General features: G+C 35.6%; 3 long non-coding RNA genes across 5 annotated transcripts; 1 reads left to right on the forward strand and 2 right to left on the reverse strand.

Annotated features, from left to right (window-relative positions):
- Positions 29,949-68,723, forward strand: LOC110401951. Of its 3 annotated transcripts, XR_002440709.1 has the most exons (6): positions 29,949-30,018; positions 34,005-34,127; positions 44,456-44,580; positions 54,357-54,432; positions 55,849-55,931; positions 65,675-68,723. It is a non-coding gene; the product is annotated as an uncharacterized LOC110401951 (long non-coding RNA). The 3 variants fall into 3 exon arrangements; XR_002440708.1 differs by having other exon boundaries at positions 55,849-68,723; XR_002440710.1 differs by lacking the exons at positions 55,849-55,931; positions 65,675-68,723 and adding an exon at positions 54,584-55,836.
- Positions 75,164-85,124, reverse strand: LOC110401569. The gene is made up of 6 exons (XR_002440433.1): positions 84,562-85,124; positions 82,833-82,869; positions 81,328-81,462; positions 80,850-80,992; positions 78,167-78,509; positions 75,164-76,974 (listed from the first exon to the last, which is right to left on the reverse strand). It is a non-coding gene; the product is annotated as an uncharacterized LOC110401569 (long non-coding RNA).
- LOC110401553 lies at positions 126,676-136,728 on the reverse strand. The gene is made up of 4 exons (XR_002440425.1): positions 136,454-136,728; positions 133,838-133,931; positions 133,527-133,655; positions 126,676-130,025 (listed from the first exon to the last, which is right to left on the reverse strand). It is a non-coding gene; the product is annotated as an uncharacterized LOC110401553 (long non-coding RNA).

Consider the following 144,179-nt stretch of genomic DNA (forward strand, 5'->3'; position numbering starts at 1 on the left):
GTTTATTGTCCTAGATGCATTTTCATTATACTCAAGCTGAGGATGTTTTCTACAAAAGAAATAAAAGATAGCTTCAGGTAAGAAAAATGAGTACATCTGGAGACCAGGAACTAGAAGAGTACACAAATCACTGAAGCTGATCTCAGAATAGTGTATACTAGACTGTAAAGCTGTTGTATAATGATAGCAATCATTTTCCAAAATAATTAAAAACATGTTAGGGTAAATAACTCATTTTATTTTAACAAAAGTAGGGAGGAAGAGAACAGACAGAATCATAGAATCATTTGAGTTGGAAGGGACATTATAAGTGACATAGTCCAATCCCCCTGCAATGAACAGGGACATCTACAGCTTGATCAAGTTGCTTAAAACCACTGTCCAATCTGACCTTGAATGTATCCAAGGATGGGGCATCCAGCACCCCTCCAGCCAACCGATCTCAGTGCCACCCTAATTGTAAAAAAACTTTTTTCCATATCCCATCCAATTCTCCCCTTTTTTTAGTTTGAAACCATTTCACTTTGTCATATCACAACAGTCCCTGCTGAATAGTCTCAAGAGTCTCCCTTTCTTCTTACGGCCTCCCTTTAGATACAGAAAGGCTGCTATCAGCTCCCCCCATAGCCTTCAATTCTCCAGGGTGAACAGCCCCAGTTCTCTCAACCTGTCTTCATATAGGAAGCATTCCATTCCTTGGATCATTTTTGAGGACCTCCTCTGGACACGCTCCAACAGGTCTACATTTCTGTATACTGAGGACTCCTCACCTGGATGCAGTACTCCAGGTGAGGTCTCACCAATGCAGAGCAAAGGGTCAGATTCACCTCCCTCCTCACCCTGCTGGCTGTGCTACTTTTGATGCAGAACAGGATACAACTGGCTTTTGGGGCTGTGAGGGCACATTGCTGGCTCATGTCCAGCTTACCACCCATCAGTAGGCCAGGGGCAGGGCTGTGCTCAATCCTTTTGTTTCCCAGCTTGTACTGATTGTGAGGGTTGCCATGACCCAGGCACAAAACCTTGCACTTGGATTTGCTGAACCTCATGAAGTCCTCCTGGACCCACTGCTTGAGCCTGTCTAGGTCTCTCTGGGTGGCATCCTATCCCTCAGGCATGTCAGCTGCACCACACAGCTGGGTGTCATTCACAAACTTGCTAAGGGTGTACTCAATCCCACTGTTCATGTTGTCGATGAAGATATTCCAAGAAGATGAAGATATAACCAAGAGCATTGGTTCCAGTATTGACCCCTGAGTGATACCACTCGTCACTAGTTTCCATTCAGATATTGAGCCAGTGACCTCTACTCTCTGTATACAATCTCACAACCCGTTCCTCATCCATTGAACAGTCTACTCATTAAATCCATATCTTTCCAATTTGGAGAGAAGAATGTTTTGGGGGACTATGTCAAAGGCCTCTCTGAAGGCCAGATAGATGAAATCAGTGGCCCTTCCCTTATCCACTGATGCAGATATACCACCATACACCACTAAATCGGCCAGGCAGCACTTACCCCTTGGTGAAGCCATGCTGGTTGTCTTGTATCACCTCTCTCTCTTCCATGTGCTTTAGCACAGATTCTAGGGGGATCAGTTCCAATATCCTCTTTGGCACAGAGGTGAGGTCAGTAGTTTCCTGGGTCATCCTTTCTACCCTTAAAAATGGGTGAAACATTGCCTTTTCCCCAGTCACCAGAGACTTTACCTGACTGCCATGACTTTTCAAATATTGTTGAGAGTGGCTAGGACACGATTGACATGAGTGAGAAGAAAGAATTAGGTAAACAGTCATTGGCATTTGACTTTTCTGCATGTTTTCCAAACTCATTTCTAAGCTCTTTAAGGCTGTGTTCTATTTAACTTTTCATAAATTCACAGGAGAATGACTGACATTCCAATCTGAATTTTTATTTCTAAAAACCTTGAAATACCTTAAGAACCTTGTAAATATCTTGAAATTTTGTAGGTTACCATGCTAGCTGCCCATTACAGAAATCAAGTTAGAGCAACCTGGAATCAGTGGGAATTTCACCGGTAGAGGGCAGGACCTATTTACTATTTCTAGTTTACCTGTATGTCTCTTGAGTTAAATTATTACCTCTCAATGGTACAAATAAGAGTCGAATTCCATTTCTGAAATACTAAGGGCAAAATAGCAAAGAGGCTGTGTATACATCTATCTATCTGAATTATTGGACATGATACATCCACACTGATGAAAAGTCAGAATAAAATGCATTCTCTCATTTTAATTTTAATTTTTATTCATATTTTAATTCAAACTAAGACTCTTTGAGGGTTTTTTTTTGTAATTATGAGTAAAAATGAATTCAGCCATTTCTGAAGTAGCATTTACATGGTTTTTTTTTGTTTGTTTTGTTTTAAAGCAGTTCAAAGTATATAATAAAAATTGAGGACTCCCCATATTATGTGACATAGTTGTTATTATACTCACTTTTAAAGTAGTTAAATAAAAGGAATACATATTTTAATCAAGGTCATTCAACAAATAGATGGTAAAGATGCAAACAGGAGCTGGGAGTTTCAGCAATGAGTCTTGCAAACTAAGACCTACTTGGTATTCTTTCCAAATTTTCAAGGTAATATATGAAGGATATAATGTACACATTGTTAAATAACACCTTGTAATCTTGTCTGTTTAGAGGTTAATATAAGGATTGATGGTTTGACAGCTGTTTTTTAAAGTTTCTTGGAGTCTTCCTTGTTTGGAAACCTAAAACAAAATCTTACACCAGCTTTACTAATTCAGTATCAATGTCATAGCTAAGAGAACTCAACTCAACAATGACAGTTATACTATAGTATGGGCAAGTATTGTGGAAACAGGTGTGTTAGAGAATGAAAGTGTAGAACTGCAAGAACCTCCATGGAGACAGAATGTTATGTAGAATAATACTGTTAAATATATATGCAAGATTTACTCATAGCGTATGCTGTTTACATATAATGCCTAATAAACATATTTCACTAAAATTTAATATGTCCCTGTGGTATAATTACATGAAACGGATGTGTATTTAATGTAGTAGGAAAGAAAGAAAGGAGAGAAAAAAAGAGTAAAAAAAAATTCAGACCTTAGCAGAAACTAACTCAGTTTTGTGCAAGATAGAATCTTCTTTTGCAAATTTCTTGAATGTTACCAGATAAATTTTGATTCTTTTAGTGCATCTGCTTTTAGACAGTGCAGTGCATTTTGATGGAATTTCTGACAGAGGCAAAAAAAATGAATGTGCTTTTACTCATAGAGCCTCTTCCAAACCATATCTGAAATAGTAATGAACATGTTGCTCCAATAATATTGACTCAATCAGATCATATGGTAAAACATTTCCAGACGTATTGATAAATTCATTGAATCTTCCCATTCTTCTGGTCACTGGACTATAGAAAAAGGGATCGCTAGCCATTTGACCTTCATTGTGTATTAAATAAACACCAGATGGTAAGGATTCATTCAGTAAATCTATTCTTCCTTCTTCATAGTCATGTTCACACTGTTGCTTCCCACTGAGTCTTTATCTTTATTTGTCATGGTGCCAAAGCTGCCTCTATAGCCCCTTTCATGCATCACAGCTTTCAAATCTTGTCCCATTAGTTTCATTTTGTTTCTATCATAAATAATCTACCACTTTCTCATATGCTCTTTCATTACCTAATAATGTTCAGTCTGTGTACAAAAGGGTAAAGTATTAAAAGGTTAGTGAGTACAGTTTGCCCATTAGTATATACTCTGTGTGACACTTTACTAAAAAGAAAAAATGTAAACTACAAATAATAATGATGAATGCAATGAAACATCTAAACTTTCAATAACTAGATATATTTTTTTTCAGTTTGAGTGACCCTCCCATTTTAAATATGTTACTGTCTAGAATTTGATGCCATGAAATTTTACCTAGTTAGTTAGATAACTGGAACTTAGCCATTTTGAATATCTGTCTCCTAGACATATTTTTGAAAGATGTGCAATTAAGAAGGATTTACAAAATTGTAATTAAGTGTAATTTGGATCCAGTTTATATTTCTAAATGACTCAAAGTTGAAAAATCAAGATTTTGGTTCAGAACCATTCTTAGTTCAAATAGATGAAAAAGCATAACAATGCAATTCAAAAAAGTACACAGAAGTGTAGTATGTACTCATGTGAAAAAGATGCCCATCAATTTTTTCTCCTTGATTATACTGAAGAGATAGAAAGAGAGCATCGTGTCATCACCTCTTAAATCTGTTACTGACTAAAATAATCCAAACATTAAATAGAAGATATATAGCATTAGAATTGTATTACTATTAAAACAGTATACAATCAAACATTGGTGGTTATTTCAACTGTGTTGGCATTACCTCTCCCTGCAATTTGAAATTTGTGCTGTGAGTCACAAAGTTCACCAAGCTTTTAGGGGTTGGTTTTTCTGGTGGTGGTTCAGTGGTATTTTTATTTGATTGTTTTTGTTTTCCACATTTAGGAATTGTAGTGCAGGTATATTGAATAGGAAAAAAAAATTCTCGGGAACAACTTCTGACTCAGTAGCTTTCTGATAGCAATCAACAAACAAACAATTGTTATCACTCCCTGAGCATGAAGAAACACCAGTGCTGCCAAAACCTCCTGATGCTCCCAGGATTTCAGAGTGTATTCTCTTAATCTGTGGGTAGAATATTTTTTTCCACATAAATAAAATCACAGCAAATATTCCCGTCCCATCCCATCCCGTCCCATCAATAATGCATCTTTTGGCATTAGGAAACAAACATTGAGTCCCACATGGAAACTTGCTCTCTACAGCTGAAGCAGAAAAAACAATACCTGATTGGAGTGAGAAAGGGAGATATCCTCTGTGAAGAGTTTTTATTTTCTTCCTTCCTATTCCTATCTTCCCTTTGGTACTGCAGGAGTCTGAGAATAGCAGATGAGAGATAAATGACCAGCATGTACAGGTCATACCTATCTTATTGCCCAGGTGACACTAGTGTACAATTGTCTGTTTTCACATGTTCAGTGAATGTGACAGCTCAACTTACCTGCAGCAAGCAGTGCTTAACACCCTGAGCATAGCTGGTAGAGCTAAGTAAGTTGGGAAGGACAATTAATTTTTCAATGCATTTCTTAATCATTACTTATTACTTTGCCACTACAGAAGCTTGGAATATTTTCTGGATTAACCCAAGAAAGCCACATTTTGAGGGTGAAAACATGTTGTGAATATTTTTGCTGTGAATACATACATTGTTGTTAATGACCTGAAAAAATATTTTAATAGGATAAATCAGTAATGTATACTATGTCCTTGTATATTGCACATTTTCAAGTATTACTTCCTAAGAACAGCTTTTAAAATCAATCTATATTACAAGGAACATAAATTTGACATTGAACTAAATGGAACAGAAGAAATTGAAAATCAGTGTTATTGCTGTTTTGCATTGTCTAACAGCTGTGTTTTCTTCAAAAACTTGACTAGAAAGAACCACAGGTTTCATTCTTACCCTAGTTCCAATACAGAGAAAACAATGCAGCAGTTCTGCTTATTTTATCTTTTATGATGATTACTATTTACAATCTGTTTAGTTCTAGGGGGAGTGATTTTAGTCATTCTACTTACATTTTATTTTCATTTTATTTTTAAGTTGCTAACAAAATGATATTATGCACTTAAAACATACCATTTGTCATATGGAGTATCCCCTCTGAGTAACATTTAAATTTAATTCCTGACACAAATGCAACTCAAAATTCATATTTCAGCTTACCTTCTTGCAGTTACAGTAAATGGAAATACTATCACTTGGTCAAGGCTATGTTGTGTCCTTAGGTAACAGAGCAAAAATACTTGGTGGAGGAGGAATGATGTCACTTAAACCTGCTATTCAGATCTAAGAGCTGAAAAAGGCAGTGTAACCCCCTCATGCATAAATATATCACCTTAAGTTTATATTTCGCTACTTTTAAAAAGTACCAAAGAATATGCCACAATATGTCTTGTTCTAGCAGCTGAAAAATTATGCTATGACTAAAATGACATCATTCTGCCTCCCACAGAATGTTTTGGCTCTGAAAGCACAAGGAGCAGATGAAATTAACATAAAATGTCACTCTCATAAAGAAAAGAAGAAAAAATATTACCATCTTCTACATTCCTTTCACAGGTTTGAGTAGGAGGTCAGCATAAAGCGTGTCACAATAACTTGGAGGATGATATGTAGCCTTTTGCTGAGGGTCAGTACAATGGACATAGTTGATGTTTTCAAAATAGGGTTTACTCAAAATTAAGGTATCTGTAGGATTTGTATTCCTCCTTTCCTCTCAGATTTGCTCCACAGAAATTTTTCACTTGTCTTTCTAGCAACACTAACCAATTTTAAACAGTTTGAAGTTCAGCATAGAATAGTCACTATCATTCTATAATGATATAGTTCACCTAGATCATATACTCCTGTGTTTGATTTTTTTTAAATTATTAAATTATTATTAATTATTCTGGTACAAAAAAGATAGGGATCTCCTGGAGAGAGTCCAGCGGAGGGCCACAAAGATGATAAAAGGCATGGAGCATCTCCCCTGTGAGGAAAGGCAGAACAACCTGTGTCTGCTCAGCCTTGAGAAAAGAAGACTCAGAGGGGATCTTATAAATGTTTATAAATATCTTAAGTGTGGGAGTCAAAGAGACATGGCCAACCTCCTTTCAGCAGTCTGTGGGGACAGGACAAGGGGAAACAGACATAAACTTGAGCATAGGAATTTCCACACCAATATGTGAAGGAACTTCTTTACAGTGAGGGTGACGGAGTGCTAGAACAGGATGCCCAGAGAGGTAGTGGAGTCTCCTTCTCTGGAGATATTCAAGACCCGCCTGGACACCTACCTGTGTAGCCTGCTGCAGGGAGCCTGCTTTGGCAGGGAGGTTGAACTCAATGATCTCTAGAGGTCTCTTCCAGTCCCTACAGTTCTGTGATTCTGTGATTTGTTCTGTTATACCTCAGAATCACGTACGAAAATTAAGTGCCTATTATTATAGTAAATTATTCTATGGCCAAGCAGTAAGTCATCTCTGACCTAAGGAGTTTAGACCCTAGATATTGAAAAGGACATGGTATGTTGGAAAGAAACATAGACAACAATCAGAGGGGTGGGAGGGCAAAGTAGGGAACTGAGCAAAGCTTACCAAAGAAAGATTGAAGCCTCAGCTTGCAATAATTAACCAGTGTGAAATGGAAATTTTTCTGTGGCTATCACAAAAGACTTGTGATTTGAGAGTCAATATTCCTTTTCTTTTTAATTTTAACAGAATTTTCCATGAATAAAGTTGATGCATTCAAATCTTGATGCTGCTTAACCCCTTATTAAGAGGTGGCCTAGATGTTGATAGATAATTTTATAAGCAGGAATACATAAAATGGAAATCAGAAAATCTGTTCTGATCATGCTAATCTAAAGTGCAAGCTACACATTTGAGAGAGATCAAGAAGGTAGGTCACAGTCTTGGATGTGGGCAGGGGTTCAGTCAACAGCTAAGATTGTGAGATCCTCACATAAAGAACGAGGTGCAGAGAGTGAAAAATTACTGATCAAGGGCAGAGTAATAGGGGAAATATACTGAAGGAGGGAGACTGGAATAGGAAGGGGTATCAAAGTTGTTGAAGAAAATATGAGAAATGAGAAGAGAATAAATAGTGAAGGAAAAAGGTGATAAGATTTTTGATGCATTTTAAAATAACCACATCATGGTAAAATGAAGCAGAGTTATACCCAGAAAAAACTGAACAGTGCAGATGGCAATAACCATGGAATTATTGACAGTATGTTTCTCATTATATTTTACTGGTCTAGATAAGACTGAAGAAACAATATTAGCCACCGAGTCCAAAATAGTGTTGACTTGATTGAGTTTTCACAGATGCTTTACATCTTGTTTATGGAAAAATAGTCACTACTAAGATAAGGAAATAAAATGAGACTTGTCTTACTTAATTTCCTTTATTGATAATGTTGATAATTACTGTAGGATGATTGCAGATACAGAAAATGTAATGCAAATAAAAGATGTTTCTTTAATAATCAGCTTTAACCTAAAAGTCAAAATTATTAGAAAATGTCATATTTCATTTCCTTGGTACAAACTTCCTCCCTAACTGATTTTATTCATTAGCGCTAAAGACAACCATTTCTAATGTAGCTTCTATTTTTTCTATTTCTTCTTTTTTCTCCTTTCTACTCCTCCCCTACACCTTTTAAAGGATAGCTGTGTTTGTTTAGGGAACCAAATCACTGAAACTGGGGCATCCCAATTAATAAAATATACACTTTCTTGACCACATGTGCCAAATATGCATTTGAAGAGAAGTTTTGTTGTTTAAGTACTTCTGCAATTGAAGCACAAAAACATTTAGGAAGAGTAGAATTACAAATCAAAGTTCAAGGGATTGGTCAGGAAGGTCACCCAAGTAGGCAAATTCAGTGGCATACGTGCAGTGTTTTGACCTTCCGATATGCTTGCTTAGCAGACAAATAATGTCTAATAGGAGAGGATAAATAAAAGATAGATAAAACATTTCACTGAGAAGAACAGCACAATTTATTCAGGTATGCGTAATGTATAGGGAGCTTCAGATACTTGCTGAGGGTTATGTACACGGTAAGAAAGCTGAAATCTTGAAAGAACATGTGGGAGGAAGCCAAGGACTGAGTCTCAAGAATTTGATGGAAATCATGGTTATGCCGAGGAACTATAAGATGAAGCCAGGAAAGAGAAGTGAGAATAGAGAGAAACTGGTCTTTGGAAAATGAAGTTGACCTAGGAACTTAACTGATTCCTAAAACTGTCCAGAGTGTTTGCTGATGAAATATTCAATATGAGCCAGCAATGCACACTTGCAGCCCAGAAGGCCAACTGTATCCCTGGGTTGCATCAAGAGAAGTGTGACCAGCAGGTTGAGAGAGGTGATTCTGCCCCTCCACTCTGCCCTTTGTGAGACCCCAACTGGAGTACTGCATCCACTTCTGGGGCCCCAACACAAAAAGGACACTGAGTTGTTGGAATGGGTCCAGAGGAGGGCCATGAAGGTGATAAATGGTCAGGAGCACCTCCCCTGTGAGGACAGGCTGAGAGAGCTGGGGCTTCTCAGCCTAGTGGAGAGAATGCTCCATGGGGATGTTATAGCAGCCTTCCAGTACCTGAAGATGGCCTACAAAAAAGTTAGGGAGGGACTTTTTAGAAGGCTGTGTAGCAACAGAACAAGGGGAAATGGTTTTAAACTGAAAGAGGGTAGATTTATACTAGATATTAGGAAGAAATTCTTTACTGTGAGGGTGGTGAGACACTGCAAAAGGTTGCCCAGTCAGGTTGTGGATGCCCCCTCCCTGTAAGCATTCAATGCCAGGCTGGATGGGGCTTTGAGCAACCTGGTCTTGTGGGAGGTGTCCTTGCCTAAAGCAGGGGGGTTGGAACTAGATGATCTTAAAGGTCCCTTCCAACCGAAAACCATTCTATGATTGCTTGTAATTCTTACCAAAAAAAAAAAAAATCCTACTGGATATTCACTTGTAAAATAAATGATAGGTGACATGTGACTTCAGATGAGAAAATACCGATTTTTCCTAGCTCTTGATTTATAGCAGTAATTAAAGAATCTATGCAAACTCAGGATACTGAGGAGCTGAACAAGTTTTAACACATCCTGAGCCTGGAGATCATAAGTCTGGGTTGCAATAGCTAATGGAGTAAACAGAGGTATGATGCTAACCCTGTATTTCTTGGTGACTGTGGCAACACTCTAGATTAGGTTTACCTTTTGAGATGAAATGTGCAGTTTGAATGTAATATAGTGATATCTGCCAAGACACTAATTATGATATTTGGCCTCTACTGAATATTTAATATGTTGTTACTACTGTAGACAATGTCTGTAATAGCAAAATTAAAACTCTTGTGATATCATTGCCTGAAGACAGGTAAGGAATATATTGTGTCCCTCAAAAGCTCCCTGTTTGAATTTTATTTGTTAGTGTCATATTAACAAGGGCCATGCAGAAACAATACAGATTGTGAGCTCATCCAAGGGCACATTCGTGCCACGTGATTTTTCAATAATAGCTATTTTAATATTCCCTAATTTACACTATATAAGAAATATTTCAAAGAGAACAATATGGGAAGGAAATGGGAAAATATAGACTGTCATAGGTAGTCTTTTAGAAGCAAGCAGTTTTAAAATTATTTGGCTTTCAACAAACGGGGAGCATGGAGTATTTCTCCACAGTCCAGTACAACTTCGAAAGTTTATCAGTCTTTACAACGTTGCTTTCTCTGACACAAATTCTAATGAATTTTCTAAAAACTGGAAGAAATTAGAGAGGAGAATATTTAGCTGCAGATGCATACAATTAACCTTAAAAAAAAAACAAACCTCGTAAATTTCCATTTCGTATCTGCTATTAGCCTACTTCAACATGATTCAGTTTCACCAATATGTGTACATTATAAGACACACACAGGTTGCCAGACCTTTCATTTAAAAATTTCCTTACTTTAAATTAGCAAATAGGGAAGGATTTTTTATTTATTTATTTTTTTACCTGTGAGAGATCACAATCTGATCGATTTGGTTTATATATTACTTGAAATCATATTAAGTATTTTAATCTTCTAGTGGAATTTTGAATTAGATATAAAATGGAAATTGTTTAAAATTTTGTAAGATGTGGGAAGATTAATTTTCCAGTTTTAGAATGAAACATGATAAGAAATGTTACTGTATGCCAGTGAAGTCAAATTATGCACTGCTTCTCAGCAAACCACAAGTTTAAGGAAAGTCTTCACAGTAATCCAGATCTTCTTCTAGAAGCATTGAGAACTGCATGAAGTAGTGTGTTAGAGAGCTCACAGAAAACTATACCAACAGAACAAAAATCCCTTTTACTGTCACTTTATGTCACTAACAATTTCTAAAACCATTACAGATGGGATGGACTGATTAGAACTGAGAGGGAGGATCTTTTTCCCAGCCAGAAATTTCCCCTGAGACTTCTCCTCCATGTGAAATTTCTAATGATTAATGGGAAGAAAACAGGACCTCCTGTACCACATTTGCCACATCCTTAATTTAGGAAAGGTTATTTGTATTTGATTGATTTGGCCTGTATTAGAGGTTTCAAAGTTAAATGTTAACTGGATGATTTTTAAAAAGAGCTTGCAAAATAAAAAACAACCTATGAAGTCTAATTGCTCAGTTTTTCTTGTTGTTCAATATTCACTTTTTAGTAACTTCAGTGTAATTTGTATAAATGGCGCTAAAAGACTAAAATGTTTATCTTCTACCCACCACACCTCCTTTCTATTCTGATGTTTTTATTTCTGTAAATGAAAGCTACAGCTGGAATATTGTTTTACTACAAATCTCACACCAGCACTGTCAGTTGTGATGTGACACCAGAGATTCTTATCTGTAGGCTGGGTTGGAATTATTAAACATTCTCACATTGTGCGAAGTGTTGAAGATGAACAGCAGTGCAGTGAGGTGCATCCAACACTTCTGTGCTTTCCACCTGATCCTTGAAATATGACTGCTTTAAAAGGCTAATATTTGCTTTATATAGAAGTGACAATATTCAAGCACTAACATGTACTGGAAATATTGCTGAATTTACACTATGTTCTTTTTTGAAGGGATTTCTTTTTTTTATTAGGAGGGGGGGAAAGAATGAGGATCATTCAAATAAAAAGGTATTATTTCTACCAAAAATATCTGCAGCAGTTTTATAAGAGGAGAATTTTCAGTTAACCTCAGTGATAATCTTTCTCGGAGCTGACATTTTATTGCCTTTAAAGATAAGGAACTTAAGAGCGAAGTGAAAACACATTTCTGAATGGAGTATCTTATTTTATCTGACCCATATCTATCTATTCAGTCTTGATTTTCATTATAATTATTAAAAACACTAACAGCAGCATAGCTTCAATATCAACATTAACTTGAATAATAAATCTGTACTGCTTTTATGGAAATGTCAACATAAGGTGTAGAAATGGAGTGACAGTAAACTAATATTTGTGCTTTAATATACTTAAAATCCATGAACTGAAGTTAGCTTATTAATTCAATTCTACTGAGTAACTCCATACCAAATTTCATGAATCAGATCTTAACAGGTTGAAAGGTCTACAATAAAGTAGTTGTCATGGACATACATGGAAGTCTGACAGAACAGCTAGATGCTACAAATGCTTGACAAAGCTGAAATGATTTATTTCATCATGTAGTATATTCAAGTTCAATAAAAGGCTATGGGGACAAGACAGAGTTCAGTCCAGGACTACTCTGACTTTCCTTCATATAGTACTGCTTAGAACTTGTTTTCTGAAAGAGAAAAACTGAGATGAGAAAGAATGGTTAGGAAGAATGGTTACTGAAAAATAAATAATGGAACAAACTTTCTCCAATATTCTCTACAATATTTGTTTTATTTATATTTTCCTATTTTGTGTTTATAAGGTTTGCAAGATATTGTAAAAAAAAAAAAACAAAAAACACAGAGCTACACCACAGTAATTTATCCTTTCTCTTCTTTATCTTCTGCTATGGCTACATCACCCATAATAGCTGAATAATAATGTATTACTTTCAAACCTGTATCAGCTAGAAATACAGAAAAAAATAAATAACACAAGGAGTTGGATATAGATGAGATTCTCCCCCTCTACTCTTGCTGGAGTTTAACCCAACAGCAGCTCAGCACCACACAGCCATTCGCACACTGCCTCCTCAATGGGATTAGGGAGAGAACTGGAAAAAAAAAGTAGAATGTGGGGAGTGAGATAAAAGCTATTTACTAAAACGAAGTGTAATGAAAACAATATATACTCATACATATCTGCAATGCATTTACTTACCACCTGCTGACATGTAGCTAACAATATAACTGTCTATGGACAACAAGCAAGCAAGCAAGCAGGCAGGCAAGCAAAAAAAAAAAAACAAAAAAAACCAGCAGCTAGCCCCAGTCTATGCCCACAGCATTATGACCTTCAGCATAGTGTCACACCATATGGAATAATTCAGGCCACCTGTCCTGGCTCTGCTCCACTCCCTGCTGCCATGCCATAAAGGCAGAGGCCCCTGATTGCTGGATGTGTTTCCATCACATAACAGCAGCCACTCTGCTATTAATACTGCTTCAGCTGAAGCTAGGACAGTTCTGCCGTTATAAAATCCTATCTGGAGTACTGTATTCAGTATTGAGGTGCCTGGCACAAATAGGATGTGGTTCTTTTGCAGCAGGTCTGGAGGAGAGCCACAAAAATGTCCCTTCCTGCTGATGTAGTTGGAGAGAATTGGGGTTGTTTAATCTGCAGAAGGGATTGCTCTAGGGTGATCTTGTTGCAGTCTTAATGGGGCTTATAGGAATGATGACAAAAGACTTTTGATCAGAGTCTGTAGTGATAGGATAAGAGGCAATTATTTTAAGCTGAAAGAGGGTAGACTTAGTTGGGATATGTGGATGACATTTTTTACAATAAAGGTGGTAAAATGCTGTAACAGGTTGCCCTGGGAAGCTGTAGCTGCCTAATTCTTGGATGTATTTAAAGCCATCCTAGATGAGACTTAAAGCAACTATATCTAATTAAAGATGTACCTGTCCATAGTGGGGGTAGATGATTTTTAGGGGAACCTTCCACCTGAATACATAATCCTGTGAATGTTTTATGAGAATGTTTCCCTTTCATGTGAAACACACTGCTATATGCTTAAGTATGACATTTCCAGGGTTGTTTAATGCCAAAAAAAAAAAGCCATGAACTGAAAGGCAAAACATTTTTCAAATTTATAACCAAGAATACACAAAAATGCAAGTGAAAAGTTCTGAGTTATACTGCAGTGTCATTTTGAGGAGACTATAGACCAGACATGAGAATGGAGAATCCAAAACACATCATACTTTAAAGTCTAAATTTCTTAAATCAGTCTTGTGAAAATGCTATTTTTAAGAAAATTACTGTTGTCATGGCACTGGGCAGTTCTTAATTTTGGAGTGTATAGTGTTTTAACCTGGCAGGCAGCTAAACACAAAGCAGCCTTCTGCTTGCTCCTCCTCTCCCAGCAGGATGAGGGAGAGAACTGGAAAAAAAGTAGAACTACTAGGTTGAGATAAAAACTATTTAATAAGACAGAAAAGGAATAGAGAAACAACAGTAATTATAATTAAATACATATTAGCAAAACAAGTGATGTACAAGACAAGCACTCACCACCTACTGACCGGTGCCCAGCCAGTCCCAGAGCCACTCACTGCCTCTGCCCAGTGAACTCCCCTCAGATTTATAGTTTTTTCACGTGAGGTCATGTGGTATGGAATATCCCTTTGGTCAGTTTAGGTCAGCCCTCCAAGTGTCCTCTCCTAGCTCCTTGTGCGCCCCCAGACCCCTAGTTGGCAGGACAGTATGAGAAGCTGAGAAACTGAAGTGTCCTTGGCTCCACAGAGCACTGCTCAGCACCAACTAAAACATCGATGTGTTACCAACATTGTTTTTCTCCTAAAGACAAAACATAGCAACATGCCAGACACCCTGAAGGAAAAATCAAGTCTGTTCCAGCTGAAACCAGAACAGAGTGCAAAGCATTTGTAGTTCAGTTTAAATCAGTGGGGAGAGCAGCAGAAAGAGTACCCTTGAAAACAGTTTTCTGGCAATAGAATTTGTAGTCAATATTTTTGATGATGTAAATTTCAGCTTAGTAAATGGAGATGCCTGTTCCTTGTAAAAGCTTATTCCCCTTTTACTGGCCTCATCATCCTCTGAGCTTTACCATTCTATATCACAAATCTCCTTCTGATTAATGTTCCTGGGTTGGTGGAAGGTTCAATTTGTACTTTGCACTAGTAACAATACTGCTGTTTGAATATGTTTTTGTCAGGTTGATAGTTTTGTTTTCATAAACAGTTGGTGCCATAATACTACAATTGGTCCTGGTGAACTAATTTGTCCATGTGAATTGGAGACACCTGAAGCAAAGTAAAGGAAAGCTGGAAAAGTGGATTGTCTCAATTAGGTCTATTCTAACCTCAGGAAAAGTAAGGTCTTAAAAATAATTTTTTAAATTATTATGTAGTCAAGTTCTGTCTTCTAATTTAACTTCAGAAATATACCTTTCAAAGGGATATATATGGTATGCACTCATTAACATATATAGAAGAGCTATCAAAGACAACAAAAGGAATATATATGGTAAGTTAGTCTTTTGATATTGTCACAAATCCATGCCTGTTGTTCTGTTACAAACATGTGAGAATGTTTCAAGAAAATGGCTGAAACTTATAAATTAAAGGTTCTTCAATATTGCATCTGGCTGTAACATCTAATTAACATTTTAAAGGCTACAGTTTAATTTAAATGAATGGCAGGCCTTTGACTGCATAAGACAGCTCATGAACATGATTACAACAAAGTAATTTCCTTTTGTCAGACAGAGACTTTCAGTAATAGTGTTCTCTTAGCTTAATAAAGTTAAGCACCACTTACCATCGGCACTTCATTTTGCTTCTTTCTATTATATGGAATGGTGGTTGTTCAGTTCTTATAGCAGCCATCTGCGTAGGTGTTCATTTGTACTCTCCTGCTGTGTGGGTACTCTGTCTAATTCTCAAGCTTCTAGCTTTATAACAGTTTCACAAAATGCTGTTTGAATTTTTATAAGCTAGTTTTCATTATCATTAGTTGAATGTTCCAAAGCTTTATACTGCCCAATATGGTTCTATTTTGACTCATGTTTGTATGCATTGATAATGTCTCTGTGTAATATTAGTGTTACAATATCCACTGGAAAAACTTGTATAAGGAAGCTGAATTTTTAACATTATAATTTAGTCTATAATCTTCCCTATCCCCCCAAATTAAATAAAATTATAGATATATTTCAAAATCATGATATAGTTTTCATTTAAAAGTTCAATTCCTTTTCAAAGCAGCTGTGAAATTTGTGCAGGTTAAAGATATCCTAATGAGTAATGTATAAGCTAATAAATTGGAACATTCTGATATGATTTGTTGCTATCCGAGACCCCTTGTAGCTGTTCCTGTAATTCTGCCTCAGACAAAAGGGAAGAATGTGATGGAATGGTATTCTGCCATTTTTTCCATATTACTTTTCCCTCCTCTCTCAAGTGAATTCAGCCATTATTACCCCTTAACTTCAACTCTGTTAGAGCATTCCACAATACAAGGTTCCTCTTGTGTTCCTCAAACATGTCTTGCATTCCCTTGGAGAGGCATACTTGGAAGAGCAATTAAGCATTGTTGTCTGTAGTAGAAAGTAAGACATCAACTGGTGTTCTGTACTTACATCAAGCACTCCTTTGGGCTTCAGAATGTTTTAGAAGTACTCATTAAGTTTACAACAGCTGAAGTATGTACTTCACATATGCATATTATAGTTATGGTATGGATGATCAAATAGAGTCCTGCAAAGAAAAAGTGAAAATCACTTTTTGTTATTTTTTTTTAAACCAAGTGGCAAAGATGGATTGGAGTTCTCAGGGTTTTTGATATTTTCACATAGACATGTGTGAGAATGAATCATATTTTGCCTTAACAGTTTACTGTTGAGAGAACGGATATTTCAAAAATGTATTACTACTCAATATAGCCTTTTAAAACATCTATCTGAAATAAATACAAACTCAAGAAAATTCAAAATAAATCAGTGGTTTCCTTGGTGAATATTGATTAGATGTAGCCATCTATCTAACTTACCTTTCCCACCCCATGTTAATTCAGTGATTAAAAAATAAATCACAACTAAACTGGAGTACAAAAGATACTCTTAAATTTTCAGGAAATGAATGTTTTATTTTGAAATTTTTACAATTTATTTTTTTTATTAGATATCTGCCAAGTTTTTATACCCTAAAGCTTTGAAAGTTTTACTTCTAATACAATGACAGAGGATTATGCAATAATAATGCAATTCTTAGAAGTAATGCCATTTGTTTCATATTCAGGCAAATTTGTCCCATTTTTCTGTGTGTGTGCAAGAAACTTTTGCCTTCAGTAGACTCACAATATCATCCCTACATCTGAGGATAGATTTGATAAGAGCCTATAACAAGCTCTTTTGCTACAAGGGAAGGATAGAGGAGACTGTGGAATCTGTTGGAGTTTTGGTGTAAGTCTAAGTCATGAATACTAAAACTTAGCTGAGAAACTATTTCACCTACATGTGCAGAGTATATATGGGAAAAAAAAAAAGAAAATGGAAGAAATACAGTTTTCTGGGTGAATTCGAGTGGAAACAATACTCCTGAATCTCTGTTATTGTTTCATGCTATGAGCATAGCATACATTTTCTTCAGTACAAATTCATATAGGACTTGGTACCATATATCAGTGATACTGAGAATGCTGCTTAATTTTTTACTCATTTTCAGAACATTAAAGTTGTTTGTTTTGGTTTTCCTTAAAATCCATCTTAGAAATTCCTGTCCAATTAGAACAAGAATTCTGTTGTTTTTCACTGACGCCAAAATTTCACTTTGTGTTCTTCATTTAAACATCTGAGCATTAAGTTTGCATCTGGTAATAAGCTCTATGCTGTTTATCCTGAGGTAAGAAGTTCTGTTTAGATTAGACCTTCATTGGTCTGTTTTTTATAAAGAACAAAGAGCTGTAAGTATTTCTGTAAATCAGCCTGAAAGTGAGCAGGTTTTTTTTGCTCTAGTTCTGGATTCAATTCATGCTCACTAATATAAAAAGCCCTGCATGAGCTTGAGTCTAATTAATTCAACGATCTGCAAACTTCATGAGTCTTATCATGGCAACAGCAACAGAAGATGCTTCTTAAATTTACATCCTCTAGAGTGCACTTAATAGGATCAGAGCAGTCACAGAGAAGAATACTCAGTTATGAAATTTGTTTCCACCAGTAATCGAATTGAGTATGATACTTTCCATTGCGGACACCTGCAGTCAGTAAAAGAATATTTTCTTATTGAGCATTAGATTTTTCCTGAAATGTGTACAAAATGATCATACAAATAAGAAGGTCTCAAGGAGGAAGAACCATGTGATGCTGGGTTTAGCACAAGACAATTTATGTAAATAGCTCCATGAAGAAAGATGGGCATTTTGAAAATAAATGTGGAAATATGTACTGCAGCAATCTGACTGCCTTGAGATAAAGTGAAAAGCTCAAGAGTCTTTGTGAGTCATTTTACAGCTCAACTGAATTTTTGTTTCAGTCCTTCTAATTAATTCTTAAGCTTTCGTTTGTAATAAAAAAAAAAACAAGTTACACTTTAATTTTTTTTTTAAGTGTTTGCTGAAAAGGACTAGGACTGCATCCAAATTTTTAAAGTACCAATGAAACAAATATACTTTTTTATCTTAGAATCTACTCACAAAAAGTGCAGATGGCGCCACCAATAAATGACTGTCACGGACCAAGATCTTTTCTATGCAAATGACTAATGCATCACTACAATTCTGTCAGAGCAGTAGAAAGAGGCTGCCAAAAAAAAATCATATCATAATCAGTGAGTGTTCCTGATTGTTCACTGTTTGTGGCACATATGGATCTTCTGAAATACAGAACACCTACCTAAAAGAAATACTCAAATCATTATGCATCATGAACTTTTGCATGTGTTTAGAATGTTTTAAGGAAACTATTTAGTCTACAATAAACAGACATATTTTCCCAGTGTCATTACAGCAATTGCTATGTTAAAAAAAGAAACAACAACAACAAAAAAACCAAACCAACAAAGCAACACCAAAACAAAAAAATAAACTGCACATTCTAATTCTCGCTTTAATTTACAAAGCAATAATCGGGACACAGTTTGAAACTGAGCTGTCTCAAGCATTTCTCATACGCTTCTTGAAATGCCTGTATAGTGTGAAAACTAGATATGTAATAAATATTTGAGGAACAGGAAGGGAGAAGGAGATAATTATTCTACTTTCTGTTGTATTGATTAGGGAACATAGCTAACTTCTAACAATCTAGTAGCGTCTAGTGTGAAAGATCACTAGACCCCAATGTCTACACAGAAATTAAAACCAAATCAGTTTGCATAAAAAACAAATGTTTAATAGAAATTTCTCAGTTATCAAAAACTGCATAGAGAGCAAACAAGCTCAAAGGGAAATAAATTCACAGAATATTTGAAAATTGTCTAAAATAAAAGAGAGAAAACCACTGGCAAATTTGGAAAAAAAGAAGTTTCAAAGCAAATACTGTATGAAATGGCTCTATTATTTTTGTACAATCATTTAAAACTAAAATTCATGCTCAGGTCAACCATGAGTCCATATAGCACTGAGAGAAGAGCTTGACACTTCCTTTGAAACTGGCACAGTTTCAGAATAGATGGCTTTGACTGCAGAATGAGCCCACAGGCTTGCTCTCAGCATTAATACTCTCGTGGAAATTATACCAACTTAGGAAAAGAGGTAGCTGATTGTTTGTTTTCCCAGGAACAACAAGGACATGGGATTTAAGAGAGTAGTAATTGCTACTGGGAGTGTTAGTGTGTCACAACAGATCAGATAACTTTACTGTACATTAGGCCTCTTCTGTAACAAAGACCATTCCCCATTAATTGCTGTAGCTTGAGTCATCTGAAGTTATTGCAGTCAGGCAGGCCTCTGACGTGGAAGAGATTTTAAAGATCCTTAAAATAATTTTGTCTGAAGTAACCTATTTTTTAGATTATAGCATATTCAAAAAGGCATCTTTCTTCAAAGATTTGAAGCTATGAAGAAGTTCTTTGCTCCAACTGTGTTACACTTTCAGTGTAGAATTCATGTCTTGTCTGAATATGTCTAGTTCTTCATTTTTCATTCACTGCATCATGTAGGATTTTGTTTTGTTAGAATAAGAAATCAAATATTTTTTTCATTTTACATATTCCTCCTAGCAAATGCCTTTAAAATCTACTTTTAGATAAATAAACCAAATTTAACACTTTACATACTGATAGAGAATGCTTCTGTATCTCAACCTGTCCTTCTGCTATGTGAACTCTTTCCTGCAATTTTTTTTTACAAACAAAACAACTGTAAGTAGTTGTTTTGTCATGTCTTCATTATTGCCATGTAATGAAATTGTCTTCCTATTTGTCTCACCTAACATTACTCAGTGTAAGATTAGGTATCTATTCCAATCTGGTCATGGTTCTCTCTGTAGTTAAATGAGAAGGAAAAGCAATTCTACAGTGTTAATCATTCTGTTTTAAGAAAGATGACTCACCCTCTTGAATATTTCTATCTCTCTCTAGACTATACCAGGATCCCAGACTGCTGGTTAAATTAGATTTTTACCTTTCAGGCAACTACAGTAGGTGAAAAGACTCCCAAATATATGGTGAGTGGTTTCTATTCTTTCACATGAGACCTCATTTGATTAAATGAATTAAATCCCATAGAGAAAACAGATGGGAAAAGCCTGCTTTGAAAATCTTTTTGAGACTTTGGCTGTAACTGCTCTACAGCTTTGGGACTTAAGCAGCTGTACATACTGCCACCAATTTGTATTTAGGAAGCTGGGGCACTTTACATGAGAAAACACACATGAAGGCAGACAGTTCTGTGAGCCTGTCTCTTCAAGAAGCTATGCAAAATAATCATCACAACATTGATTTAGCTTTTAATTTTTTAGTAGCTCAGAAAAACAGAGACAATATTTCCCCTGTGCCTTTTGCATTTGTTTGCTTACTTTATTCTTTTTCTTAGCTTATAATCTATTTTGAACAATGGCCACCTCTCTGCTCTGTTTCTATGACACCTGTAGGTTGCTGTCTGTAGGCATTAGATCACAAACAATTGCTGTCTATATTATTTAACTATTTAGACTTTGACATCTGTTTTTTGCAATATCTAGTGCAAGAGAACTCTAATCTCTTTTGGTACTTACATATTTGCTGTAATGCAAATAAAGATAGTATGATAGAGGTTTCTTTAAAGGCGAACTGAGGTCTGAGTACCTCCGTATCAATAGTGCTGGCATGTGACAGACCTACTCCCTCAAAATTTTTGTGGTGTTTCTCTCTACATAGAAATATGTGGGTGTATTTCTTTCCATTATGATTCTTGCTATGGTGCATGGATATCAGGTTCTTAAAGCATATTAACAATACAGCTAACTAATTTGTGTTTTAGACTTGAGTTCCACTCAACCACCTGCATTAGTCTTTTCTTTTGCCAAATTTAAGTGTTAGATCTGTATCTGTTAATTTATACCTATGAATCAAAATGCTTTATTGTTGAATGGATTTTGATCTTTGTGAAATAGAAAAGAGAAAAGCATATTTTGCTCTCTGAGTCTGGGCAACCAAGTTTAATTATCCAAGTTCTCAAGTAATCAAGGGTATGATCAAAGTAGATCTGCAAGTATGCATGGTTCTGAGACACATATACAAAAAAAAAAAAAAAGTAAAAACAAAACATTCCTAGCATAACCAGTGCTGAATGTTTTAATTTCTTAAAAATTAATCTGGAAAAATTCCCAGATCATACATCTGTCATGCTAATTTACAGAGGCTGTATTCTAATGAAGAAGCACTGAAAAGGATCATTCTTCCTCTCTCCTTCCTCTGTTCAGCATGATTATCTACAGCACCCCTCCAACACCCCCCCCCCCACACACACCAGAAGAAAACAACTACAAAAAAAGCCCAACAACAAACAACAACACAAAAGTGTTTCCTGGCTACCTGGCAAGTTTAAGCATGAACACCTGCATTTTAGTTAGAATTTGCTGTATGCTGGTAGGTGCCATTGTCAGTCCATCTGCCCAACATTTTTTTAATTCAATGCCTAAAGTCTCATGGGCTAGTATTTGTAGATGGGATCTGTGAAAGAGAAGGAATAAGAGACAATATATTTGTCTACCACCACACCTTTGGTTATTCCTTTAAAACTAACTGTTATAGTTTGGCTTATTCTTATCTTCTGTTAAAATGCAGTTATGGCATTGTAAATGAAAAGTCATCCTCAGTCATCTTGAAATCACTGGGGCTTTGTTCTGATCTCATTTACACAGGCTCTGTGTCAAGTATGAGTTATTCTTGATTGACTCTGGTTTCTGTGGCCAGAATAGGTCACATAGTTTAGATATATACAGATCCTCCTAGTTCACAGAAGCTTCTGGAAGGGTGTCTTTTTTTCTTTTTATCAGTATCCAATCTGGCTGCTTGACAGTTCAATATAAAAAGGCCTATTCATGGTCAGTTTGTGAATCCTTTGTTTATAAATGTAAATTTATCTTTAAGAAAACTGTTACTAGTAACTATGGTATTTCCTAAATTAGATGTAGTAAGTGTCACAGTGACAGAGAAAATGTTCTAACCCCTACTACAAAATGTTCTAATGCTCCATCTTAGCACCAAATTAACTTCACTGCATTGACTGGCACCTAAATTGGATTTTTGTGTCATTTTGTTGTCAGTCTAGTTCAACAGACACAGAAGTATTTAAAATGAGGATGTCTGAGAAATATAGAAGTTCAATTTAATCTTCCGATTTTAATCATTCATAATCCAGTTCTTAAGAAGGCTTAAATTGCTTAAAATAATTATTCTTTTTTTAATATTATTACAATTTCTTCTAATATTATGATAACACAAGTTGCAAAACTAGTGTGAGCTGAAGAGCTTTACTTCTAAAAGAGTGAGTTGTTTCAGACTTAGAGCTTAAACTTTGACTGACTGTAGGCTTTGTAGCATTGTCTGGGTAATGCTAGAACAGAAGGATATATATATTTTTAATTTAATTAAGTCCCTTAGAAAAGTAGATTCTCTCTTTTATTAAGCACTTTTGAACAAATCTGAAGACATATCCAGTTCTGATGTCTCTAGTTCAAGAGCTGCAGCCCTAAAAGGGACAAAATGCCCTTTGTAGCATGATTTGAGAAAATAAAATTATTTTCAAGTGTCTGTGCTTCCTATATAAGCAATATGTACATATCTATAAATACATATATAAACTCCACACACTGAGTGCTGCCAACAGTCACTATGAATGAAATGCAGTGAGAACAAGCGAAAAAAGCCTGATTGCTGTCTTATGGTTACCATTTTGTTACACCCTTTTTTTTTTTTTTAAATTCACAGATGTACTCCTTCCCTTTCATGATGAATTCCCTTAAGTGACACACACTGGGAGAATTTAGATATTTAATTCCAAAGCTGTGTTCCTGAAATTCCTGTTCGCATGCCATGTAGTAAAAGAACTTGGATTTCAGTGGTGCTTCAGCTCTGACCATTTTTTTCTTTTTACCTGCAGCTCTGTTTCGTAAACTGGAGCCTACTCCATACTTAACAAGATGAAAAACATTGGGATTTCTTATGTATCTGTTCTGAGAGTTTTAATTCAGTGAATTAGGGTACATATACTGAGCTGGTGTTCACACAAATCTCAACTGGTGCTTATGCTTTCACCAAATGTTTCTAGGGCTCACTACAGAAACAGAGTGCCTGAGATTACATTTTCACCATCTTTTAGGATCTATCCCTCTGAGAAACTGCCCTCTTAGTAAACATAATTAAATGAAATCTGACAACATTAAGAGAGTTTCAATTTGCACTAGATAGAGAGCCATTCTAGATGCCATTTCAACATTTGCAATGCTTTGCTTTTTATCTATTAAGAATTCCTACTTATATAACAATTCTGTATTGAAGTTTTAGAGATGCACTCTAAAAACAGCTCTAAAAACACTGGAAAAACCGTAGAACCAACAACTTGATGGCACTAAAAAACACTCTCCAAACAAAAACATTACTACTTTTATATTGCTTTGTAAATGTTATATTAGAATGCTGGCTTCAAAACATACACATAAAATTAACACAAGGGCCCATATTTTCATTATCAATAGAACTGATGTTTGTAATGTTCTGCTTTGTATGTAACTTTATTTGGCAACAGAGGCAATATTTATAGTAAAGTCTATCACCGCTTATTAATGTTATACGTTAGAGTTTTGATACTTCAAAAAATGATATGTTAAAACATGCTGAAACATTTTCAGATAAAACAAGAAAAAATCTAACAATGTATTAATTGTATTTTATTGTTTATATGATACAGCATCATAGAGCAGTTAATGAAGCAATGTAAATATATTGATTTCATCTAGCCTAATTGTTTTAAGCATTCAAAAATCCTTAATGAATCCTCAGGGGAACAATTTTTTGCATTCCTGATTAATAAATACCCTTCTTATTTGGAAACTTCTTTTTCTGTTAGCTTAAAAATCCTTAGAGATATGCAGTTACACGCATTCTAAAAATATTTTTTTTCCAGATATTATTTATTAGATTTCAAGAATTGAATCAACAATCTAATTTTCCTTGAAATAGGTACACCAAACAAAAGTAACTCTATGGTCTAATTAATGTACTGTAATCAGAAGATTTAAAACAGCTGAGCATATTTCCTCATAATCAGTTTTGGAAGTTAACTATATAATACTAACACACTAGCAGTCAATTTTCATAGAAAAACTACTAGGGTTCTATTCTGAGACGTCTTCTATGTAGAAGTATGTACTATGTACTTGAAATAATTCTATTATTTCAAAGAGTTATTCTTTCTATTTTTTCATTAGAAGATGATTGATAATCAATAAATTTTCTGGCATTGGATGCACAAAATATAGCTAACGGATATTTGAACTGGGCAACAACTGTGAAGTTATGACATGCAAAATAAGCAAGGTTTGTAAGTAGTGCAGATTGCAGGGAACTCTCAAGTCACTTTCACTCAGAAGTTTGATTTGTATTCTCTATGGAATCCACTGAGGCTTGACAAGGAATAACCAACCTTATAACTGAGCAGGATTTTATTTTTCATTTACAAGCTTCCTAAAGCTCCCTTTTGCCAAAAGGCCATTCAGGTTATTTGTGAAGATAAAAGTTTAGTTGTTGATGAAAAGGATGCAAGTTCTTGCAGCTGGCATAGAGGTGGAAAAAAATAACAAGAAACAGAAGAATGGTTAGCTGCTTTAGAAGATGTTCTTGGAAAGATATATTACAGCTGCAATGCTAATGTCTTCAATTTTAAAATGCTGTGATTTAGTCCTACTCAGGAGAACAACTACCTCTAATCACCATTGGAAAGTTTCATATCATTTCTTCACGTTTCAAGATCTAATCTGTCCATTTTTCTCTCCTGTTTGTAAAGTCAACATTATATATTCTACATTCAATATCAAAGTCTGGTTGCATCATGCATACTAATATAAAATAAAGATACTGTCCTGAAAATACATATTTAGAGGCTGTGAGGATATCTCCCTTATGGACCCCTATGAAGATGCAAAAATTCTTTCAGAAACAGAATCTTAGTAAACAATTTGCTGATGACGTGCAAGATAGAATTGAATTTTTTTTCTGGGTCTACATGTTCACTTCAGTGCTGACAACAGGGAAAAAAATAGTAGAAACGAATTATAAAATAAATAGAGCTGACTGAGAAAATGAGCAATGTTTAATATTCTTTTAATTCACCTTTTTGCTCCTATTTTAGTCTAAGTATTCTGCTAAAGTAGTCTTGTGTCAGTGTACCTGATAATCAGGCAAATGTTATTTTCATTTCGGAAATAATTGATGACTTTAAAATCTAATACAAGATAGTATAAAATCTCTCAATTCTTTCTAAAGATATTTCTAAGATTATGACGGAAATACTAATAGGTTTGAATTAATCATCTGAAATCGCTTTCAATCTTTTGTTGCTATTCTTGTAGTGATTACCTCAGGGAAAAACTGTCTTGCATTTACTGGTTGATAAACTTTACAGATTCTTTTAAGTTTGGATTGTAGCCACAATGTGATATTGTAGACAGATTAGACTTTTCTTATTGCTAGACAATAGATACACAATTTATTTCTGTAAATCATATGACAACTTAACATATATTTACTCAAGTTCTTAATTTTTATATTATTTTTCTTAGAAAAGTGATGAACTTAATCATTTTGACTCTGGATTTTGGTAACAATAATTTTGCTCAGAAGTTTGAAAACAAATGCAAAAATTAGATTAAAACTTACTGCTTCAGCAAAACCATTACCTCTGTTGGATAAGTAAAAAAACTATTCAGGAAAGCATAATCTGAATGTAAACGATCAGCCACCTAAGTAAAAACAGGTAGCAGTGCAGCAGCTGCCATTGTGAGCCTGCTATCAGGGGCAATTTCTTAATTCTTCTTTTGAAATCTTTTGAACTGGTCTATTAAACAAAATAAAAATTATCTAGCGTTTGTGAATTGAAATCTTTAAAGATTTCAGAATGAATAGATCTCAGCATTTCATAAATAATCTCTTTACCTTTTAAGTTTCTCATCATGAGCAAAGAAAACCAAACACAATCATTATCCTTTGCAGCCATTGAAGAAAGTGGCTAGTTACTTCAGGAAAATATAGATTCAGGTGCCTATTCAGTTTTTTCTCAATCCTCTTGCTTATTTAAAAAAAAAATGCCAGCAGATACTGTATACCTATTGCATAACATTCTTATTTAAATGATTTCCACATGGGAAAAGTGGATCTTGGAGAACGGATTCTGTGACTATGCAAATAAAAAAGAACAGAACATTAATATGAGAGTTGTTTGTGCCAGATCTGGTTCTACAAAGATGGCCCACAAGCTTACAAAGTCAGATTATCAATTGTTCTTATGTTATTTCAACGCTTATAGTCAAAGTACTTAGGTATGTATTAAGCTGCACCATTCTCCAGCGTGCTGAATGTTGCTTATATGTGTTTTAAAACATGATGATGTTTAGGAAAGCTGAGATACTTCGGCTCTCAAAAGGATTAAAATAAATCCTCTGTTCTGATCAAGAACTTAAGTGTAGACAGTATATGCCAGAATGGAATGTCACCTCTTTTCTATTTAGCTCTTTTTGTCTAGTTCTGAGAATGTGCATTTAGAGTTCAGCCACTTATGAAATCCATAACAATCCATACCAAGTCTTACAGGCTCTGGTGATTCTCCAGACACATCTTTGTGGGTATTGAAGGTGGAAACAAATGAGAAATATTAAGACTGTTGGATTTAAATGCAGTTTGTGACAGGGTACTTCACTTTGCAGGTGACTGGAGAATAATCTTCAACATTTGATTACAGTTGATTTTATTTTGACCCATCTAGAGAACATCTAAATACTCTTACTTTCATTCAAAGCTTAACAGTTGAATATCACTTATCATCTCTAAACAAGTTTTAAATGTGAAAAAAAATCAATATCAAACAAGACTAACTAATGCTTAGAAACTTAAATACCAAAAAGTGCCTCCAGTTAGCCTAACAGTATCTCCCTGAACATATTGAAGATGAAATCTGCTTCCTGTGAAGCACAATCTTAGGAGTTCTGTGTATGTTTTTCAACATTTTTTCTTTGTTTGATCACAGTTCTCCATGCCCTCTTCTGACTTCTATTGTTATTTACACAGGTGTATTTATGTGTGTTGTCATTTTTAGGATCTCTGCACAGAAATGGAAGCAGTGCTAATTAAATTCAAGAAACTTACTATCTTTTTGCAAAGTAGATCAGCTTAGATCAGTGATACATATTCAGATTTTGCTGTGTTTATCATACTAAAAGTCAAGTCAATTCCTATCCCTGTAGAAGCAGATTCAACTACCACATTTCTGAATGTTACAGTACCTAGCATTAGGTTACATGATATAGGAAAGTAATCACCAAAACTATCAACAAAATGAAGGGAGAGAGAAGGACCTCCAAGTCTGGTTCAGTTCACTGGAAATTGCGTTGCCATAGCTGCAAGACCATCGTTGCAACTTGAAGCCAGGCAAATTCTGACTCAAGATGAAACACCCATCTTAGACAACTAGAATATGCAGCTACTCAAACAACTTGATTGGAATGGAAGTGGTTTTTGTAGTGAAGCGGATTGTTTGGTGTATTTCTGTAAGCATGCCTGGATAATTTTCTGAGACACATTTTTAGTTCCAATACATTGACTGAGAGAAGTCCTTAGTTAATACCTATACTGAAGTTAAGAGGATCACAGTGATCCCTTTCTACCTTATATTTCCCTCTAAAAGAGTCATATTATTCTGACTTTATCAAGTTTCATGTCATCTAGAAATTTTATCAGAGTAATGTATTTTTACTTAAACATCTGGGACAGAATTGTTTTCTTCAGAGTGTTTGGTATGATGCTATGTTATATATATGCATATAACAAGTGATGCACAAGCAGTTGCTCATTATGTTCACTACTCCCCGACTGATGCCCAGCCAGGCCCCAAGCAGCAAAAGAGAGTGAGATGAACTTCCACCCCTTTCAATACTCCTTCCACTTGGTGTCATATGGTAAGGAATATTCCTTTGGCCTGTTTAAGTCAGCTGTCCAAATTCTGTTCCCTCCCAGCTTTTTGGGCCCTTTGCTGCGAATGGCCTTGGCTCTATACAACACTGCCTAGCAGTCAACTATAAACATTGGTATGTTATCAACATCATTTTTCTCCTTGAACCAAAACATAGCATCATACCAGACACTGAAAAAAACAATTCTGTCCCAGCTGAAACTAAGACAGTGATGAAAAGTGATTGGACTTGTTCCAGACCCCATGGAACTACACTGGAAATGCTCTATTTTTGGAATCTATCTGTTGGCCAGTTCATTAATACCTAACCTAGTCTGAAGTTTATACAATTATTGCTAATAAGCAAACTTGAAATCTCATCAAAAAATGAAATTACTTTTGTCTGAAAAGACACATTTTTGGTAGACTCATGCTGACTGTAATTATTACGTATTAATTCTTTGGCAACTGAATTTCCTATCAGCTTTTTCATAAGCTTTCTATATTTTCAAATGTTAGTGGTTTAATGTAGTTTGGGTTGCTTCACTTCTCTTTGTCACAGTGTTATAATATTCCTGTACTTCCTGAAGATCCATCCCATGAAAAGTAAGCTTTAGGAAGATTATATGAACCTGGAAACCATTTCTGTATGCTGGTAAAAAAAAAGTTTGAAGGTTTTTCCTTGTCAGAGTTTCTAGCATTGCAGACTAGAAATACTCCATTACAGCTTTATGAAAAATGAATATTAGCCAGCTTCTTTCCAATATATTAGAGATACTGATATAAATACTTTCCATGGTCTTACTGTATTGGTCAGTAATATTTCCTCATATGTAGGTACCATTACTATAATTTGTTTTGTTACTAATATTCTTTTAATCCTCATATTTCATGGAACCATGCCAGGTATAGAATTTTCTGTGATGTCTTCAGCTCCTTAGGTAACTTTTTTAATTGTCTGACTTCTAATTTACATTAATTGCATTATTTCTTCCATTTTACATTTGCCTTTTTATTGTAAATTCATGTCAGCATAGCCTATGCAAGTTTGTTAGGCCCTATTATTATTGGACTGAAGGTGATAGCTTCCCGGATCATATCATTACCAGTGATGAGACATGGTATCATCACTATATGATAGAGTCAAAATGGCAGTCCATGAGGTGGTAACAAGTGAATTCTTCATTAAAAAAAAAAAAGTTAAAGGTGCAACCTTCAGTGGATAAAATGATGTACACTGCCTTTTTGGATAGGAAAGGGGTAATCCTTCTGAATTTCCTTGTATGTGGACAAACCATCAAATCTGATGGCTACATTGTGATGCTGACTAAGCTGAAGGCCTGAATGTCTAGTCAGGCCATAGAAGAAAACAACTTTTCTGTTTCAACACAATAATGCCTATACCATTTTGAAGACTGTGGAGCAGAATCTTGGCTGGACTGGTAAATCTTTAGCAAGCATCTAATGTGCAGCCTGTCTTTTTAAACTCTGACAGAAATATTACGACTCCTGCAGTTGTGTCCATGCAGTTGTGTAAGTACAAGGAAGTGGTGAACACTGTTTGTTTGTTTTAATGTTTCTGTTGTCATAGAGGTAACAGGCCAAAGACAATTGAAAGGTAAAGCAGATGAAGGCATATTTATCGGTACAGTTTTACTGAGGTAAACTTTTCTGACTCCCTTGTTATCCTAATTATCTGTATTTCTTACAATCTTAGTAGGCTTTGCAGTGTTCTTCTCAGAGAAAAATTGTGGATCACTCCATGTTACTGACAGAAATTCACAAAATAAAGGAGACTACCACTGTACATTTAAAACTCTTTGATTTATTCATAGAAAAGGAGTACCTCATTTAATACTGAAAAGTCTTAACCATTATCCTTTCATGTAGGAAGTGCAGATATATAGGTGATTTACACTGAAAACAGAGACAATTTAATGTGTTTAAGTTTTGTAATTTCCTCCTGTCACCATAGGCAGGAGACTGCTTTTGTAAGGTATAATTCACCAGCTTTGGTTCGAGACTTCTAGCATTTGTATCAGATATGGTAGGGTGTATTGCATTTGCTAGTATAAAAGACTAGTAAGTATTTGTATGTTTCCCTATTTAATTTTATTAATTAAGCTCAGTATCTCTAACATGCCTTAGTATGTTGTGTATTAGGCGTGTTACGGAGTACTTGGTCTGTAATGCGGAAGGCCCTTCCCCATTCACTTGCTATTGGTTAGCCTACAGGAGAGGCTGTCCTTCTTTGTTTTTATAACAAGGTGTATAACTACCCCATATATGGCCTTTTGGAAGTAAGAGGTCCAAAGAGGGAGATTCAATATGATTGGCCAGAAGCCCGCCTGAGCTTCTGGAACAGTCTAGTAAAAAGATAAGAAACACTATATAGTTCTGTAGCTTTTACCAATAAACGCCATTTTGCTGCATATCATATTGATGCTACGTGCAGTGACTGGTCGGGACCAGGTTTAGGTTCTCTGCGTGCAAGGGTAATACGAAAAGGGTCGCCGGAGTTCGGTAACATTAGTATGCACATAATCCTATCCTGCTTAATTTATTTGTTAGATATTAAACATTAATATCTTTATTGATGATCTGGATGAGAGGATTGAGTGCACCTTCAGTAAGTTTGCAGATGACACCAAGCTGGGAGGAAGTGTAGATCTGCCTGCGGGTAGGAAGGCTCTACAGAGGGATCTGTGTAGGCTGGATTGATGTGCTGAGACCAATTGTATGAGCTTTTACTTGTATGACTGAGTGTCGCGTCCTGCATTTTTGTCACAACTCCATGCAGTACTACAGGTTTGGGGCAGAGTAGTTGGAAAGCTGCAAGGATGAAAATTGATTGGTGGCACAAACTCCAGCTGGAGGCAAGTATTCAGCAGTGTTCCTCAGGGGTCAGCGCTGGGTCCAGTCTTGTTCAACATCTCCATCAATTACCTTGATGAGGGGATAGTGTCCACCCTCAGCAAGTTTGATGATGATACAAAACTGGGAGGAATGGCTGACATGGCAGAAGGCTGTGCTGCCATTCAGTGAGACCTGGACAGGCTGGAGAGTTGGTCAGAGAGGAACCAGATGAGGTTTAACAGTGGCAAGTGTAGAGTCTTGCAGCTAGGGAGGAATAACCACATGCACCAGTACAGGCTGGGACATGACTTGCTGGAGCAGAGCTCTGCAGAGAGGGACCTGGGGGTCCTGGTGGATGACAGGTTGGCCACGAGCCAACAGTGTGCCCTGGTGGCCAAGAAGGCCAATGGCATCCTGTGGTGCATTAAAAAGAGCATGGCCAGCAGATCAAGGGAGGTGATCCTCCCCCTCTACTCTGCCCTGGTGAGGCCTCACCTGGAGTATTATGTCCAGCTCTGGACTCCCCAGTACAAAAAGACAGGGATCTCCTGGAGAGAGTCCAGCGGAGGGCTGCAAAGATGATAAAGGGCCTGGAGCACCTCTCTTATGAGGAAAGGCTGAGCGACCTGGGTCTGTTCAGCCTTGAATAAAGAAGACTCAGAGGGGATCTGATTAATGTTTATACATATCTAAGGTGCAGGAGGCAAAGGGATGAGGCCAGACTCTTTTCAGCAGTGTGTGGCGATAGGACAAGGGGAAATGACCACAAACTGAAGCATAGGAAGTTCTGCACAAATGTGCATAAGAACTTCTTCACAGTGAGGGTAACGGAGCACTGGAACAGGCTTCCCAGAGAGGTTGTGGAGTCTCCTTCTCTGGAGACGTTCAAGACCCACCTGGATGCCTACCTGTGCAGCCTGCTGTAGGGGGCCTGCCTTGGCAGGGGGGTTGGACTTGATGATCTCTAGAGGTCCCTTCCAGCCCCTACAGTTCTGTGATTCTGTGATTCTGTGAAAAGGACCTAGGGGTGCTAGCTGGCGTCTGGCTGAACATGAGCCAGCAGTGTGCCCAGGTGGCCAAGAAGGCCAACGGCATCCTGGCTTGTATCAGAAATAGTGTAGTCAGCAGGAGCAGGGAGGTGATTGTCTCTGTATACTCTGCACCAGTGAGGCTGCACGTTGAGTACTTTGTTCAGTTTTGGACTACAAGAAAGACTTTTAGGCCATGGAGCATGTCCAAAGAAGAGCAGTGAAGCTGGTGAAGGTTCTGGAGCACAAATCTTATGAAGGGCAGCTGAGGGAACTGGGATTTTTTAGTCTAGAAAAACAGAGGGTTGGGAAACACCTTATCACTCTCTATGACTACCTGAAAGGAAGTTGTAGTGAGGTGGTAATTGGCCTCTTCTCCCAGGTAATTAGAGACAGGACAAGAGGTAATGGCCTCAGGTTGTGCCAGGGGAAGTTCAAGTTGGATATTAGGAAAAATTTATTCTCAGAAAAAGTATTGGAACAGGCTGCCCAGGGAACTGGTGGAGTCACGGTGTGTTCAACAAACAGCAGAAGTGGCAAATAGGGACTGGTTTAGTGGGCATAGTGGTAATGGGTGGACAGTTAGACTAGACGATCTTAGAGGTCTTTTCCAACCTTAGTGATTGTATGATAATTAATTTGAAATAAAGGAGACCATCTGCAATAATTGAGGGCCAGATTTTTCACTACTTTAATTTTAAGTAATTCACTCAGTAAAGTGTACATAAAATGCAAAAAAAAAAAAGAATGACATCATTATGTATACACTTTATACTGATTTAATAGTTCTGCAAGAAGCAAGGCAGAAAACAATCAGATTTGTTCATTTTTACTAGAACTTTCATCTTTAAGAGATCTGAAACCAAGCTGGCTTTCCAACTAATCACAATTCTTGGCACAGTCAAGAATAAGTAGACTGTAACAGACAACAGATAAATTTTTACAAAGAAGATATTGCTTAAGATATGCAAGCAAATAAAGCAACCAGTAGCACCCAGTTCATGTTCTGTTTTAAAGAAAAAAGCACTATGTTTATTTAGGGATTCTTATCCTTCAGAATGAAATGAGCATCTTTAATGAAAAACATGATACAAACTGTTCAAATGTCTTGTTCATTGTTACAGATCACAGCAAGATTAAGTTCAGAGCTCATGTCCATATGAACTGTTAAAACAGTGGCAGTGGAACACGTTGCCCAGAGAAGTTGCGGATGCTCCCACACTTGCAGGCGTTCAAGGCCAGGCTGGATGGGGCTTTGAGCAACCTGTTCTATAGGAAGGTGTCCTGGCCTATCGCAGGGGGCTTGGAACTAGATGATCTTAAAGGTCCCTTCCAACACAAACCATTCTATGATTCTATGACTATTTATCAGCACGACATTCTATCTTATGAAAATGATTTATTTAAAAGCAGACAATCAGAAAGATTTCTATATGTATATCCATAGGTTTTTACTTACTGCAAGACAATATAAAGAAACAAATAATTATCTTGGAGTTTTTCTTCTGCATTTAAATACAAGCTGAATGAAAAGAGATGGAAAAGTAAAACTTGTTTTGGGTACGTGGTGGCAAGGCAATGAAACCTGTAGAAACTGGATATCCTTACTTACAAGTTTAGGATTTGGTGTTTGATTTGCAGAATGCTATGCAGGAAATTGTTCCATGTCTTCAATAATCAGAGAGGAAAAAATCTAATGTTATGGCAAATGGTAGTGGAAGTAACATGCCATTTCAGAGGTTAAAATTCTGTCTTCTTGGCAGGAAGAAGTAGCTTTTGCTGTAGATCTCATATTAATTCATGGAATTCTTTCTGGACAAGAGGAAACAAGAAATGTAATTCTTTCTTCAGTAGAGCAAAGAGACAGATTCACTATGATCTATTTGGTAAGCCCATTAATATTTGCCGAAATGTCCATTGTTAGAGTATTGCTTTATGTGTGAAAGAAAGAAAATAGCTGTCAGACCTACTTGCTACATTTTTGTAACCAAGTATAATTTAATAATATATTTATAATTAATACAGTATATTAGGTACACATTACTCATAATGTTTGAAGAGAAAAAAGTGCATTAGATTAGAGAGCATGTTAAATTATGTCTGCGTCAGAAAGCCTAAACTTCAGTAAATATATCTAACATATATCTTATAATCTCACAAATACCTGTTTTGTGCTGTTCTTTTTTTTTTTTTTTTAAAGATGGAGCAATCTAAACTGTAGAAACACCATATTCACCATATTGAACAATATTTTTAAAAGAATTAGTTGTCCACAACACTTGGGTATGAAAATAAGATAAAGAAAAGGTCATCCGATTACAACTTCAAATGCTAGTCCTAAAAAACTGATATGGAAAAGTAATATTTAACTTTACTACCAAAGTATTGTTTTACAATTTTTTGTTCTTCTCCATATTAGATCATTTGGCTTTCTGTTGTAATTTCTCTGAAGTCCCTAAAGTAAAATCCTTTATGTAGTGCTATATATGCCGTAAGACAATATTATTTTAGCAACTCAAATATGTTTGCACCATTTGGAGCACATCTATCATCAAAACTCAATTAAATAGTGCCTTTCCATCTTCAGCTAAAACAAACTGTTTACTTATATTTGTTCAGTGTTTACTTCAGAAGAGGTAGAAGACCCAAATACAACAGTGAAATAGGTGTCTTGGGATATAACATGGGTCAAAAAATTTAACCCAAGGAAGAAGCTCTGAAGTTTTGGTTGCAAGAGTACAGTTTTTCCCTTGCCAAGTAAATGGTGGCATTATAATGTTATTCATACCTCACGTGGTGTCCTAACAATTCCTCTATTCAGTCTGGAAGGGCTATATTCCCCTTGTTGCAAAGTATTAAATTTGTCCCTTGAGATGCATGTAGGCAGTTTTAAAGGATGAAACAGGATTAGATAAGGTTTCTTACCAAGAACAAGTTCTGAAACTGTGCTGGAAAACCTCTTGTGTTACAAGTGCTGAAAAACATTCTTTGTTGTAACACTGCATCACGAGTCAAAAATGTTTCTTTAGAATGTTTTATGAAAGGCAAATAAATACAAATAGGGAGAAAGTGACAATGCTTTAATTGTATTTGAAAAAAAAATTAAGAAATTTATTTGCCATTTATAATTCGAAATATATTCCAAATCATAATATAAGGAATTATTAGCATATGAATGTTAAAAATTAGGGCAGATTAAATGAACAATATATAGCTTTTACCTAATAAGCTGACAAGAATAGGCAGTCCCTATTCCTTATTCCACAGATTTCCACAATCTTCATAGACTTTGGCCCAATCCTACTTCAAATCCCTGTTCTTGGTTATCACTGCTGCAAGGAAGACTATACAATCTCCCTTTGGTATCCCACAGTGGTCTCCCCTCTAGTCCTCACAAAATCCTCAGAAGAGTGAGTGATATTACAGAGTCCCATTCAAGAGAGAGGTGCACTGAACTGCAGGCTTTAAAACCATCTTAAATTATGAATGTTGACTTTTAATCATCCTTCCCATTTTTCCTACTGTACAGTTCTTTTCTGTTCATGAAGTCTACCAAGTATATCCTGAACAGCAGCTCAATTTTCATTGAGAAAGGCTATGCAAAAAGTCTCAAGACTGTTCTTGGTGTCATTGCAGAGTTCATTTGAACAATGGACTGTAAACGAGAAAGCAATTTGTTTCCTCTGGAAAACTTAGGCGGGGGGGTGTTGTAATAGGCGGTTGTGGTGGAGTTTAACTACCCATCAGGGTGAAACCACCACACTCTTACATCCAGCCATGAACTGGAGTTCATCATTCCTGATTCTGAGTGTTTGGCATGACCAAATGAATTATTATAGCTTCATGTGTTTTATTGCTCAAAAATCATTAATATGTATAGGATCTCAGTGAGCGATTCTGATGTAGTGCCATGACTATTTAGTCTGTTCCTTTTCCCTTTTTAAATGATAATAAAAAAAAAAATACTCCAGCAGATTTAAAAAGAACATCACCTGCAATTAGAAGTTTTTCGGTACCTACACAAGAAAAGATGGCTCATTGCAACTGATGCTGTCTGCTGCTAAAATGTATTCTTCATAATATGTACCAAATAAAAGTTAAAACTATAAATATTAATGAAGATCGGAGAGGAAAAGAAAAGATGTTCTGTTGCTCAGTGTTCCATTCATTCAACAAAATCAGCATACTTTAAATCTAGTTGGATGACTTGCCCCTTTTTCGTTTAAGTTAGATATAGCAAAATGTGAGTCCTTCCCACACAAGGCTACTGGATCATAAAAATGTACATCATTAATGAAGTTAAGTGGCACTGGGTTTGTAATTTTCAAGACACAGATAGAAATGGTATGCTGTTATAATTCATGGACCATTATAATAGATATATTACCTTAATGTAATGCTCTGAAATGCCTATATCCTCAGTTTCTATAGCTGGAAGAAAGCTCTTAAAAAAAAAAGTCACCTAAGAATATTTCCAAGTATATAACTAAGGAACTTTTCTCTGCATACCAGCGAGATGACATAACATCATTAATAGAGAATGTCCAGTGTGCTCAAAAGCATTGCATGACCATGTGCTAAAGTAAAGGAATAAGATCTTATTAAATTGACATCATGTATTTTAGTGCTACAGTCTCCATACATTTCAACTACCCACTTCTGAGATATCCAAGTCAGAATATTTGAGAATATATGAGAGTGTTTTTCAGACAGTGCATTTCCTCAGAACATTTAGCCAAAAATCAATCAAAACTGAAATCAGGGCAGGAACTGTGGGATAAATGGCAACCCTAATGAACACTCAGGTCCAAACTGACTTGGTCTGCATCATTTGTAATATGATCAGCATTGGTAAGGTTTGGACTACAAGGTGATCCAGTCCCTTAGTCTGACTAATACCCTCTTTGTCCTTAGGGACTTTTAGTTTTAGCTACAGGAGTATTTTTTTGATCTCTAAGTTCTCCAAAATGAGGCAGGAAATGGTGTGTTACTACGAAAAGAATGCCCCAAATATACTCTTCCCATTGCAGATGCATATAGAACAAAACAAAGTTAGTTGATATTCACGCTATAAATGTCTGTGCTACTGTCGTAGAGTGCAGTATGTGAACAAAATAATAAAAGATGATCTGTCAACAAGCTGCTCCCTTAAGTTGGTAATTATTTTGAATGACATCGTATCACATCTAAAATAAATTTAAACAGTATCAGCAAAGTACAGATACAACAATATCACACAGCTAAGATTAACAGTGTTCTAGTCAATACTTTTTGTAATATTTAGTTATTGTTTGGAAGAAAACCATTACCACCCAACAGTTTTTGCATTAAATATAGACAAATAGTTTAAATTAAACATATGATATTTCATCATTTTACACAGGAAGTCATATTTATATATTTAGGCATTTAATTTCTTGAATTACAGGACACAATGGAAGTAAAGATATTCCTATATTTTCAAGTTCTCTCTTGATTGGTAAGGGACAGTGGAGGCCCATCTGTTTTGCAGCAAAGAAAGCCCCAAACCATCTGTGTAGAACCACATGCCAGCTAAAACACAGAGATATGCACAGTTTTTTGTTATGAAAAATTTTGCAGTATTTTTTTCCTGTATTAGTGTGAATAAATTAGCAACAACTAAATTAAAGAAATCTTCTGAGAACATATTAACTTTCTAGTGCATACTGGAAAATGTATCCATTTAAAAGTCATGAAACATTCATTGGCAGAATGTGTTCTTCTGACTTTCTTCTCTTTTGATTATTAAGACAGAGAAATCTTTATGTTTTTAATGTAAACATTTAACATTGTAATGAAAGTTAATGTACCTGAATTTTGTCATTTATCTGTGCTGTCTTTCTAGAAAAAAAATATAAATGAAATCCCCACATAATTACAGTCATGCTTATATATAAGCCTAATAATAGCATTTAAAAACTTGGGTCCATATGTTTCTCTTCTATGTTAAAATAGAAAAAAAAGGAGAAAAGAGGCAGAAGATGGTAAAATCACCCATAAACGACTGCAGCTTTGGCTAACCTGCAGGTTTGCATCACATTAGGTGGGTGAAAAATGAAAAACTGAATGTAGAGATTAGTCTCTCAAATATATTCACAGTGAATGTTGTGCAGAGTTCTGTCCCTCACTTGCCCTTACACAGACACAGAATTCTGTATCATGTGGAGGTAACACTGTGAGCTTTGTTGACAGTTCATTAATGTTCAATATTTTCTTGAGATTAGAGTAATATTAGCCAAGTGGGCTGCAGTAGTACTAAGGATGTGATGTAAAGAGAAGACTTTTTTTTTGAAGTTAACAAGGCCATTGTATTTTTTTGTTTGGATTCTCAGTGACAAGCCAAATGATATCAGAAGCTTCTAGCAAAGCTTCTAGATTTCATTAAAACATTAAAACTTTCTCACCTGAATAGTGGGCATTGCCATGAAAATGGCATAGTTGTTAATGTTTTTCATCTTTCTAGAAATCTTGTGTGATTTTTTTAAACCTGTTTTTACCATGGACTGGTGAATACCAGCTTTAGACAAAGAAACAGCCCATAATATTCAGAAATCTGAATTTGATTTGGAAGACTTACAACAGAACCTAAATCTTGTCTCTGTACATGTGCTTTGCATCAGCTCTAAGCAAGAAAGACAGCATTTCCAGTAAAATATAGTTCTAGTATTAATGGTTAGAAAGCTACTAGACTACAATCCTGATTCCTTCTGGCAAACTGTTTTTCTCCATTTATGGAGAAATGGATGTTGTCTGTATTTATTTTGTTTTAGAAAAATGATGTCTAAATCCTGGACCTGGAATGGCAAGTTTTATTGTAGCAATTATTACATAACTGGTTAAATATTCATCATAAAAGTTATGCTTAGTAATACTGCATTTCATGAAGAAGAGAAATTATTATTAATGTAGAAAACAAAAACAAGAATATCAGCCATTTTCTGAAAGAGAACACTGTGACATGGAACTTTTTCTGATGTATCCGTGGATAATGCGTCATAAATAAATATATAAAATAAAAATAAATCATAAAAATGTCCAGATGACCTGGATGCTATTGTAGAGAATTGCCTTGTCTATGAGAATCAGAAGGATCCATCTTCTTATGTTCCATATTGTACCTTTTTTTTCTAACTACAATTACATCACTTCAAAAACTGTGGCTTCAGTTGACTTTGCACCATGTGCAGCACTTAACAAATCCACAGATTTGTGTTTCATAGCTGTTATCTACTCTCAAGCTTTCTCAAAAAGGCAAGCTTTATGCACTGGTGGCCTAATAGTCTACTTGCAGATCATTAAACTTCTGCCTTGTAGCAGCACATTATTTCTATTATGATCACTGGCACGAGATGAGTTTGTCTTACATTGATGTACAGGCTTGTATTTCAATACTGCATGCACTCCTGCACATTTTAACTATACAGAACTAGGTGTTTTACTAAATTTGTCTATTCCATTAATTTAGAAATCTGAAGCCCTATTGTAATTTGTTATACTTCAAGGTAAACATTCATTCAGATTAGACTCAATGATCTTAGAAGGTCCCTTCCAGCTTAACTATTCTATTCTACTTATTCTACTAGTAAAAGTAACAAACTTACTTTACTTAGACATTCAAAACTAGACTCAGAAATTAATCTCAACAAAAAGAAAAAATATCCCCAAACCTCCAGTTCCGTATCACAGGTTAAAGACTCAAATAAGAACAAAATACTATGATTGTGATTTAATTACTTCGTTTGTAGCAGTTGTTTTACACTAAGCTGTGAAAACTCATCCCAGGTCATATCAGTATGGAGTACTGAACAGCTCCATTCACATATATATGCATATATGTCCTACTGCTACAAACACTATCAGATATTAAATGGATTTTCATGCTAGAAAGCAGGGTAGAACCTTTCAACATTATCTTAAGCTTCAAGTAATCATTTTGTGTAAGTGAAAAGTAAAGGAAATATAAACAGAAGTAGTAGTATCTTTCAACATATAGTTAGGGCAATGGTAGGTCACCTGGCTCCTACATCCAATAGCATGAATTTGCAGAGACGGGCAAATAGGCAGACACAAAGTGTGCAAGTTTTGTGACTCTTGTTACTGTACTCCACGCAAATTGTCAGTAGAGTAAAAGACTACCAAACGAACCTCAATTTTTGCAATTCTTCATAAAGATAAATGCCACCAACTTTAATATGATAAAAGAAACTGAATGGATTTTAAAAAAATTATTTATTTCAACCAGTAGATACAGCATTGTCTTCTTGTCTAATGCTTTTCATTATGCTATACAAGATAACTTTGTGATCCTATAATTATTTTTACATTCATTATTTTAGAATGTGTAGAATTTTGCCCTCTTGCTAAATAATGAATGACCTGTTTTGAACTGTACAAGAGTTTTGAAAGGAGAAACTATTCACACATGAAGGAGTTTGGAAAAGCTGTGATTTTCTGCTTGACTTAAAATCAGTTTATGATTCAGTTACAAGAAGGTTAATCAATCTGAACTGAAATGGAAAAGAGTATAGTTAGAAATACAAAAAGAGGTCATTATTGTTTCAGAATAATATATTTACATGCATACAAAGTGATGAGACATTTTCAGTTTATTCCTGTCATGAAACCTCTAATAATTTTTTCATAACATCTTTGGTCATACATAACTGAGAAACATTGCTTTCAAATGAAATAATATTTTGCAATATGGCAGCTCATAAGACAGTCTTACACAAAAGCATGAATTAAATAAGGGAGCAATGTAGCTCTTGATGATATTGCTTTAAAATCAAATTTACATAAATGATTTTAAAGCAATAGCAATTAATAAGCTTGATATATGAAACAATAAGCCAAAAAGAGACAAAATATTTCTATTTTAAAAAACAAACTTTTTTCAAATTTCAGGTTCCATTAATATTAGTTCTCCTGTTTGAAGAAAATATAATTATTTTTCAAGGAAGAATATGCAGTCATGCCTCAAAAAATTCTTCTTTTCAAAGTTGTTCTTTGTAAAACACAAAAGTTAAATAATAGATTTACCTGTATTAGTCAAGACTGTACCCACATACCCACAGTGTATTTGCTTGTTAAAGTCTTCTAGTCATTCTAGGCTTAGGGAAATAGTGTCCAAATGTACCATATTTAGCTTCTATCTCAAATTCTCCCGAGCTGTCAGTTTAGGTGTTAAAGAGACCATTTGTAAAGCTTGGCTGGGAATTGCCATTATTGACTGGAATGTGTGTTTATCATTACATTCAATGATGAAAGTGGAACATGTAGCATATGAATAAATGTCAGCAGATGTTTCTTTTAAATGGCCTGATTTCAACCTCCTGTTGTTTGTCTTGAATACAAATATTAAAAAAGAGAAAAAGGCAGAAATTTTTATGACATAAGTGCAAGGGTAGTTATATTAAAAAAAAACAACAAAAATAATGATGAAAATCACAGAAGAACGAGGAGAATTATTATTTTGAATCTCTCATGCTATTATCTGGTACATTATTAAAAATTTCAGTGTGGGCTATATCACTCCCTAGTCACTCCATAGGATCCATAGGATCTCCAGGCAGATTTATGGAGTCAATTCCCAGAGAAGAATTGCATGAAGTTCTGGTTTTTTTTTAAAGGCATTTAACTTTTGTAGCATTGTTAGAAACCTCCTCAGTAAAACTCAAAGCAGCACGGAGAAGGTGGTAACATGGAAGAGAGGTCTCTACATATATTAATTTATACGCTTGAAAAGGAATATTCGCTTTAAAACAGTCGTAATTCTTGGAACCCTTGAAAGATTCTCAGTAGTTACAAGTAGAACTCACCACTGAAAAATTAAAAATGGAATGTGTGTTCTTTAGTGAGTAGAAATGCAAATAAAGGATTTACATAGAGCTCCCACTTTATTTGAGAACAATAAAGTAAGATTAGTATGAAATAAAATATACAGTACAATATACAGTTGTCTCCTACAAGAGTCATATTCTGCTGCCCTACTTCACATGGTGTGTCCCACTGACTACCCTGAGAGTAAAATGATGCTCAGTGTGAGCAGTGAAGCCAGATTCTGGCAGGAATTAGTATGCAGCACTGTAAACTCAGCAGTATTCCAAATAAATCAATAAAGTGAACAGATACAAAATTAAATCAGCCTTGTGTTTATTGGCATGTGTTGCATTTTGTATCATCTAAATGACAATATGCTATTGAGGTGTTGAATATCTGAGTCTCTCTGCCTTTACAAAGAGATACGGGTGCTCAATGCCATTGTAAATCCAGTTTTTAATACCTTTACCATGATTATAATATGTAATTTGGATGCTATCAGAAATCTAACGATTAGAGAGAGGTTTTAGGAAAACAAAACTAATTTTGATGTGGGGCATTGTTTCAATACATTCCTATTAAAGTATTTAGTACCTTGAGGGATAAAATACTAAGTCACAAATTTCTACGAGACTATGTCTAATGACTGTAATGGATTTGCATTTTGTAGTTAAATAATGCTGAGGAATATCACCAATTCCTATACCGAACAATACCATGTATTTACTAAGTTTCTTGAAAAGTGTGAAATAAGACAGAAAGCATAGGGTATCCCCCCTTGCTCTGCATTGTTCTCTGCTGACTTTTTGTGTTGATTATGTCATCTCAACAAGTGGAAAAGTATATCCCATATCACATAGGCAAGATAATGACTTTTACAGATGTAACTGCACAGATAGTTAATGCTTAACATATCAGTAATATGTATCTTTAGCAATGCATAGTGTATGATTCTTAATGTCTTCACAGCTCAAGAACGTGTCCTTTACCAGTTTATCTGGTAACAGTAGTATTGGCTGGTTGCTTTTTGGATCTGGTAATAGTAATACTGGCCAGCTGCTTACTGGAACTAAGAGAAAATTATTTTACATTTATTCATTTTCCTTCTGATGATGACTTACCCAAATATCACTTCAAAGAAATAATTTCTTTGCCTGAAACAAAGGAGTGGGAACTACAAGGTTAGAGCATACTTTCTTCCACCTGCAGTCCCTTCCCAGTGTTCATGATGAGCTGAGAGTTGAGCAAGTATCTGTAGGCTAAGATAGAATAATAGAAAAATATGGTAAAGGAATACATGAGTAAATATAAAATATAATAGCACATTTTAAGTGAAAATATAAATACATTTTATAATATTCAGGACTTACTGAATAAAAGTATTGCCTAAGCTCAAGTAATGAGTAAGAAAGTGGAGCAAGGATTGCAATTTGATTATCCTTGGTCTTCATTCTGGAATTTGATAATGATCTCATTAATATTGTCTCACAAATTGTATCCCAAGAATATCATGATAGTTGTTTTTTCATTTTAGCATTTTCTCTGTAGATGTTTTCAGAATGTTTTCAGACATCTCTGTTCTCAGGCCTGGATTTATCAAAACACTAAGCTTATACTTAGCATTGTTTCCAAAGCATAAGTAGCATATTTCTATGTATGTATAAATGTTTTCTAGAATAGGTTTGATTATAAGCATGTGAAATGATTTGATGAATTTGAAACAAAAACTAAAAACCCAGTGTAAATTGACAAAATAAGCTGTTTCTTTTGGAATATTCTCAGAGTATCTGAACATGATTGAAAGTCATGATATAAAAATAAATGAATTAGGATATGCTCTCTATGTATAGAGATATTTAATACTATATGTAGCATTAAATGTAGTTTTCTTTCCTGTTTCACCCTTCAGAAACCAATAGGTAGTGTTCACATACAACAATCAGAAAATAAGGAAGAAGTATAAGAGAGAGGCTCCATTTTTCTTATCTGTTTACATGTTGGCACATTCTCTCTTCAATTATGCCTCACCCTTCAGATAAGCTTGAAACTTCAGCCTTTCAGCACTATGCACACTTCACACATTCCTTCACTTCAGCAGTCAACTCTTGCTTCCTTGAACCAAACCAAAACACATACACAAAAGTCCTTCCATGTTCTCAGTTCTAAAGAAACAATAACTCTAGGTCAAGGTTACTTCAGAGTGACTTAAATTTCTCTTCATTTTTCTTTTCTCATAGATTATTTCCCTCCCTCTTTGGCCAGAGAGGTTTTGAAAATATTTGTGTGCATTTTTCACAATTCCCCTGTAATATTTTAGATTGCTACATACAATTCTGAAGAAATAATTTTGTTGTTTTATTTTTTCTTTTCATAGAATACTGGAAGTGATAAGGAGTGTCTTGTGGAGTTGTGGAATCTGTGAGAGCAGTTGTCTGATCTGAGAATACACCAAATAAAGCATCATCTTTACTGGAGACTTCCTTGCATTGCACTGACTAGGTACACTAGATTTTGAATTAAAGCAGTCTTGGATACAAAACAACAAAGTTTTTGGATGATGGGTCAAATATTAATTAAACAGCTTGTTATTTGGCACAGGTCTAGGAAATCTCCTTCCTCTGTTTCCCTGCCTCTGTCCTCTTGAAAAGCCACTAGCAGTAGAATATTAATCCCACTAAATTTGCCGATTATTCCAGTTCTTCTCAAAAACTGTTCCTAGATAGTGTTTAGCATCCTGATTCATATTTTTCTTGTCCAACAAAAAGTATTTTTAGGCATTATTGTGTAAACTGTGCACAATACTTAAACTTTATCTATAAAAACACTAGAGATTTTTTGTTAAAATCTTTCAATCTTTGTCCAAATCCTCTTGTATCTTGTGAATTCTTTTCACAAAGTGACTTTTACTATTCTGAGTATATATAATTGTATTTATAAAAAAAAACCAAACCAAACAGCAACCAACCAAACAAAAAATTAGCCAGTGTCTGATATGCATATGTATATACTACTTTCATAATATTTGAGATACATATTGTTCTTCTTGATCTTGGCTTCTGTTTAAAAATATAGTAGTTTAAAATAGTAACAATAGAGCTAATGGAAAAAGGCAAAAGTGAAAGACAAGGGCATCCACTCCTTTTTCTTTTTCACATATATCAGCTCGTTGCTTGTAAGGTGCAAATATCAATTGCATCTGTAAAGCCTATGATTCTTCTGCAGAGCCTCTCAACCTGTTATAAATTAGCTGGAAGTTGCAGGACTAAGAAAAACTCACATATATTCCTACTGAATGCCTATTCTTTATGGCTGAGCCAGAATCTAGAACTACCTGAAAATACCTCCTGAAATTGAGGCGACATTTGCAAAGAGAGGGGGTTTATGATATTAAGAAAAAGAGCTGAGATTCTGGGTCTTAGATTTGTCTCTTTTCTCAGGTGGCAAGGGATAGGATGCAAAGACTGGATATCAGGAAGAATTTCTTCACGGAAGGGGTCATAACAGATTGTTACGTCTGCCCAGGGAGGTGCTGGAGACCCCATCCCTGAAGATATTTAAGAGATGTGTGAATGTGGTGCTGAGGGACATGGTTTAGCAGTGGGCTTGTAGTGTTAGATGACTGGTTGGACTTGATCTTGGAGGTCTTTTCCCACCTGGATGATTCTATGATTCTAGACATCTACTATGCTAGAGTCTTCTCCTAAGGTGGTGGGGCTCCTGTTGAGAACCCATTTCCTAACTAAAAGTTCCAGGCAGCTCCGTGATCAGCGAGTGGGAAGCACCCTGTCAACAGTTTACAGGCTGGCTCACCCCAGTTCTGTGACTAATGGGACAGGGGAACTCATGGACCCACGCCCTGGGAAAGGGAAAAGGGGAAAAGCGGAAAAGGGTAGGGAGATGGGCGTAAAACAAAACAGCGGCAATGATCTGAGGAGGAAAGCTAATTTACTAAATAAGATATAGGAATGCAAAATAATACAATATAATACAATATAATACAATAATAATTGGAATTGAAGCAAATAAATCAAATAAAATGAGAGAGTGTCTGAAGACTGAAGGCCTTACTCTAAGTAAGCTGAGGCAATATGGCTAGGAGCACCCAAAGCAGAGACAAGCCAGAAGAAGAAAAAAGGGGTGTCTCATGATCTGCGAACAGTTTTATCTTTCCCTCTGACCGGAAAACAGAAACAGAACAACGCAAAGTCCTCTGGAGTATGTAGTTCTTCTTCTCTTCTACTGATGATCCACAGAACTGGAGCATCAACTCTTTAACTCTCAGTACACCATATGATGTTTTGATGTGGAATACTAATAACCAAAAATCATAAAACCACAACACACCTAAAAAAGGTTTACATTTTAATCTTGGAAACATGCACAGTGTTGCAATAAGCAAGCAATCTAATTCTTACATATTTTAAGTAAATAATGTGGGCCAAAGGAAAGGAGGTCTAAAAAAAACGTAATCAGGGATATAACAGTTCAGCCTCTCTGTAGCAGGCAGAACTGAAGTACATAATCCCTTATTCTTTTGTGCATGCAGCCTGATGAAAGTAGTTTGATGTCAATCAGTATGCTTCTGTTTCAAAATAAAATTAACTACATTTTCAATTGTTCTAAGCCACATATTTGTCAGTCTCATTTTGGAATGCATAGATATATCACTCATGCTCCCTCCCAAACTAAAAATGATCTTACAGTACAGTGTTTCTATATAGGAAAGCCATAAGTTAACTTTGCAGGAATTTTTATGCTACTATGGATTTATGATCATTTTATTGATTCAGTTGACTTCAAATTGTAATTTTTCTTCAATGTGCTTTTTAAACTTCTCCTTTTTTCAGTTTTCATCTCTCTTCCCAGATACCTGACCTGCAAGGTTATTTTATCCTATTACCCTTATTTTTCTTCTTTGAATATGCATATGCTACTCCCCTCAACACTGAGGGAGTTACCATGCTGAAGAAAGAATAGACACCTTAATCCCGCTTGGCAAGATTTCCCCTTTAAACTTTAGTCCAGTTCAGGCATGTGAAGTGTTTGGTGACCTTTTGCACCAGACCAATCAGTCCATTGTAGTCTAAAGTAAAACTTCCTTTTCTTGGCAGGCAGCAAAGCAGAGTTTGATCATGAGATCTTTGAAGTATGCCTGAAGTCCCAAGCATAATAACTGCTAGAGCAGCAATATTAGAAGTAAAATTTGCTGATTTTTTTTTCATTGCAGTGTAATTTCATATGCATTAAAGAATTCTGAAAGTTTAAAAATTATGTTCCAGAAGAGGCTTAATGAGTAAGTCTCCAAACATGGATGCATATTTCCATTAGATTTGATTCTCCACATGATAAATTCTGAAGTAAAATATTGATAACTTTATAGGTCCACTTTTAATAGGACTACAATAAGACTCAATGTCATTCTTGTGTCAATATGTAAAGAACAAATCCTTTTTAAAAGTCAGTTTAACTCCTCAAAGGAACTTAGTAGGAAGAGATTTGGGTTGCTTAAGCATTGTCAATGTTAATAAGACTCGCCCGTTTCTTTCAGTGCCCTTCATTAATACAACAGACATCTGCCTGGGAGACAAAAAGGAATAATTATTTGTGAGATCTTTTTCATACTAACTAATATAAATGTTCTTCTGCTTTTTTGGAGGGAGCTAGGGAGAGGGAATTCAATATTTTAAGTTTCACTGGGAATGTTATCTATATTGTAAAAATGGTTTCAAATAGTCACCATCTTTAGAAGAGAAATGATCCGGGAGAGAAATGAAAAATGCTAATTTGTATGACCAAATTGCCAGAAAGAATCTAATAGTTTTCATAATTTCTTCATGCACCTTAAATTCTGGTGCTCAGAATATTTTTTATGAAAGAAAAAAGCAGTACAGAATCAGTTATTTGAAATATTTTTAGAAAATCATCATAGCGTACTACTGTGCTTAAAAACATGCAGTACCACTAAGCACAAATATGGTGAACAAAACTAAAATTGTAAAGCTAAAAAAACCAGTTTTGTACCAAATTCAATATAAATGTAGTTGGCGTGCAAGAATCTTGCAATATCTATTTTAAAGATATATGATCTTGTCTAAATGGGCAGATTGCAATATAAGGATGGGAAAAAACAGTTGTGGTTTTTGTTGTGCTCTGATTCACAGCTCTTATTCAATTTTCCTTTTCTTCTCTCCCAAGTCTCCTTGTCTTTGATGATGAGTTTATAGTCTAAATCTTTACTACTTCCTGTGGAGTGTCATTCTATAGGTAGTTCTTGCTATTTGACCATTTGATTTATTTCCTTTACCTGAAAAGGATACCTATCAGTAGCTCCAGTTATATTGCTCAAGGGAGAAACTATACATAAGAAAAGAAGAAAGACTAAAAACATGCCAAGACAGTACAGAGTCTGTGTTAGTTCTCACAGTATCAGTGATTGTAGTTCTGCTACACGGAGATCTCTGAATTGGGCTTTTCAGGTAAGTCTACCTAGGGCAGCATCAAATGAAAATTTACGCTTCCAGATCTGACTCATTGTAGATATCGCAGTACCTAAAGAGTGGTGGACTATCTGCAGAGATGGTGCACTTCATTTGTAATTTACTAATCTATAATAAAGTGATGGATACACTTTCAGGGACAAGATTATCCTTGTATGAAGTCCATTTTACTTTCTTTTTATTTATTTAAAATGAATAGAAATAAAAATATAAATGGAAGGTCATCTTTCTCAAGCATCCACACATGCCCTTTAAGTTACATCATACTCCAGTGGTAAGACACTTGGTCACTTAAAAGGAATGGCCGGGTTAACAAGAACTTTGAAAATTTCAGACTGGTTTCTTAATTTAATTCTGACTACTGCACTAATCCCCGCAGAGGCTCTTCCCTATGCAGTGGAATTCTTCCCTGTCATTTCCTTGTTTCTTACTTGATTATTTGAAGTTTATTTATTTATGTATGAAAATATCTTAAATTTTAATTCCTTCTCCTTTATTTCTACTCTGTTTCTCTTAGAAAACTATTTTTACTGTTCTTCATAACTTTTACTTTTCATTGTCCTGTATCACTTCCTCAATACCTTTGGGACTGGACTGTTTTTCTTTACTTCTACCTCTCTTCTCCATAAATCAATTGACTGAGGATGATAATTAGGCAATTGCAAACGTGCAGTCAACATTAATAAATTTGTAAATACTTAGGATCCAATGTGATATGTATGACCCAATGAAACAATAAAGGGATTATTTCTGTGTAGGCCCATGCTCTGCTGTTCTGGGCTTGTAGTGAATGGTATTGCAGAACATTATTCACAATGAAAACCATTGACCTTTGTGACATAAAAAGCAATGTGTGACTTTATGTTTCACACCAGATAGTCTGAAGATGGTGTTCTTCCATCATCCTACACAAAACTTTTAAAATTAAACATTATACCTGCTAAGTTACTCAGTTACTCAGGTCTGTTTATCTCTGGGATAATGCTTAATGGCATTATGGCAAAGATTATTTTAACCTCTTATTTCTAAGAACTATCATGAAAAGCCTACCACATTATACCAGATGTATGGAATATTCAGTCATGTTTTTGATGGGCAGGAGGACTAGAGAGGGGGAAATGGAAATGGAGTTAAACAAGCCTTTTCATATAGAATACAGTTATCTGGTTTTCTGTAAATTGATATTTTCCTATAAACTTTTCGTGTTTCATGTTTTCATGGCTATAAAGATATGTTTTTCATACAATAACACATTTTGTAATAATAATGAGATCCTCAGATCATTTTCCTCCCCATTATTGGATAGCACTTCCAGCACTATGCAAGCACAGTTGGCTACCCAGGGTCCCCGATGCCAAGTTGTGGAGGATATTCTTGTAGCAGTGACAAATAGCTTGCTAGTGGGCTGAGCAGAATGTTGTTCTGGCAGCAATGAAATTGTCTATGTGTCTGTCACTTGGATAAGCTACTTCTCTGCCTTTGGAGAACTTTGTTTTAAACTTACATGTTTCTGATGAATTAGTTGGTTTGACAGCAAGGTTCTTAGCAGACTCCTCACAAGTGTTACATGTGAGTACCTATATGATGAAATAGAGAAAAAATCTTCACAGTGCCATACTTGTTTTCCATACAAACCTACATGCTGCCATTACAGCCACCCACATACCATTTGACAAGTCACTTATGCATCAGGCATCTTAATGAATCAGGACTAAACAACACGGTGTCCCTGCATAAAGCCACATATTTTCAGTGTTATTCTGACTTTATGCCTTTCCGTTGAAAAATTTGGTTGGGCTGTGTGATGTGTAAACAAGAATTCTGGGACAAGCTCTGTTTTAATTATTTCTCATACTGACAGCATTTCGTGCTATGATTACGTTTTAAAAATGTGATTAGTAAAATCTGATGATTATAGAAGAAAACAGCAAATCTTAGTGGATAAATTAGCTTGTAGACATATGCAGGCAATCTCTGTAGTGTCTTTTGATGTCCTAATAAGTATGTAATTGAGATTTCTAGATAATTTATGAGAAAAATAAAGAGCTGACACTGCTAGGTAAAAAAAATAAACACTCCTCCTATTCTGAGTTTCTCAGTACTTCTCCCACTACTTCTGAGTTTATAATTAATATTAAATATAAAATTTAAATGTTTATATAGATATATATGATTTACTGTATTTAAAAACAGGAATCAAAAGCAACAATATTTGTATAAAAATGCAAGAATAATTTAAAATTCTTTTGAACAATAACAGGTCTACCATACGGAAACTCTACTGCATGAAATAAATTTAGACAAAGTAAAAGAAAGTAAATGCTTTTTTCATGCAAGTCAATATACAATGGCAATGTTTTAAAAGGACCTAGCAGGCTTTTAGTCTCATAAAAGAAAAAAAATGTTTATTTTTCTTTTTTTCTGATTATATATAGATGTATTTGCTGATTTGATTATTCATATTGGCAGACTGAGTTAAATGGACTTTGAAACAATATTACGTTATTTTAGTGCATTAAGTCACTGTATTGGTCTTGCATTTACAAAAATCTTTCTAATACATTTTTTCAAACTCTCTAAATGAAAAAATTTCTACTGCTGTTAACTAGAAAAATAATCATAAAACTCTACAAGTAAGAACTTAGAATAAATGTTGAAAGGTATTTTAACATCTTAAATTAAGAGTAGAGGGAGGAAATTTCAGCTAAAAGTGATGTTTGAGTTAGTTTGTTTTCATTATGACTGGTGCTAGTACTTAAGTAAGCCTTCTAGACTACGTGGGTATTACTAAACTAAACTCATCAAATTTGCAACTATATCTTTGCCAGAAACATTTTTGAAAAGAGCCGACAACAGAGATTTTCTAGCTTTCATCACTTAGAAGCACAGAGTGAGGCTATTGATCCTAAAATTGCTGGGATTTTCTAAGTAGACTGCTTGTTTGTTCTGTACTGTTGTCACTGAAGTGGTTAAACCTTTGTTTGTTTGTTTTGGTTCTGAATGGCTCTTAATGGATTAAGCTTTCCAGCTTTCACCAAAGCTGAAACTGTTTATTAAAGTATCAAGATATAAACTAACCTCTGAGAATTTTAACGAACTATATAAAGCCATACTGTCCTAATGACCTATCCATGTGGATCCTTTTGAGGGCTTTGATGTGTCTGTTTTTGCAACTCCTGCCATGCCGAATTACTTCAGTTATTCTGGGGAAAATAAGTCTATGTGAAGCTGGACATTGTAATGAAGTGTTTTTCCTCTCAAATTCTATGTGGATTCTGTAACTGCTTTATCAAATCATCATCATGTGTACTGTAATGAAATATTTATAGTGTTTTATTGGTGGTAAATGTTTTGTTATTTATGTTATTTTTTCTACAAGTGACCAAAATAAGACTTTGATGGTAATTGACCCAAAAGACAAGCCCTGTTTCTAAACAGTCAAATGCAAAAAGCCACAGTAGAAACAGACAGGGACACTCCAGAGCTAAGTAAAAAGTAAGGAAGTATGAGAATTTGCTTACACTTCTCTTTCTAGTTGGAAACAGCTGCCCCCAAAAGATGTTATAAACAGTATTCTGTTCAAAGGGGCTGCCATTAGGATTCTTGAATTCTTCACTATTGGCTGTCGTACAGTACATGATATGTGGAGTCTGAAAACAGACAAAAATAAAAGCATATAAAGAGGAATCTGAACACCTATTATCATTTTAAACAATCGTATAGCTATTCAGTTCCAGCTAGAGGTAGTTTTGTACAAGGCAACATCCAGATTTGCAGTAATTTTCTTGTAAAATTTCAGCATAAGGAGGAATTTAAAAGATCATGCCCAGGTAAGAAGAGATGCATGTAAATGGGAAAAGTTGTTGGATATAAACTATTCACTGAGATTATCATTATTTTTAATAGTATTTCACCACGCTTGATATATATATTTCTAATATCTTCTGTGAATTCTTTTGCACTTGCACACCTTTTAATATGCATACCTTTCTATTAATATCCACATCACTGAATGAATGTGTTCAACATCTTTTTCTCCTCCTTATCTGTTTATCCAGTTGTTCCTTGACAACTGGAGTTCTAGAGTAGAAGTCAATAAAGAGTGCGTACATATATTTGGAAACTCTATGTTTTTTTATGTGCTTATGTTTCACAAAAACTTTGGAATTGTCAAGAATCACTCAAATATCTCATTACTGTCAACTGTTAATTGAGTTCAAAAAGAAAAACATGGAAGACTGGCATAGGCAAGAGTTCTTTTGAATGAGGCTGTATATGAAGAGTTACTGATTTCATTATAGGCAAATGATGTTGTTATGTCGCTTCTGTTATTTTAACATTCATTATAGTACATTCATAGCTGAAATAATTGTAATATTTCAGATCATAATATTAAGAGATGCTGGTTGAGTAATTGTAGTAGAGTGATGTTGCAAAATCATTTTTTTTTTTTTTGCTCATATAGCAATTTAGGAAGAAAAAGTAATTATTCCTGAGCATTTTAACTGAGGTAACACTATAAAAAATCTCATCCTGAACTTGTTAAAAAAATTTGAAACATAAAAGGCAGTTTTTCTTCATTTAGGTTTTTTTTTTTTTTTTTTGCCTTACAAGAAATATTAACAGCATCAGGAACCACCACTGTTTCTCTGTGTAACTACTGTCAAAAGACCATTTATTACAGATAAATCATTGTAAACCCTTCTGGAGGAAAAGTCTGAAACAGAACAAGATGAAACCTGTATGATCTAGTGTACAGAAAATACATGCTCTGAAATCTCTGAGTCATGCAACTTGAGGACAAAAACAAGCTCAGCAACTGAGAGCTCTCACAAACTCATATTCTATGTGAACCGTCCGATGGATGCATGTTATGTTGAATGGGTTGAACATCCATAAATGACACACAGAATCAGAGGAAAGAATAGCGATTCGAACTCAGTTTTATAGATGTTATTCTCAAAACAAACTGTCTGCAGTGAGACAAAACACTTGAGTATAGTTAGAACTGTGCCATTATAAAAAATAGATTTTAATATTTCATTTTCTTCCTACTGTAGGAAGTTACTGTTTTTAAGAACCTTCAAAACTAAGAAAAATGTCCAACAACCTTTCTAAAAATAGTCCTATAATTTATTTTTTTTACATCCTTCTAATCTATTGTCAGAGAATATAAACGTAAGCAGTTCTACTAATTTTATTTCATTAATTTCCAGGAAGGTGTAGAAAATACTGTGTTAATGCTACCAAAGACAGTGAGAAAGCTTGAAGGACCTATGTATATTTTTATTTTTATTTTTATTTTTTTTGGCTGCAACATTAGTTACCAGTTTTTGTCTGGATTAAATTCAAAGTACTCTCTATTAGAGAGTATTGTAGAATCATAGAATGGCCTGGGTTGAAAAGGACCTCAAAGATCATCTAGTTTCAACCCCCCTGCCATGGGCAGGGTTGCCAACCACTAGGCCAGGCTGCCCAGAGCCACATCCAGCCTTGCCTTGAATGCCTCCAGGGACGGGGCATCCACAACCTCTCTGGGCAACCAGTTCCAGTGTATCACCACCCTCTGAGTGAAAAAATTCCTCCTAATATCTAACTTAAATCTCCTGTGTCTTAGTTTAAAACCATTCCCCCTTGTCCTATCACTATCAACACATGTAAACAGTTGTTCACTTGAGTTAAGTAAAGGTTGTAAAATGAAGGAGTGAGGAAGGGAATAGAGGTATGATCGGTAGTTCAAGCAAAATATTAGGAGCATATCGTTCTTTTGTTTCACAGAATCACAGAATAACATCATGGTTGAGGTTGGAAGGGACCTCTGGAGACCTCAAACTCCACCAGCCTTTTATTTGAGGTATGACTATTGTAGTTGGAATGTGATAATATTGGAATATAATTCAATAAATAATTAATACATTTATAAGAAACCTGATTCAGATATGTAGTATGTGTAGCTTGACTACTTCATCTAGAATGTGTATTGATACTTAAATCTTTCATCACAGGACACTCTTTCATAGTCAGCTGAGAAAAGAAGCCACTTGGCCCTCAGAGTCAACAGTTCCCTACTTGTTCCCTATGGAATAAATGCTGATAAACTGTTGGTTGTTCCTGGAAATGCTACCAGTGTCGGCTGGTATACTGCTAAGAAAATATAGGTGAAAAAACAAACATGAATAAATGCAAAGAAAATTACATTACATTTACCTTTTAAGCATCACTTAAATTTGCACTCAAAATTAAAAAATGAGGGGCATTTTAATGATGCCTAAATTATAATTGTAATAGCCCAAATTCACAATACTGCAGTAGGTAAGGTACCTACTTCTATGATTACAATGCTGAAATTGTGCATGTAAGTGAGAGAATCATCCAGGATGCGGGAATAAACTCAATGTATAAAGTTTACTGTATTATTTCTAACTCCTGCTCCCCCTCCTGTACATGGAAGAAATGTCACATGTTGAGGAGTATCTAAGGGATCTGAAGATCCAGTTCTTTATACATGCTTTCAGTCAATCTGTTTATATATATCTGTAAGATTAATCATCTTTGTTTACAAATTTGTGTACTGACACATATTATGATCAAAATTATGAGAACTTTCATATGTGATATTAGAGGAAAATGTTCTGCATTTTTGCTTCTAAGCAAGATTCTTACTTTCTTATAACTGAATTGAGAGCTCAGGCTTGGATGTCCACCAGTTCATGAAGTTACAGCTCAACTGTCTTCCGAACTTTTTCATTGTATTTGTGCAGGTGATATTGTAAGCACAGTCCTTACACAGTTGTGATCCTGTGCTTTTCTGATCTACATTACTGGTTGACCTGCAACTCTCTGGCACTAATAGCAGTCACAAACTGTTTATAATTTCCATTGCAGAACAACTTTTATTATTATGACAATCTTGTATAGCCAGTATTTTGGATGTAGATGAAATTAGCAGATGCAATGAATGCAAGTTACGTAATAATATGAAGGAATTCTGATAATATGAATTTATAATATATCATTTGAAATCCTTCATTTAAATATTGATTGAAGTCATACCTGAAGTATTTTTTCATCGTTTATTTAAACTTGCAAGACAGAAGTACAAGGCTCTTGAAAATCAAGGAAAGAATTTGATGACTGGGTTGTGTGTTGGAAGGTATGATCCTGGTTTTCTCTTCGTTATTCAAATTAGAAAATGTTGTAGTTTCAGGAGTTATATAATGAACACGAAGTGTTCCCTGTTCCCACAATCTAACATGTTCATATTTTGAAGGAAAAAAAAAAGATGGGAGTAAGCCTTTCCTGAAAGACTTACACAGAGTGGTATATGTGATAAAGTGGATTTCCATTTGGAAGGTAAGCAGAGAATCTCTTCTTCAAGGCTTTGTAATGTTTAAGTGATATTAGGTAAGATATTTGTGTTCCCACGCTGACTGAGCTGTCAGCGTTCCTGTTAGCTATATTCATGTTACCCATTACATCTCCCATGTTCCCTGGAAAATATCCCTTATACACTGCTAGGCTTCTCTGTTCTGTTTAATTTTCCTGCCTAACATATTGCAATCAGTAGAGTTTTCTTATGATTGCAAAGGTAGTAACAACTGTTTAGTTTTCTGTCCTTGTTTAGGACATGCAAGGATATGAATATTACCCTAGCAATACCCTAGGATGTTTTTCCTGTGCTTGTGAGACTTGGTTAGGACATGGGAGAGAGAAAAAGACACAATATGTTGTAGTTTGACCCAGCAGGTAGCTAACAAGCACTGCACAGTTGTTTGCTCACTCCCCCACCTCCCAGTGGGATGGGGGAGAGGACTGCAAAAAAAAAGTAGAAAAAAAATAAAGTAGTGGGCAGAGATAAAAAGTATTTACTAAGACAGAAAAGAAAGAGGAAAAAAGGATAATAGATATGATAAATACGTATATATCTACACACACACAAAACAAATGATGCACAAGCAATTGCTCACCACCCGTCGACTGATGCCCAGCCAGTCCCCAAGCAGCAGCTACTCCCCTGGCCAACTGTTTTCAAGTTTTTTTCACATGATGTCATATGATATGGAATATCCCTTTCACCAGTTTAGGTCAGCTGTCCTGGTTTTATCCTCTCCCAGCTCCTTGTGCCACCCTCAGCGTGCCTCACTGGGAAGACAGTATGAGAAGCTGAGAAACTGAAATATCCTAGACTTCCTACAGCACTGCTCAGCAGCAACTAAAACACTGGTGTGTTATCAACATTGTTTTTCTCCTAAAGCTAAAACATAGCATCATACCAGACACTAGGAAGGAAAAATCAACTCCATCCCAGCTGAAACCAGGACAAATAAAAATGAAAGATAATTTCATCAGGATGTGTGCACTGGATGATTTTTAAGGTCCCTTCCAACCCAAGCTGTTCTATGTAAGAAATTGGAGTGTGAGTGATTCCACCAGAGCAAACACCGTAAGTTCACACAAAAGCCCTTTCTTTTCATCATGCAACTTTAACTGCAGCACCTTCTTCATGCATGGTTAAAAAAGAGGGTACAGCTGAAGCTATGTAAAGCTGCATCTTTATGGTTTTGGCCATTAACATCTACATGGAGGCAGGATCTCTAGTCATCACCTAGGCACTGGAGGAGCAGAGCATTCACATTACCCAGCTCATGATGTTAGCAGGCTGCTGATCAGATTGCCAATATAGTCAGAGGAGAGTGACAAACTCTTTCAGATGATGTTTCAGGATATAGAAGTTAGACTGCTTCTCTGAATCACCTTAAAGAATTCACTGCCATTCCCTCCCACTCTCCATTTCTACCCAAGGATTTTAGGAAAAGATAAAAAGGCTAAATATTTTTCCCCAAATACTAGCATAATGTATAGTGTAAACATTCTGAAAGGAGTTAACCTATCCTCTCCAGGGACCAAGAGTTAATTATTATTACTATTTTTTCCTTATTAATTCCTATTCCTTATATCTAAAGAAATTAAAAATCCTTACTTGACTGGTTTCCATGCTCATCCAAAGTAAATACTGTGCTATTCCTAAATAAAATCCACAGTCTGGTCAGACCTGCAATCAACACAGAGATGCAATTCCAACATAATTTCATGGTGAGAGACTGGGGCATCAAACTTTCTGGTGCATAATCAAAAGCTTCTTAGAAGACAAATAAAAGTGAAGTAGCTTCTGGAAACAATTGGCTTCCCAGTCTTTCTCCAAATGCAGAAATTAAAATTAGGAAAAGGGAGACAATTTATTCTTCTCATCATCCACCTGCTCATGTATTTCTTCTGTTTACTGATAAAAGGCTAGGTATCTCTGAAGGCAGGTCTCCATCCCTTCATTACCCCTGTTCTGATCAATATATCTGTAACATTTTTTACTAAGATTGCATGGGAGAATTGGGTTGCATACTTAGCTACCAGTGGAGGACTGTACATATGAGAGAAAGAAAAGCTATATACTATGATTAGTAGCTAAATACGTCAGAAATAGTCATGAGTACATCTTAAAGGACTATTATTTTTTCTCTGCTAAATCAATTAGTGTGATTCCCAACATAGAGGAAGAGAAGAACTTAATAGCAAAACATAGGAAACACAATGAGGAAGCTTTATCTTTAAGATTCAAAAGGGACATAATTGTTCTTCATGTTTAGATAGAGTTGTCCTAGTATTGAAGACATAATCAGTAAATTTTATGAGTTTCAGATTACTAATTCAGAATTTCAGTGGAATAATTGCGGAAATGTATGTGAGAATTTTGATCGTAGTGCCATTTGACCATGGTAGTAGTCCGAATCTGTACATTTATACCTGTTTATTTCTTTGCCAGTTTTCTGAAGAAACTAATAAAAATTAACCCCTCAAAGATATGCTTTTATGAGCATTATGCACCTACTGTAGAAAAAAGTATAATTGACACTTGTCTAAATTTTCTTTAATATACAGATCAAAGGCAACTTTAATACCATCACTGTATTTCAATATATACATTTCCTTCTTTACAAATTGCTATTCCTCTGTGACTTTGGACATTGCTGGCTCATGTCTGAGGTTAAAGAGTACATGCAAGTTCGTAGTTGCCTTTTAATTTTGTGGCCTTAAGCCTTTGACCCAGTGTGGTGTTTGGTGATCGCTAGATTGAGATTAAATGGAACAAGCACTTGTACATAATACCAGACCCTGACCTTAAATATGTAAAATGAATTGCCTACTGCCTATCACATTGTTATGACCAGACAGTTCTCCAGAGTAGAATGGGCAGCAAAAAAGTAACACATTTTATAAGCACTCATGTGCATCTAACAGCTTCCTTTTCTATTGCAAGGTTTCTCTTTGTATTACTTTTAATTTTATTCAAGCAGGTTATTTCTTTGACTTTCAGTCAGGTGCAATAAAATTTGAGAACGTACGTTGAATCTCACAAAATAGTTACAGGTCACTGTAGGCACCTCAAATTGTTTGTTCTTCATCATGAAGAAGGATAGGACTTGTTTCTGCTGAGTTCTTCCCCCTCCCATTTCCACCCTCCGCAAATATTTTCAACGCAAAGTAAAAAGACAAGGCTACAATATAAAATAAAAATAGAAATGATATAAGGGCTGCATTTTATTGGTGTATTTGAGTACATTTCAAATGAATGTTTGTTAAACAGGGGGAAAAATCAGGCTAGCATTGTCATGATTCTAAGAGAATTAGGTGATGCAGGAACAGGAAGAATCTGAGTAGCTTGCATTTAATTAGCACTTACTGGTACAAAATAAATTAGACAGATTTGTCTTGTTTTATGAACAAGATCCTGTTTTTCTATTTCATTTTCTTTGTGCTTTTGGTAAGGACAGATCTGGCTCTTTGGATACTAAATAGGCAACTAATTCAATTGGTGCTTTCTCCTAGGGTCTGCTTGCAAACCGGTGCCAGGCTCACAGGCTCTTTGTGTACTGCCCTCCCTGCATGAGTCTGTGCTCCCCTGGCTAGTCAGTTTTTTTGTCTCTGATGGTTAATAAGCTTTGAGCCTAGTAGTCAAATGTGGTGGGAACGGGGACAAGACGAGGGTCCTTAGTGAAGGTGTTTGTTGTTAAATAGAACAATTCAGCTGTCTCTTTAGAAAACTTGACAAAAGGAAATGCTCCCTGCTGAAAATTTTCTTAGCCTGTTGCACAAAAGATGAAGTTTGTTTAAGAAATTGCTGCTAAAGAAAGCGTCAACCCATTAAGGTAATTATATGGAACCTGTGCCGTATAACAGCTTAATTGATGTTAATGTTTGTCTAATTGGTGATTGGGAGAGTGCAAAGGACTAAAGGTCTTCATAGCACTTTCAGTCATGGCTCTGAAAGGGGTTCTTCTGGTTTTCACAGTTATAACAATGCCTGCGCGTCTTTCTCAGATTACGCCTTGTTTTCAGCCCCTTACAGCATTCTGCTCCACTACTTAAAGCGTAAAATAAGGGTGAAGAGCCATTGTCTAATGCAGCCTTTTTCAAAGAGTGTTTCTGACAGGGATTGTTCTAGGAATCAGGCAGGAGAGAGGGGAGTGCGAGAGGTGAAAGCCACTATCACCCACTTGTGTCACATCCCCAATGAGCGGCAAGAGCCGCCTAATTGCTGCGTTTTTTTTTTTTAACCTCCAAATGCCCATTCTCTTAAACAAGATCCTTGCACCAGTGCCACATGTTCCTGTGGAATCTATCAAACAAAACAAAACAAAAAAACACCCCAACCTTTCCTGACATTTTTAAAAAGCTAGGCATAAAAAGAACTGTTAGGGAAACATACAACCCAACGAAAAACCATTACTCTCCCCTAAAAAAAAAAAAGGAAAAAAAAAAGAAAAACACTGGCACTCTAATCCAGGATATGTGTGTTTCAGCCTGTATACAGCAGTCTTGTGTGATGTAAAAGAAAAAGATTAAGCAGAAAAAGGGTAGGTGTAAGCTACCTTTTAAAAGGTAAGTCTTGTACTCCACTTCCTCTACCTTGTTCTTGCACAAAGAAGACATGTTAACAAGCCAGTGGCAGTCCCCGTCGTGGACCTTAAAAGCTTTCTGTATTTTGCCTGTTCAGATGAAATGAGAAAGTGAAGCCCCTGGTAAACTCCTTTCTCTGCGTTTTTCTTGTGTTTGTGTATGCATATACAGAATAACTTTCTTTTTTTCTCCCCCAAAGTTTCAGACCCAGGCTTTCTCATTTTAATATTTTACATTCCCACATTCTAAGGGAGTGCTATTTTCCCATTCTCCCTCCCTTTCTAAACAGGATCACTCAGAGTATATTCATCCACTGTCCTAATGAGGAAATGACGACTTTTATCAGCCTTATTAAACACACACCCAGAAGATATCCATTTTAATAAGAGGCCAATTACTAAGTGTGTCTTCAGTTAGAAGGAACGTAGCTTTTACCTTGTTCTCTGGCTCTCTATGTCTAATTAATTGAATCTTGAAATCGTTGGACTTTCAGCTTAAGAGAAGACTGAAGAAGGGAACTTAACAACACTGCCTATTCCTTTATGTCTAGAAAGGGCTATAAAAAAAAAAAAAACAACTAAAAAAACCCCAACACCTGTAATGCTAAAAGACTCGGGCTTTTGTCTGTTTCTAATATTACTTTTCTGCCTAATTGCCATCACTGCCACGTACATTAGGCCCTTTTTCAGCAGGGTTAAAACAGGGCCAGTGATGAATGGAAAACTGATTGTACTGCTGTCAAACTTGAATGTGAGGCTTATTCTGGAGATAGAAGTATGAGGAAAAGGACAGAGAATTGCACTTCATTAAAGCTCTACCAAGCTGATTGGAGTGGAGGAGGTAATTGAGATTTAAAGTGGCATTCCCATCACACTGTCCCTTTTTCAACTTAACAACTGTCATTCAAGCCACATAGGGCAACAATTGGCCAGATTTCCCAGCTCTTCTGAGTAATAAAACAGACACTCACCTTCTGGCTATTCGTTTTACTTACTTTGTTCTAATTTCCAATTCATGTGTCATTAGTGAGCGAAGATTGACAAGAAATAGCTTTGACCTCACAGATTTGACCTTCAACCTCAGAGACCCAACTCTAGACTGAACATAGGTTGGAATATGCTAAGAAACACCTTTCCTTTGCACAAGAATGAATGGCAGTTTTTTTTCTTCATTGTACCACCCCCTGCTTGCCACTACATTTAGACTATGAGACATGTCAACTGCCTGTCACAATTACAATAGACACAGCAAACCAGAATTTTACCCAAATCCAAGGGGAACTTCCAGAACAAAGAGTAAATTTTACTGCACAGATTTTGGAGACCTCCAATTTGTGCAGGCATAATGAATGCAGCCTACAGACAAATAGGTAGTTGTTAATTATCCCGCTTTTTTTTTTTAACGTGCTAACAACACAGTGCGCTAAGCCTTCATATCTTACACCGTTACCTGATGATCTCATCACCTAGTCAGGAGGAAGGCATAATTATTGCAAGTGTTCATGATGATAAGCTACATCAGAATAGTCCTTACTATTTTATCATTTAATAATGTGTGTCAGAATAAAAACAGTCGGATTCTTCTACATCTTTCACAATAGACTGAAGTTTTCTACCGATACAGTACTCCTTTAGGTGTAACTTAATATTTTTATTTTCTTCACGCAATTATCCTAAGTCTTGTGTATACTAATTTAGTGTCATATTACTTATCAGAGCATTTTGTGGATGAATAATAACCACAGGGCAAGACCTATGACCTTAATAAGAACCTTCAACGAATTTTAGAGTAATTTGTGCCTCTTGCACAGTGGTCTTTTAGAGCTCTACCGTTCCGAACAGAAACTTGATCCCAGTAAGTCTATTGTATTTCGAACAGTGTTTTTGCTCCTTCATATTTAGTGAATAAATATTTGTATAGTCTTGGTATAAAGCACAAATAAACACAATAATTGAATACACTGAATCATTGTCAGATGTTTAAGAAGTTGATTGTGGTTTTTTTTTTGCTTGTTGGTTTGTTTTGTTTCATTTTTTCAAGGTGAAACATTTTGAAAACACAGGCAGTTTTTCTTACTGCATGGACTTCTCTTTAATGAAAAGACTCTTTTCTCTTTTTTCCCCATGTAATATTCATTCTTCTATGCATAAAGAAAACAACATGGGCAGGTTAAATGGATTGACTGCACTCTAATGTGAGACACAGTCTTTTTGTTTTCCTCTGTAATATTCTTTCTTCTATTATAAAATATATTTGCATAGCTCATTGTGCTGCTCTGTGTTTTCTGAATTCCCCATTCATGTTGCTGAAGAAAAAAAGAATAAAATAAACTCTATTTTCTAACAGAAGGAGGTATAAACTTTTGTGAAGTCTCACAGTTGTCACCAAGTCATTTACAAATACTGTTACAATCCTCTACCTTCCTAAAATTTAAATACAATTCAAAGAGCTGACTTCTACTAAAAGGATACTATTAGCATATAAATACAACAGAATAATTTTGGAATAGTACACATATCCAGAGTATGACATGGTAATGAATTTACTCATAATTATAAAACCCATGAACTCTACTGAGTGGACAGTACAGGTTGTTATTGAAACTGTCTTACAGTTGTGTAAGAAACACGCTTTTGTGCTGATGAAAATAAATTACTTTACCATCATTCTGCTTTGTTTGTCAACTTAATTATTACACAGTTAAAATATTACTCTGCATTAGTCAGAACAGAGTACATTCCTGTTATATAGTTTCCTTTTCCCAGGGGTAAATTTTAATGCCCTGAAAGGTCAACAGAGGTCAGGACTTCTTGGTCATATCTCAACAGTGCATTTCGGGTCATCAAAAGAAATAAGCCTCTGACCACTGGTAGCTGCTGTAGGGGTTTCTTTTATCCTGCACCTGTGACAATTACCCTGTGTTAGTGAAGCTAACAGGAGTCAGGTTGTAGGTTAAGGGTCAGGGCACTGTCAAGAGGAAGTTATTCTTCAGTCCACTAAATCTGTTATCATTTTCATCTAATGTGACATCCATCTGTCAATCAGGGAATTTAGGCAATTGTCTTATTCTAAGTGCTGCACTTTATGCCTCAACCAGCTCACATTTTACTGCTTTTCATATAATTGCGTTTTTCTACCCCTGAAAACCCATCTACAAAATAAACAGGGAAAGTCTTACTCAATCATTTTGACGATCCAGGCTTTTTATGATAAAAGATGTTTCACTTACAAAATTGAGTGATTTCCTGCAAAGTTTTATATTCATTTAATTTTCACTGGTATGGCTTTTTAATATGTTAAAAGAGAATAAAAATTCTCTAACTACATGGATATCAAAATAAGTCTTTATGTTAAACTGCCAAATGCATACCAGCCAAAAGGGGTATGCATCCTACCCTTTAAATGCTGTATGTGGACAAGTTTTTACAATGAACTTTTGAGGAATTAAAAGCTAGCATGTAGTTGAATTGACTATAAATGAGCAAAGACTTTGAGCAACTCCATGTATAGCACCATGGAATGGGGTTTGAAACTCTGCTAATTCTAATTCATCATTTCTCTTAAGGATGTGCCTAATTTCAATCATGTGAACAATCCCAGTCTAGTTACCAAAACACTATGTAAATGGGAAGGTACATAAAGGCATAGGTGTAAAGGTAAAAGGTCCACTGTGATATTGCTCATGTATTTCAGTTTAGGCTTATTTTTAATTGCTTTGATGAAAAGGAATCTAAATACCTTGCCAAGCACAAAAACCATGGTGTGGATGCAGTTGAGCCAATCTAACAGCTTGTTACCGCTGAAATGAAAAGGATGGTCCTGTTCCCCTTATTTCCTCCCCCTGCCTTCCCACCCTAGATTAGTTTTCTGCTGGGTTAGCAAATTTAATTGCCTCAGAAAGTGTTTAGACAAGCGTGCAAGCCAATAGGGACAGTGACAAGAGTATGTTGCTGGAGAGAACGTTACTGGCAATCCATTTTGCAGATCCAGTCATGTTATTGAACTGTACTTTCTCCTTTCACTTTTGCCAAAATTCCCTATTTTAAAAATTAAGCTTGACTGATTTGCATTTCTTGACAAGAAACACTTCAGGACCTATGCTGCTATGATTTTGTAGATACCAAAGGTATATTTATGAGATGCTCTCATACATTCTAGATGAGAACTTACCTAAATACAGTAGTAACAGCATTAATAGAAACTGGCTTCTGGTGTATTTAATTAGGAGTGCTTGAAAGAAGGCTAGGGCTCTTATTTCTCTATTACAAATGGGGAAACTGAGACACTGTCAGGTGTTTGTCGTGGTATAACTTCATTAGCAAAACTAGAAAAGCACAGTCACATCCTTAAGTCCATTCCAAGAGTACATGCTGTAAGCCATACTATTCTTCCTGTCAACTTTGCAGACTTGTCTATAAATTATTCATGCCAGACATTTAATTGCTGCAGTTTGGGTTCCTTGCAACACCCAGCATTTCTTGCACTCTTCCACTTTTACCACCACAGGTTTCCTGCAGTCCAATCTCTTGATACTCAAGATGTTCCTTTCTGTAAGATTTACTGTACTTGACTCCTGCTAATTTCTCCAGGATGGGTTAGATATGCTTGCCTCCCAGCCAGACCCCTGCCTTTTAGCTCTTCCTGCTTTCTGACATTCATCAAAAGCATCATAGTCTTGTCAGTTAATTCTATAAGTACTTTTTTCATGTTCTTTTAGCTTGCCTTTTGCAATAATTGAAAGATGTCACATACAAACTTCACAGCAGTTGTCTTTGTAAGACTTTACTTCATCAAGACATTTAATTCTGTTTCCTGAAGAACCAAGTGAATGCAAATTACACTGCAGTGAATGTGTTTATGAGGTTAAAAATAGCACAGTTGTGTACTGTTCTGTCCAGAGAGGACGGTCAATGTTTGTGTACCTCCACTAGTGGCACTGGTCAGCACACAACTCAGAAGTTGTAAGGTTCAAAGTCCAAGAATGAGGATACAGTAAAATTATTAATGCAAGAGAGAAGTTATGCAAAGCTGGGTGCAGTGGGGTGTAATTCATTTAAATATCTTGTCCTCATGTGGTGGAAAGGCTTTGCTGGGTCGTATATGTAGGTTGTTCTGAAAGTAATGCCTCCTATTTATTTCCACAGAAACTACAACAGATGCAAAGAGCACAATAAGACTATTCGATAGAGCGAATTCTGAGCTACAAAGCACTATTTTTCCAACATAGTTACCACCATCAGCTATGCATTTTCACCAGTCTTGATGATTTGTCTGGGTTGCAGGAAATCCAGAAGGTTCACCCCTTTTCTGTCCCAAGACACTTTTCTTGCTGAAGGCTGCATCCCGAACTTTTTCCTTTGATGAGGAATTCACATCACCACTCCATGGACTGCTGTTTTGACTCTGGCTTGTAGTGGTGACACCATGTCTCATCATTGGTAATGATGTGATCCAGGGAACTGTCATCTTTAGCCTCGTATTGGTTCAATAGATCCTGACAAACTTGCATAAGCTATTCTTTCTTTTCCTTTGTGAGCATTTGTTGGACCCAGCTGGTGGAAACTTTGCAATATTCCAAAGGTGCCAACATAGTTTCCTATTCAACAAAGCCAGTATTCATCTCTATACACACTTCCCTGATTGTAATCCCTGATTTGTGTGGATGAACTGATAGAGATGGTCTTCATTTCATGGTGTGACAGCTGTTCATGGCTGTCCAGAACATGGATTGTCTTTCATGTTGTTGTCGCCACTGCTGAAATGTACCACCCACAACCCCACTTTCCTAACACCCACTGTTTGGTTGCCATAAATGATGAGCAAGTGTCAATGAATGTCAATAGGTGCAATTATTCCTAATGGAGAAATTCAATTACAACCTTCTTTGTCAGCTGTCATTTTGTCGGACTGCCCCTCTAATGGAATGTTGGTGGGAAGATTCAACCTCTGTTGCCATACCTCCAAAATTCACTTCTGACTTTGTGGGCCAACATAATAAAATAGGGGGTATTACTTTTGGAGCCTTCATACATAAACTGGGAGTAGAAAAAAAAGTTCCCATTTACTCAGTATATAAGTGCATAAAAAATTCAAATAAATAATAGTTCTCTAATTACCTGCCTACATGCATTTTTTTGCTGGCAGAAAGAATATTCTAATACTCTTTTTTGCCATTTGAAGTACAAGTCATCTTCAACCCAAAAAAGTGTGGTCCTGTCTAACATGGCTCCCACTCAATTCAGTAAGGCTAAACTGTGGCTTGAAGCTGGTCTACTATTGTCCAGTAATCTTCTCAGTTCAGAATGCTGTGTGTATTCATACATACCTACTGGCTTGGGTTAGCCAGACAATATAGACTGTCCCCAGTATGTGACATGCCAATACCGGATTAACAAATGAAAGCTGAAATAATTTTAGGTACCATTTTGAACACGAAACTGCACATTCCAAAATTGTACTTGTGTTTTTAAATAAAATTATTTTTAAAGATTATTTCTAAAATATTTGCAAGCCACAGATTCTATATTCAAGGACACAAGGAAAATGACACAGAAAAGTATTATTTCATACATTTTTTTAATCTGATATTTATATTAATTGGAACATTTCACAAGAAATAAATCTATTTTTGCATAAGGGAATTCTGGTATTAATTTGAGCTATTCCTATCAACACTGTGTTCTGTTTACAGAAAATACTTTTACAGTTTTGGTTCTCAGTCTGGTACCTCTTAAATGTTACACGCACTACCTAAATGCAAATAAAGCTACAGGTTCTGTATAACTAGATAGTAATAGTTTTCCAGTAAATTTCAACAAAATCTCAGTATTTGATGTCACTGAAATGCCATTTTGATATCCTCTAATTCCATTTCTCTTTGGTACTTATTAAATAAAAAAAACCACACATGTATGTCCCTTCCTATAGATCCTTTTGAAATTAGTAAGTTCTATAGAGAAACTATTAAGTCAGAGCTGTGTTAAGCAAATCTAATTAGGCAAATATAATTTGGTTTCCTCTAATGAAGCTGTAACACAGTATATATTAGAAGGCAGTATATGAATGATTTTGGTTTTGCTGGTTTTGATTACCAGTAATTTAACTTGAGTTCAAGTATGTTTGAACTTTCAAATAGCAAGGAAAAGGCCAACATTTAGAAAGGAAGCTGTGGCTGTTTCAGTGCCCAAGTCCTGCATACTCATATAAAGAAAAAATAGAATGTTTTCAAAATTGAAGTGGGAAAACAATTTCTGTTAAAGGAAAGTATGGAATTCACAATGACCTAGAAAAAATTAATTTTCCCACCTTTTATACACAGAAACACTCTTGTTCATTTGTGTGAACCACTGGAGAAAGACAGACTAAATTTCAGAAGTCAATCACTAAAATATTTAAAGACAATCCATAAGTAATCTCTCTGTTGTTACATTATAGGTTATAAAGAAAGGTGAAAGACAACGTTTTTGAAAAATGTGCAGAAACATGATGATTTTTCTGCTGCTTATTTAAGCAACCTGTGAAGGCTGTTACTGTAAAATCATATGTTCTAAGATGTAAAAATTCTGGTAGAAGAAAATAACCACACCACCTTAACTAATATTAAAAATAATGCTAATCCACTAACACAGATTTAGTGTCTGTAATTTCAAAATTACCATATATTTTGCACTTTTTAATTCATCTAACTTTAGTAAAAGATTCTGATGTTTGGTAGATTATTTCAAATGTGTGAATAGTTTTGAAAATAAAAGCAGGAGTTCATTCAAACTATATTAACTTTCTGAACCTGATTATTTTTGGCTGCTCAATCATAATAGATATCTATCTAACTATTATGTCTGCCAATATGTATATAAAGACCTAACCAAAAAGAAAACCTGTGCTAGCTCTTAGTGACTGTGAAGTCACAAAGATAATTTCATTAGTGATATTTTGAAGAGAAACTGAAAAAGTGTGCAACAAACATGAGGTCAGGTTGGGAACACTGTCATGAACTTGGCTTAGGCATTTTGTTTGTGTATAGACCAAACAATTCCTACAGCTTGACAGAAAGGTTTCCTGTCCTCAGAACAAGAAGAAAAAAAATCTAGAAATATTTTTGCGGTATGTTTCAAGACCATATTTTAATTGGCATAGAAGGAATAATTAAAATAGTATTGATTTGGCTTTGTTGTTACCACCTCACTACCATCTGAGAACAGCTATATAGACAGCCATTAGAGTCTATCGGTATCTATTGTGTTTGTGTAACTAAGTGGGGAATATCTAGCTACGCTGAGCCATCAGAAACTTTGGGCCCACTGCAGTTCCAAGCAGTTATTAATCTAACACGTTAGCTTTTAAAACTGTGGCTGCTATGGATTTGTAGTGGTCCTGGGTTCTGTATTAAAAACAGGTTAAAATAAATGAAGGTTTCAATATGTAAATTCTTCACAATAGTTCTGTGTTAATCCTGTCCTTGAGTAAGAATTGTCTTCACTTTCTTTGATTTCCTACATGCATTTGAAATTTGGAAAAACTTTAAGGAAGAGCCTGTGTCTTTTTTTTAAGTAGTGCATTAGCTGGAGTCATTAGGCACTATTAACAACAAGAAAAGATAATTATTTCTGGCATAAAAATATTTATTCTCATACATTTGCTTGGAGATTATAAGATAGAAAGTGTTAATGTACACTTTAATGACTATCTTCATAACAAAAAGTAAGAGGTTACTTTCTAAGAAGTAAGGCTAAATATTCAGAAAACAGTAGAAATTGCACACAGACATTAAAATAGCTGAATCTTCAATGTTTTGTGATTACAGGTTCCCATCAGCCCAGCAGAAAACCATCAAAATATATGGAAATAGGATATGCTGCAATCTGCAAGTAGCCATCTTTCTATTAGCCCCTTAACAACCCATCAGTCACCACAGTGTGCTACTGTAATGAAACAGAAATTCTTTGTTGTTGTTGTATTTGTTTTTTAGAAGGAAATCAGTTTATGATTATCCACAGCCCTTCACTATGCAGTAAATGTGGTTGCCAAAAGCAATAGGTTCCTTATTTTTGTTTCAAGTTTTGTTAGACTTAATTTAGTGCCAAAGGCACCAGACTGTCAATACAAGAATATGAGGCCTGGTAAGTGAAGTCCTCTGTTTACTCACAATATGGTTGCATTATGTGTCTGATTTTGCTATCCTGTCATTGTCATGCGCTAGAAGCAAGATCCATTAATATAAGGGTAAGACATACTTTTCCCCAAAAAAATCTCTGTTGGGACTACAAGCAATTACACCTGTCATTATCTATTGTAATGATGTGTTTTAACTTTGCAAATGCCCAGCTACTAAAGCAGGAATGAAAAAAAAAGTTCTCATTTTACATATCTGTGTTAATGATTGTCCAGGAGTAAAAATCTTGAGGGAAAGGATTTTAACATTACATGAAATTTTCATAATTAAGAAATTAATTCCCACTGCGGAAGGGAGCAACGCAGAGTTCAGCTTCGAGTCTTGGGGTGGCTAGACACGTGGCTTTCAGAAATCACAAGGAAAGACCTAGACAGGAATAAATCTTATACATCCTCTGAGGCTTATTATGACAATTCCTATTTTGACTTCTGATGAGAAGAAAAGTACCTTCCATCTCTATGGCTCAGTAGTCTTCCTGCCAGTTTGACTCTTGAATTTATGTAAAGCAGAAGCACATTATAGTGGCTGAAGATTCCTTTGTTAATTTGTAGTGGTCATTAAAGTGGCATAAATCTTCTCTCATGTAATTTGACTTCCCATTGACTACATTCCACATGTACTTTTTCTGCTAGCCAATTCAGCAGGGGGGTTGCAACTGGATGATCTTTAAGTTCCTTTCCAACCTGAGCCATTCTATGATTCTATGATATTGCCTGACATATACCCTCAAATGATAAATTTTAACTCTTTGAATTTAGCAGGATTCAAACATCTGAATATATATGTTTTAATTTTGTCATTCTTCTTAAAATCTCCCAGCTCTTCACTTGTATGAAAAAATACTCTCTTTTATCTCACAAAGGCACTGTGAAGTTAAATGCAGTAAAAACCATGAAAAAGTCAGTAATCATTGCAACTGAGGTCAAAAACCTTGGATAAATTCTTAATCACTGATATATGGAAAAAATAAAAATAAGGTTGTATCTAGTAATTAGTGAATAACAAGTAAATTGGTTTTAGTTGGTGGCTTCTTATATCAAACTTGTGTGCATTCAAAATATTTGACCCCTCCTGTGTCTGAGCAACAGGATCAAGGGTACAACTGTTTTCATGCTATAGTAAGGAGGCTGTGCTAATACAGCCTTTTTTGAGCCTCTGAGATTATCTTCTAATGATGACCCTTCCTTTGACTCAAGAGTGAGGGCATTTGTGTATAGATGATAGATATATATTAAACATTTACTTCTAGACAGTGTGCTACTTCTCATTATTAAATCAATGCTTGAAAATTGCAAGTGCACTGGCAGAAATAATTTCCACTTATACAAAGATGTCACTTAACAGGAAAAATTCCTACTAAGTCAAAATCTCCTCTGCTGTCCCATTTATTTTTGCTGTAGAGTAAAACTTGATGTCACCTTTGTCCAAAGAAAATATTTTTTTGATTGTAACACTGAAGAGAGTATAGAAAAATGCATGCAGTAGTCAGTAACTTTTGCTTCTAAGAAATCCAGAGACAGAAGGGCAAAGTTCGTAAAGTTTTAGAATCCATTTTCTCCTCTCCCTGCCATGTTTTACTTCTTTGTTACTTACCATTTTTGGTGAAAACCTAATATCCCTTCATTTTCAGATACACTTCAGCTGTGTCTAGGCTGTCTGAGCATTAGAAGGCTGGTAGAAAGAGAACTTGAACCTATGTCCTCTGTTTAACACTTAGGTTATCTGATCTGCAGCCTACTCTTCTTTCTTACTCTTCCTAGTTCCTTTGCAAAGGTTCTGATTTGTTCCTAAGGCAGAACAAGAAAAATCACTGAAATATTTTAAAATTCAAGGAGACAGAAAAAGCATTTATGGCCAGATTTAACACTGATTCATTCGCAACAATAAAAACAGAGGGGTTCAGTTTTTATTCAGTACCCTTCACGATATTGACACAATGTTATCCTCACACCATCATTGAAAACAAACAGTACTTTATGTAGTCATTTTTAATATATTATTTTGATGTATTGAATCAAGTTTATTGTTCATTAAGGAAGAGAAATGCTAATTTTGAATTCTATTGTCTCTGGAGCAGCATGGTCTTTAGGAAACACCTGCAGAGCACTTCAAAAATTCAAAAATTATTTAATAACATGTGCTAGCTTTGTTCTGAACTGACATAGGCTTATACCTTGGGCATTATTGACTGAATAAAGCTCTACATTCGTTATATCTCATTTGAACTCACATTTATTTAAAAGAGGACCCGTATGTTTCTTGCACAAAAAGATCTCTATATTGCAAGCTTTCATACATTTATCTTTAGTTATAAAGCAGAAAATAAAGCACAGTTCCAATTTGAAATAGACTATTGTTAGTTTAAAAAAAAAAACAATTTATCCTTTGATATTATTCCTATTTATCTTGACTGTTTTTTGTTTGTTTGTTTTTAAAGTTCTGTACATCCTCCTTATAATCCTACTGGAATTCCACAGCTACTGCATTTACATCCACAGCACATTTGCAGAATTCCAAAAGGTTTGTTTTCTTCCATGTAATGTAGCAAAAAGAAATCTTCCCTGAATACAAAACATATCTGTTTTGATTATGCAAACTGTTGTGTGTAATTTTGCATCTTCTTTTTATATCATCATGTCCATTGAATCCATTTTAAAGGGAAATCAATTTCTAGTCTAAAATGTTATCCTAAGAGCAGCTCCCTTTTACTGACATGATTATGATTAGGAAATGTAGATCACTGCATGTGAATACATTAGAAAAGAATTTTTCTGATCTAAACTCTACAAGAGAACAAAATATACCACAAATAAATAATCAAGCAGCTAAGTTTGAAAATAAGTCATATGTTGCAAAGTTAAATAAAACATAGCTAGTTTGATCTGAAAAATAACATATATAATTTACAGCAGAGAGAATCCAGCAACATCATTTTTAATTGGGTAGTAGAAGTGCTAAGGTGACAGGACTGAGAACAGGTAAATCATCTAGGAATAGAAATGCTCTAAGACTGAAAGCCAGCTGGTGTAGTGCTTCTTTTGTGTCAGTGATCCATGCTGCATTCTGTAATAGGGACTGTTCAGACAGTCTGTTGCACAGCTGTTCTTCCTTAGAAACAAACAGTCAGGTCTGTTAGTGGTATCACTCTGCAGGTATTATAATGACAGTAGGGTTTTTTTGGCTTTGCTTTGTTTTTCAATTTTCTTTGAATGTGGTATTCATTTCATTGAGGTGAAGCAGAATCATGGGGATTTAAATAAAAGTTGCTTTATGTTGCCATCCGCACTGGATAAAGTACATTTAATGTAGCTGTAGAGGGAAACTGCTGGAGGCCATCTATTTTCTGATACGTATTTTTATGTTGCTATTATTTTGGCGAACAGAAGGCATGGGAGGATTATTTTGTTGATAGCTGTTATTTAATATTAGACATAATTCATAAAACACCTGCATCTTCATGACTTTATCTAGAGAGTTTGATTTTTCAAGGCCAAAATTTGGTTTCTGCTCCACTCAGAACAGAGAATTCCCAGAAGACACAGGATACTATAATATGTTTCAGACTATTCAGTGTATCTAGAAAAAGAAAACACAGCTGGAATAAATCTCTGACTCCTGCCATGTGAAGGAATGGTCTGGATCATGGACTGCCAGCTACTATGGCAAGTTTAGACGAGTAGTCCTAATCTTCTTCAATAAAATTGGCAATGTTCTACATTCTGAACACAGTAATTTTCCTCCCAAGCATAGAATCAAATCATAAAGGATCATAAATATTTTTAAAGTCATAAACGAACTATGTCACACCACTAATTAGCTGATTATTTTAAAAACAAACACAAAATTAATTATGCCTGCTAGTGAGATATATTTTTTCCCCACATAGTCCTTATGGAAGGAATCTGGCAAAACAACTTATAACAATGTTGTATAATAATATTCCAGGACTGGGTTGCTGCTGAAATGGTCCCAACTGTGTGTAAAATAAAGTTTAAATTTTTGGGGGGCTGTACCAAGGATAAAACAGGAATGTGTTGAGCTGAAATGCAAGGTGAGAGGGGTGATACTTGGCTTAAAATGCTCTGGAAGCAGAAATGGTTGAGATGTTGTTAGGGCTGAAAGGAGTTACAGAGTTGATGACATTATAGACGGCTATTTCCCACAATGACAACAAGGAAGTTGCTGTTTATTGTAATTTTTTTACTTTTTTATGGCTTTCCTGTCACTAGAGCAGGCTGAGTAACTTCACTGTGTTCCTTTTCCCTCACCAACTCTGGACAAAGAAAGCTACTGAAGGAGACTATGTAACCTTGGTGCCAGATCCAGGCTTATGTCTAAAGGCAACGCTGAGTGGAGGGCACTGCTCTCCAGTACACAGCAGGGACGGACCTGCAGATGCCAGAGTCTAATCCAGCTACAGTGGAAGCGTTGTGACAAAAAAGAAACTGAACCACAATCAGCAGTGCTTATTGCTTGTTACCCAGCACGTATGCATTACTTGTTGACTATCATTTTTGAGTGTTGGAATTTATACCACAATACAGACTGGTGTCTGGATCAAAATTCTGGGACTTGGTACTATGCAGGCAGATGATAATTTCCAGAAATACCAGATCCAGTATATTCCAGTAAAGGAATCATAGAAACTTAGAATTGCTTGCATTGGAAGGGAACTTAAAGATCATCTAGTTCCAAACCTCTGTTGTGGGATGTGACTACAAACCTTTCTTCTCAGTTTGTACCATGAGGTGATATGTGTTCTTATTCCCATTGCTTTAAGCTTCACCATGGGTACCCTCCAAAAGACCTCAGGATTTAGACCTAAGAGCCACAGTAAATGTTGTGACTGAAAAATGCAAAATATAGGAGATATCAGGACTTTCAGTTATTATAGAAAATTACTCCACAACCATTTTAATGAAAACCACATTTCTGTTTGAGAAAAAAGTTGGAGACTTTGAAGAATCATTTCCATGATCAGATGTCAATGGTTTACAGGCAGGTTTGGCCTGGTTCCGTGACTAATGGGGCGGGGGTCCCACGGGCCCACGCCCCTGGAAAGGGAAAAGGGAAAAAGAGTAGGAAGATGGGCCTGAAAACAAAAACAGCAGCAATGGTCTGAGGAGAAACAAACTAATTTACTAAATAAGATATCGGAATGCAAAATAACACAATATAATACAATATAATTACAATTTAAGCTAATAAATCCAATAAAATGAGAGAGTGTCCAAAACTAAGATAGGCCTTACTCTAATGCTGACGGTGAGATGGCTGGGGAGCGAGATGCTGCCAGGAGAAGAGATGGGCAGAGAAGAAAAGTCTCGTGGTATGCAAACAGTTTTTATCTTTCCCTCTGAGCGGAAAACGGTAACAACAGCAAAGTCCTCTGGAAAGTGTAGTTCTTCTCTTCTGAGAACCAGGTACCCGGAACTATCCACAATCCACGGAACTGGAGCATTAACTCTTTAACTCCCAGTGCACTACATGATGTTATGATATGGAATACCGATAACCAAAAATCGTAAAACCATGACATCAAAATGAACAGCTGATAGGTACACCAACATAGAAAGAAGCTCCTTAGTCTACTGCATTTATTATGATAATTTTTTTTGGCAGAAACAGGACAACAAGGATATGATATCTCACATGGTGACTGTGCTAAATTCTCATTAGCCAGATAGGAGAAATCATTACTGTTACTTTTTTGAAGTGAGAAATTAGGGATTTAATCCAAAAGCAACTGAAGCCCCAAAAAAAGACTAAAATGATTGGTATATAAGAAAGTAATATAGATACAAAGTGTCAGAGTGACACGGATCTGCAGACTCAGTAAAAAGAATGTATAACATTATGGAAGCTTTGGAGGGTCATTGAGGTAGGGGAGAAGGCTCTTTTTTTCCTTTTTGTTCTAAGAAGTGTTCTTTTAAGAAGAAAGAGTTGCTAGATGAATAAAATTATTTTTCTTTCCCAAGATGACTACAAAAGTAAGTACCATTGTTTTAAGACACTGAACCAATCACCAAGCAAGTCAAAGGAGAGAATAAAAAATGTGCATCAGTGATGGGATGCTGGTATATAAAGAGGACGTTTATCTCAAGGAATTCCTATTGCTTAAAAATGTTTTAGTTGAGACATTACATGCCTATGGATTTTCTAAAAATTGAGAGGGAAGTTTATAAGATAATGGGTGTGTCCATCCTATTATCTTAAATAGCATCATACTGTGAAAGTCTCTTAAAGAAGCAATACTGCTTTCCCTGCAGCTTTGCTGATTTAGTTTGATATGTATTTTATTTAGCATTGTTTTTTGTTATTGCTCCTACATCTTTTAAATAAGATAATAGTGATTCCACATATAACCAGCAAAAACTATTGCTTTCTTCTCTAGTTTTTCCTTTTCATGCACCCTTTGTATAGCAGTTATCAGCTGATCTAAACTGACTTGGGAACTATGTGAACTGCTTTCTGTTGGCCTTTTGATCTTGATGGAAATAATAGAATATATTGGGAACTAAAACTTCCGTGTTTATCGAGTTGGCTTCACAATTGACTGGAGATGGATAAAGACTACTACGCTTCTCTCTCAATACTTCGGGAATATTTTTGCTATGTTTATCAAAACTTAAACATTTATGAGGATAATTTTGATAGATGCTGTCCTTTTTCATTTATTACGTACTTGATTTATTTGGCAAAGCCAAATAGACAGTAAAAATCTATTAAAAAAATAATCATCTAATAGGTGATTTAATTAGTGCATGTATGTAGAAAATGTAATCTGTGGTAATTACCTATAATTATGTTTTCCTTGCAACTTAAAATAACTTGTCTTTTTCAGTAGGGAACAGCCCTTTTTTTTTTCTCCTTCATTTTCCACTGCTTCACATAGCATTCCTCACATAGAGAAAGAATTCACTAGAATTTTAACTAGGAGAAAACCCAAAGAATTCACAATTGTTCATAGTTACTCAGGCACAGAAACACTGAAGAAGAAAAGGTATAAATATGGAGGTCTAAAGGAGTATTTAAATTACAGGTATCATATAAAACAACAAACAATGTAGATTATTAATGAAAATCTTACCAACATTGAGATCTATCACTCATGAGTGTCCCATAGGAAAGTGATGCAGTCTTGTGCGTTTAATTCCTGTCATGAAACCGCTAGTCCTGTTTATGTATCTGCTGTTTATATCTCTGTATTTGGGACACTTAAGAAGGACTTGGGAGAACTTGCCATTTGGTAGAGTGTTGAGGTGGGTAGATCTGTGGGTAGAATACACAGAAGGAAAATATAATTGAGTCAGAACATTGCATATATCTGAACATCATAATGCACTAGCACAGATAGTGAAGAATTATTAACATTCTGCAAGAAGTCTGTGAGAAAATGTCAAAATATGAAAAGGCCTGCCCAGGAATAGCTATTAAAGTTTGCATAAATGCTCCAAAACATATATGCCCCAAAGCATGCAGTCACAGATGCGTGGTGTGTAGAACATATTACTGAATTCCCATACTATGGGAAATGTAAGTAATTCAGTATTGGAATAAAAAGCTAGAATATCAGCATTTTCCACAGGTTTCACTTTGGTATTTTCAATTGAACAGATGATGTGTATATTCCCATTTTAATCTGAGATAACTGGAAACATTCAATTTAAACTTGGTCCAATAATATTAGATATTTCTTTTCTTTCATATAACATCCCAACTCTCTTTCCTGAGGTGCAGTGAGAGTCCTGTATATGAGCACATACCAACAGTGGGTCTTTTAAGGGCTCTTAAGAGCTTTTAAGAGTGAAGTAAAAGCTTTTGAGGCACTTTGCCAATTAAGAAAGATTAAAATATTGTCAAGAACATAACCTTTTAATAGTAAACTGATACATAAAGCATACGTTACAACAAAAGTAGTTTCAAAACAAAGTTAGTTAATTTTTTGTTTCCTAGTTGTAGACAAATATTTTGGGTTTGATTCTATTTCTGAAAATTCATGATTTTCTTTTAAAAGCTTGTCTAGATTGAAAGAGTATTTTCTCTTTGAACTAAGCTCTCTGACTGGGTTGAAGAAACATTATGCTCCAATGGTCATCTTCATTCTTGATGTTTAACATGAAGAGAAGTTGCGCATATTTTTCTAGTGGTACAGTACACAGTTATGGATGGAGATGTAAAGATAACAACAAAAATGTCAAAAATGTTACTTAAGTTTTAACGTAACCACACTGGAGATGTTATCAAGACATTAATAATAAAAACAGGACTTTTCTTTAAAATGTTGAATTAAATAATTTTGTATAGCAATGTTGAACCATGAATTGTTTGCTTTTAAAACTAGCGCAGATCTAAATGAGGTAGGGATGATATCAACTTTCTTAGAAATTCAGTAGAATTTAGTAGGCAACTACTACCTACATTTAGTAGGTTTAACAAGAGGCATCTGTGTGATTTCACTTACCTCTGCCAGCCAAGTACCAGGAGTCCATGATGCAGACATGTCAAGAACAGATAACGCTAGATTCCAAAATCCACACTAAGAAACCGTATTTTGTACACTTTTGCACCCACAGGTTCCATGGCTTGCACTGCACTTCTCATAGCCTGTTGTTTCTCCTCTCTTTGACACTCACAACAGTGACCATGACAGCACATCACCAGTGCTGCGCAATTCTCTCTTTCTTGATGCTGTCTCATGATACCGTCACTCAAGCTGAGGCTTCCTTTCTTTCCACCACTTCCCTTTTCGCTGAATGGAAGTATGACTGTGAATCCTATAAAATCCTTTACCAAAGAATTTGCAACTTTTCCAATGAAGAGACCGAAAGGGAAAAAAAAGTTAGCATATGCCTTTCCAATAACAGATTCAAGGAAATGCAGCCTAAAATGTGTCTCAGAGGTGTTTATTGTTTGGGATGGCACTTTTACAATATGAAGTAGCAGAATATTTTGTCTGGTGCTATTTCTATTATTTTAATATTTTGTGTACACAACAGATCTTATCTGTATGTTTGCAAAATATGCATTATATTCTAGCAGTTGTCCTTTAAGGAAAACAGGAACCTGATTCTGGAAGATGTAGAAGAGAGTTTTAAAGACAGACTGTGATATGTAAAAGCTGCAGAGGGCTGTTTAAAATTGACATCCATAGTTCTGGTATAAGAGTTGAGTGCCATTTGAAATAATTTTTTTGATCATCAGGGTAAAGCCTGATGCATGAAATTCACACTGGAAAAAAATAACATTTTAAACGACGAATTCCTAGTTTTCCATTTATTTAGTCATGACATCCTGGGATGTCACACACCTCAGTTCAATAAGAGCTAGAAATTTTATTTTCATTTCTAGTCTGAATTAATCCATAGCTAGTAAATGTCTGCTTGCTTTTTGTCAGCATGGCTTAAGTTCATTCTTTCTCCTGATACCTAATGGAAGAATGCATACATAGTAATCATCCTCCCTCTTTCAATCTTCTAGAACAGACAGAACAACAAGGTCTTTCATCGCTCTTTAGGTAAGACAGGCTCATCCATAATCTGTTCATCTTACTAGGCTTTCCCTTCTCCTTTTCAGTTAAAATTTAGTATTTCTGAATGTTACTGACCATAACTATACATGCATTTCACATGAGCTTTCATATATACAGGTAGATCATTTCATACTAGTATTATTATACAAACATAGGAGTTAGTGGAAATGATCTCAAACTCAGATTCTATGTTGTCTGACAGCAACTTGAATATCATACTATCACCTCTTTCTCTCCTTGCTTAATTCAGGCATTAGATCTAAGAAACAGAAGCAGACCAAACAAATCTTAATTCCCTGTTCATTGCAATATTCTTGAGCTATTTGGAGGCATACTTTTTCTCTTATCCTATGACTATCCATAAGTATAGCTATGCTCTATTTCACATTGTTATTTCTAAAACATCAGTTCAGTTCACTGTAAAAATTCAATATTGTGCAGCTCATGTAATTGCATATAGCAATAAATCATGCACCTTTATCATACCACTTATTCCTACTCGTTGAATATATAACTGTCAAAAAACAACTATGCCATCATATTTCAGTAAAACAATCTGATTTTATTGTGGCTTTCACTCATTCCCAGATGTCCTTCCTTCCTTGAAAGGAGACAAGCCTGGGCGATGCCAGATTAAGATGAAATATCATCACCGCAACATATTAATTTTTCTTTGAAGATCTTAAAATAGCTTTCTTATGCTTTTGCTGGAACATTTTCCATTTCCCTTGAAGGGAAAAAAATATGGATATGAAAATCATCATCATAACTTGAAACTGAGTGGTGTATCCTCAAAATGTGGGTTGCAAATTTAACTGCAGTGGCACAGACACTTTGTAGAAATAAACAAATGTATACTGTTACACCGGAGAAAACATGTCCTTTTTGAAGGCTGCACCCTTTACACACAAGGAAAAAAGCTGAATGTAAATGAGTAATATTTCCCAGGCATATTTATGAGGGATATGCAAACTAGGTAAAAGGCAACATCTCTTAAGTGAATTTTAGCATCATGGGCCTGTCTTCTGAATCAGGTATTTTTTACCTTTAGACATTTTTCTTGTTCTTGTGAAATACTTTATAAAAAACTTCAAAGTGACATTGAAATATAAAATAAAATAAGAATAAATGATTAAAAACTATTTGTATTTATCCAGCACTTTCATTATCAGTCAAGATAGAAGTGAGTTAGTAAAATACTACTAGGGGAATAATCAAATACAAGATAGCAAGCAGGAAAATTGTATGTAAATACACATAGGCAGAAAAACACAAAGTTCAGTCACTATAGGCTCTTTGTTTTGATACTGAAGGATTGAACTATCTTATTGGGATTTTATTTATGACTTTTCTGCTATTTTACCATGGCAAAATAGTTCCCTTTTTATAACTAGTCTTCATGCATTTCAGCAGTTCTCTGTGTTCTGTCCACATTTCTCCCTCAAGGATCATTCATTGGTAAGATAATCAGACTTAGACTTAATCCAGAAATATTTTTGTATTATGCTACTTATTTTCATAAGTCAGGGGCCTTTTTAATAGATAACATAAAGAAAGAAACAAAAAGCTAGAGGCAGCTTTCTCTTCTTCCTTTTTAATCATGAGCATACTGTACCTTCCTACTGTGATGCGTTTCTTGTGACAGTCATGGCTTAACTGCATACATCTCAACATCTTCCAGAAGACAAGGGACCTCTCTTGTTTAATCTTGTGAAGCTCTGCTCTGTCAGCCTCGATGGGGCTAGCTCTTCATCTGCCCTGCGCAGTTGAATTGGATGGGCTGAGAAGTTAACGTACTCCAGCCTCCCAGTTTAAGTATTTGACATGATTGCTTCTCTAGAATAATTTAAATCACAATTAACCTGGTAGGTCAAACGCAAATACAAGCAGCCAAAACAAACGAAGCAAGTGCAAATATTTATGGAAGTCAGGGATGAAGAGAAAGACAGAAAAAGATGTACTTCATCTGCTTAGACTGAGAATAAATGACATGTGTCCTACTGTCCCTCTCTTTTGCTCCCTTTCCTGTATCCAGATGATTTTATTCTTTTCCTGAAAATGAGGCATGCAAGGCCATGAAGAGAGAAACATACCTGCAAGAAAGCTACGTTCTGAAACTTCCATCAGGGAACACTTTCAGGAGCACTCTCAGGGAGTCAGCTTCACAGGTATATTCATGTTCCTGACTTTAGTTCCCATGGGATGTGATGTTTAACTGCTCACCACCACTAAAAGTGGCAGAAAGAGGGAGAGAAGGATGAGAGCAAAGGAAAACAAAGTTATTTCGTTTTGGCAGAAATGATCTGTCATGTCAAGGTAACTGCCTTTGAGATGGTAATCTTGTCTCTTACCACCCTGAGATATCCACATTTGGGAAACACGTATTTGCTTTTACAGTTCATCTACTTTTGAAATCCTACCATGAATTAGGTAGGATTTAAAACGAAGAGTTTTAAATTTTTATAAAATATCACAACTATAACATTGAATTATTTGATAAAATGTAATATTTGTTAATAGAGCCAAAGCTGATAAGAAAAACCATTAGGAAGTGTTGGGTTTAAGGGATTTCATGGGCCCTAAAACCTCACACTGAACTTAGGCACATCACACTTTGTATAGTATGGATTTTCCTAATAGGTCTAAAATTGTAGCATATAGACAGAAGCACTTATTTACCACAAGGATTTGCTAGGTTAGATTCAGATATTGTATTTATGGAAGCAAGAATAGATGCAATGATGAAATTCTCAAACGTGGATATCCCCTATAAATATGAAAGACATTACAATGCTGTATTAATATGAGACCCAATCTTCTGTACTACAGTAATGATCCTCCCTTGCTCGCACTGAATTCACCTCCTTCTCCTGACTGTCCAGTGTCTCTTGTCTTCCCCTTCTTCCTATAAATAATTTCCTCCCACCTACCCATATGGCCAGCCAGGAGATACACTTTTCATCAGCTGCTTACAGCTGAGAGGTTGGTTAAAAGCCCAGCCAGGATGCACACCCTGCTTTTTATAACAGTACACATTACTGCTAAATAGCTGGCGTGCTAGAGAAACTGCTCTGCGGGCTGCATGAAATCCTTGACCCGTATGTTATGCAGGTCTGTTCTCCAGCTTATTTTTGTTTATTTCTCTGCATGTCAGTGGAACTGTGGATGTGGAACTGTGATCTGTTTTCTTGCAGAAAAATATCAATAGATACGAAAGGCAGAGCGCTTTCATGGATCTATTATCATTTATTTTTAATATGAAGTTTCATGCATAGTAGTTGGCCATCTCAGACTAAACAACATATGCATACACCTGTATCATGATTTAGGATTTATGCTGGAATTTAACAATAACAAAACTTGTCAGAAGCTTTAACGATGGCTAATGTGACAGGAAGAAGAAGCACTCGAAGTTCAGTTTTGCTTCTTAAAAAAAAATGACCGAAAAAAGTCCATACTTCTTTTCTGAATATATGTATAGCTGCTACTAAATCTAAGAACTTGTTTAGCACAGATTTGATTTTCATTACACTTTCCTCCCCCCAGACCATGCCTTCCCCAACTTTGAGTAAACAAGGAATAAAAAAGCTATTCTTACAGTATAGCAGCTCCCAGTTGCCATAAAAGCTTTAGTCCTGAAGGAAAAGAAAGACTTTATATCACTTGAACTCAGATCTTCATTGCATTCTAGAAGTTCTAAGCCTTTATAATGCTCAAAGAAATGCACAGCATTAGCTGTGAGGTATCAACCATGAGTTGTTGTGTGCTGTGCCAGTAAAAAAAAATTAGCAAAATTATGACTCCAGTGAGGAGAAAGGCGTAGTATTAGAAAGTAGTAGTAACTAAGGTGGCAAGTGAGAATGTGGGATTCATATGGATGAATACTGTGCCTTTTAAGAAAACAGCACAGGGCCAGAGGACTAACCTGGCCATCTCATGCTGTTGAGGGAGACATACACTAAAGCTTAACATATTGATAAATAAAAGCTTTTTTTCTAGCTAGTTGGAAATGGAAAATATTTCCATAAGATTACAGTGTGGTAGCTCATTGTTGACAAGATAGTCATGAGCACCTGAATCACTCAGCTGTGCGTATCAATCATCTAAGCAGCATGATTTAACACTGTGCAAAGTGGCTTATTTATATTCTCCATTATTTATAGTAAAACCGTGATTTAACTCAAGTAGGGGCAACTAGTGCAAGGAAAACTTGTTTGTAATTGCACAGTTGTAGAGATATAGGTTGGATAAATGTGATGCAATGGAAGAGGGAAGAGTAGTAAAATAGGAAAAAATATTAGTGTAGAAAAAACTCCATGATTATCATTTCAGAAGATTATTTCTCCTTACCTATGTAGGTCACTCTAAAATAATGCCTTCTATTTATTTCCATGGAAACTACAACGGCTACAAAGAGCACAACAACTCTCTTTGATAGAGCAAATCCTTAGTTCAACATAGTCACCACCATTAGCTGTGAATTTTCACCAGCAATGAACAAGAGCCTGCATGACAGGCTCATAAAAATCTGTATGGCTGTTTGGAATGTGACTTGTCTTCCACAATGCTGAAACACACCACCCACAGCCTCACTGTGCTCATATCCACTGTTTGGCCTCCACTGCCTTCAGCAAGTGTGGATGAATGTCATGGATGCAATTTGTTCTGCATAGAGGAATTCAGTGACACACCTTTGCTTCACGTGCACTTCCATATCTGACACTGCTGTATTAGACTGCCCCTCCACTGCCATTTCTCACACAGCAACAAAACATTACAGAATATTGGTGGGAAGGCTCAACCTCTAGTGCCACACCACCACCATCAGCCTCTGATGCCATGAGCCAACATAGTAAAATAGGAAGCATTACTTTCAGAGCAGCCCTTGTGTGAGTATGTCTAGAAAACACTGGATTTGTTAGTTCACTAAGAGCGTATTGTAGCATAGAAACAGTGCTAACAAGTTGATCACCTTGGTGAAGTGTTTTCCCTATTATAAGCAATAAGAAAAGTTTCTCACTTTAAAACAAACAGACCATGATTTTATTATAGAGTTGCAACAGAGTAAGGGGAATTAAGTATGGTTTAAGAAATCTTAAGTATAGAAAGATGAAAAACACCATAACACCAAGGTAAGGTGTTAAAAACCTTGTTCTTGTCACCTATTCTATAATAACTATCCATATTTGTATTCTCTTTGTGTGGTACAATGCAGCATAAGCATGTTGCAGACAGTTTCGCAGAGGATGATGCAAGGATAGGAGACAGCAGATACAGTTGCTTTAAAGCAGTTTTGGATCACCCAAGAAAGAAGGAATATTGCTTACCCCATCATGAGGATTAGGACTCACCAAACACTGAAAAAGAAATAACCTTGTGCCTGCCAACCCTTAAGTAAGGTTAGGGAGTGGTCCACTCCTGGTCACACAGGTGAATTGCTTCCACCTGTCCTCCTAGGGCTGGCTACCCCCATTTCACCAGGAGCTCAATCACTGGTTCAGACTGTGACCTAACTGTTCTCATACAGATGGGAAATGAGTTCAGAGGATAACTCATGCATCTACACACACCCTTAACACCTCTCAAGTTGTTTAAGTGAGGGATGCTTACAGATATGACAAAATAATTATGTAAAAGCAAATCCTATCACATCTGTAGCTGACTGCAGAAAACTTCCAGCCTGGAACACGAGCTAGCATCCATTTTAAGTAAGACTTGGCCACAGAGATGTATATTTTCAGTAGGTGAACTCCATCTACACTTCATGTTATAAAATACACTGTGTACAGAGTGAATTTTTATTCTGTGTTCCTCACTAATGGTTTTCACCCAACTTTCACAGATTCCAGATTTCTTAAATACAGGAAAGAATTTATAATTGTATCCTAAATCTGATGCACTTGTTAAATTTAGTTAAATTGATGAAGGAAGAAAAACTCTTATCAAAATGTAATATGGAGAAACCACACTTTAGCCTGTGAAGAAGGAAAAATGATTCTAAATTTTGAGTAAGTATCAGAACCACGATATTCTTGCTATTTTTTGCTGTTGTGTTTTGGAATATACTTTTAATGAATTCCAATTTTTGTGTAAAATAAATTCACATTATGTGGGACCATCTTATGGTCCTGACTGTACACATCACCTATCATTTGGTTATTATACTTTAAAGCATTTCAATTTTGTACCATTACTCTTTTACTCATGTATCTTCTCCCTGCTATGAATAAAATGACTGGTTGAACTTAGGCTCAAATCAAGTTGCAGATTCTTTAACCTAGTAATGTTTATGATAGAACAATGAAATGTCATTCTACCTCAAACGGTGGGTAAGATATATATACTAAACACCACTGAGTAATTCTTATCGGGAGGATGTACATGAAATAATCTAGAAAGTGTAAAGTCAAATGCATATAGCCAAAAGAGGGATGATTTCATGAAATTATCTTTGTTTAGCTGTAATCTGCTGTTATGATTTTTCCCACTAATTGTTGAAAAGCTTTCAATTCACTCTTCACCTGAGTAATTCATAACAAACTGATGAAGAACCGATCTGAACTTATTTAATCTGAGCTGCTAGGTGACTTAAACATATTGAATAATTATAGTACATAGGAGTTTAAATGGATTGAAAGTTATGACAAGAGTTTCTACAATTGAGAACCTTTCAAGCTCTGTATACTTAATCTGAACGAAGACTGGTAGAAGGTGTAGAAAGTTTGAACCTTTGCAAAAAAAAATCTTTAATCATGGAAAATAGAATTCAAACTCAATCTGTAAAACATTTTATTGAACTTTAGTCATATCAGATATAATGTATATTTCCTCAAATTGTCCACTTTCATGGAACACTCATAGTGAGACCTGCATAGCTAATTTACACCTATTTATACAGCTCATCCAAAAAGTTCTGTGTCTTATACAACTATGTGTGTTTATTTGAAAAATTAATTAAAATCTGAAAAATTATTTTAAAGACAGGGAACCTACTAAGTTAAACAAAGAAGTAATAGCACTGACATTTGTATAGAGGATCTTTACAAAACTACCAGTTGCTACTACTAAATGCAAAGTATATTTTTTATGAACATTTTCTAAAATGGACAGGAAGGTTATAACTATTGACAATGATGATTGGCCAATTTGAGAATCATTTTCCAGAATTAATGTTGTTTGTGCCAGTCTTACTTGGTGAGTTACAAATCAAGCACAGGATAGTATTTGATTCACCTAACTTTAGATGGATGCACATTCCAAGCTAAGTGTTGCTCTTCACAGAATCACAGAATCGTGGAATTGTAGAAAGGGACCTCTAGAGATCATCCAGTCCAACACCCCTGCCAAAGCAGGCTCCCCACAGCAGGTTGCACGAGTAGGCATCCAGGCAGGTCTTGAACGTCTCCAGAGAAGGAGACTCCACAACCTCTCTGGGCAGCCCGTTCCAGTGTTCTGTCACTCTCACCATGAAGAAGTTCTTTTGCATGTTGGTGAGGAACTTCTTATGCTCCACTTTATGGCTGTTTCCCTTTGTCCTGTCCCCACAGACCTCCAGAAAGAGGTTGGCCACGTTCCTTGTCTCCCACACTTAAGATATTTTATAGACATTAATCAGATCCCCTCTTAGTCTTCTTTTCTCAAGGCTGAACAGATCCAGGTCACCCAGCCTTTCCTCACAGGGGAGATGCTCCAGGCTCTTTATCATCTTTGTGACCTTTCACTGGACTTCTAGGAGACTCCTGACTTTTTTGAACTGCGGAGCCCAAAACTGGAAACAGTATTCTAAATGTGGCCTCACCAGGGCAGAGTAGTGGGGGAGGATCACATCCCTTGAACTGCTAGCCATGCTCCTTTTAATGCACTCCAGGATGCCATTGGCCTTCTTGGCCACCAGGGCACACTGCTGGCTCATGGCCAATGTGTTGTCCACTGGGACACCCAGGTCCTGCTCCACAGAGCTCCTCTCCAGTAGGTCATCCGCCAGCCTGTACTGATACATGCGGCTGCTCCTCCACGGTGAACTCCAGACTGCAGCTTACATCTTAGTTGTAATGATTGGAATTACCCTCCTGGAGATAAATATTCCACTGATTGCAGGACAAGCTGGGAGTATGAACGCAGATAAGATATATTAATATTAAAATGATCCAACATAAACCATGAAAATGGCATCCTGGCTTGTATCAGAAACGGTGTTGCCAGAGGAGTAAGGAAGTCATTGTCCCTCTGTACTCAGCCCTGGTAAGGCCCCACCATGAGTACTGTGTCCAGTTTTGGGCCCCTCACTGCAAGAAGGACATTGAGCCGTGGAGAATGTTCAGAGGAGGCAACGAAGCTGATGAGGGGTCTGGAGCACAGGCCTTATGAGGAGTGGCTGAGGGAGCTGGGATTGTTCAGCCTGGAGAAGAGGAGGCTCAGGGGAGACCTTATCACTCTAACTACCTGAAGGGAGGTTGTAGTGAGCTGGGGGTCAGCCTCTTCTCTTGTGTAACTAGTGACAGGACGAGGGGGAATGGCCTCAAGTTGTGCCAGGGGAGATTTAGGCTGGACATTAGGAAGTACTACTTTTCTGAAAGAGTGGTCAGGCGCTGGAATGGGCTGCCCAGGGAGGTGGTTGAGTCACGGTCCCTGGAGGTGTTCAAGAAACATTTAGATATAGCGTTGAGAGACATGGTTTAGTGGGGTTATTGGTGGTAGGTGGATGGTTGGACTGGATGATCTTGTAGGTCTTTTCCAACCTAACTAATTCTATGATTCTATGAAAATAATAATTTTTTTTTGCTTGCCTACCCTGCTAACCAAACTCATTTTGATATAAATTAGGAAATGGTAACACAGATAATTTAACCAGTGGATCTGGCAGGGAAGCATTGTCTGGCAAGAGGATAGCAACAAACAATTGGGGGTTGGCTGGAGTTGGTAATCTCTTCACCTGGTCCTTTGGGAACAGTAATGCAGAAACAATTACACAAAGATCCCAACTGTATCTTCCTCTGAAGGGCATCTTTTTTTTTTTTTTTTTTTTTGGTCCAAAGTCTTCAGTCCCCTCATTTACAACCAGAAATAACGCTGCGGTTTCCTATATCTAATTTAAATGTGGGTAAAAGGAAGAACTACATATTCTAAGTAAATAGACCTCACAGAACATGAGCCACATTAGATCAATTTGTATTAAAATAATATTGCTGTAAATTGTAAGGAAATAATCTTGTAGTTTGCAGACTGAATTTTTGATAAAGTTTATTAAAGAAACAGAATGCTTTCAAAACTCAAAAGTATTTGCTCTATTGAGATATTATGGGAGAGCTCTTGGAGTTGGCATAGGCAAAAAAAAAGGAAAGACAGAAAGAGAAATGCTTTACCAACACTTTGTTGCATAGTTATTTTGGAAACTGATGACAAGAAAACACCAGTCTATTTCTTTCTGATACCTTATATTTAGCAAGTCTAAATATTGCAACTTTTCAGTAAATGGTGCAGCGATAAGCTTACTGATAGCAAACTTGTTCAAAAAGAGAAAATCTGTGCATTTGTAATTTAGTGACCTAGCTGTTTGCCGTTTATTACTGTTACTGTCACCACAACTAGCTGTTTTATGAATTAAGAGAATGTGATCTTTATGTGTCTTGATCATCTACAAAGAAAATTTGTGGGTAAAGCAATTTTGCTTTAAAATATTTTTTCTTGGGTTCAGTTTTCAGGAAGCTTAAAGAGGAGTTCTGCCTTGGATGCTTAAATAGTGTTTCAATATATACAATATTTTAATTAATACGTCAGTGTACAAAATGTATTAATTATTATTGTACATTTTTACAAAAAGGTTGTAATTTTCAGACAGTATGGATAAGTTATTCAGAAAATCTGTAAAAGAGTTATACATAACAAAAGTATGATACTGCTTTAAGTACTGACACAGTCCCACACTTGCAAGAGCATTACTTTTTTCTATCACATATTCAAGAATATTTTCATAATTAGATCAATCACAAAGAAAATTTGAGCCATTAATTTACTCAAAATACTACTGAATACTTTTTACTAAATGTTTTGAATTTATTTCTTCTGGAGAAATTTCATAGCATTTTTTACTATTCTTGTACTATATAAATTTCAATCCATTTCTAATTAATGTGAGCAGTCAGAGGACCACACTCTTTTCTCACTGTGGTGAGTAGCCTTTGCTAGTAATTGAATGGTAGCCTTAAACAAGGTGAGGTCATGAAGCTTATTTATCTGACATGGTGAATTCTACGCCTATGTAAGAGGGAAAAAGGATGTTTTTTTGCCCTCAGGGTATTAGTCATGGTCCATAAGTTCGTGGGAAAAATGTAGGACGTCTCAAAAGTTTGTTCCTATTATTTCAATTTTTCTTAGACTTCATTTGAATCCCAAAGTGAATTTGCTATTATTCCTTTGAAGGATGCATAGGAGGGTACCAACAGTCTTTGAGGAGCAACACCTGCAGTTGCATTCAAAGGCATGACTTTTCCAAGCAGTTTCTGAGCTGCCTGGTATTGTTTCAGGAAGGATAAAGGCCTAGGTTTTTTACCTGACTGGCAGAAGCATTCCACCACCAATAGAACTCTAAACATTGTTTTAGAAGTAATGAGTCCTGCTGGTTTCATCCTGCAAGACCTTGAAATCCCACAGGGCAATGTGGTTAGAAATAAAACAGAAGCCTGAGGCTTTTAATGAGTTTCCTATCCACAGATGCCATCAAGCTTTTATACTATTCATTTTATTTCTACAGCTTCAACAAAGGATCCCAGAGTTGTGGGCAATACTCTGACAAGTGCAGTTCAGAAACTTGGCAGAAATCTAGACTTCAGACAATAAAAGATCACTGAAAGAAGTAAAATAAAATGCAAAATGATAAAAAATGAACTTCAATATGGGATACTTTAAAAAGTGAACATAGTGCAATTCATACAAGCTAAACTGCTTGGAGCATAGAATAAGGATATGAGCGTGGGTTTCTGTGATGTTACAGAGGTTATGATGACAAAGAAAAGTGAAATGAATAGGGCCAGTGAGAGGTCAGTGTGCATTTTGGGAATGTCCTTCATGTAACACTAAACTGATCATTCTCAACCTCCTCACTGTATATAGGTATTAACTATTTGAAGTCTACTGTACAGTCAGAGAAAATGAAGGATGTTAATGAAGAAGCAGTTTTTATTTTTCCTTGTGAGATGACAAGGGTAAAAGCATCTGCGGCTACATAGAGAGATGTTGAATATGCTTGTGTGCATTTATGAGACATAACATTTCATTTTACTTTTCCACATTTCACCTCTCTCTTTTATCTCTTTGACCTCTATAGAGCTCCAGTCTGGAATGGATAGTATCATGCAAGCTGTTCTTCATCCCTAGTAAAATACAATTTTCACTTCACAGGTTAAAAAACTTTTATTTTTCTGCCCCCCTGCAAAAGAAATTCTCATAAAGAAGCATATAAATGTTTTTTTTTTTTTTTTCAGTAGTTTCTTCTTGCAGCTGTGATAAACAAGTTCATGTTTAGGATGGTCCAAATCAGTTCCTAAGCCAGAAATTACTTTACCAGTAACTGCAACCCATTTTATGAAAAGAACCAGTTTTCTAAAATTTCCAGAACAATATTTTCATCTTGGGAACTTTCACTAAAAGATTATAGATCTACTGTAAAATCATTATCCATCAATAATAGTTTTCTAGCTATTTTAAGTTGTGCACTTCAGTGGGTTTTAGATGGAGAAACTATTGATTTTATATCAAAACTAAAAATTTCTTAAACCAATAACATCATGAACTCCTCAGGTGTATGCAATGCACAGTTATTGTACTCTAAATTTCAAGGTTTGTCTTTGTTTTGGTTTTTGTTGCAAGAAGAGATGCAATCTGCAAAAAACTCTCTAACCTGTGGAGAACAAGCAGAATACTTTTAAGAAATCAGAATCCTTTTCTCTTCAGCTCTAAATCCTGAAAATGGAGTTTACTTTGTATCTGGATTCACATTTCTGTAATTTCAGCATGGGCTGTAAGCATTGAGTTAGATTCAGCCTTTTGACCTAGTCATGGTTGAACCAGAGAATAGTACAAATGCCTTAAATATCTGCGTACTTCCTTTCTAAGAATTTTCCAGGGCTTTCAGAAATACTCACATGACGAGTATTTCCAGCTCCACAGTTTGGCACTTCTCAAATCTGAACATCTCTCTTTCTGTCTTCCATTAGTATTTACTCAAATTAGCTGTACAATGTTTAAGTTTTACTACTCAGTACTGAAGGGAAACTGCCCTTCCATCCTCATGCTCTCTGAAACTTGTTGGTTTTTTTTTAGTACATCATATGTTATTTACAATGCTGTCATAATAATTGCATTTAGCAGTGAAAGAATTGACTTTCTAAAAATTTGTATGTACACGTATAATACGTAATCATGTAGGCATACGTATACATATGTACATAATTATACACATGGTTACCATTACCAGATCTCATTTGTACAGAACAAAATAATGAAGGATTATAGTGTTTTACCTTTTTAATGAAACCTTTACGTTAATCATAAGTGAAATCAGATAGAATATAATGGATAATGCTGTCAGTAATGATTAACTAGATATCCACTGACAGTTCCCAATATTTGTTATCTATTACAGTTTTAAAAATAAAATTGAAATTACTTCATTTCAGTTGTAGCCTGCAACTACACATTCTTACCACTTATGCCTAAATGTTTATTCCCATATTCCCCTCTGCTGGGTTCAGTTCAACACCTTTTGAAATTAATTGGCTCTTTTACAATAACATTTTGGCATTTCTCATATCTGAACATCTCTGTTAGCATTTGACTAACAATGAGCAAATCATGCTTATTGATTGTACCATCTAGTTTTATACTGAAGTCTTAAATTAGATTCTAGTCCTGTAACTGAATCTACAGCAGCATATGTGTGTACTCAGCACTCCAGTCACTCCAAGTAGGCTTTGGTTTGGTATAGAAACCTAGAGCAGAACATTTGTTTTTGACAGTTTGATATTCAAGGCATAGACTAATTTTCTAAATGCTTCTACATTACCTCCTATAATTTGGGTAATATCCTAAAAAAAGCTATGTAATATTTAGTAATGGTAATAAAAGAATGCAAATATTAAATGAATAATCACAAATTGATTTTTTGCTTTGTTTAAGCTTACATAAATCTTTATGGCAAAGCCAGTTAAAATTCTTTTTGACTTTCAATATACTACACATTAAAAAAAAAAAAGAGTTATATATTAAAGAAGGTAGAGAGAATGTTTTTTAAAATATAAGTTGAAAATTGTGTTTCTTCTAGTTGAATGCAAGTTTAAGTGCTAACTAGTATTTTCAATTCTTACCATGAGATATCAAACAGCATGTGCTTTCTATTTATATTGGTTACCAATCTCAATATTCAGAGGGAGAGTGTATAAAGTTAACAAGCAATTATTTGGCAAATTAGTACTCAACAACCCTGAGTAAATAGGAAGTTTGAAACCTATCTGTTATACAGCTACTTTAATTTGCATAGCACACTGGTGTGTTTGCTTTGCAAATACTTTGCAATGAATCATCATTTGTACTATACAGTCCAAAGAAAAGCAATCAAAATTCACAGCAAGACAATGAAATTAATTATAACTGTTGAATTCTGTGGTGGTAATTCCTCCTCATGCAGGAAGATTAATTGCATTGCACTTTCCTTGCACTCCACTAAATGATCTGATGAATGTATAATCATTTACAGATTTCTCAAATGCTGAAAATTGATTACCTTTGATTAGCTCTGATCTGCACAAAGAGCTCTGACAGAGTATCAGTGAAACATTACAACATTACAGACAAAGTAACAAATGATTTAATTACCAGTGTGCTTATTAATGTTAGATTCCCTGCAGTGATCCTGGCAAATCAGGGGCCTGTAATAGACCTGTGGGTTTCACAGAATTCCATTAGGGTTTAAATAATATTTCTCACTATTTCTCAAATCCTTCTTTTCATGGCTTCTTAATAACTCTAATTAATTCTAATTTGCACAAAAATCCATTGCATCTCCATAAACTTTTAATTAGATCTAAAGTAAAATAAGTCACTGCTTTCAGAGACTGCTGAAAATGCAAACTGCAGCTTTATGTGCTTCCAAATAAGTTTTTCATTGACAAAAGAGATTTCCCTACAAAGGTTTTTAATGAAAGTTTAGAACTAATTTTGAATTTGGCATGTGGTCCAGCTATACTGTTTTAGCTGCAAACATAATAATAGTTGCTCAAACATGAAACGAGTGAAAAAACAGAATGGTAAAATGTTTAGCTAACTAAATGGTAAACATCATTTTAATACTTTTTTTATGTATTGCCAATATATACATTCACTCATTTTGTTAATTGTGGTAGATAAAACACTCTGATTAAGCAGCTACACTTTATGCTGAAAGACTATTTGAAAATGAGATAGCGAGAGAACACTAGCCCAGTTGCAGACTATGCTGAATGTTGTTGGCAGAAAGAAATCAGGCTTTTCTACGTGAACACTTAGATCAGTTCACATTGGCAGCTTCCTTGGTTTTCCCTGGTTTTATGTCATTATATATGACATTAAATTATTATGAAGCAATGACAATGAAAGCCCAGATGATCAGAGAAGTCAAACAGAGCTCAAATTAAGCTCTGTTTCTGCAAGTGTTTCTTCGAGTAAAAAAAAAATGTAGGTAATTAAAAGCTTATTTAGCACTGAAGTACTAATGCATAGACAACTCATAATAACATTTTTATATTTCAATTGTGTAGGAAAGGAGTGACTGTAATACTGCAGGTGTTACTTTGTCATTCTTAATGCACAAGACGGAAAACTTAAAAAACAGAAATATTCAGCCCCCAGTGTGGATGATTACATTTATTACATTCACTGCTGTCAGCAGCTGAAAAGCTATCCATCACACTGAAACAGTGATGAGAGTCAGAAGTCTCGTTTTGTGGAGAAATATTGAAGTCAGATTGTTGATGTCAAAAGTCAAACTCTAGTTCAGTTATCTGTTTTATGAATCTGACTGAGACACATTGTGCCTGTGTTCAAACTGATATCTAGCAGAGCTCATTTTAGCAAATGTGTGATTTAGAAGTCAGAAAAACATTTGTACCAGCAAAATATTAAGAGGAAACTGATAGGGCACTCAACTGCTTTTATATTTAAATACTGCATCATTCAATAATAATGTATCATTTATTTTACTCTGATAGTTAAAAACTTATTATGTATGATACGATGACATTACTGTAGTTATATACAGTAGTCACAACAGTATTTTATAAATGCACAAAAACAATTTGAATATGACTACTTTTACCACATCTGCATAGACTTTTCTGTTGGCATCTGAATACTAATTGTTCGACTGATTTTGCATGTACACACACACACACACATATGAGGAACAATACATTTAACTAGTTTCAAAAGGAAAGGAGAAGACTTACATGGAGGTACACTGACATAAAGATGAGGCAGTGCACATACAATAGCTGAGTGAGAAAATCCAGGGTAGACATGATGAGAAAAAAGGAATGTTTTAAGCACTGAAGACTGAGTACATGCTCACCATTGGAATTGTCTGTCATTACTGACAGTAGTTACCATGCGCTGTATAGCATAAATAGGATTCTTAGAGAAGCAGTATGGAATAAAAATATCTAATGCAGTGTATTTTCAACTCTTCCTAATTCTCCAGGTCTAACTTCTGAAAAGCTGAACAAAATCAGCTGCTTCCTTTCATTCCTTTAGCATTTTTAAAACACAATTTTACAAATAATTGTGACAGAAGCAAGTTTTGGGTAATAAATTATACTGCATGGAAAAACATTAAAATTTAATCAAGAAATGTACTCACAGCTTGGAGAGTACTACTAAATATGAGTCTCTTCAGCAGTTTACATTGAATATTTTACAAGCTTTTCTTAAGGAAGGTGCTTTGTAGCTGAGAGAAAACGTATGCACTACACGTTATTGAACTTGCTACCGTCACTGCAGATTTTGTTCTGTTTAACAAAAACAAGCACAGTTTGTGAATTCAAGTCAGGGAGTTCCTTTTATTTTTGCTAATTTCACCATCCTTTCTCTTTTTAAGCACAGCCCTCAGGGTACATGATGTAATGGTCACCATTATAGACAGAACAGGAAAAAAGGGTATCATGAAATGCAGAATTGAATGGTATTCTTAGAAAAGAAAAATGTATGCCAGATTTTTTCTAAGGGAGCTCTGCTCAAAAACAAACAAATATGCAGATAGTGTACAAAGCTTCTTGAATTATCATTAGTGGTTAGGAAAAAAAAATTGGCAGAAAGAAAGTGGATGGTTTAAAAAAAAAAAGCCAAAATGGAAGGACTAATTCAATGATACCAGATGTAACACATGACTGTGGAGATTGAAGGGTCATGAGTTTGAGTCAAAACTCAACTTCGAGTTAATTGGCTGGCAGTGGGGCTGCACAAATTGCAGAGATAGAGTACTTGTTTCTTAGTGCAGGAGGTCAGACTTCTTATGCATTTGCACTCCTTGCATGGCATCCAGAAACTAACACTCGTGTTTGCTATAAAAGAGCTTGCTTGCTTGTCATCGTTTTAAGCAGAACTGGCTGAGCATAAAACAGATAGTCATTTTAAAATGATTCAAAAGATGTTCAGTCATGAATTATATGTATTTTCTTCCCTGATCTTTTGTCTTTACAAACAATCCAGAAAAGAAACAGCATACAACAGTTAGAGGGAATGTTTTAGCCTGGCGCTATGAATTTATTGCTATGAAAAACACAGATAAAAGATATAAGCTTAACATATTTTCCCTTTGAAAAGACCAATATATTTCTTTCCACCTTGCCCAAGTTGAAATATTATGTTGAAAAGTGGAAAATAATTGTGGTTACTGACTTTGATAGAAAAAGAGATAATTGTTCCTTAAAACATTTAAAAGGGGCAAGTAGGAAGATTTTTTATTATTTTTTTATAAACAGCTTCTAGTTGCATGTGTGGAAACTCTGGCTCCATGCCCAAGATGTACAGCAAAAAACAACATATGGAACTCACCAGCTCCTAAAATCCCTTCCACAAAATTCATGCCACTCCTCACCACAATATAATAACCCACAGAGGGGTGTGTTTTATGCCTCCCAGGCAGAACTTCGTAGTCCACAATTAGTCTATATATTGAAAGGCCAAAGTACCTTATTGTTTTACTCACCGTATAATTATCTGTTATGATGAACTGTGATTCTAAGGTCTATTGTCCCCAAGCCGGGATATGTGTGTGGATCAGCTATCTGGCAGAGACCCAGGAGTGGACCTTCCATTTAGACTCTATGCCTGAGTGATTTCTCCAGTCTCTCCCTGGCTGGCTGAAACGGGGACTGTTTCTGCATGATTTCTTGGGTTGATGAGAAGCAATTATGCCTTAAATGAAGTCATTCATGTCTGCCATTTTGTTTGCATATTTTTCAGCATTCACCTGTTATTAGACCTGTTTTTAAACTGTAGACTAGTTTAAAGTAGTCTAATGTGGTTTGGTAATCAGAAAAAAATATATACATGTAATGTTTTCTTCACAAACCACTTGAGCAGGAAATCTAATAAAGTGATTTAGAAGTAACATAGCATTTAAGAATGCCCCAGGCATTTCATTTCTGAAATGATAATATATAAAGGTAATCATTTTGAGATATTAACTAAGAGTTTTAATGGAAACACTTTAAATAACCTTATCTGGAGGAAAAGAGTGCCAAAATAGTTACTTCACACTATTTAAAGCCAGAATCCAGCAATACTGCTAGCATAAACAAATTACTGTTTTAATATTTAAGAACGTGTTTGCATGTGAGGCGAGTTATTGTGTGCCATTTTTCATGGTTCCTTTTGAACTGTATAAACAGTTTAAACAGCCATATTTTTACAATGCATTTATTCTGATGGGTCTTAAATGATTACAAAAACTCCTTTGCTATGTATAGAAACTTCTAAGTATTTGTCAAATAATTTGCTACACCCATTCCCAGTATCTGTAGAAATTTTCCACAAAGCAGTTTCCAAAGGTGATGTTAGGTACAATGCTGAATAAAAGGTAGCCATATCATGAAAACAAATACTGTAGAAAAAGCTTTGTCAATTTTTATTAAGCTGGATATATGTAATGTTAATTTACCAAATCTTTTGTTGATTTGTCAAGCTTCAAGAATCAAGGATTTTTATTTTTTAATGAAAGTGTGAGAATTTTGGTAGATGCAATTTATGTCTGAGAATCTCCTCTCAGGAAACAAATTACTTTGTTGCATTTTTCCCCATGGTAAGTATAAAGACCAATTTCCAGATATTTGAATGAATTATATGTGTGGATCAATGATTAAAGCTGTAAGTATACTTTGAGAAATCCTCTTATCACATAATCACTATAGATATATATAATGAAATTAAATGGACAATAAGCTTTGAGGTTTTTTAGATGTGTATAAAACACTGGAAAGAAGTTGTGAGTAGTTTTGATGTATGTTAATTGTCTGGGTAGAAAAGGGTTTTTTGTTGTTGTTGTGGTTGTTTTCTTAGAAGATACTTGTACTAAGGTGACCTCTACTGTTTAAAAAAAAGGCTTGCAAAAGCAGCCCTCCTAAATCATCCAACAATCCCAAACTGCCAAGACAGACATGGATACTGCTGTGCTTAAACGTACTTGCCTAATTCACTGCCGTTTGGATTACTACAAATGATTTTAAGGTTTCTTTCTCATGCTTTGGAAAGTTCCCCTGCCATTTACTTCATAGCCATTTGCGTGCAAATTCTGTCTGTACTGGGATCTCTGCCATTAAATTTTCTTCACACTGAAGGGTTTTCTCTGCTCCTGGCGGGGCAAAGTCATGACCCAGAAAAAAATTGATTCATGAATTCTCAGGGTGCAGCTAAAGAAGAGAGGAAATATGCCTTGGCTGAGCTCCTACTAGTGACAATTTAAAACCTGTAATTAGTTTGGATTCAAGCTGCAAAAGGAATCTGAATTTAAAATGCATTAATTCAAACTGATATATTAACTTTAACAAAGTAGATCCCTTATTATGTGGAATCATTACTGCAGTCTGTTTTGCTAACTGTTGAATTCTAGACTTTATTAACTTAAATTTTATTAGAAAGAGCAAGTAATTGCTGGTGAACACTTTACCAATGTGATGGTTTTCCTGGTGAAACATAACTTTTTATTGGGGTTAGTTAGCTTTAACACCTCCGTTATGGATTCTATTTTTGCAAATTCCCATCATCCACATGCTGCACAATGACTGAGGCCACTTACCCCCTGCTGCTATCAGGACCCTACATCCCCTTTAGCTAACTCCCTGACATTTCTATGAACTACAGAGCTGAAATGTTATACAGTAATTAATGTTGATCCTAGCACACACACAGCCTCCAGTACAAATTAGGATAGAAAAGGTTATCATAATATTTTGCTAGTCTGTTTGGTAGACTTGAATTGCTCCCTGTGGGGGACAAACAAAAAGGTATTTTTAAGATTTGCATGAGGAAGAAGCATCCAGGTATTTTTATTCAAATGAAGTAAGAACTATTTTAAAAACTTTGCCTAGGAATATATCATCTTACTTTTTGCATGTTTTGATACCTACCGTCTTTGTGGTCTGTCAGGAGTAGCTGATAGCGTTGTATGTATTTTTGTAGACAAAGCAATATATCGTGACTGAAAACCCTAACTAAAACTCTGTTATCTTGAGGAGTTCAAATCCAGGTACAACCAGCAGCTGGATCCTCTCGGACTGTCAGTGGTGTCTGAAAAACACCCAGAGACTAAATAATTTAGATTACACTATTCTGACCTGTATAATTGTTTAAATGAGTAATGCAGTCACTAACTGAAAGAGGTCAACCATCTGTAGAGGAAACATAGAATTTGGTTTCATTTCCAAACAAACTTTTGAAGCACAGTGCTGTGGGAGGTAGGAAAAAGTCTGATGACAGATCAACGACTTATCTGGTACACCAAGGTTAAAACTTCTATCACTTGCAGAAAGCAATGTTAATAGAAAATGCTTCTGAGAGAGAAGATTTTGTGCAAATAAAGTTTGATCCACTCAATATGTCATTAATTGCATTTTCTGTGGCTTACCATGACCGTGTCTTAAACAGCAATGATCAGCACTGATAGATTCTCATTGCTCATTATGGAAAATCACAGTCTTTAAACACTTTTTGAACAAATTAGATGAATCAGGACATTACTGAAAAATGCATGTCTTGTCAAAATTTACTTCTATGTTAGGAATTACAATTCCTCATCCATTCTGAAAATGCTGATAGAACAGGTTCCTCAACCCGAGCCAGGCATTTATGCCTAGTGTCCTGCATTTTTGTTACTTAATCCATGTAAATACATAGTATTTGTCTTTCTACTTGTGTTATTATTCCCATTTTCCTAGATAATGAAGGATTTGGTATGAATAAGGGCACTATTTATTAAAATCTTGCATCTCAAGGCACAATTCTTCTCACTAATTTGTGTATAGTAAACCCAATGTGAAGCAAAATAGCCAACGATATCCTTTCCATAATTTTGATAATGTATATAGCTACATCAAAGTTTTCCTCTCATTTTCTGTCTTACTTTTTTTTTTTTTAAATTAGAGAGTATATTTTATATGCAGTCTGAACCTTGCTTAACACTGTGCTTAACACTGCACAAGATTGCAACTTGACAAACATATATTATTGAATGATGCCATTCATCACATTCAGAAACAGAAGTGAAGGCCAATTCAATTTAACAGACAGTGTGAGGACTGTTGCTGAATGCACAAATGGTGCTCTGTAAATGTAGCCCCACTCATTTAGGAAGGCCCTCCTTAAAAAGAGCTTTTCTTTGAAGATGGGAGACAAGAATCTAAGATTTCATATTGAAATTGAACAGAATGTTTTTTTCCTTGAAAACTTGCTCAAACTCATATAAACTCATGTAAATTTATATAAACTGACGACTAGGGAAAAACCATTGTACTTTCTCAACCAGTGGTGAAATTCAACACTGTGCTTATGCAGATACATTCCTTTTATACGGTTAACAATGCATTTGATAATTATCCCAAAGGAGTGTTTACCAGTTCTCCCCAAAAATTCTTACATCACAGGATACTAGGATAACATTTACACAAACTATACTCAGAGGACCGAATCACGCACGTGCCTGGAAAATGTTCCACCTTTCAAAATTAGGACTTTTCAAAATTAGACTCTTTGAGAAGAAAAGATTCATCTCAGGGTTGTGAGTTAATGTTACATTCTGCTCACTCTCTCCCTGAACCCTTTATTGCTTTGTGTCCTAACCAGAAAAGATAGGAAGTAAATCCTGTCCCAAGTGAGTTTTCTTTGTCAACAGATGCAGGTTTTAATATATTCTCCAACTTCTAGTTAAAAATTAAAAATATATATATTATTATTATTTTTTTTAATTTTAACCATTATAATATAATGCTTAAGAAACATTTTGGCCTTCACAGATTGTTTTTACACAATGGCCTATGCAGAAAAGACTCATTTGAGAGAGTCAGTGAAGAATGAAAGTTACAAGCTTTCAATCTCAGTCTTTCACAGGCACCTATGTGAAAATTTTAGAGAATCCTGACAAGTGAATCATAAGGAGAGTATATCACAAACAGATCTTATGGGAGATTGACTATGAGTAAGTATATGGTAGAAATCCATTTATTTTTTCTGTTTTCTAGCACTTAAAATTACATTATATAGGTATTATGACACGCTGATGTGTGCATGTATATATACACAAGTATGCACGTATATAAAAAAAAGTTATTTGATATATCTATATAGTCTGAAATTTTCTAGAATTTTCATTTTGAAGAAACAAAACATAAAATATTAATTTATTAGCTCAAATGTGGCATTGATTCTACAACTTTAAATATTCTATGCTGTAGCACGGATTTAAAATCGCGTAAAGAATCAGATTCCACTGTTTACATTGTCTTAAACTAGACTCGTTTGAGCTATTTGAATTTTAACCACTGTTACTGAAAGAAGAATCTCTACTGGCATACAAATCTTTTATAGGCTAGTACCTATAAGTTTAGTGCCTATATGTTAGTACCTATTGTCATGTGTTTAAAAGTGGGGGCAGTTTGGGGACTTCAAAAAATTGCTGTCACACAATCTGGACACCTGTTAGCTTGAACCACACAAGAAAATGAAGTCTAGGAAATGAATATCAAACTAGTATAGGAAGGCAGCACGATCTACAAAACTAGCCATGTTAGGGAAGCAAGGAATAACGGATTATGATATTTAAGCACAGACATTCACTGCCTGTTCTTCTGTCGTTTTTAAATTATGCTGTTTCAATAGAGTAGAAAGCTTGATTTACTGAAGTAGAAATTAGATTTGAAACTTACAGACCTTGTAATGATTTCTGCAAATATGAAGTTCTTGAAAAGGAAGACTTTTGAAAATATCTTCTGGTTTTGCTGATTTGTATTTCTCTAGTAACAGCAATAGCAGGTAGAATAGTGACACCGTTACCTAATCTAGTAGCCACAAACCTGATACCCAGGATACACTCTTACAATGTTAAGATGTTTTCTGATGTAAGAATGGATACTTCTTTTGCAAATTCCAAACAGAAAGCAGACTGTCTCAAAAACAGGCAAACAAAAATCAACCAAGAAAAAATAAACACATGACGAACAAACACCTTTTAGTTCCAGTAGCAGAAGTATATGAACAGTTAAAAAGAAGTTTGTCCTTTTAAAAGTGTATTGTATTTGTATTGTATGGTGTATTCATCTCCAGTAGCTAAGGCAGTGCAGTCTCTGACAGTTCTTGTATATCTGCATTCCTAAACTAAGGTTTATGAACATCATGAGCAACAAATGCAGTGCTGTTGGTGTTCATCATCATCTGATTTGTACATCACCAAAAACATGATGTAGGAGTGTCATGTTATGGCACTGTACTGTCACATTTAAAAGATGGGTATTTTAAAAGGTGGATATTTTAAAATATTTTGAATTATTATATTAGATTTCCTGTCTCTTAACTGATGAGTCCATTTTCTGTTTAGAAGAGAAACTTAAGCTTGCATTTTATCTGGATACCACTATACGAAGAAACAAGAGGTGCAAATTCATAATTCAGGGTAACTGCAAGTGTATTACCTGCTTCTTAGGGCATTCACCACCTATTTTGTATTTTGAAAAGATAACTCTTTTTAAATGAGTTGCAGAAATGCAAATTAGAATATACTCATATAGTTGTGGTGACACTTTTTCCATTTTGTCACACTTTTCAATATTTTGTATTTTTCTTCAAGCATAATTTTGGAGACATTTAAATATGAGAGACTTTAAACTGTCATTTCAAAAAAGTGTTTTGGTAAAGTGTTGGAAGGCATTAAAGACTCAAGGAAGAGGAGGCAAATGAAAGGAAACAAAACTTTCAAGTTTCACATCAAATATTTTTTTACAATTTTTATTGAAAGTAATGACAGTACTGAATTATTTACAGTGTGTACTAAGGGTATGAAGCCCTGAAAATAAATATTGTATGATCTGTTGCATTAGTCTTAAGACACCATTTACTTACTTTACTTACTCCATTATTTTATGCCATAAATATAGTAATGAGCAATGATCATTATATTCTATATGAGTTTAATTTCTTTAAAAGCAAGAAAACAAAAAAATAGAATATTCAGTTTCTAACAGGAAGAATGTTGCTTAATAATTACAGTATGCAGTTGTATTTATTACAGACAACTTATTCTTTAAAGAATTTTAAGAATTGTATAAGCCACTTATAAGTTGCCAAACCTGAGACCTCTTGTACAAAACTGTGCCATCACATCAGCATGTAAGTGCACTCTGCATAAAAAAGGATGGGGATTGATTTAGGACACACTACGGAGCCAACCCCAGGCTGAGAGTAGCTTTATTCTCTGCTTGTTTTCGCAGCTTTTTATTCATTTGCAATGAGGGAGTGTGGTGCTTTTTTGAAAATGACTCTCTTGATGAGGCCTCTGATTGTAAAGTACTTTCAAACTGGGAACTTCACCACCTTTGTTGCTGAGTGGATAACTTTTCCATTTAAAAATGTGAACCTGCTTTCCGCCAACTCCTTTCCTACTCCTCGTTATTGTTCATGTGCCTCAGAAGAGACTTTTCCTGCCCGACTGCATGCAGAAAGCTAGCAAAAAGGTACCCAAGTTCTTGTGCAATTGCATGGTAGCAAACAGTGCTTTAATTGCCAGATACTACAAAGAGCAGTTCTCTAAATGCAACTTGAGACTTTATCTAATCCACTTTATCTCTGTGGATCTCCTATAAACTTCCTATTCCCAATTTCCTCCTCTTACAATACATGTACACAGAGCATGTATGCATCATACCATGCATTGAATTTTAGTAACAAATTGATGACAGACATTCAGTGAGAATTAGTCCCTGGAAATGCTTACATTCCTCAGCTTCCCTTTCTCCCCCCACCTAAAAAAAGTGCAAGAATTCATTTGATCAATGACGACTACAGGGAACTACCCATTATACTTCTGATCTTCTGATCCTTCTGCCCGGGCTGATCCCACTTTGACTTACTTTCTTATTCTCCCTCAGAAGTAGAGCAATTTCTTTGCTTATGAAAGTGGGTTCTTTTCTCATCATGATTTAGAGTTTACTTCTCCAATACACTAACTGTTCTTCCTACTATACTATGGCTGTAGCTGTCAGATCCTCAAATCAATGGTAATTTACTAGTGGAAAAAAAGATAGATACTTAACATTTTAGCAAAAGTTTGGGCAATATTTAGCACTTGAGTGTTAAAGGAAGTGAGAATTCAAATTGTCAGCACTTAGCACTTTCATTCATATTCACTAATCTCAGGAAATTATGTCCTGAGAAACCAGTACATACTTAAAATTGAAACAGGCAGTTTAAAAAAGATTCTGCACGCCATCATATTTTTCAGTATTCAAAGAAGAGGGTGATTATTTTTCCTTCCCTCATTAAATTTGTGATTATATCTCTTAATATTTTATTGTCGTTTTGTTTGCAGTATCCCAGGACAGAATTTCTCACAACCTATTATTGGAAGACACTACCAAACTCTGTGAAATTTGGGTGTGAGCTTATGTTATACATTCTAAATTACAGCAGCAGATGTTCTTTTAAAAAGTTGTGGTTTCTTTATATGATCTAGCTGAGGCAAATCTTTGAATTGTTGTGGTGAGAGACAAAATTGATGACAGGCTGATTTAGTGGTGCACTTTTTAACCAGCATTTTGGAGAAATTAGGAGGTTGTCAGAAAGATATTGAGGTAGGTAAAGAGATTTATTTCAAAAGTTGTTTTAAATTAAAGACAAATTTGTAGGTTTCTTTAAAAATTGAATGGAAAACTAGCCATAGAGAAAACTTTTTATTTAGTATTATTTTACTTTTTTTCTCAAGAAGATAATTTCTGGATGCCCAGTAATCTGCTAATTTGTCTCAAAAAAGTACATGAACATATATTGATGATCACATTAATTAGTTAAGTTTCTTAGGTAATTCTTCATCCCTGAAATATGCTTAAATCTTAACAGTAATAAAAAGTGTCTATCAAGTCAATAGACAGGAGCATGTTTGGTTTGAAAGAAAAATGTTTAAATAAAATGTGAAATTAACTTAAGAAATAGTAAACAATATAAAAAACTAGATCTAAAATATTTTTAAAATCTATAGCAAAGAGTGTTAATGTGCAGGAAATGTTACTTAAAATATGTTTATAAAAGGAAAGAAATTCTTACCTCAGAAATTGCTGTCACTTAACATGAAACAAGTTACGCTGGTAACTTGATTTGTGAGGCACAGTAAGGTTTCAAATATTATAAACGGGCCATGCCTTGGTAATAATATTCTAGTTGTAAACCTGAAGATAAACTATTATTTTCTTCAAGGAGAAGATTTACCCAAGCATAAAAAGAGGTCTGGGAGCTGCTTGAGGATTTTATTCCTGGATAACTCCATGCACTGGCTTAGACTGCATGCTTTGTGCTCTTGGATTGTACCCAAGATCACCTCCCTCGACCTCCTGGCCATACACCATTTGATGCAGCCCAGGATATAGTTGGCTTTCTGGGCTGTGTGGGCACATTGCTGGCTCACGTCCACATTGCCATCCACCAGTACCTCCAAGTCTTTTTCAGCAGGACTGTGCTTATTTTTTTTGTCCCCAAGCTTGAATTGATAGTGGGCCTTGCTGTGACCCAGGTGCAAGACCTTGCACTTGGATTTGTTGAGCTTCATGAGGTTCAGCTGGACCCACTGATCAAACCTCTCTAGGTATCTGCATGGCATTCCATCCCTCAGGTGTGTCAACCACATCACACAGCTTAGTGTCATCCACAATCTTGCTGAGGGTGCACTCAGTGCCAATGTTGATGTCATTGATTAAGATATAAAAGAACATTGGTCCCAGTGCTGACCCCTGAAGGACACTATTCGTCACTGATTTCCATTTGGACATTGAACCATTGACCACTACTCTCTGCATACAGTCTCACAACTGGTTCCTCATCCATTGAACAGTCCACTAATCAAATCCATATCTTTCCAATTTGGAGAGAAGGATGTTTTGAGGGACCATTTCAAAGGCCTTACTGAAGTCCAGATAGATGAAATCAGTGGATCCTCCCTTGTCCATTGTTACATTTATGCCATCAAAGGAGGCCACCAGCTAGTTTAGGGAGGACTTGCCGTTGGTGAAGTCATGCTGGTTGTCTTGTATCACATCCCTGTCTTCTATGTGCCTTAACATTGCTTCAAGGAGGATCTGTCCCATGATCCTCCTTGGCACCGAGATGAGGCTGACAGGTTGGTAGCTGCCTGGGTCATCCTTTCTAACCTTCTTAAAAATGGGTGCAACATTGCCTTTTTTCCCAGTTGCCAGGGACTTTACCTGACCACCATGACTTTTCAAATATCGTGGAGAGTGGATTGGTGACATTAGCCAATTCCCTCAGGACTTTGGGATGCATCTCATTGGGGCCCATAGACTTATGGATTTTCAGGTTCGTCAGGTGGTCACAAACCTGATCTTCACTTACAGGAGGAACATTGCTCCCTCTTTATCCACCTTCTGACCTGTCTGCTTGATGGTTTTTTGAAGAGCAGTTGCCATTGAAGACTGAGGAAAAAAATTATAGACTAACTCAGCCTTCTCTTTGTCTGTTGTTACTAGCCTGCCTGTATTGCTTACTAGGGGGGTATGCCTTCTTGAACTTTCCTTTTCTGTTTGATACACCTGTAGAAAGCTTTCATGTTCTTTGTAGCCCTTGCCAAGTCCATTTCCAGTTGGGTCTTTGCCTTCCTGATCCCATCCCTAAACAGCCTAGCTGCATCCCTATATTCCTCCCAGGATAACTGTCTCTGCTTCCACTGCCTGTGCGTTTTCTTCTTGCTCTCCAGTTGGCCGAGCAGATCCTTGTTCGGCCATGCCAATCTCTTGTCTTCCTTTTCTGACTTCCTCCACCTGGGGATGGAGAGCTCTTGTGCCCTAAGGAAAGCTTTCTTACAGATCTGTCAGCTCTGCTCCACTCCCTTGTCCTTGAGGACAGTTTCCCAGGTTTTTTTGGTTTTGTTTTTGAAAGATGCAGTCAGCTTTCCTAGAGTTAAGCTTTACACTTTATCTGTCCCATATCTCTCAGGAGTGCAAACTCTACCATTCTGTGATCACTACAGCCCTGGCAGCTTCTAATCCTAATGTCTCTTATTAGTTCCCTTGCATTGGTGAGCAACAGATCCAGTACTTCATTCCCCACCATCACTTGTTCAGATGTTTTAGTGCAAAGCAAATCATTGTCGTAGTTCTGCCAAGATTAACAAGTAACTAGCATCTGATGTGCTCACTGAAATTTGCCTTAGATTAGCGTAGCTACAAAACTTAAAAAAAAAATCTGAGTTCAAAGTCTTGTCCGTGCATAGTCCATCTCCAATAAGGAAAGCTACCTTCCAGAACTCCTGCAGAGAACATACTAAAATAAAGCTTGGGAAGAGGAGGAAAGTAACAAAAGCTTGAACTGTACATTCAAAGATGGAAAAAGGATGTTTGCATATACCACAAAGAGAAGGTTGAAGTGGGATTAAGGGTTGAATAGGAAGAAGCAAGGAGAAAGATACAACAAAGCAGAGCAGTCTGATCATTAGGCTCTAGATCTAGAACTGAAAGCAATAGTCCAGTGAGTCCAGTCCTTCTGTGGTTAAAAATGAGGTATGAAATTATTACATTCATATGTGGACCAACCCTGGTTCACATAAAAAGTTAGTGATTTGACTTCTGATACCAGAAAGATTATAGCTCTAAAAGTCTACTTCTAGTTCTGATGTTCCAATTTTATTTTAATTTGAAACCTCTGAACATGAAATGTTTGTTTTTTCTGTTACTGAATCAATACAATTAAACATATTGCACTTCCTACAATAATTCAATTAATATTTCTGCATATATGCATTATAATGCAGTCCTTCTCTGAATGATTCTGTTCTATTTCTTCCAGATTAGCCGTATTTTTTTGAGTTAAACTAATTATTTCGCTGTTCCCCAGATTCTCACCCACAGCCAGGGAAAATAACACCATCTATCTTCAAAGAACTTTGCGAACATAAATCATTTATTTTTATATCCTTCAGATGCTCTAATAAGCATACCAAAATTCTGAAGAAACCTGTAATACTGCAGCGAATACTAACATAAGAGATCGCATATTGAATAACTAGTCAAACATTGAATAACTAATCATTCATTAGAAGAGGCAGAGTCTGTACAAAAATAGGTAGGATCAAGTGAAGGAACAGTGCATAAATAGTCTGAATTAATAGTGATCAAACTGTGTTAGGTTTAGCTTTCCAAAAGTTACAACTGTGCTGGAATGGGCTGCCCAGGGAGGCGTCGTCATCCCTGGAGGTGTTCAAGAAATGTTTACATGTTGTACTAAGGGACATGGTTAGTAGGGAAATATTGGTTGCAGGTGGATGGTTGGACTGGATGATCTTGGAGATCTTTTCCAACCTTGGTGATTCTATTATTATTTTCTATGATTTTAAGTTTGGTTTCATGTGTATATTCTTTTTTATAACATTCAGATGTTGTTCTATAGCTCTGTCTCTGTGTAAGGAACATATACATCCCACTATACTAAAGCAAATGCTTTGCAATCTTCTTTTTACTTGTGTTCACAGCATATTCCCCAGTAAGGCTAGGACCGTTTCTCTAATTTTGCTTATTTTAAACAACTTATGAATATTCCAGAGAGCACAAAAATGAATTTGGCCTCCCATTTTCAACTTTTATTTTATCTATCAGATCACACTTCATTCTGTGTTTTAACCTATTTTAGAGGAGTGAAATGAAGTAATGTGTAAAAGAAAATAAAGCACCAAAAGTTAAAGTACTAATACTGAATAAGGAACTGTCATATAGGAATTGTAAATACTCCCTGCACATTACAAAGGAAATGATGTAATGCATGGTGTTCTAGTCCATGTTCTTGCATGCTTTTAGTAAATACAACAGCAAGGAAATGAGAGAGTGAGCAGTGGGCATATTTATCTATATGCCTGCGTCCTATGCTTAAGAACAAAAGGCAGTGAAAGGAAAGTACCATTAAGTATGTTTGAAGTGATGCAGCTGGAAGCAGAGTAGTGCTCTTTCTAATAATATAACCTTATTCATATAATTATCTTCTTCAGCCTACCCCTACTGCCATGCAGTAGTTACTGTGGCTCTTCAAAGTTTCCATTAAATCAGAGTTTAACAAATTAATTTGCTCTTAATTCTACCATTCTTTATTTTATGCTTATATAATGTAACTTCTTTTGCATCCTGCCACAATACACCACAAAGGGAATGTAAATTATTGCAGAGTGAAAGCAAGTACCATCTTTTATTTCACTTGAAAATAGATTGAACTACTTAGATTTCAGTATACCTTAATCGTGTTCATATTATGATTTACTGCAATAATGAATAGGATTCTCAAATATTTTTGTGGGATACATGGTCTGCCATCCATCATACCTCACAGAGTGCTCCCATATGACTGTCTACTGTGCTGTGCCATAAGCTACACCAAAGCAGAGGTTACACAACCTTCAGAAACATACGCAGAACTGAGAGTCAGCTCCAACAGTCCACCAACCTGTGCCATCAACCCACTATGACTGGAACTACTACTTGCTACCACTCACTGTTCTTCACACTCCTATAACACCTGACTCCTCATACTGCACAGTATTTTCCAGCACTCACTATCTAAATGCTGCAAAACTCACCATCCAACTGTTTCAATATATACATACAATATACATTTATATATATATATACTCCCACACTACCCACAAAGGAGTATCAGAGCTGTAGGCAGGCAAAACTGAGACAGCCAAGATAGAGTGACTGAGCAGAAGGTGGAGATGCAGTGTAAAAATCCAGAATAGAGAGTTTTCTTGAGAGTAGAGATCAGATGTAGGCATGGACTGAATAAATACTTGGCCAGACCCATTCTGAGATCAGAACATTCCTATACTTGGCAGAAATTTGTCCAGTGTCTCATGACAGGATTGAATCCTTCAGCTTTTGCCCAGCTATAAGACTTCCTTGTATAAGTAGCTTCCTTGTTAACTTTTCTGCTGGTCAGACAACTTTAAAAATCAAGTATTTAATTAGTCCAAGAACATCTGTCAGGGCTGTTATAAAATCCAGAAATTTGAAATAATGTCAGCAGTGACTTCAAACACTGTTTGAGCTGTAATGCAGTCATACTGCTCTGTTGAATATTTAGAATGAAAACTTAGCGTACCACATACACTACTTGACATTGCTTAGTCTTATGGACATAAAAGATAATACAATAAGTGTGCCCAGAATAATTGATATACAATAACTCTTTGGGATGTAATGGCACAAGGTCAAGTGTGTACATGTGCATAAGTCCTAGCACGTTAGACCTAACACAAATCACCTGCAAATCAGAGAATCTACGTTTAAGTCAAACCTGCTTAATCAGATATTCAATTGTAAGTCCTATGGCAAGTGATATTTTCTAGGATCATTACATCACTTTGGACATGCCAGGCCATTTCAGTTTTGCAGGTGACATACATGCATTTAATTAGAACAAGCTTACAACTTTTTTTTAATTAAACATTGTCTTCTTAATATAATAGTTCTTTTTAAAACATATTTTTTAAGAAATGGTGTAAGAGAGAAACAGAACTAAATGGAGTTTATCGAGGAATGCAGTGTTCCTTAAAGGTTCCCACCATTCAGGTATAGGGACCTTTTGCATTCTTTTGAGAATCGGAGGATTCCTGTGGGTTTTTGTTTGTTTGTTCTGCTCAGAATAGGTGCAAGAGAGAAAACAAAGAATCCTCTGAAATCTTGGTAGCCACTTTTCAATAATTCAAGTGACCCTTATTGCCCCTGCTATACCTTCTCTACTGAGGATGTCATCCCATAATCAATACACAAAGCCACAAGAGTACATGATAGCCGTTGGGGATCAGCTTCTCTAATCATGGCCCCACTTGTGAAAAAAAATGTTTGTGGGAAAACCAAAGATTTCAAGTCGAAGAGGACAAGAAAAGAGAAACTGATAGGATTCAGCATCTAAAATAAGGTTTGTATCTTGAGCATCTTCCTAGCCTAGTTTTAGCAATCAGCTTCAAGTAATAAGTAGCAGCAGTTTGGTAAGTCTACAGTAAAGTAGGATGCTACAACATGTGTTTGGTTCAGAAACAGTAACTCTGCTTCAACTAGGTTTTAAATGCCTTCCTAGCCCCTACATAATCCTAGCTGCAGGCTTTGTTGAACCAACTGGTGTTTATTTTGAAACTGACATCTTAATTCCAGTAATCTGACTGCTTGCTGTAGGTCATTATCTCCCCAGCAATGTGCTGACCACTATACAAAGAGGTGGAAAGGGTAAAGAACCTTTAAATGATACTTGAAAGTCATGCATTTTTGTTTGAATTACTGTGAAAGTTGTATTCGTGTTTCTGTTTTCCACCCTACTCATCAGTTGTTTGTAACTATGCTAGAAAAGATTCTCTCCTGGCTGGAGCCCAGCAGATTGGTGCTCAGCTTGAGAGGAACAGTATTATTTAACTTTGAAAATATTTATTGATTCATGTTTTAATTAGCAGTAAAAAGCAATTTGTTTATTTTCAGAACATTTTCCCCCTCACATTTAAGGGCAGATTCTATTCGTTTTTTGTTTCGCTTGCATAAAGGTGACATTTTCATAGATGCTTGCTTGGCACAAGGCAGAATCATGTACTTGGTATCCTGCCCTTGCTTTTTGGAAGATCCAGAATTGGCAGCTATGGTTATGCGTAGGGGGTTTTTGCTCTCTCTGCAAGTTGCTACCCAGATCAAATATGGAAATTTTTAACCCATATTTTGTGGTTTTATTACATTTTTGCATTTGTAGGTGTTTTTCCTGTAATATGCTTTGTTCTGACATTTAAACACAGAACAGATATGTTTTAAATGCTTATGCTTAAAATACCATTCATCGTGTTTCTAAGTTTGCACAGTACATTCTAATGAATAGTTAACATTTTGATTCCCAAAATAATCTCTGCAGAGAACCATTTAATAGGGAAGACAGAAAAAATGGTGGCAAGTAAATACAGGATTAAATGATATTACACTCTGATCCAAAATCATGCATCTTGTCTATCTCAGCAATGTTCAGATCAGGAACTTTTAACAATGCTGCTAAAGTTAGTGGTTCTTGCAGTGAATATCAAGTACTGGTAGAAAGTATTAATTAATATCTACACAGTCTTGAAAGTTGAAGCAATGTTGTTTTATAGCATAAATGTATCAAGCATCCAACATTGCTTCTAAAACAATAGAACTGAGCAAAGTATTCGTGAAGAAGGCTTTATTTATTTGTTTTCAACAAGAGCAAAAAATCTATTTTCTAATCTTCAATTGATTTAGAAGAATATAATGACATTTTCAAAGTCATGAAATTTCATTATTCATGATGCAGTTATTTCCAGAAAAGTGAAAAATATGTTCTTTCATACTCATATTTCCACTTGTGACTTTTTAAAAATCATAATGAACTGCATGGACAGTGGGTGCTAGAAAGTTTTTGCAAATTGCCATTGTATTTATCAGATAAATATTTTTAACCATACTTAATGTATTGGGAAACTGATGCTTAGACAAGCAAAGGCATGTGCTCTGCACATTACAAGTCCAAGCACTTCCAAAGAAATTCAGATGGTTTGTTTTGTGTTGCTTCAAAAAGGAATACTGAGGACAACACAGGCCTTGCCTGGACAACTGTTTCCAAACTGGATGTTAGGAGAGTTGCACACCACTCACAGCGTGTCTGCAGAAATGTTCCAGCTCTGGGTGTGGGTTTATTAAACTCACATGTCCATTTACCAGGAGGGCTGGGATACCCTCTGCCATCATTGCAACTTACTATAAGACAATCCAGAGCAAAACACAGGATGATTAATTCAAGTCTTCAGAGCTCCTATACTCATAATTGTCCATTAATACCTTTTAACTACTGCAATTCATCACAGTCTGTAGTGTTTCGTGAAAAAGTTTGTGAATTTGTGATTTACTTTATGAACGTACTAGTCTCACTTTGACTAGTCTCACTGGATGAGAAGCCCTTTAAAACAAATCAGCCCACTCAAAATTCTTTAAATTCAATAGGACAGTGACTCCTCTTAAGACTTTTACTTGCTCATCTCACCATTCAACCTCAGATGTTTCTAACATTCTGTCAGTACCTTTGCCTAGCAGAGAGGTTCCAAAACTGCCATTCAAAGTATTTCTCTTCCCACAGATGGGATCAGATATATTATCCATAGCATCACCAATTTTTGTCAGCCAATCTGTCAGCTATGAAGTCATAAATTACAGCATCCAAAAATTCTTTCTGTTCATACTTTTTCACTATTATTTTAAAAAATATTTTAAAATATTTATTTCAATGAATATAAATGAAAATCTATATTTAGCACTACTTACAGTGAAATTCCTTATTCTCCCATAATTCTCTAATGGTGGTGATGAAGTGGCATAACCATGGAGATTAGAGAATGTCTTACTTGAAAAAAATACCACAATTTGTGAGAGTTAGTTTCCTCTAAGAAAAGACTTTAGATGTGAGGAAGAGTTGTTTCATTTCTTTGGGACTTCTTCAGTCATGCTGTACAATTCCATACAGTTATACAGCTAACAAGCACATAAAGAGGAAATGATGTTAACATGCAGGCCTATACAGGCACCATTTCCTCTAGTTTTTATTCTGTTATTTGCTATCCTTCCTGGAAAGGATCTTCAAGATCACTGAGTCTAACATGCCAGCACCACAAAGACAAGTATTATGTACATTTATCAAGCCATTAAAACCAGATAAACATCTTGCCTGGTGTGCAGGCATGCTATTCCTGATGTTCTTACATGGTCTTGAGTTGTCTGGAACATCTATGTGAACTATCTCTACGCAACCCTGGCAATCTAATTGAGATTCCTTTCCTTTAATATCCATTCCACTCATCCTAGTGGCTCTTCTCTTCACTCATTTCAGTATGAGTTTAACTTCAGTGATTATGGATAACCAGAACTACATACATTAGTAAAATAATCATACTAGGTTCTTGTGCAATGGCATTAGCAATTACATAGTTCTCCTGGAAATATGTTGATAAATCCAAGGTTCAAAATTTGAAGTTTCCATTTACTTTATTCAATATTTCTTTGCAAAGAACAAGAATCAATTAAATCTAACAAGTTTTATTTTATTTTTATTCCTGACGTTATTTCCAGATAATGATTTTTCATATACCTTTCACTGCATTTCTTTAATTTCACCCCTGATCATCTGGATGCATACGTGTGTAATATTTTGATTATAACTCGTTTTTTTTGTTATTGCAAAATTTCAAAACCAAACTTATTTTTCTGCCAGCTATTAATGAAAACACTAAGTAACATCAGATCCTAGACAAGCCCTAGAGAAAACTGGCAGTCACTTAGTTTAACAGTTCATTTTCAGTACTGCTCATTCTCTCACTTAGGAACCCAGCTATCTTACTTGTTTTCCTGTTATCATGCTTCTCCAGTTAAGTTAAGATGACCAGTTAAGATAACCTGAACTGGTAATGGTAACCTGCTACATTTCTACATGAGAATGAATGTGATGATTGCTTTGCACAAATGCAGTGGCTTGGAGAAAGTCTGCACTGCTTTGGTGTCCTGCCAACCTTAACTCTCCTGTCAGGTCCTAGAAGTTCCTTGGTTCTTCATTTTTCTTCTCCTATATTCTCTTTCTTCTTCTTCTTCTTTTTTTTTTTTTTTTGGTCTCATGCTGTTTTGTCTTTTTTTCGCTGTTCCTGTATCCTCCCACATTTAAATTCATTTTTCTCAATTCTTTGTTCTTGATTCTATTCACATTCCTGTTCCAAGCCAAACTTTACTTTTTCTTTCTGAACAACACAGCCTAACTTCTTTGGACACTTTCACTGCAGTTGTTCTGTTCTTGCCATAGCTTCTCTCAAATAAAAAGCTTAGTTATGTCATAGAGATCTCAGAGAAACAACTTTTTGGTGAAGTTTCCTTTCTTACATTGGTGACACTTGACTTTTGTTTATGACGTGTTTATGACTGCATGTATTTAAGGTCCTTTAACAATATGCTTAGCTTCTCTTGGTAAAATGTTCTAGAAATATGACAATTTTATTAATTCCAACCCATTATTTAAAGAATCACAAAAGTTACAAAAAATCTGAAAAAAAATCTGCCTATTTCTTAAGTTTGTAGATCTTCAGTCTCAGATTTATGAAGTGAAGCAGAAATACTACCAACTGAAAATTTTTCAGCATGTAAATAGAGAACAGCAATGCTTACATGTATAGGCACATACATATATATATATGTATTTAAACCTATGATATTCTTAAACCAGTTACTCCAAAGTAGTTAGTATATATAATGTGTATTCCCTATGAGGTGTCACATAACAGTCAGAAAACTAGAGAGGAGACTATAGAAGATAATATAGAATTCACATCTCTGGAAGTTTTTGTGGACGAAGAAAGAAGAGTAAATCTATCACTTTTTTTTTTATTTAATTTACTTGTATGTTGAAAATGATTACAGTATTAAGACCGTAGTCTCTATAAAAATGCTTTGAATATGAGTACCTTAAATATAGTCCAAGTAAAATAGCTATCAATTAAATGTATATTTATCAAGATGACAGTTAAGAAATTGTGTCTATTTTTTTTTATCAGAAATGCAATTATGGTAGTTGGTGAATTCGGTCATTTTATACATTACAGGAGGTATTTGTAATTCAGGATTCTAGTTTAAATACAACACTGCAAATTATCTGGTCTGTAGTTATCCTGGCAGAAACCTCCAAGATCTCCTTTTGTGAAATGAAACAACAGCTGAAGAGTCCTGAAATTGCCTCCTGAACCAGGGCATTTTCAACACTAACCCCTTATTCTCAATCATATTGTATGCAATGGCTTATCAGGGTGACTCTCCTGAACTTCAAACCATTTAACATGTTAAGTCTAAACATCACAGAGAAATACAGCTAAAGGATGCTGCTGTAATTTTAAGTTTTCATGTGTATTACTTTTGATAATTTTGCATTTCTGTTATGCAGTCAATATGTTTACTGTGAATTCATTTGACTTGGAAAGATCTGGTTAATACTGATAAAATAATTTTAATTCATGAAGAACATTTGGAGGAATATCTGGATTCACACTGAAGGAATAAAAGTGGGAAATCAAAATGTCACATGATGGCATTGGACTACTACAGCGGGATTGTACCATGGAAGGGTGTAACAAATAGAAGGTGTGGGAAAATTTTGAACTTCAACTGGACTACAATGTGTAAAACTTGTTTTAAATATGGATATGAAAATTGCACTTTGCAGGAAACAAAATATAAGCTTTTCCAAAGGAAAAATTAATGTGGAAAATAAAAAACACATGACATAACCATGTGACAAAATAATAATAATTATTATTATTATAATAAAAGATTTCAGCCTTAAATATACTATTACCCACACCTCTGATCACTGTTGAAAAAAAGTCAAATGTTAAAGCTATGTTCGCCAATCTGAAATTTTAAATTCACTTCTACTCTGGTATTTGATGAGTCCTGCACTCACATGAGATCATTTTTATTTAAACGGACAATTAGGTCTTTTCTGCTAATTTGGATAATGTTTTTCACTCTGCATTTTCTTTCCGTTCAACTCCCTTACTAAACACTAAAACTTAGAATTGTTTATTTCTGGATCCTACTATCTCAGTATTTGATTATTATCACCAAGCCTAGAGTTTATTTTGTAAGGTTTTCTATTTAACACATATCTTTGTAGCATTTGTGTCACAGTTCATGCAGTTCATGCTGACAAGTTCTCTGTTTGGGGGAAAACTTAACCAAAAAGACATGCTCCTTGATAAAAAAGGACACATTAAAAATGTTATTTCATCTTGAATTCTGGCTGCACATGAAATACAGGAGTAATCTCAAAATCCATAGACATTTAAAAAAATTGCTTAATTTTGTAGACCTAGGCCTACACTTGGAATATCACATCAGCTTTTATTACCTGATTGCTAACCATTTCTACAAAGTCTGTATTTAATTATAATATTTATTATAATGTTCATCAAAAGACATCCATTTAATAATATCAATTAGCATGACTTTGAGCACAAAAGATGAAAATATCTTTAAAAAATACTTTTATTCTTATAAAAGACTAGTCTTATAAAGAACTGGTTTCTTCACCAACTATATATTAAGTATATATTTCTAAAATTCAGAAGGAAAAAAAATAGCGTTTACTTCTTTCTCTTTTTTCTTTTCTAGTTGCATTTTATTTCCCTGATGTCATGTGAAAATTTATACTATATGAAATATACAATTTTTCCTACGGAAGCCATAAAATATATTGCTTGTTTCTCTCTCTTCCCTCCTTGTAAACAAAATCTTAATTTAAATCAATTTTTTTCTTTATTAAGTAGTGATTTAGTTTTCATATCAATATAGCGTAATTCTCAGCATTCCCACAGTGAATGCAGAAATATGTCTTGAGTTAGTCCATAAATGCCCTCTGGTGACTGTCCCCATAAATGCAAGTAATTTTTTCCTTTGACATTACTATTTTCAATATCTAATACATTAGTTCAGCCAAATGATATTGAAATCATAACAGAAATGAACGAGACAGCAATTTTAGAGATCAAACTGATCTGATTAGTGAGATTCTTTTAAGCATAGGGTATGTTCTATTTTTCTTCTCAAACCTGAAGTTTTAGGGGGAGCGATGTCATTCCTGAGTTTATCAAACTGTTAGTTCACATGGCCTTAAAATTCTAAGACATAGTATATAATAGATATGGTAGATTATTTCAGTTTACCTTAAGAACCATTTAAAAATATAGACAAGGTCAGCAGATCAAAGGGAAAGCAATGCTGATACTTTCAAAAAAAAAATTACCTAAACCAACCAGCCAACATTATGGAACTTATACAAAGGTTAGACTTGTAAACTGAACAGAAATTGACTTCCTTAAAATTTTAGATTAACTAAAAATGATTTTGTGTGATTAAAACCTATCAGTATTTCACTTACAAATTTCAGTACATATTATAAATCGTTGCTCTTGAGGTTCTGACAAAATTACTGCATTTCTCTCCTTTCATCACTTATGCACAGTAAACAGTTAAGTTACATTTTGTTTGTATGGATGAGTTCAGATGTCCTGTACTGTATTTTATTAATTGAAAATAAAATAACTTGAACATTTCATTAGAAAAGTCATTAGAATAGCTAGAAAACTAACCAGCTTGTAAGTATGCACTTTACTCCACCTGTATTGCTCACACAATTCAAATTTTTCCTTAGAATGGTTCCTCCAGCTTAAATCTTGTCCTAGTCTGCTCTAGCAACATTTCTGAAGGAGGATCAAGATCAGCCTTCCTGGTTTAAAAAGTGTGAAGCTGTATGGGTTGACGGCAATAGCTCAGAACTATCAGCTTTCAAGAAAACTACCAATCTTGGAACCTGTAAAGGTAAGGGTAGCAAAATAAGATATTACCCGCCAAAATGAACATGATAGCCTATTTACAAAGAATGTAATTCATCACCTTAGTTCCCACAAGTCAGTGGGATGTTCAGCAGAAATTGTATCAGGCCGATAAATGTTTCACAATCACATTAGAAATATTCTAATGAAACACTGCATGCACAAATACAAAATAAATCATTCTGCCAGGATTACTTTATCCTCACTGAATACTTTTTCCTGGGAATATGAAGGATTATATTGAAATCAATATAAAATGCTTTCATTTTATTGAGAGTTAATTAAGATTGCCTGAGCACACCCAGAAACATTTCAGCAATTATTTGAGGAAAGGATTTTGTAACAATGTTTTTGATCCAAAAGTTCTGTATTGAAATATAATCTCAAATTTTTGATAGTCTTTAACTATTTACAATAACACAAACTATAGTGATAGAATAAATACATAAATAAATACAAGAAACATCTTGCTATTCAATTCCATTTGAGGAATCTATCCAAAGCCAATAAAGAATTGTTTTTCTGTGAGTTCATCCAAAAATGCCCATCTTTTATATTGCCCTGATAATATATCTATTGAATAAGAGCTTGCAACGTTCACATTTAGAACTGATTTGATTTGCTTCATTATCTCAAATGCATCATTAAACAGTGCAAATAATGTCTTAATAAAGACATTCTAGCAATGTCAACAGCTTAAGAAAAAAAGAGTTTGATTTTTGTTGTGTGACAATATGCCAAATCATCAGGTTTCCTAGCATTACAAGATTTACTATACTCAAAGTGCTCTTGAAACAAAATATGGCCAAACTTTACTTCATCAAGCATAAGCAATGCCATGGCAGAGAACAAATGAAGGCATTGGTTCCAACAACACCACTCTAAATATATAAATGAATAACTAAGAAAGTAAATAAATAATTGAACAGATAGATTAATTACTGTTACAAGTGATAACAAATAGTTCGTACTCACTTTTATTCTTTCAGAAGTTAGCTAAATTACCAGAAGGACTCAATAGGAAGAAAATACGTTAGCATTTTAAGTTCCCTGGTCTTTGGACTAAGAAATTTGGACTTAATCTTTAAGCACTGGTCTTTGGACTAAGAAATAAGATGTCTGTGGTAACTCTGACAGAAAAAAAATATTTGTTTAGGAGTTTCTATGCTATCTAATGTCAGTGGCTTAGGGGCTGGGGTGGGTTCAGTGGTTGTGGAAGAAATAACTGCAATAGACCAGTAGATGGGTAGGTGGAACTGATCTCTGTATCTTCCAAATTCACATAAAAGTCATTCCAGTAGTCATAAGTTCTATGACTACTATCTTCACCTTCCCCCAGTTTCTCACTTTTTAGCTAAATTCTCAAGTTTTTAACAATTTCTTTATGTCCATTGTTTCTGTTATCTCTGCTTTTAACACCTTAATGTGATGCTGAAACTGATTAATAATATTGTTTATTATTCAGCAGGTGGATTGAAATGTTCTATGGAGACTGCAGCCCCTGGAAATGGTCAATAGTTTTCTTTTCACATAGAGTATATTTTTGGTGTTGCTGGTGGCATTGTTATAGACAAAGGAACCCTGCCCAGAATGAATACCATACTTTTATCAAGATGAATCTGGAATGATTCCTAGGTTATACATCTGCTTGCTCCATGTAATTTACATATCAGAAAATATGCTGACCAGGGGATACAGAGAGTAATTATATGTATTACAAGTTGTTAGGCTACTATTTCTCCAACTGCCAAAGACTCATCACCACCACCCCCTAAATCTAAAAAAGCTTCTGGTTAGCTGGCTGTCAGAAGCGAGTTAAAATGCCTGTGTGCCAGATATGACTAGATGTACTGTGTTTACATGCTACCACGGACATATTGCAACACTTGCCACAGGCTAAACATTTTGCCATTGACTAGAGGACAATTACAATTTGAACATTCTAACATTATACGTAGGTCACTCTAAAAGTAAAGCCTCCTATTTATTTCCATGGAAACTACAACAGACACCAAGAGCACAATAACACTGAGTGATAGAGCAAATTCTCAGCTGCAAAACACTATTTTTCTACAGTCACCACCATTAGCTATACATTTTTGCCAGCAACGAACAAGAGCCAGCATGTCATGCTTGTAACAATCTGCACCAGTGGAAATGAACCACTGTCCCTGTTGCCATTGTAGAAACGCAGCACCCACCGCCTCACTGTGCTCACATCCACTGTTTGGTCTCCATAAATGTTCAGCAAGAGTCAATGAATGGCTCTGGGTGCCATTTTTTTCTACATGGAGGAATTCAGTTCCACACCTCTGCTTCATACTCACTTCCATGTCAGACACCATTTTGTCAGACTGCCTCTCTGCTGCCATCTGTCACTCAGCAACAACATGAAATGGGATATTGGAAGGAATGTTCAACCTCTACTGCCATACCACCAACATCTGCCTCTGACGTTGTGGGCCAACAGAATAAAATAGGAGACATTACTTTTGATGCATTCCTTGTGCACTCTACTATATATTTTTTTTTCCTTTTGTAGCAATTTCCCTTTTCTTTAGTATATGTCATTATAACTTCATTTTGTAAATGAGCTCTGGACAAAAGCAGTGTTAGAGGCACATTGAAAATAAATGTCTTACATTAAGAGGCAGAGACTCTTCTTGCAATTGTCTTTATAGTTGGTGCTCCTGTACAGCCTGACATGCAGCAGCAGTGTCAAGACAATAAAATGCCACTGTTTGTTGGTACTGTATCTTGCATGTGAAGTGGCCTATCACAGTAAAGTCAACACTGGAGCAAGCCATGTAATTTTTGCAACTGTGAATGTGATTTGACACACATTTAAAAATGAAGAAAATATTTATTGTCTTAGTAAAATGGCTTGTATATTTGTTCTTGGGAGTCTGAATTTTACCTACTGATTGGTATCCATCAGTATTCAAGTCAGTTACTAGAGACTAACAAGGTTTAGAATGTTTCCCTGGAGAACATGATATAAATCTTGATTCTTGTTTGTTCATCCTGTCCCACTACGAATGATGAAACATTAGTCCAGGTCATTTACACACATATAATATACATATAATATGGTGTCAAATACACAATATTTAGCTAAAAGTTAAGAAAAGGAACACATAGGGAACACATGGTCTTAAGTAAGTGAATGTATTGCTCAGCAAAAAACTCTCCACCTCACATTGACCAGCCATTTAACAGGCAGCTGGTCAATGTGAGGTGGAGAGTTGAACACCCTGGTGCATCCAGTTAAACATGCATCTATATATAAACTCTAATTGGAATTTGCACTGTGTTCCATACTTGGTCAAAATTCTGGTTGAGAAGTGTAAAACTGAAATTCTCTGACATAGATTTTCAAAAGTGTCCAGACAGAGCTAATTCATTATTTTCTAATGGAGATCCACTAGATAATAGATAACTCCATCAACTTGGCCAAGTGTTGCACATTGCCTTTAGAGCAGTAAGACATAAAATTGTCCTTAACTTCCTTTTGAAGGACTGGAGTAATGGTAAGGAATGTGGGATCTCCAGTAGAAGTGCAGGTGAATTTTTATGTCTGTATTCTTGAAAAGATCAGGTTTACCCCAGGCCTAGGTTCAGGTGAGTCTACCATTTGATTCGATAAAACCATACTAAGACTTCTTTGCCTGTTGAATATGCGTGTTGAATAGCTTCTAGAATACAGGATTTTTCAAGGATTTTGTTAATATTGGTACCTAAATTTAGGACCCAAAATTTAGTAGTTACTGAAAAAAAATCCAGCCTTTAGTTCAGAAACATTTAGGTAAAACTGTGAAGTTAGTATCTTTGTTTTGTACAAAGTGGCAAAAAGTCCCATAAACATGAATTTGTATGAAACAATAGCCAATATTCAAACATTTACTAGTGGTGACATGGTACAGCTAGTAAAATTTCATTCATCTGATTCAGGCTATCATTTACTTCAAGTGAAGATAATGACCTTTAGATGAAAGGCTTGTGTTGGTGATTTATTATTATATATTCTTTTTCGAATCATACCTAATGAAATAAATTTTCCGGAATAGTTGTGAAATATGCACAGACACCTAAAGAGAGGACACAACACTATGTCTGATAATGAAAAAATATTTCAACTACTTAGGCCAAAATAAAAACAGACCAAGCAAGAAATTCTTTTTAATTGACTATAGTAGTTGTTCTGAAATCAATATAGAACTGTCAGACTCAAAGTTTTCCAAAATTTCAGAGTCCTAAAGACATCAGAAATTGAGATTGCATTATACAGTATGTAAAGAACTCCTTTGTATATTCTGTAAGTCACTCTCTTTTTCTCTTATTTCATCTTTTTTCTTTATCTTGTTCCTTTACATACAGAAAGAGACTGTGGACCTGATCCTCTTGTCACTTATGATGGTGATGTGATATGACTGATTATAATATGAAAGAAAATCTTGTGACTCAATATAGTCTCTGGATCAAATGTAGACGTACAGCTCCCTAAAGAATTCTGTAACCATCTCCTTTTTGTTTTTCTATATTAAATATATTCTTTAAAAATATAAAATATTCAGCGTTGCTACGTGATCTTAGTATGACATCCAGGTCATTGTGAGATTTCATTTCTGAAACTAAGAAAATTAAGATTTAAATTTCTTCAGCCAAAATGTCTTTGAATTTCACTTAACTGAATTGTGGATGTTAACAGAACTCTATAAATTAAAAAAGCCACTGGTAATGCAGTACTGTGATTGTAGTACTACATCTAATGATCTTTTATGTATTCTATTAGCAGTTTCCATTTATAGCTTTTTTATTAGCTATAAAGAGATATTACCAAATGTACTACCTACATTATTTGAGATCCATCCAGTACAAGTAACTGCATTAATTAATCTTTGAATTGCACAGTATTAAGCTAAAAATATTAACATCTCGGTTAGAAAAGGAACTCAGTTTTACAGGTGTCAAATTTTAATAGCTAAAGTGCCTAGAATTAAAAGAGGTCTTTTTGCAGACTGTAGAGATTTATCTTTATTCTTCAACAAGTAGAACTGAAAATAAATAAATGAAAAGATTAAGTAGCTGTAAAATCATATAAAACATTTCAGTGATATTTTCTGTGACCTGTTCTGTTCTGTGTCTGTATTCCAGAGGAAATTTATTATGTATTACTTTAAAGTATTTTTTCATTTTAATTTTTCTTTACAAAAGTTGTTTGTAAGACTTAATAGGATTTAATGGAAATGATTCCTAAGTTACATTTGGAAGCTCTATAACTGTTTTTAAGTAAACCATTAAAAAACAAACAAAAAAAAAAAAACCCAAAACCAAAACCAAAAACAGAAAAAAACACCAGCATTACAGATTTGTTAAGTATGGTCCCAGCACAGCTTTAGAGAGATTTCTTTCTTTTTGAGAGAGTAAGCTGGCCCACTATCTATACTATAATATCAAATCAAATTGTACTGAACGTTTACAGGATATGCACATTAGTGCAAGTAACTGAAGAGCTGTAAACACTGCTGATGACTTACTAAGTGTTTGTTTAGGATGTGTGCAAAAGAGAGTAGTTGTACTAGAATAATATTTTTTCATGAGAGTGTAATGCAATGTTTATTTTGATGTAATGTGCTAGATGTGCCTTACAGATTTATATTTGTTGTTAAGACATGCATTTACTGCTTTAGGATGTCCTGATAACAAGTAGGATTGGAACCATTCTGCAGGTGCAAATTTTAGTCCCTTCTCTCCTTCTCTGCTTTTTTCCTTATCAAATCTTTGCTGCACCTTAATTCGTATTAAGTATCACTTCTGTCTAAGGCATAAAATGCACATTTATTTTTATATATGTACCTATTTCTTCAATGAATAAAATTGAAGATATGATCACTTCAGAGAACGGAGTACTTGAATTCCAATATTTTAATAAGGTTGAAGTACTAAGAAACATCTGGAAGAACAGATAAAAAAAGAAGTAAACGTTTAGCTTTGTTATGAGTAACACACCAACATACGATTAGATTGTAATGGTTGTAATTTAACAGAACTGTTGTATGAAATATTTTGTTTAGCATTCACTAAAAACTGCTAATGTACTTGTGGTTTTTCATGGACTATATTTTTATGCATATTATTAGTAGAATACAAATATGCAAAAAAGCAAACGGTTTGGTGTTAAAATGTGAAAAGAAGTTTTACACCAATCTTATTTTTAATTTGTATGGAAACAATTTTACCACAAATTCCATATTTTAATAATACTATCCCAACTCTATTTTTTAAACTCATTTTGTCACTGTTTTGTAACAGAAACACTGTAAATATTATAGATGTGGTAAACTATTATACTTGTTTTCTTATAAATGAAATGATCTGTGCCAACACTGACAAAATGAATTAATGTGTTACTAAGGCAACAGTCACATTATATGCTTTCTCTTTCACAGTATGCGGTAGAGCATATGGTTTACTCTTAATGGAACACTAGCTTCTCATTAACATACCAGTAGCAATGTCAGAACTTACAAACCAGCATAACAGGAAAATGGAAAAACTTATAAATTAGAACCTTTCAGTACTATTGAGTAGGAAATGACTGATGTTGTAAGGTACAATATTTAGCTAATACAATGCCCTTTTCTGCACCTTTTATCTCCCCTTCCCCCAAAAATAATAAAAAAAACAACCCTTTCTTCTTATAAATAAAAATACTGAGATACTTTTCTCTTTCTTCTTCACTGATTGACATTCTTATCATGTGTCAGTATTTTTCTTTCTTACGTTGTATTTTACATAAACTTCCTTTTCGTTGGAAGGTATTAACACAAACTACATTACTGGGAATAAGTAATTCCCATTTTTGTAAAGGAACTATGACTTCAGAGAAACCAATAAGAGTTGTAAAACAAACCACAAGGTTTTCTCAGCCCTTCAGGATCATGTAAAATAAATGAATACACCAAACTGCTGGATTATCCTGAGGGGACAAAATAACAGAACTTTATTGCAGTTGTTTGGTGTTGGCTGCCATATTAAATTTTCCCAATCTGCAAAAGTTACAACTGATTTATGCCCACTAAAGTATTTTCTTTTTCTGTTTAATATCTCTTAGTTTAGAAGTATCTGTAGCAGGGCAGTGGTATGTCAACACCTTTTCTTTCCCCTGAAACTGAAAAAATGTCATCACTGTAATGATGAAAAAATAAGTAAGTGTGCCACATTTCCTTCACTTCTGTACTCTTACCTCTAAATTTCATCACAGTAGTGATATCATCAGATGAGCTGGTCATAAGTGCTTATCTGGTGTCCAAGTCTTCACTCCAGTAAAATTTGAATTGTCTGAGACTGAGACAACCCAGAGTTCCTCAGGAGCGGAAATCTGGAGCAGAAATTCTGAACATTTATTGTGATAAGCTGTTGAATCTCCAGTCCCTAAATACGTCACAAAACCCATTTTTGGTTTTATGGAAAGGAAAAGAAAGTGACACAGCTGCTGAGTTTTACTAGCAGTGAAATTCTCATTCCAGAAGTACCTCTATGTGTTCCAGAGAAATTATATACTGTAACACTACAGAGCATAGAGAAAATCACTGCAATCTTGTATATTATGTTATATTACAATAAAACACACATCTAAAGGTGGCTTGAGAAGGTAATATCATTATGCAGTGATAAGGACATGAGAAAATACTGATTAAAAATCTATGTGTCATTAAATATACAAATACATTTTCAGACTTGGACATTTCAGGTAATGCAAGGCAGGAAGTTTGCTCAGCTTCATCTGCTGAGACTTTCTAAAATCCGTTCTTCACTAATTTTTGGTTCTGCCCTCTCTTCCATTCTCATTCCTTCCTTCTAGTTTCAATTTTTTATTCTGCAACATATTCTTCCATGGCTCTCATCACAGTTAGTGAGATTCCTATAACTGCCAGTTAAGAAGTGTGCATTAAGACATAAGCCAAATCCATTTCTGCTCCTGAGGATTTTTAGCAAATAGTAACGATATCCAACACAGGCTTAGGGCAGAGTGAGTTAGCTTCCTGCAAAGGCTCCAAATTAAAAAAGCAAGACCTGTTTACAGACAGGTGTGTGTGCCTGTGTGTGTGTGTAAATAAACACAGTAAAGCATACTTCATTTGTGGAATCCTATTCTTTTACTGAGAGGAAGACTCAACAAAAAAAAATGTAATTATGAAACTAGCTTAGCTTCTCTCTCTTTTTTTTTTTAACTGTATTCAGTATCTGCACCTGAGTGAACCCTTACCTCATCTCATCAAGGATACCTAAGCTGAGCATCAGCTTAACTTCAATAACACAAACTGTTACTGCAATTAGTTCTACAATAATTCAGCAATGATTTTTGTCCTGTACATATATTTTGCTGACTAGAGGTAGCATATCTGTATCAATTGTAGAACATAGGGTAGGGAGGAGGAAACACTGAAAACTCCTTTAATTTTATGAAGTACAAAGATAGTTGCCCTAAGCACAAACTGTAAGTACTTTCCAATGCAGTAGATGGTAATAAGTATCTCTGAATGATGTTCTTAATTCAAAGAGATAATTAAAAGGTATGTTTATATGACCCCAATTCCTGCCAGTTTTATGTAGCCAGAATGCTACCACTATCTTTTTGTTTACACATGGAAACTCTATGCTGTATTAATGATAACATTTAAAACAATTGCTGAAGCAAGCATTTGGCTCAAACCAGAGTTACAACACAACTCTAATTCTGTTGAGGCTCATGTACTGTAAAAATGATTGATTTTTCCAGTGAATTTCCACTGATGTTAAACTTTCAGACTTAGTCTAGGCTTCATGCAATTCTAGATACCTTCTTCAAGAGAGAAAAGTAATTAGAGAGAAAAGGAAGTAAGCATACTTATCATCTAATCAGGTCATTGACATAAGTGCTTCACACATTTTTTAAAGCCAGAAGCTGTCTTGTACAGCTGCACAGAGGTCTTGTCAATTTTATCTAAGCAAAGCCATTTCTTTAAAGCTTGTCCATGGAAAACGGTGGCAATTGTCACAGGAAGGAAAGAGAAAGATGTGTTGCAAGCCTTTATCTTGATCTGGTTGTTTGTTTTTTGCACTGACGTACCTAATGAAACAAAGAGGGTTTAATCACAGCAAACAGAAGCCTACTGGCACCCAGAGGGATCTCATTTTACCTCTTACAAGTCTCTTTGGTTTCAGGTTGCAACATTTTTTCAGCCTACCTACAAGACTGGGTTTCTTACCTGGGGCTTAAACTTGTGAGGCATGAAACACTTCTTTTGTTTTGACAGGTGCTCTTTGCTACACATCAGCCTAGTATTCATGGTGCTAATACACAGAACAAACTTCAGATATGCTAATGACTGAAGTTACCAAGCTTCTATATATAATGAGTTGTATTAGCTTCCTTCATTACAGTTCTTTGGATAAGGTGCTAAAAACAAATTATGCCAACAGAAGAGTGAGAAAGTTAGTTGCCTGTTACATGTTGCATGAACATGGATTTCTCAAATTTCTATAAAATCTCCAGAGTAATGGGAATACCATAAACTAGTATACAGGAATCAGACCATAACCTTTTGCATAGCATTCCTTCATGTAAGGTGTTTCAAAGATAAAGGGAATGTACTGAGATATTTCAAATAGTCCTGTAAATCTGTAGCATCCTACCTCCTGCAGAAAGAGACACACTTTTTTTTTTTTTCCATCCATCTGCCCTGAGCCTAACATATTATTTTGAGATTTTAATACCTTTGCCTTGCCTTGCCTTCCCTTCTCTCTTTTTACCTTTGAGGACTCACCATCACTGAAATACATGTAAGGTATGTCCAATGTACAAAGTAACGACTGCATAGCTATTTCTATTTTGAATATTAAATAATACGGAGGTGATGGCTGATGTGTTTTATGTTCTCTTGTGGTTTAGATGGAACTTAAAGGCTACAGGTAGAGGGAATTTTAACAAAAGGTAGGAAAAAAGAAAACAGAGAACTCACCAATTTGCTCCAGTTAGTGGATAGAGGTTAAATGCAAGGTTCAATGTAGCAAAATCATTAGCAAATGATAATTCCATTAAAATTTATTTCATTGTTCTAGTTATTTCAATTCATTTTTAGAAAAAAAAAATCACAGTGGCTTGACTTATTTATTCCATACTTGTCTTTATACTTTGCAAATAAAGAAATCATAGCTGTGGAATCGTTTAAAAACAAGAACACATAACTTCTTTCAGAGCTATTCAGATCTCAGTCTATCTGAAGTGACTATGAGAGGTCAACAATGATAGTAACTTGGATTCAATGGCTTTTATTTTTTCTGACCTCTGACTTTATCCTGTGAATTAAATTTTGGAAAAGTAGATGTTTCATTGTCCGAACTAAGATTCTGGTTAGAAAGGTATATTCTGTCATCCCCTTTCATGTATCAGTGAAAGAATATGTCTTACTTAATCCTGTCATTTTGAATAAACTGGTTTGCCTACTATGGTTAAAACAATCATTCAAAATCTTTACCAACCTAAGACCAGAATGTACTGCTCGTCAGAAACAGTAGTTTTAAAGCCTCTTATTTTCCTTCTAAAAGCAAATTGATTTTTTTTTTTTTATCTGTCTGAGCAATCCAAATATGCAAGGCTCTAATTTTTGATTTTTTTCCCCTGGAAGGGGTACTTGACAATTGAAGGCATATTTCCGCATATACAATTATTTGTAGGCAAAATGGTTGACTGATTAATTTTATTTATAGTTTCCACAGGCTACTTTCAAATAGAATCTCCTGTGGGGAGAAAGAGCTGTGTTATTTGGAAGAGAAATATTGTCCAGAACCATCAGCACAATACCTTACTGTAGGCTGAACTCTTGAAGATATTTTAACTTAGTGCTGGAAGGTGCTCATCTCTCAAATTTTCATCCTGATGTTCCAAGCTTACTTCCATTAGGTACTTTGGGAGGCTGAAGAACTGAGTGAATTGTGCTGAGATTTGACCTGTGATTCCAGCGTCAAAGTGCTGCTTTTGAAGTACTCATAATCTTCTCTTAGAGAACCAGAAGCCTTCCAAAGTTGCATCGATCTCGTTACTTTCTGATGGCTCTAATAGCCATAGGTTTTCATAAAGTTATGTAGGCAGATGGACTTAGATCAATTGACTTGCAATATAGTTTAAAATTTACATAAAAACATAAAGAGGAGCAAAAAGGAGCAATGATAAATGTGACGATTTATAAAAAGTCAGTAGAGATAAAATGAGCTTAGAAAGTTTCTTAGAAAGTGTCTGGAGTACAGGAAAATGTGTCTCAAAGTATGCTTCCTTTAAGCTTGGAATCACTGAAGTACCTCCATGGTTTTCAGTTCCAGCTTGCTCTATGGCTGATAAATCCTTTTTGGCTGTTAGATTTGCCAGGACTACAAATACTAAGAAAAAGAAATACATGCATGTATATATTTACACACACACATATATTTACGGAGCTTCAGATCCTGAATGCCAGTACCATCAAATTGAGGGGTGTTGAGGAGGAATAGATGCATTTCTTTGCAGGAACTGAGGAGCAGGATCAGCAGGCCATGTGGAATATTTCCCTTTTTCATTCCTACTTTCAGTCAACTCTGAAACAGAAATACAAGGATAGAAAAAAAATGTATCAGAGGGAAGTTAATGCCTGATGTTTTTGGAACAAAACCAAAAATTTTTTCTTATACAACACAGTTTCTCACTCCCTTACTGGCTTACTATGAAAAACTTCCATGACTGGTCACTTGACCCAATGCTCTGCAGTTTCTGTGATTTGAGCTTTCTGACAACAGGTCAGAAACTGAAATCAGGCATCTTTTACTGGAAATAAGGTTCACATTACAAACACTGAGAGTGCTCAATCAGTAAGAAGAATTTGCTAAATAAAATAAATAAAAGATTGGAACCTTTGATTTTTGAAGTATTTAATCAACGCTTGAGCTTTTTCTTCAACATTCAATCAAAATTTCTTAGACTTACAGGAAAGATAACTGGTATGAAGTTCTAGACTATCCTGTGGAGTGAATTGGGGTAGCACTACATATGATTTCTTCTGGATTAATAAAAAGTGTCTCTGTTAGTCTCATCTTTGTCCCTTAGTGCTGCTGTTTTTGAGATTTGTGGCAACTGCTTCAATGAGAATCCACCACCTTTGCACTTCCTGTATGCAACTACCTTTCTGTTCCATCTTAACTCAGGCTGACAGAGGATTTTCCATGAAATCTGTTCACAACAGGTATGTCCTAGTTGTTCCACAACACATTCAGATTTCTTTAATGTGCTACAAAATATTTAATTTGATTTGTGTAGTTATAATTATATGCTATTTAGGGGGAATGTTTTATTCAGCACATATTCTCCTTGGAGAGACACAGTCTGTGTGTGAATCCATCAATGTACAGCTTCTGGAGTGTGAACGTTATAGATATTCATATCAGATTACAAAGCACACCTTGATTATAAATCTGTGGTCCATTTGCCTGCTTTCACCCTCCATCTTTTGTGCTTAGGGACTGCTGGCACAAGACCAATAGCTGTAATCTATAATTGCTCTCAATTGCAGAGAGCCATCCTGGTAGCAAAACTTGCCTGCAAAATGTAGGATCTGAAATTAAAACTTTGCAGCTGATAGGGCATCTTGCTGAAGGAAGACATCTCTCTTCTTCATCTTCCTGAAGATTTTCAAAAATTTCATAAATAAGGAGAGACAGCATTACATTTAGGAATTTTACTTTTTCCAGTGTTTCATAATCTCCTCTATTTTATTAAGTGTAAAACAACCTCTTGCTTAAAAAAGCTAGGCTGTAAGTTTTGCTACTGTGAAGTCTGATCATAACACTGATTTGGCTCCAGAATGGTTAAGATGTAAACTGGATAGTTCACTTTTCAGGGAGATGCTATGAGTTTAAGTGACAATAGAGTTTGGAACTGCTGCTGGGATAGGAAGTGGATGGCAAGCTTCAGCTCTTATGAGGGAATCCAAGAGTAAGCCAAGAGGCCAGGAGGTTAAAGGGCAGAACTCAGGCTTCCCCTGGGTTCCCCAGACTCCAAGCACTCAAGTGGCCAGATCCTCTCATGACAATCAGATGAATAGCCAGTAGAGACGTGCAGCTACAACGGATCCTGCTTTCATCTCAGCATAACTTGTTGCCTACCCTCATTCATTTAAATGGAGGTACTAATTGATGAATAATTCTATTAAAAGTCATAGACAGGAAGAACTGAAGGGGAAAATGCCATTTCTTAATTGTATTTAAATCTAATTACCCACATTTTAAATTGCATGCAGAAACATCGATAAAAACAGTGCACACTCAGAGAACTCCAATTCTTGTATCCTTTTCCACGTCTGTGTGCAGTAAAGTACACTTTGCACTAAATATAATTTCATAGAAGACATGGCTTACAGGACGTACTAAATCTTAGACCACAGTCAGTGTGGCTTAGAGCATAAGCTTTAGGAAGTTGCAGTGGTAAGACTAGAAGTTAGAAAAGATGAGAATTGCTGCAAGAATCATTCTGCAGAATAAAGACCGATTAATAGTATAATATATATATAAGCATCCCCAGGCAGTTAGGCAACATGTAAGGTATTGTGTGTTGCTGTTGTTTAGGATAAGAAATGTACTCTGAATTCTGGTTTGTTACAAAGATCATACACAGTGTTGTATTTCCCTTTCCCCTGTAGATAACAAAAGGTTGAGAGCACCTTTGTTCACAATTCCATACGTTTTTCCACTTATAATTCTTATTTGCTTTTTGACCACATTATACTGTTTTTTCTTCATTTAAGCTGTTTGTATGGTGGATAACATAGCATCATACTACAGACTTCTCTCCTAATTTCCTGATGATCTCTGCATTGTTTTGCTTTCCATCTCTTGTGTTTGTTTTTAACCACTGTGCCCATATATTTAACCTTCTAACTGGTTTTGCATGTTTTGAGAAACTTCTATCCTTTCTGTTTTAGTAAAGAAATGAAGGCTTCATACCTAGTTCCTATAGGGGCACTAGCATGCTTCAAGAAAATTTTATGCAATTTTAGAACAGTATTTTCATCTTGGTTTTTTTTTTTTTTTTTTTTTGTGCTAATTAGCTAAGTAACCTGTACATGCTTTCATATCCTGGCTGGTTTTACAGTCCTAACCTTATCAGAAACTAAAAATTTGAGATCTCTTTTGCATTTCTTTATTCAGACCTCTAAAAGTTCACCATGAAGCCAATGAACAAATGAAATACCCTACATGTTTTAGCCATGCCCAGGGTTGTTCTGTACCAGTTTGACTGTCATACAAACAGCTTACTGCAATTCTTGTAAAAACCCATTTTCAACAGTCATCAGGTTGTATTTGCAGAAGACAAAAGATTTCTTCATAATCTCATATGCTATAGCATATGAGACAAGCAAGTTTGACAACTGATACTGGTAACAAGGAATTTTTTTTTTGTTCAGTTGTTGGGGTTTTTTTTTGTTTGGGTTTTTTTTTTTTTTTTTGGCAGGAAGAGACAGAAAAAAAAAAAAGCTGTAAACGTCAGATCTGTGTAACAAATTTTTAAAACCATATACCCGAAATGTATCTCCCTGAGTGCTGAAGCATTATATACCAGACTAGTTACCATGATTCACAATGAACCATCTTAACCATTTAAGTACACTTTCAGGTACAGCAGCTGTTTTGATTCATAATCTATGCTATAGCAAGGTTTATTTTAAAACACCAAGCAGGGGACAGGGCATTCAAACATCAATTACTTAAGTGAGAGGATTCAAAAACTGAGGTGCCTGAAACTGAGATGAAACACATGGCAAATATTTTGCTTCCTGTCACACTAGGTATCTGATCCTGCAAGCTGTGTGCATGCAGAGCTCCAAGTTGTCTGCAGTCAACAGGTGAAATTCTGATGTTATTGCAATCAGCCTAAAATCTTTCCTTCACCTTCCAGGGGACCAATTTTACCACAAGCCAGGTAAGGATGAGATCTCACATTCTTTTAGTTCCTGTCATATTAAGTTGGATTCCCTACAGGATTGTGAAAATAAAAGTGCTCAGCGTTTTTCTTAGGAGATGCTGGAACAATGATGAAGAATGTCATACCTTCGTTCTCCAGAAAGAACTGTTTGGGTACACACATTCTGCTCTTTAAGCTTTAATCCAAACAAGTCCACTTCAATCATCAGTTTGGTGAGAATTTACATTCAGTTCTGTATGCCACTTAGTTGCAGCCTGTGCAGAGTAAGATTTAGTAAAAAACAAATATGTAAATAAGGGATATGTGGCCCCAGTCCCCTTTGCAAATAAATATGTGCTAACTGGGGAAGAAAATACAGGCCAGTAATTGTTAGGCTCTTCCTGTACATGGTAAGTCAGCACAAGAGGTGATAAGACAACCCGAGCACGTAACTCACCAGTCAAACCCGCAGTCTTTTTGCTATGCCTGGGATCCCTTGCATGCGAGGGCTGCCTGGAGAAATGATTTGCAGGATCGGGCTCAGACAACACCTGGAATTGTCAAAGGAGTCAGACATACAGATGGTTGAGAGGAACTGTATGTGGCATTTAAATTATTTTGTTAATGGTGCCATCTCCTGGTAGCAATTCGCTAAGCTAATCTTTACCCCTCTCAAACTTGTTAAATATTTGTACTTTTTATTTTAATACTATAATACCGGAAAGGAATATACATAATAATTTAGACTGATTCTTCTGCTATTTTTGTCTTTAGTATTTCATAAGGAATTCTCAAATAGGAGACAAGATCTTGTAGTGCATTTTAGAAAATGCAGTGTACAGAATCAGTGCTTTTTAAAAAGATTACTTTTTCCCACTCAAACTGTTTTCACTTCTGGCTGACATAAGTATCAAGCAATATAAAACTGAGTAAGAGTAGATGATATTCACAGACAAAGATGGATCTGCATAGCAGTGCATATCCTAAACCAGCAGATTTTGGGAAAAGGTATAGTTGAAAGCACATTCAACAACATTTGACAAACAAACAAAGGGACTGTACACTGGATGGTACTTGTGGTGCAGCTAAATCAGTGAGAAATCTGTCTTCAGCTTTAAAGTGGGACTAGTGACATTTGAATGCCCTGTCCAGAGGACTGCACGGGCTCACTTTTCAGATCTAAGAAATAAAGTGCTGTTCAGTTCAGAAATACTAAGACATCACAGTGAAGGAAGTAAAATATCCAAGTAATGAACCTAGTCACATGTAATTACACTGAGGAATTTACTCCACTGATACAAAAGGATTAGTGTGTAGGTCACTCCGAAAGTAATGCCTCCTATTTATTTCCATGGAAAACTACAACAGATACAAAGAACACAATAACACTATTTGATAGAGCAAATTCTCAGCTACAATATATATTTTTTTCAACATAATCACCACCATTAGGTATGTATTTCTGCCAGCCATCAACAAGAGCCTGCATACCATGTTCATAAAAATCTGCATGGCAGTCTAGAACACGGATATCTTTCACATCACTGTCATCACTGTTGAAGCACCATCCACTGCCTCATTGTGCTCATATCCACTGTTTGGACTCCATAAACATGCAGCAAGTATCAGTGAATGTCAGTGGGTGTTGTTTTTTTCTGCATGGAGTAACTCAGAGACACACCTTTGCTTCATACACACTTCCATGTCAGACATCATTTTGACGGATTGCCCCTCTGCTACCATCTGTCACACAGCAACAAAATGTCATGGAATAGTGGTGGGAATGTTCAACCTCTGCTGCCATACCACCACCATCTGCCTCTGAGGTTGTGGGCCAACATAATAAAATAGAAGACATTACAATGATAAGATTATTGCATATTTGTATATTCCAGTCTGAAAGGTAAACTTCTTAGTGATGCTGAATTTGGCTTTTAGTGCACAAACTTCTGTAGGATAACAGGGTAGCTTACTCGGCAAAAATGTCTTGAATGTTTGGATTAACTTAATTTATAAACAGAGATGGCCATACAATCTGCCTGCAATTGATCCTGTTGTGGATTTCATTTTGATGCAGTATTTGTTTTTCTTCAATTTGCTATGCTTGGAAACCAACATAAAATTTATTGTGCTCTGCAATTTAACAATGTTATCATACCCTAAAGTTAATCAGCCAACATCTATGTATTTTCCCAGGTGTGTCTCTGGCTGGCAGAAAGCAGCCTTGTATTTCCATTTGCTACCTATGTTCATATTTTTCCATGCTTATCTTGTGATATCTTAATCTTCCTAGCTAACAAGGAGATACAGAAATAATCCATTTCCAAACTGACTACCTACATACTGCAGCTCTTTTGACTTCGGACATTTCGCAGCCCATAGCAGAAAGGCTGTCTTGGAAATAGGTTTCATTAAATAAATGCATAAAGGAGCCCTACCATGGCTGGTTTTGGTATAGCTTGCACAGGATTCATGTACAGTACTTCAGGGGAAGAGACCATTTCTATCCACATGTGATTTTTGATGTGCAGACAAACTGAAATGGTAGCAATGAAAACAGGGAAAATATTACTACATGTAGTGAGAATGTGAGAGCTACAACACTGGATGCCTGGCTAGAATCCAATCAAGGCTAAGAAATAATTTTTTTTACAGAGATGGAAAATGTAATGTAATTACACCACATTTAAAATAAAAATAAGAAGAAGCTATACTTACAAGGAGATAGAGGTATACAGACTTACCTGAACTTCTACTAGAAAAGGCTGAGTTATTTAAATGGTAGAATATTTGCTTGGTGCATTCTAGTAATGAATAGACATGAGCTATGTACTGAATTGCTCAGTAGAATTGGGTACTTACTTGTGCATAAATACTTAGCTGAGGATAGACTTTAAAATACAGAATTAGGAGAAAACAGCAAAATACACGAAGCCAGATACTGAACAAAGAGAATTCTCTTAGAACCCAGAGAATGATGTGGCAAAACAGAGGACTATCTAGAAGTAGACAGAAAGAGACCAAAGATCAATAATCAACACGCATTGATTTTCAGGTGGTTTTTATATCTTACCTTTCTTTTTTTTTCATTCTTGAGTGTATCTTGTTACAGTTTAGCTGTGGTTTTTAACTCGATTTTCACTTTGCCTATCTTTCAGAGAGAAATCACTTTGTTCTATGTCGAAAGATATTGCAATTGGCCCCTGTGGGTATAAGCAAACCAGATCCACTCTTTTTCTTTTCTCTTTAACCAAGTGTTCTAAAGAACTTTCAGGATCTTGTATTCAAATTGCTAAAATATTTTCATGCAAGCTAACCTTTCTACTTTTTAGAGTTTCTTAGTGCCATGTGCTAATTATTAGGTAAAGAGCTAATCATTTCAGTGAACGTTATGTTATATACCTCTTGCGTAACAGCTTTGTGAAACGGGAGCGACTGCGGACTCGTTTGGGAGACTGCCTCGCGCCCGCCCCACGCAACGCGCAGTGCCGCCGCCGGCCGGGAGGTGGCGCGCTCCGCCAGGGCACCGCGGCCCGCCCAGCAGCGGCGGGAAAGGCGCAACGCCTTTCTCTCGGGGCCGAGCTCCAGAGCTTCAGCGCTGTCGGATAATCTCTCAGGGTGATCCCTTGCTGAATATTATCTTTGTTAATTAAAGTTGTACAGAGAATAAAGTCCTCACTGTGTTGGAAATATGAACTGTCTAACAAGTAGCTATAATAAAGTATGAAAAGAGCTGGAGAATCTAACAAAATCACACAGTCCTTTATTTCACAGTTATCATGCAAATCAGACGGCACAAGGTCTGGTTCCTGGATGGCACAGAAAATTGGCAGTACCCTGACATTTTTGTCTTTGATCACTGGTTTGGGTTCAATCTGGGACGGTGACAGTTACTTGCTTGGCACAGATGAGAGTTGGGTGGTTTCAGGCCAAAGCACAATTGGCCACATCATAAACCAATGACAGCTACTTGGCAAAGCGATTTGAAAAGGGAGGGCAAGGCTTTGTCTGAGCGGTGAACTTGTGCTACTTACGTGGGTTTAGCTAAAGTGATGTTGTTGTCTGGATCTGGTCACACTTTGGTAACCATTCCTGCATGAGTCGGGATTAACCTCTACAGCTGTAAGAGAACTTTGTGCCCATACACAAATATGTCTGCTCTAGAGGCTGTGCTGACAGTTTTACTGGTAAAAAGCTACAGCTTAGCCATCAAAAGAGAAGATATATTGAGAGAACATTAGAGTAGCAGATGACATGGAAATTAATAATTTTGTCACTGTTAAGGCTATGAATATATGAATAAAATAATGTAAAACAAATTAGACCTGGGGCATTTGGACCGTGATTTTAAGCAGTTGTGACAGCAAAGTTATTTAGCATGAAAATATACTGCAGTATTCATGATACAGCAGATTGATGCAGTGGTTGGAAACTCTGCCTGTGGCAGGGGGTTTGGAGCTTGATGACCTTTAAGGTACTGTGAGATTCAAAAGGAACAGGGTAGATGCAAGGGGTTGTGGAAGGGCAAGGGGTCCTGAGGCTTTTAAAGAAAGGGCAGGAAGTGTCCCCGTGCAGCTGGTAGTGGAGCTGCATGCTCAAGGTGCTTCCAGAGACAAGGAAAGGTCACCTTGGCTGGAAGGCTGGAGAAGAAATGACAGTCCTAGTACAGTCACTGACTCCTCTAACCCCTTAATAAAAAGAGTACATTATGTCATGCAGTCACACTTTTTTCATGTACTACCAGGAAGGATTTAAGCAGTATCATCCATCTCTGACATGCTAGTCGATTTCTTATTACATTGCACTGCAAAACTGTTTTATCAATATTCATTGAGAACTGCTCCATGCTTTCCATAAAGTTAGGCAATGTACAGGTGCAGTTTAATCTCAAGTTCAATGAAAATATATCCTACTTTATTTTGCAATGGAACATTTTTAGCCACGCCCTAAATTTGTACTGAATGTGGCCCCAAACTCACAGATCTGTTGTGGCTAACTAGTACTTGTTAGGAGGACCTGAAGGGTTGTCCCTCAACTCAGCGTCTTGCATGTGGACACTGTGATCTCTGTGGTAGCTGACTGTGGTTGCAGCAGTGTGTTTGCAAGTTCTATAAATGCTTAATAAGACTGAGCTTATAAAGACTTCTTTGTATTCTGGATTGTAATTCCCACTTCATGCATATTACATGGGCTATGCCTCCCAGAAATATCTCATCTAAGGATGTGTGTTCTTTAGGTGCATTCAAGTTGACTTACGAGGGTAAAAAAACATGATTCAGTATGCTACCACCTGCCTTTTTCTGGTTTTAAGTTCCAGATTACTGCTCCCAAGTCATTCATCTACTTTCTTTGTCACTTTGCCATCTACAAATTGAGTTAAATATAGAAACATAACGAGGGGCTGACTGAGAATATTGTACATTCCTGCATATATATGAATGTTGCATTTTCCAAGCGTCATTAGTTCCATAAGAAAAAAACTGAGTTGTTGCAATAACGTTTGTAAAGGTAATCTTTATCTGAGGCTGCTTTTTAGGCTGGTCACTGTTCTACATGAATCTGTTTAGGGCAAGCCACTGTATTCCTTTAAACCTGTTATCCCTGCTGTGAGCAGTGGAGTTTACCTAATTCCTAAGAGATAGGTGGCTAAATTTTTAGAAAATATAAAAGTACCTGCAAAAAGAGAATGAGAATTCCAGATATCTAGCAGTTTTGCTTTGTGCTCTTTCCAAATTCTAAGCACAGATTAATTGTCCTAGTACTACAGCTTCCTCTCTGAAATTCCTGAAATGCTATGACCTTGAAAATCAACAGTCTGTGAAATTTTTCCTTGCTGTTTTACTGAGTTCTGTAATGAGAAGGACTATTTCAAGTTTTTGATGATGCTTCCCTTGTTTAATAGCAACCCTTCCAACTTTCCGTTAATGGGAATCCATACACACACATCTGCATGTTTTAGGGTACAGAAGTTTCTTCAGGCCACACTGGATACAAGAAAACACATTACTAGATGCAAAGCAGTTAGTCTTGAACTGGCTCATCTTCTGGATAGAATTTTGGTGTACAAAACTTCCCATTAGGGCCAAGGTAAAGTTGAGTTCATCCTAGGAATATCCTCATTTAGAGCTACTTATTTCCTTATGAAAGATAACAGCCATTATGTTTCTATTAGTAGGCCTATTACAGATTTAGCAGTCTGGGACTATAAGACAAAAAACTGCTCCAGCTCTTCACCATTCTATGCCATGAATGTACTTGACTGTATGTGTTTCAGCACACATTTCCTTTTGACATTACAGCATAAGGCCAGTAGTATATCACACTTTTTACATAAGCATGGGGTTTTAGCTTCAATTTAATTATTGTTTTTATTAAGATTCTCATTCATAACACCTGTAGTGATCAGTTGCATTGACAGCATATGAAGGTACAATACCCTGACAGGAAGTGCCAGGGCTAGAGTGCTTAGCAGCCCTTAGTTACTCACTAACTCACCTTACATCTTATTCCAGAAGACATTAGGAAGACTGTGACACCTAGAAAGCCCCAGAGATTCAGGATTGCAGTCTCCCAGCTCACTTTTGAAAAATGCAGTACTCTGACAGATGATTTCTGGCCAATAACAAACAGCTGGGGAGTTAGACAATAACATCTTAAACTGCTGCAGCTGCTTACTTGGTAAATATGATCCAGGTCCCTTAAGTCAGTTTTTATTTTTTTTTTAAGTCAGTATACTTTCCACTTATTAAATTTAGCGACCTAACTCCTCAAAGTTAACTCATGCTTTTTTATGCCTGAGTCTGCAGTGGAACCAAACTGAACTACTTGCTTTTCAAAGGGTATGAGGTGTTAGGACTTTCTGAAAAGTCATTCTCCATTAAAAGTGCAAGGAGTCATCACTGCTAAGTCACTATTCATTTGAGGAGTTTTACTGGAAACTATTTAAGTTACATTTGGCAATGTATTGTAAATTCATATTGGAAAATAGATTGGAATAGAAATACTTCAGAATCTGCCAATTTTTTATTTTTTATTATTATTATTATTTTTTAATCTTTGGCAGTATTCACATGCTTGCAGATTTTGGTATTTGCCTTAAAGCCACGTTTTCATCGTGCCTATTTTCCTTGTAGCTCTCCTGGTTGGCATTCTGCCTGGTAGATATTTGCAGGATGGGGCCTCAGGTCTTCCAGGCTCACAGCACAGCTAGACACCCTCAGCTGCAGGGCCATACAGTATGGATTCCCAAGCAAAACATCTCGCTTTGTGGGATCTTTTAAAACAGCAGTTTTTCAGTCTGAAATGTAAGTATACTTTTCTTATATTCCTTTTTGTGAACAGCTGATCTTCAAGTTTGTAGATGTGCCTAGCAAGTGAACAAAATAGCTTATACCTCTTATAACGCACGGTGCTTGTTCTTCACCGAAGCTAAGTTAAGTTTCAGTAAGGAAAGCAGACAAATTCCAGTTTCTCCAGTAGACCCTCACGTGCCTCGTTTCACAACTCGCATGCTCCAGTTGATAGGAATAACCTAAGCAAAAAGCAAGCTGAAAGTCCTGGATGAACATCTAATTGGGGTACCAAATTTTCTGTCACTTAAAATAACATGATCTACTAAGACAGTTCCTCTGGTTTGTAATTGCTTTGTCTGAGCCCTTTCCCATACAGCGCATGCACTATAAACAAATGAATATGAGAGTTTCAGTTCAGGAGCCACAGTACAGCCATGTGGTAGAAGGTGGCCAGTGCAGTATGTGGATGTCTAGAATAAACTACTAGAATAAATTACAGCCTATCATTCTGGAAAAAGTAATAGTCATTTACCTGGGAAAACAAGATGCTGACAAGCTCCAGGGACAGGGTTCTGGTTTATCTGCATTATGCAGAGCTTATGCAAGATGTCAGTATTTTTGGTAGTCCTATCTCAATAATACTGAATCATAACTCATAGTTACTCAGCTCTGATCTTTCTCTGTATATCTTGTGGGGTGAAATAGCATATAGAACTATATGGTGCTTCAAGGTTCACTCTTAAAATGATTGAGTTGAACTGTAGTGGTTGCTGAAGTGCGTGCCTTCTGCTCACCTCATTTGGTGAGTTGAAGCTAGTTGAACTGTTTGGACAAGACATAGGATAAGGATACAATCTGAATGAATAAAGATGGCTGAAATGAAAATGTCTATTTACCATTTATCAGAAGTTATAACTTCCACGTACAAGTTGGCTACTTTGCTGTGCTTCACAGCAAGCATCTACAGATGTATAGTGATGTGTACATACGTGCTTGATATGCATGTGATAATGCAGTGGCACAGCAGAAAAGGAAATACCACTAGTCAACTCTCAGGTTGATGCTCATGTACAGAATAACCTTTGTTGACTTTTGCTTCTGAGATGCATGAGTAGGAATTGTCAGCCTGATGGAAAATCTAAAGGCCATGAAAAAATGACTGCAGAGCAGCCTACCATTCCTTTTACCTGAGTGAGACAAGGAGAGGAAAATCATGTAGGACAACAAAATCCCAGATTTGCTGTAGTACACTTAGATGCTGGTGTATCTGGAAAAGCAACTTTCTGTTTATGCTCTGAGTTAGGAATCAGTGAATTCATCCATCTGGCTGGACTGCAAACAGTTCAAATTTCACAGTGTAACATTTTTGAACAGCAGCAGGGAAAATTTTAATTTATCACATTGGCTAATGGTAGATTCTTTTCTGAAAAGCAATGAATATTTGCACAATAAAAAAGAGATCTCTTAAAGAGGTAAAGCAAGAGGCATGGGGGAAAAATATGATATGCCTCTAGTTATAAAACAGGAGTTCCTTTCAAATCATGCCTCCGAGTTAGCAGAATGTGTCTCAGAGTAGTAATTTATTTATAATGTTGCTTTGCTGTATTGCAAACACTTTATCATAAATGCTCCCCAAGATTAAGCATACTTTTATCAGTTCAGTCTTGCGCTTAGCAAACTCTTGTCCATGACGGGCATCGTTATGGTAGAAGTCAGTAGAGGATAGGGTTTAGTGTAAGTATTCAATGCCCTTCCTTCATGAAAAGTGGTACTGGTTCTAGTTTGGTCACCTAACTTCTTAGAGATGCTACTGAAAGCTGTAAAGTATGCTTTCTGTTTTAATCTCATGACTAGCGTCAATGCTGTGTGATATTTTTGAGAATTTAACTCTCTTGTTCACAGTTACCTTTGCTCAAGGTTTAGTACGCTAATTGTAAATAAAAATAAGCCACTAATAAAATCTCGACTCACCTGATTGATCAATATGAAAACAGAGATCTACTTCTCTGATACTGTTTAACACAGAGAAATGAGACAACAAAATTAAATCACTTTTGTGAGATCATAACCCCTTATGGTATTAGTAGCTGAACAAAGTCTGTATGATTCTGATAATTTCATTTCTCTTTTAGAAAAGTTAGTTAATGTGGATTGACTCCTGGAATTATTGTAAAACATTACATGATCATAAAATCATGAATTCACCACTGCACCGTTAGGTGGACTTGCTTTTAAATATACACAACATTTGGAGCTTTTACTGAATATAGAATAATCAGTCTGATTTTTATATTTATTTTACAGTTGACTTAACATTGAGTCTGAATTACAAGAAACAAACAAACCCCACAATGACCAATGATGCACAATGTTTCAAAATCAGGGTCTTTACATAGGTTATGCTGATTCTGGCTAGGAAACAAGTGGTCATTTCCTGCTATATTACCAGCTATATGTTTTGTCAGTACACATAATACCCTCAAAACTGACTGAAAAAAAACAAAAAGTAGCCACTCATATGCTCTTGGGTGTCCTTTGCTGTCATGCTGTTTTATATCATGGCTAAGAACAGAAATGGCATTGGCCAGACAGATGAGTATCCTCCATAATAATTGTGAGCTTTTACAAAACATTGTGTCTGTCCAGCAGAGGCCCAAAATACTTAAAAAACTCTTATGGCTTATTCATATTTTATATCTGGCATTAACTTCTGGGCAAAGCTTTTATGGGAGGAAAGAAAGGATTTTTCTGATGAAAATCTTAGGATTAACATAAAATCAGGATTCGATTAGTTGAGGTTTGCTGGATGTCGTCTTTAGCTCTTTGTATACTTCTCCCTCACATCCCATTCATTTTTTCTCTTTTTTTAAAATCTCTCTTCAATATCTGTATATCAACTTTTTTTTTTTTTTTTTTTTTTGTGGTAATTCTTTTTCTCAGAGAAAGCCTGTGGCATAGAATAATATCAAGCTTGTCACTGAGTTACTCTACTGTATGCTTCAAAGTACAGCCCAAACCACTTCCACAGTTAAACCTAAATGGGTTAGAGCTGGAAGACAAAGTAATTGTTATAAACTAAAGGGAGTATCTTTAAAATTTTCAGGGGAAGGAGAATAAGGGAGATCCATATTAATTTGTCAATTCAAAATAACTCAATGTTGAACAGAACGCAGCAGAAATAGCACATTTCCCTAAAAACTAAATTCACATTAATTTCACTTGTGCAAAATCCATGTCCTCAACTGCCCCCAGTATGCTTCAAAACTGAACAAAATCATGTTATAAAGTTAGTCCAAGCCAGTTCTTAGAAAATGTGTTTATAGTTCCACAGGCTAGCTAGCTGTGCTTTTCTGCCTACCTCCACATGGGCTTCTTAATGATAAGCTAACTTACCCAGCTACTTCTGATACCATTCTAAGGATATTTTAAACAGAAAGGTTACTCAAGTGAACAATTATAATGAGACTTTTATTGAAAACATACACAAAATCAACATGTTATTTAGTT

The sequence above is a fragment of the Numida meleagris genome, chromosome 6 (genome assembly GCF_002078875.1).
Source record: "Numida meleagris isolate 19003 breed g44 Domestic line chromosome 6, NumMel1.0, whole genome shotgun sequence".
NCBI lineage: Eukaryota > Metazoa > Chordata > Aves > Galliformes > Numididae > Numida > Numida meleagris.